The 133531-nt window shown below is 48.7% G+C and overlaps 2 protein-coding genes across 2 annotated transcripts; both read right to left on the bottom strand.

Moving 5' to 3' along the window:
- Window positions 1-28252: 28252 nt before the first annotated feature.
- Window positions 28253-74667, bottom strand: LOC122370234 (nephrin-like). Its single transcript, XM_043345659.1, has 15 exons — window positions 74540-74667; window positions 70889-71091; window positions 63881-63988; window positions 57967-58170; window positions 55407-55561; window positions 53951-54095; window positions 49338-49468; window positions 46992-47166; window positions 39622-39779; window positions 37710-37845; window positions 36927-37238; window positions 35975-36089; window positions 32987-33180; window positions 32374-32498; window positions 28253-30954 (listed from the first exon to the last, which is right to left on the bottom strand). Exons 1-15 carry the CDS (start codon window positions 74644-74646, stop codon window positions 30763-30765), a joined length of 2460 nt encoding a protein of 819 aa, XP_043201594.1. The 5' UTR covers window positions 74647-74667; the 3' UTR covers window positions 28253-30762.
- Window positions 74668-97303: 22636 nt separating this feature from the next.
- Window positions 97304-98180, bottom strand: LOC122370233 (uncharacterized protein K02A2.6-like). The gene has a single exon (XM_043345658.1). It carries the CDS (start codon window positions 98018-98020, stop codon window positions 97304-97306), a length of 717 nt encoding a protein of 238 aa, XP_043201593.1. The 5' UTR covers window positions 98021-98180.
- Between the last annotated feature and the right edge of the window lie 35351 nt (window positions 98181-133531).

Below are 133531 nucleotides of genomic sequence, written 5' to 3'. Positions count from 1 at the left end.
AGGTCATGACCTTTACCTGATGTCAAGTTTTCTATTCAAGTTCAAATTGTAAGCCATGCGACGTGTTTCGACGAAACAAAAACGATGGTGATAACATGAATATCATACACGTTCACTGAATCATAGGTTGTTACATAACAAATGTTTCGGCAAAATCCATCCGTTTAGCTGTTTGGACTCTATGGTACACAAGCCATAGACCCGAAGTCATATCTGAGGCGAAGTTGGCGAAAGAGCTTTAAAAAAGCTATCGAATACGCTTTCTGTGTTGCTGTAGGCTAGCTCTTATTCGTATTTTACGGGTCGCTAAGGTAAAACGCTTACCAACGTAACGCTAAGGCATGCCTTCGGCCCCTGATCGAGGTAGAGCTTCGTGGACGAGCGAGAATGCTGCCCGTGATGAGAGAAAGCCAATGATGCCCAATTTTAAGGTCTTGGCCAATGGCCGGGTCATCTTCGGTCAACGCCCAAAAGTAGGAAAAATCTGGCCGCCTGCTAGAACTTAGTGAGCCGTAGCTGTTATCGGGGTCCCGAGTACGAGTTTGATGTTAGTCTTGAACAAAAATGATGACTCCATGCATTTTGGGTAGATCGGGTCGGGTCAGGTCAGGTCGACCAGCAGGCTTCCTGCCGGCCATCTACATAGAGTGCCGGTGACTGACAACCACCAACGATAGCTTTGTAACATGTTACATAACCACCATTTATCGAAACTTCTTCAAACGGTTCAAACGGGCGCTAAACTCGAAATCAGCCCCAAAAACCACACTTGTGAGTGGAAGCAAATAAAACTCAAAAAAGTTAACCAAGGTCATCCATATTCGAATCAGGGCAATTTTTTTTTTTAGAATAGGTGTAAAATTCATTAACTCGAGGTCACTGGAAGTTTCGTTGCAATATAGGTACTACTTTTTGCGCGTCTTATTAGGAAAGCCCCAGAGGGATCCACCATTGACCCCATTTCCCCTATGCAGGCAGGTCCAAGGGTAGCAGGGCTGAGGCTAGCCAGGTATAGTCGGTCAAATATGTATCTTTCCCGGCCGCCAAGTGGCGCTACGGTCTGGATTCGATAGTTGGCTGAGCCCACACCCCAGCTGCCCTGGCGGCTCTGGCGGCCCTGTGACGTCACGCGCGGGGGGCGGAGCTACACAGCGGCCGGCTGGAGAGTGACCGCAGACCAGCACTGGACGGCCTCGCCGCCGGGTGCTCCGGCGGGTCTGGCCGGGAGAGGCGAGCAAGCGGATGCGTTAGGAATCTAACGAATGTGAGGGCAGCGCGATGGTCTAACTAATGATGGCTGTGCTTTCATGCGCCGTGTAAATTGTAGACTGAGCGCTATGAGCTATCAAAGGATTATCTGGTGTTTCAACAGGGGTCGCTGACCTAAAGATTAAGATGGTTGCTCTTGATACGATCGAATGCTTGGTGATATGATGATTAGCGCAAGAGAAATATTTAATCAAATTATGACCGGTTATTTTTTGATAAAGCAAAAACTTTTTTCATTTTTTTTTTTGGCATTAACGGGAAAGCGTTAAGCCATATCTACTGAAAATCTTAACCTGCGCCGGGCCGGGGGGGGGGGGCGATTTGCGCCCCCCCCAGGTTTTTCGCAGATAGCCGAAAAACGGCGGCGTGCAGCGCCACCAAATTTTGCATACCTGTTTTTCCATCTATTGCGCATACTGTGTGCGAATTTTGACCTTATATGACTTAAGGTCAGGTCAACAGGTCGGTTTGAGTGACCTAACGTCACAAAAAGTTTGAACTTGCACCAAAGCTACAACTGTTGACCGATCGATATGAAACTTTCAGGAGTTAGTAAGGGTGACAATATCCACAAAATGTATGTCTCGGATTTTTTTATCTATGACCTGAGGTCAGGTCAATCTCACAACCTCCCCATTATAAGTCAATGGGATAAATTTCAACTTCATCTGAATGCCACCCGATCCACACAATATATTCAGGATCATGGTGTTGCAGGTCCCTGGTCCCGGCATCTCAAACCTAGAGCGACTACACTCAAGTTCAAGCTAACGGTCTCCACTCTCTTATTCAGATACCTATCGAAACCTTTCCGCGACCCGGTGCTGTGGCTCAATCAGTGGGCCAGCTGGCCGCAGACCATACCCGCAGGGCATGAACCTTTGACCATATTAGGTCAACACGCCGTGGCCCCAGCCCGCTCGCCAGGTCCGCGCTCATTGGCCGACGCGGCAACCGCACAACCTGTCCCCTCCCCTCCGTAGTACTCGCAGCGGCCGGCGGATTCAGCCAAGTTACCGACCTGCCCAGCGAGGGGAGGGCCGGCCGGGAAAGATACATATTTGACCGACTATACCTCGTAGTTACTGATACGTCATCCGACGAATCGACTGCAACCATTATTTTGACAATCAGACGAACGCTTGGGTCAGTTTCGACGCGCTCGCTCATTTGAGGGATAAAAGGGGACTACTGTTAACGCCAGACCCCTTGAGACCCTAATTTTTCGCGATTACTTTTAAATGCGTGAAGGAATTTCAACCAAGCTCAGGACATGGCCGTTTCAAGACAGGCCGAAACTTTTACAATTTAGATATTTTATCGCCATTTCAATATTTCAGGCACTTGTCATTGACTCGTAATGTTAAATTTCGAGCAAGATTTTCATCCGGTGTGTAGAGGCTATCACCAGTCAGTCTGTGATACGTTATGACGTCACAGCTAAGCCCCGCCTCTGTGGTCTTGGCCTGCGGCGGTTTCGGGCCGGCGCGCGGTCACTCTCGCTGTGGCGGGGAGCGGGGACGGGCGACGGTCGAGCGGTGCCGAAAGCCGGCGGAGTTGTGCGTAGCGTCTTGGCTGACAGTGCCCAGAGAGCGACATGATGACTAAGGAGTCATAAATGCTCAATGCGCATTGCTTCTACAATGCTGATATGTTCGCTGATATTTTTTTTTATAAGCTGCAAATGACGGGCAGATGGCATATAACTGACATAAGGTTAGGAAATATTCACCTGTATTTAAAGGGACACTCCCACCTTAACATTAGTTTTGAGTTGAGATAGCCAAATTGGTGGCCATGGCCTGCAAATACCGGTTTGGGCACTCACAACATCGAAAAATGCTTTAATTCGAAGATATGGAATTTCAAACTTGCAGTTTTCGGATTCTAAGGGGCTAATGCATTGGAATGCCCCCTTAGAATTTGTGACGTCAGCGGAGATCTAACGATTTTTAAATCTTAGACTAAAACCATCGTTAACACGTGGTGGTATACGCTGCTTTGCGCGCAACGTCTGCCGCACTTTAAGGCTGCCAAATTATTGCTTCCAAATAAAGTCGCTAGTAACAGGGGAGATCCCAAAAAGTAAACAAAAGTAAAAGCCTAATATCTTGAAAACCAGTGAATATTTTTTGGTGAAATTTGGTAGATATTCGTTTTCGCTCTTTCTGAACCAAGGGACATCACTTTCATGCCAATTCATTAACTTTTTTGAAGGTGGGAGGTGTGCTGGTGTCCCCGCCTCCATTATGCGTGGTGTGCCGGTGTGTGCCCGAGTTGAGTCCCTGGAGACGCCACTGCCGTGCCCTGCCCTCCGGCAGTCGGCCGGCCAGCTGGGTTCCTGGTCCCTTGGTGGGGAGTTGGAGCGGAGCACCAATACACGCCGGAACGTTACTACCGCGTCTCACATGGCGCAGCCGGCAGGGTAGTGAACCGCGGTGTTAAAGGAAAAGGGCCACCTTTAACATGGGGATTGAAACTGAGATAGCCATCTTGTAGCCCGTGTCCGAAAACCTATCTGTCTACCTCCTTACGGCCGATTTCGGCCTCCATTCGTAGATATCGGCAATTTTAAAAGAAAATACGCCAGGAATGCGTTCTTATTATTGGTGCCAATCGGAATTTCTTTTCTTGGAATTCCAATTTTTGTCCAATTCCAATTTGGAATTTGGACGGAATTCTTAACATTTTTTTGGAAATTAATCGGAACACAAGGCCTTTAGAAATTTTAAATTTTAAAACGGAGGCCTTTAAAACGCTTTTAAACACTTTTAAAATTTACGCAAAAATGCAAAAATCGTTAAAAATTGGAATAGCCCCCGCTTTGGACAAAATTGGAAATTTACTTGGCAATTTCTTGGAATTGGATCGGAATTGGAATTGAAATTTCATGAAATTGGCACCACTAGTTCTTATCCAAGGAATGCGTTCTTATCCGACAATACAGCCACCCGCGGCGAGGCTTTGGTTTTTTACCAATCAGCTCCAACCAGCTCAGCTTTAACCAATCAGCTTATCTGACACAATCCGACGAGTCTGTCTTCTGAACGCTGATTGGCTTGAGTGTGACGTCATCGCTATGCCATCATACAGTAGGTGCCGTAGAGAGTATCAACATAGTACCAATATGTTAAATAGTTTTAAATACTTTTTCGCGAATTGTGCACTTCTGGCACCAGTTTTAAAAAGAAAATGAAAAATAATAATGTCAAAATGAAAAACAACGATATCTTCATATTTCACGAAGGTGGCCCTTTTCCTTTAAGTGATAAGTGTTGCGGAACCGACGAGTGACGGCGATGTCTCATAACGGTGAGACTGTGGACGTTTCGCGGAGTGGTGTCGTGGCTCCAGCTGCAGGAGCTGGCCCGACGTGGGCCGGCCGGCACGCGCGACCGGACAGGCTGGACATCGCCAGCGACCGAGGCGAGTTATTTCACGTCTGGCGAGAGCGATGGGAAGATTATGTGCTGTTGTCTGGTCTGGAGCGGGCAGAGCCCCGCATCCAGATAGCCGCTCTCCGAGACTGCCTCACGGACGACACAATCAGAGTGCTTCGGAACCTGGAGCTAAGTGGACCCGATCGTACTGACGTGAGAAAGTCCATCGAGGCTCTAGAGAAATACGCGAACGGCCAAATCAATGAGGTCGTTGAGCGCAAAAAGTTCAACGAACGGGTACAGGAACAGGGCGAATCCTTTGATGACTTTTTAACGTCCCTTAGAGAACTCGCCCGCAGCTGCAATTTTTGCACTGAATGTCGCGATTCGCTTATAAGGGATAGAATCATTATGGGTCTGAGGTCTGCAGAGACCGTTCGATGTCTGTGTGCAACACCGGACCTGTCTCTGTCGGCCACTGTTACTGTTTGCAGGGCGCAGGAGGCGGCATCTCGCGACGCACGGGAGCTGCACGGCGGCACTGCGGACGGCCCGTCGGCCCTGCAGGTGTGGTCGCCCCGGACCGGTGGCGGTCCGGCCGCCTGCACTGGCTGCGGTCGGCGGACGCACCGACCCGGCCAGCAGTGCCCCGCCCGCGGGCTGCGGTGTCGGGCCTGCCGGGGACCGGACCACTTCGCAGCTGTGTGCCGGTCGAGGACCGACGGCCGGCGGAGCCGCGAGGGGTCGTACGGACGGTACCGATCCCCGCCGCCCCGGGACCGGTATCGGTCCCCACCGCTCCGTGATCGGTACCTGTCATCTCCGCCGCGAGACCGGCCTCAGTCTCCGAGAGGTCGGCACATGTCGTCGCCGCCCCGAGAGGTGTACCGGTCACCATCTCCCCGCGATCGGCACCGTGCAGCGACAGGGGATCGTCGCGCCTCTCGTAGTCGCCAACGGCAGTCTCCAGACGGGTACGGCCGAGTCCGTTTCCGGCGGGATGGTGAAACGGCGAATCATGTGGACCGCCGAAGCCCCAGCACATCGGCTATCATCGCGTCTGCATCGGTACAGGGTGCCCCGAGGGTGCGGGTACGCGTAGAGGCGTACTACTCGGCTGATGTGGACGCGCTGCCCGACACCGGAGCGGACATCAGTGTTGGAGGTATCCAGTTCCTGGACGACATGAATGAGTTCCCTGAGAACCTTCTACCGCCCAACGAACACCCGAAAGCAGCTGACGGAGCCACCGTCAAGTCTATCGGCGTTCTTCCCGTTCGTATCACCCTGGGTGACGTCACGGTTGATGACGACATACACATTCTTCCGCGCGTCACGGGTCTGCTGATGTCATGGAGGACCACCCGCCGGTTAAACATTATTCCAAAGGACTACCCGCGTCAAATGAACAGCGCGACCTCGACGCCCTACGTCAACAGCGCTGGTTCGAGACACCCGGCAGCTCCAGACGACAGCAGTACGACTGCTACCCCGGTCTTTGAAGATCAAGCAAGCTCGACCGGAGGGCCGCGCGGCACGGCCACGCCAGCGCCATCTACAACGCAACCCGACCGCTTTGTGGCGACATCTGTGCGGACGGAATCCGCACCGCGCTGTCGCCAAGCTGCACTGCCATCTACATCCCAGGTCAGGGAAGAGACACTAACTCCGAGCACTCACTGTACGACCAACGGTCAGATAGCCACTCCCGAGCACCGAGAGGAGCAACGTGCCACGAAGATCCCAGACCTCGTGCAGGAATTCCCCACTGTGTTTGATGGCAACATTCGGTGCATGCCAGGAGAGGAGTACAAGATCCATCTCCGTGAAGATGCGGTGCCATTCTGCGTCACCGCGCCACGACGGGTACCACTGTCGTATCGTGACCCACTGAAAGAGGAGCTGAAACGGCTTGAGGACCAAGACATCATCTTCCCGGTGACGACTCCGACTGACTGGTGCGCACCGATCGTTGTCAGCGCTAAAAAGGGAGGCGGCATCCGGCTTTGCGTGGATCTTTCGATGCTGAACAAACACATCCGTCGAGAACGCTATCAATCACCGACTCCAGCAGAAGAAGTAGCATCCATTGTCGGAAAGAGGGCCAAATGGTTCACAGTGGTTGATGCTGCCAAGGGATACCACCAGTGCCCGCTTGCGGAAGAAAGCAGGTTACTGACAACTTTCATCACACCGTTCGGGAGATTTGCCTTCAAACGCGCCCCGTATGGTGTCTCGTCGATATCCGAGCATTACAACCGGAGGATGGACGAGGCACTGCAGGGAATGCCCGATAACTACCGGAAAGTGGTAGATGACGTCATCATCTTCAGCAGCACACTGGAAGAGCACATCCAGCACGTTCGGGAGTTTCTGTCTCGATGCGAGGAACGAGGCATTTCCCTCAACCTGGGAAAGCTCCAACTGGCTCAACGCTCCGCAAAGTTCGCCGGCTTCATTGTGACACAAGAGGGGTACAAGCCAAACCCGCAACTGACTCAAGCTCTATCTGCGTTCCCGACTCCGCGTAACATCTCTGACTTACGCGGATTCTTCGGACTCATCAACCAGCTGTCCTCATTTACCGACAGTGTAGCAGAGCTAATGGAGCCGCTTCGTTCTCTTCTGAGTCCAAGAACCACCTTTCTGTGGGAAGAGCACCATCAGCGGGCGTTCGAGAGAGCGAAGGAACACCTTGCTTCGGTGCCGACTCTCGGCTTCTTCGACCCCACCAGGCCGACGATGCTCGCAACCGACGCGAGTCGCAAGAAGGGTCTGGGCTTTGTTCTGCGACAAGCTGACAAGGATGGGCGATGGCACGTCATCCAAGCTGGATCACGCTTCCTCAGTGATGCCGAAACGCGGTACGCGACCATCGAGCTTGAGGCGCTCGCTGTATGCTGGGGCCTACAGAAGTGCCGCCTGTTCATCGGAGGACTTCCGAGCATCGAAGTAATCACGGACCATCGTCCTCTCGTACCAATCCTCAATAGCAAGACGCTAGACGAAATTGAAAATCCAAGGCTGCAGCGTCTCAAGTTACGGATGAGCGAGTTTGGGACAATCTCAGCAAGATGGGTACCGGCCTCCCAGCACAGCGCTGCTGACGCCCTGTCTAGGAACCCGATCGAGCACCCAAACGAAGACGACGAGTGTGGAGAGGATGCAACGACTTCCTGCATCCAGTCTATCGTCATCAGTGAACTCAAGGCCCATGACGTCGACATCAGTCTCAAAGAGGTCCGGGAGGCTGCTGCTGCGGACCACGAGTTCCAGCTACTGGCAGAAGTCATTCGAAACGGCTTCCCTGACAGTAAATCAGAGGTTCCAGAAGCCGTCAAAAGGTACTGGCCAGTTCGAGATCGCCTGACAGTGGACGATGGAATCGTTCTTTGTGGATGCAGGGTCGTTATACCCCCATCCTTGCGGAAGAGAACGCTCGCGACACTCCACGCGGGGCACCTGGGGAGAGAAAGGACAATTTCCAGAGCAAGACAGATCGTCTACTGGCCAGGAATGAATGCTGACGTCGATCACGTCACAAAGTCATGCGACCGCTGTCAGAGTGAGCTCCCTCCCAACAGCGGGAGACGCTGATCCAGCACGAGCTTCCAGGACGACCCTTTCAGCATCTGACTGTCGACATTGGAAGTCACGCTGGAGGTAAATATCTTGTTGTTGTGGATGGGTTTTCTGGATGGCGTCATGTAGCATACCTCGGCTTACACTCGGGCACAACCAAAGTCATGTCTGCATTGCTAAATGTCTTCCGACAAATCGGGGTTCCCGAGGCACTGTGGAGTGACGGGGGCACTGAATTCACATCATATCAGTTCCGAAGTTTTCTCAGAAAGTGGGGCATCAGTCACCACACATCATCTCCCCACTATCCACAACCTAATGGGCTCGCCGAGTCTGGAGTGAAGGCTGCTAAAAAGCTATTGAGAAGGTGCTGGGACTTTCGCAGGTGCAGACTGGACGAGGACGCCTGGACGAGAGGGATCCTCCAACACTGGAACACGCCCGGTAGCTGCGGAGTGTCGCCAGCTCAGCTCGTGTACGGACGACCGATCAGAGACACTCTGCCATCACACCCTGATCTCTACAAACGGCAGCCCCCTGAGGAGTTCGCTGACCGACGGGAGGAGTGCCGTCGTAAAACTAAGGAGCGCTACGACAGCCGAGCACGGGATCTCCCCGAGTTCCCAGTCGGAACCCATGTACGGGTGCAAGACGTCCGCACCCGCCGGTGGGAGAGGTGCGGCACAGTGACTGACGTCCTACCGTTCCGGAGGTATCGTGTGCGGTTTGACGATGGCGGCAGTGTAGACCGCAACCGGTGCCACCTTCGCCGGAGGTATGCTGTTGTTGAACCGTGTCTAGCGGAGAGGAGCGGCGCATCGGACAACTCAGGTCCGACCGGGCAGCGTCGCGCCGAGGTGCCCAGCGGAAGCCGACAGCCGCTTCAGGGGACGTCCCGTCTCGCCGAGGAGCCGCCGCTCCGACGGTCGACGCGGACGAGGAGACGGCCGCGGCGTCTGATAGAGGAGATGTAGTGATAGGCTTGCGTGTGCGCAGCGTGATGTTTCTTTTCACTTGTTAAGTTATTTTGTTGTTATTTTGTTGTCAAGTTGTCTTTGTTGTTACGTTATGCTGGTACTTACGGCTGTAATATGAGCTCAGGTGGGACCCCTGAGGGGAGGGGAGATGTGCTGGTGTCCCCGCCTCCATTATGCGTGGTGTGCCGGTGTGTGCCCGAGTTGAGTCCCTGGAGACGCCACTGCCGTGCCCTGCCCTCCGGCAGTCGGCCGGCCAGCTGGGTTCCTGGTCCCTTGGTGGGGAGTTGGAGCGGAGCACCAATACACGCCGGAACGTTACTACCGCGTCTCACAGGAGGGTCCCTTTAAAGCCTATGGCGTTGCAGATAATGCGATAATGGGATGTCGGATGTCACCAAGTAGCTGCCGATTTGTACATCGCTATGCAACCATCGAACAACGCAATAATAAGTTAATTGCCTGAGCTTCACATCATACGGCTCGCTCGTATTTCAAACAGATACCCTACATCGAAAATCGTATTTGTTAGGAATCGTGAATGTTTGTTCGAACTTCGAAGCACGACTGAGTAGTAGGTTGAGGAGTGATGGTCCTCTTGGTCCTATATACAAGAGTCAACAAGAGCCTAACATTTACTTGACCGTCTGCTGCAATTGACTCATAGCACGTGAAGCGTCAGCGAAATTCATAGTCCTTCACAGATGGCAGGGGTGTCGTTTGTACAGAGGTCGCTGATGGGCACGGGTCAATGCCGCAGTCGTGGGCGGAGCCTAATGTCATATGACGTAGAAAGCCTCTATCCAGGATGGAAAAACAGTTAACATTACGAGTCAATGATAAGTGCCTGAAATATTGAAATGGCGATAAAATATCTAAATTGTAAAAGTTTCGGCCTGTCTTGAAACGGCCATGTCCTGAGCTTGGTTGAAATTCCTTCACGCATTTAAAAGTAATCGCGAAAACTTAGGGTCTCAAGGGATCTGGCGTTAACAGTAGAATCATATTGTCATGCTGATGTTCTAGCCCACAGCTTATTGACCTATAAGCAATAGGGACTAGGGAGCTCTTGAAGCGATTCTGAATCTGACGTTGTATTTGTTGATGTTGCTGACGCCAACTTCCCTGACATGATAGCTAAAAAAAGCATACTCAGCATCGCCAAAAGTGGGGGGGGGGGTCGACCCCCCGGTTCTGACGAGTGGGGGGGGGGGTCGCGACTCCCCCGACCCCCCCGTCGGCGACGCCCGTTATTAGGTATCCTACTCTGTCCGGTAAAAGAGGTCGAGAGAGAGAGAGAGAGAGAGAGAGAGAGAGAGAGAGAGAGAGAGAGAGAGAGAGAGAGAGAGAGAGAGAGAGAGAGAGAGAGAGAGACGGACAGACAGAGAGACAGACAGACGGACGGACGGACGGACGGACGGACGGACGGACGGACGGACGGACGGACGGACGGACGGACGGACGGACGGACGGACGGACGGACGGACGGACGGACGGACGGACGGACGGACGGACGGACGGACGGACGGACGGACGGACGGACGGACGGACGGACGGACGGACGGACGGACGGACGGACGGACGGACGGACGGACGGACGGACGGACGGACGGACGGACGGACGGACGGACGGACGGACGGACGGACGGACGGACGGACGGACGGACGGACGGACGGACGGACGGACGGACGGACGGACGGACGGACGGACGGACGGACGGACGGACGGACGGACGGACGGACGGACGGACGGACGGACGGACGGACGGACGGACGGACGGACGGACGGACGGACGGACGGACGGACGGACGGACGGACGGACGGACGGACGGACGGACGGACGGACGGACGGACGGACGGACGGACGGACGGACGGACGGACGGACGGACGGACGGACGGACGGACGGACGGACGGACGGACGGACGGACGGACGGACGGACGGACGGACGGACGGACGGACGGACGGACGGACGGACGGACGGACGGACGGACGGACGGACGGACGGACGGACGGACGGACGGACGGACGGACGGACGGACGGACGGACGGACGGACGGACGGACGGACGGACGGACGGACGGACGGACGGACGGACGGACGGACGGACGGACGGACGGACGGACGGACGGACGGACGGACGGACGGACGGACGGACGGACGGACGGACGGACGGACGGACGGACGGACGGACGGACGGACGGACGGACGGACGGACGGACGGACGGACGGACGGACGGACGGACGGACGGACGGACGGACGGACGGACGGACGGACGGACGGACGGACGGACGGACGGACGGACGGACGGACGGACGGACGGACGGACGGACGGACGGACGGACGGACGGACGGACGGACGGACGGACGGACGGACGGACGGACGGACGGACGGACGGACGGACGGACGGACGGACGGACGGACGGACGGACGGACGGACGGACGGACGGACGGACGGACGGACGGACGGACGGACGGACGGACGGACGGACGGACGGACGGACGGACGGACGGACGGACGGACGGACGGACGGACGGACGGACGGACGGACGGACGGACGGACGGACGGACGGACGGACGGACGGACGGACGGACGGACAGACAGACAGACAGACAGACAGACAGACAAAGGAGAGACAGACAAAAGGAGTGCACAGAACAATAGAAATAGTATTTCTATTGTTCTGTGCACTCCTTTTGTATCCGTCCTTCTCAAAGGCCCACTGCCTTCCCTGGGTCCTCACTCTCACTCCCAGTACTCACATCGGCCTCGTAAATCCACATTACGCATGTAGCACATCCCTCAGTACACGGCAGTGGCATGCGCTGGCGTATTTACAAATTGCAACCGAGCTCCGCCGTAGGGTATTTTATTTCCGCCGTAGTGTATTTCGCTTGGGGTATTTTCCACCATACATCTGCCTGAGCGTGGGGTAATTACAATTTGTCGGCGACGTTAAAAAATGATGCACCTTTTTTCGCAGTATAGGTTATCGCATGTGCATATTTGTTTGCATTTTTGGTTGCGAAGTTGAACGGACCCCATCAGTTTTTCGTGAGTAACTCACGTAAAAACCGTCCGATCGCGACGAAACTTTCAATACCCCCGAGTTATTCAATTTTACACGTACCCTGAAAATTTCATGACCCTGACCCAAATGACCTTTGACCTGTAACCTATTTCTCGAGACCATGTTTGGTCCGAATCGCGATTCGGCGTATGTCGGCTCGCATTAGCCGCGCGTTTACAATCCTTACGTGGTTTCAAGCGTTGAAACATGTGATATGATGCTGGTCCCATGCATTAGGGTGGGTGTCAAGGTCACCTGAAGGTCTGGTCAGCTCAATGGCCTTTGATGACCTCGGTTCACTTTTTCGAGTTTTACATGCTTCTAGGCTTGTTTTTGGAGCTGAATTCGAGTTTAGCAACCATTTAAACATTACAGGGGGTGTAACGAAATTATCCGGACACCTTTCTTCCCGCTGTAATTCAAAAGCAAAACAATCTGGTACCTTTTCTTTTATCTGAGCATGTAGCCACCAGTTTCATAAAAACACAGTGGCGAATGTTCTGGAGCATTTCAGCCACTGGATTCTCCAGCACACTGACTTTCATCATCATCATCAATTTATTATGCGTCTTTTTCAGACAATACACATACACATTTCACTTTCCAATAAACACACCAGCAGTACAGATACTGCATGTAGGACGATGAACACAACACTAAAACGCAATTGCAAAGCACATTAACAAGTCAACACATTTGTGAAAAAACCCTATGAGCACAGAAGCCTTACGAGACGACGGGACATCACTGTCTGGCTGGAATTTAAAAGGAATCTGAGCGAATCTACTACACCGTCGCTGTCGATCGCGCTGCCTATGAAGCTATGGTCCACATGACCCCTCACAGCATCAAGCACGTTTTGAAAAGAACAGTTTAACAGTTTGTATGCCAGGTCCAGAAATGTTCCGTGCAATTGTCTAGGCTCGGTAGCTAAAACAGCCAGCTCTCGTAGCATAATGTGTTTCAGTCGGTGTTGGTGGCTTCGGAATATACCCGATAAGGCTAGCAGCACCGCTCGTCTGAGCCGTTCATGTATTCTCGGGATACCTAAAGCTACAAGCAAAGCAGAATGATGAGCGTATTTAGATAATCCGAGGGCAGCTTTTATGCACCGAGATTGCAGGCCATCCAGATCGTCAACATCACACGAGCGAAGGGGGACTGTTTGACATCCGAAAGTTAGGGCAGGGATGACCACAGTTTTCCAAAGAAAGACTTTATCTGAAGGCGACAGGCAGTCACTGAGCATTCCAGCAGGAGTCAGTCCGTAGAATGCTCCACGAGCCCGACTAACACGGTGCTGTACATGAAGTGACCCGGCTAGATCCGCTGACAATGTGACACCTAGATGTTCGGTCACTGCTCGTACAGCAAGCTGCTGACCAGATAGGTGCCAGACGGGGAGCGCAGACAAAAGTTCAGCACCAAATACAATACAGTGACTTTTGGTTTTTATCGGATCTACATGAACGAATTCAAGCCTCCAAAACCCTGCGAATTGGTCAACTATTTCCAAAAGTTTACTTAGGTTTCCCGCATTGGTAGAGAGCAGCATCAAATCATCTGCGTAGCACACGGCAGGAACATGGTAGCCAAACATGAAGGATCCGCACAAGCTAACATCAAGTAGACTTAAGAGAGGCTGAAAGTAAACATTTGCAAACGCTGGCGATAAAATGGCCCCCTGTCTCGTTCCTCGCTTGATGTCAAAACAACTCGACATATGGTCAGCATAAGTTACGAAAGCTTTTAGACGTCTATACCACACTGTGACCAAATGCCAGGACCGGGGGCTCAGGAACTTCTCTAGGCGAAAAAGTAGACCATCATGCCAAATTTTATCGAAACATTTCCTCGCATCTAAATTGGCTGCAAACACTGGAGAACCTCTCTGACTGTGCCACTGCGCGGTTTCAGTAACAAGCATCGTTGCCTCGATAGTACTACGGTTCTCCAAAAACCCAAATTGTAGATCACTGGGAGAGAAAGATTCGGTCAGCTCACTTAGCAAAAGACACTCTAGTAACTTCGACATAGTAGTAGTGAGAGATATCGGCCTGTAATTGTCCAAGCAATCTCGATTCAAACCTGACTTCTTTAGGATGGGTCTCACAACACTAACAGAAAAGGCGTCAGGGACCGATAAAGTGGCGTAACAACTTTGATGCAGACCAACGCCGTCTAAACCTTTGCCTGCGGTTGGGCGGTGCTTGTGGTGGGTGGCTCTTCAGACACCTGCTGAACAAGAAAGAACCCACAGGTTTTTGATTGAATTGGGATCGCGACTTTTTCCAAGTCATAAGCTGTTAGCCCAGAATGATTGAAGGTTCTATCGGCATCACCCCCCGTTCTTTTAGGGACTTTTAGGTAGCGCGCCGCCCCGCATTAATACAGCGTGGCTTGAATCAGGCATCAGTGCGCGTTCGGAAACCGAGCCCTCCTATGCCGTCTGGTTGAGCGCCTCCAACCATTCATTGGCTAGTGTTGCTCCGGTAATACTTGACGTTGGTGGCGGTATTCTGTGACACTATGTCCTATTGGAGCATCGCTAAGCAGCTGAACATGCTCCAGATCTGGATATTGCCCTGATGTTTGACGGTGGCGAAGGCCAGCAAGTTCGCGCTGCTGGCCGCCCATACATGGCCGATTTGACGGTTCAAAGGATAATACAGCTCGAACGGCTACCCATCCAACCAGACCACCTTACCCTTATCTTTCTTCGACCAGTGGACGCGACCTGGCGTGAGGCCAAAGGTGGTGAACTGGTTGTTTTCCCGTCAGTTTCGCTGCCTTTTTCAGTTTGAAGGGCACTAGAACCAAGTTTAAGGGCGGGTAGCGGTGAACCATGATATGGGACCTCTTATTATCCGAATTGGTAAGAATCCGAGTCAAGTTGCGGATTGATTGGTGCCGTTTCCTTGCCGCTATCTTGATGACTCTCCTCACCACTTGACAAAGGGCGGCTTTTTGTGGTCGCGGCCGGGCTGAGTCTGCCACCGAAGTCCCAGCTTATTACGCCTCAGGCAGATGTGCAATTGGCTGCTGCTGATGTCCAGCTTCTGGCTCATGACGCCGTGGATGCCGCCATGCAATTTTATCACGAAAGCCGAAAGGAGAGATTGCATCCCTTTCTCGCAACTGCCTTGGACAACTACCATATGAACCCGTCTGTGAATCGACTCCGAGCAAGAGTCACATGACAAGGTTGAAGGTCAGGTCACTGCTGAGTTGAAAACCGATAACGGAGGCACGTATTCATCCAATATTCCCACTTCTAACATCAGAAAGGAAACTGTGCAAACAGATATGGCGAAAAAATAGATGTCCGGATAATTTCGTTACACCCTGTACTGAAGTAGTTTTGGCGCCTTCGTAACATGTTACGAAGCTGTTAGAGAAACAAAATTAGCGTTCTGTCCCTCCAACTTTTGCTGATTTTTAGAACTTCGTTGCTTATCAAACCAATCTTGTTCGCAATAAGGAGGTTTGAAATGTCTGTGTAATGCAAAATGTTGGTTCTGTACTTAAAAGAATTGATTCAGTGTTGCACATTACCTATCTAACTTAAGTTCTTAACAACCGGGCATTGTAAGTTTGACAGCTTTTTGCCCCACTAATTTTCCTGGAAAAGCTCCACCGTTTCTTATAGGCATCATGGCTCCACCCTTGCCTATGGGGTAAAACATAAGGGACAAAAACACAAAACAAGACAGATAAAAAACAAAACAAAATGAACTCATTACCTAATGAAGTTCAGGCTGGAGCAAAACATAGGTAATAGGTATCTATGTCAAATTAGAATGAAAGATTAAAATCAACCTGACCACTGACCAGGTCTTACTGTCAAACCTGATCCTAACCACCTTACTTCGCCTGACTTAACCCAATTCAACATAACCTACCACAACACCTGCAGAGGTACCTTACTGGAAAAGGACGCCCAGCCCAGGGTCATCATGCGCTGGTTTCACAAGTGATATAATTATATAACAAAGGTGCTATTTCATAATTGTCTCCTGACAGTTGAGTGATCAAAAGATTCAAATAATCAGGGTACAATGCTTTGCATAGTGAACACTAATCATGTTGTTTTTGTGTAGGCCCTCTGTGCATTGTTGTGTGCACTGCAGTGCTATGTGCACCTTGAGTATATAAAAAAAAATGTGACTGGTGGTACATGACAAAAAGGTTGCACAACTGTGAAGTTCATGCCCTTGGGCTTCCTGGTACCAAATGCCTATTAGCAGAATCAGTGAGGGTTGTAGCCATGCTACAAACACTGTGCATTGAAGATATTGGCACAAAGTTGATCCGTAATTACTATGCTTAACACCTAATCTAAGAAGAAACATAAATACCCAAATGATACAGCTCTCTGGTCAACATCACACAAATTTATTGACATACTTTGCAGGTAGGTACATATTTACATTCATAGCAAATACTTTCGATTTGATTCAGCAACTAGGTGCTAGTAGGCTCGCATTTTTGCAGGTACAACAGTGACCAAATATTAAATCATAAAAAACTTCTTATGGCATTCATCACATACCATTTTACTCAACACGTACCTATTTACCATGCAATGATTCTAAATTTTGTCCGCCATCCATCTATTTCTCAATTGACACATTGAAATTGAAATACCCTAACAAAACCTGGAAACGTACATAAGGAGAATGCAATACTAAAAGAACTATGAAGTTCTGAAGTTATTCTCACATGCCAGAATGTTGAAACTCTACTTCATGGGTGGAGAACCTGCCCCGGCCACCCCGGCCGTGGCCGGGGTAACTTTCAGCCGACCCCGGCGCGGCCAGGGTAACTTTTTCCACTTTTGTAAATCCTAAAAGCTGTCTCCATACGAAAAAACTGCCATCTATAAAAGTGTCTCTCATTATTTTTATCCACCTGGGGCATTCCACGTCAAATCGAACAAAAATCGGCTGTTTTGCACCTTACCATCAGCGATTTCATTATCAATTTGTGAGCGAGTTCGTGTGTCGCCCCGAACATTACATTGATGTTTTTTGCATATTCTGACCACAGGTCTTCTAAATATAGGGCATCGAATTTTTACAAAATGTTGCATCCTTATATTTTTGAACGACCATAACTTTGGTTGTACTTGCTTGATTTGAATGAAATAAACCTTACTGTTTAGGTAATTTCTTAAGCATTTGTTTAGAATTGCACCTACTTAAATATATGACCTTGAAATTTGCTTAACTCTGTTCTTAAGCACAAAAATTGAAATAGCAAAAAACACGTCACCTTCGATTTGGCTAATTTTCATATATTTTATTGCCTACCATATTCTTAACAACCTGTGAAAAAATTAGAGTGGGCCATTCATAAGTTTTGAAGAAAATGGCACATATGGAAACGTATGTTAGCACGCGCAGTGGAGGGGGAAGAGTGAATTTCGCCCCACCCCTCCTGTTTTTCGCCAATATCTTATAGTATTAATGCGAAATTAATTATAGCTACCTGTCCAAAATTGAATTGCACATCTTATCGTGCAAGCAAGAAGAAAATCGGTTCACAACTGGTCTAGTAATAGCGGTGTAAAGTGAACATCCTGTCGCCGCGGCGACGCGGCGACTCGGCAGCCGGCGCCGACCGCTAGCCGCCGCCTGAATTGTAGACTGTGCCGGGACGGAACGGAATGGTTCCGTCTTTACATCGCGCTCCTTACCGCTGATTACGTTCGATTCGCGTCAAATTTTATGAGAAGACTAAGAAATGTACAGGCAATCTTATGGTGCAAGAATTTTGAAAATCGGTTGGTAAACAATTGAAATATGAACGTGTAAACACAAAATTGTGATTGCTGCGTTTCCCGCGTCGGCCGATCCCGCCTCAGCCGGCGACTTGTTACTCTTAGCAGGTCTCTAACTGCCATATTTATTATTGGATTAACTAGAAGTTCCCCATACATACTCAAAAATGTATATTCTTTCGTATAGTGAAGATAAAAAGACGTGAAGATATCGTTGCGTGATAATGTTTTCGTTGAATTTTTGGCTTCATGATGCATTTCCACACGGCTCAAAATTCACCGCAAAATACCGTTTGCCTGAGACACTTGTACTATGGAATTTGAATGCTTGACTACGATGACTATGTATTTCCATTCTCGCAGAGTTTGGGATATCACTAATCAGCAATCATTCATTTCAGAAAGTGTACACAAGAAAGCATGTCTTGACTCTGTCTTTCAAGGTCACGCGCGGTTGCGTGATGTTGATGCATGAAAACGGCGTTTGCCGCGAGAGTTATGAATGGCCCACTCCAATTTTTTCACAGATGGTTAGGAACATTGTGATGGACATAATATGTAAAAATTACCCGATTCGAAGGTGACGTGTTTTTTGCTATTTAAATTTTCTGTTTTAATTCAAGGTCAAATGCATTTCAAGGTCACTTCAATTTAATTTTGTAATTAAAAAATAAAGCCTTATCAATTGCCTACAAGACCCTGTTAATATCATTTTGATACCAGAAAAGGAACCAGAGTTATAGACATTTAAAAAATTGATGTGTGGCATTTTTGGCTATATTCGATGACCTATATTTCAGCGAAACTTTATCAAGTTTCGAAAATATTATACGTAACTCAGTCTTGAACCATGCCCAGTCTGCCTACAAATTTTCAGAAAAATCGAAGAAAATGACGGATTTCGGTGTTTGATTTGACGTGGAATGCCCCACCTTGAAAAGTTCTTGAAAATTTACTTTACTTTCATTTTGGAGCTTATGTTTTTAAGTCTTTTCATCGCGGAGCCCGACATGTTTCATCAAACAGAAGTAAATCATATTTAAGGGCCGTTATCGTAAGATGGCACTGTAATAACATCACAAGACAGGACGAGGGTAATATCAGTGAGATGGAAGGACGAGCTGCTGGGGCTCAAGGCTCCCCCAACTTGACCCGCGCCAGGGTGGTGGCCCTATCGTAACACGTTGAGTCGAGAGGTGGGCTTTTCACGCTCCTTCTAACTCGGCTACTGGGCTACGAGGCAAGAAGCGGAACGACGTTTGAAAGAGCGACAAACGTGATCAGAGAAATCTGGTCATGTTTTAGGCAAGCTCAATAATAAAATCACCATAGATCATCAAAAGCCAAATTTCTCTGATTTTAGCGTTCTCCGACAACTTTTCTCACAGTTCATGAACATAACGGAGGTTAACCCGCGCCCGGCTGGGGGTCCTGGATTTCCACGCCCTGCTGGGGGGGGGTGTTTGAACACCCCCCTTGTAACTCGGCTCCTGGGCCACGTAGCGATACGCGGAAGGCGGTGTTCGAAAGAGCGTCAAAAATAATGACGAAATCACTTCGGTCAATTTTTTGGTCAGGTCAAAGTTCAGGTCACCAAAGGTCATTGAAGGCAAAATTTCGCCGATTTCCAGGTCGAATGTCGAAAATTTCCAAGAAGCCAACGCATAACTCGGAACCAATAGAGCTACAGCGCCGCGGAAAAGCGCATTCGATAGCCCTATTAACGCCCTTTCTGAGTAATTCTCTCAGATTTGACCTAACGTCAACGGTTTTGCCTGCAGGGGGCAAAAACTGCAAAAATAGCCGATTTTTTCGGAAACAGTTTTTCTGCAATAACTTTTGACCCAAGCCCTGTATGAGCTTACTTTTACCGGCATCGTGTTTCTCTTGTCAAGACGCATCGAATGAACTATAACTTGACCTTGAAAGGTCAACTTGAAAATTTGACCTCAGGTCAAGGTCATGACCTGACCGGCAAGGGTCATGTTGCATATCAGTCGATCCGTATCGTCGAGCTGAACACATCTAAGGCGTTTTCATCGCTCTAGCATGCCTCTATCAAAAGTTATTTGCGAAAAACTGTTAGATACCATTCATGACCTAAGATGACCTCAGGGCATAAACAAGGGTCACGGACACCATTTTCATGTTCAGTGTATCTAAACCACTTGTAATTCGGTGTTTGGGACTGCTTATAATGTCTTTTGTCCAAAAGAGGCGCATTTCAATTTTCTCCCATTGACTTATAATGGGGAGGTCGCAAAAATGACCTGACCTTAGGTCATCGATATCGAAATTCTGAGATATACATTTTGTACATGCTATTGCTCTTGACAATCGCTAAAAGTTTCAAAGCGATCGGTCACTCGGTGTAGCTATGACAGACATTGAAACTTTTTATGAGGTGAGGTCACTTCAAGTGACCTGGTGACCTGACCTTGAATGACCTTGGTCTGACATTTTCACAACATGTGTAGAATTGATGTATGATAAGGTGTACCAAAAACGGCGGCGCTCCGCGCCGCCGTTTTTGAGATATTCGCGAAAAACCACAAGGGGGGGTGTTCAAACACCCCCCCCCAGCAGGGCGCGGGTTAAACACTGCAAACAAAACATTCGATTACTCGTTTAAGCCTCGGTCGCGAATAATATTTCAGGTGCGAGCTCAAATCAATATTCAATAAGAGCCAAGAGGGTCAAAACGGTCAAATTTGACATTTTGTTTTGTGTGGGAAAGGTTGCAACTTCCACGGAATAAGTTTTGCAAAGGGCATGATTGCATTTTTAGCACGGTCATCCAGCAAATTTGACCTGATGACCTGACCTATAGCACTAGGTGACATGCGTCCGAAATTTTAAGTCGTGTTGCAAAATTGTTGTTACAATTACGAAATCTTCCGCACCTGCGTGCAGCAGTTTTCCCTAAAAACGTACAAGCGGCAGACATCCATTATTCTATGCCACAGAATAGGGGTTTGTTGATAACCGTTGACAAATATTTGAGCATCATTGTCTTTCTGACTTTCGGTCGCCGGCCGGGGTAACTTTTTCAAACATTCTCCACCCGTGTTTGTCGTCCATTTCCACGTTTGATTGAGCCATCATATAACACTGTTTTCGCTCTTGAGTCATAAGCTTTTGCACAAATCTTGAATATTTACCACATTATCTTGAACCATGCTCCCAGCTCCAGTCTTTCCAACAAGGTGCTATGTAGCATCAAAGCAATTTTGATTTATTACAACAGCTTCAGATCATGATAGGCTTGAAGTTTGTTACACCACTTGCCAGACAAACCTCTACAAAATGTGTATAAATTCCCAAACTAAGCGATTGACGATTTCAGTATTTGCAGTTTCAACACAATGTTTCAAAATATTATTCTATTTTTATATAAAGAAACTCAATAATCCACAAATTGTTATTGAAACACTCCCACTTCAAGAGTTCCAGAAGCAAACAAACATTGCGCCAGATTTCGTATGAAACGCGCCATCATCCTGAGTTTCTACCACAGACGGTAGTTCAGCCGCAGCCGTAGTGCGAAAACCCCTGCCAACCTTACCCCACGGCGGAGCTCGGTTGCAATTTGTAAATACGCCATGCGCTGGGTATGCGGCTCGATGGGGTTGAAACGGTCGGCGTCGCGCACTGAGATGGCCGTCAATGACCGGCAGAAACTGCAGCATGATTAATGACCCTGACCACGTGACGTGACCCTTGTGACGCCTCCCGTCAGCGCCAGAGGAGATATCACCGGCCGGCGTCCTGCAGTGATGGCAGTTTGATTCGAGCCTCGTTAGTGACGACCGGCGGTTCGCAGCTCTCTCTCTCTCTCTCTCTCTCTCTCTCTCTCTCTCTCTCTCTCTCTCTCTCTCTCTCTCTCTCTCTCTCTCTCTCTCTCTCTCTCTCTCTCTCTCTCTCTCTCTCTCTCTCTCTCTCTCTCTCTCTCTCTCTCTCTCTCTCTCTCTCTCGATCTCGATCTCTTTCACAGATTAAAATAACACGCGCTGAAATATTACTTACCTACATGATATTAGGTATTTCATTGTCAGGATCTGGAGCGATTAATTTTTTCAGGTAAATAAAGCACTCAAGTCAATTGCAGCATTGAGCCGAGAAAACTACGCAAAATAATGTAAGTATTTAATATTCATACATAAATCATACTGGTCCAACTTCCGACTCATGTGTCACTGACCGTCTTCGGAGGAGGACTTTGGACGCTGGCGACACATGGCAAGATAATGATTTGTTTGTTTGGCCCTCCCGCAAATGAGTCCAATGTAGCGGCAGTTTGTATCAATGTGCTGCGGCTGCAGCCTGCAACAACGACCATGCAAGTATGTAGGTCGGGACACCCTATAACACGAACAGTTCTCGGTGTTTTGTTACGGCTACAAAGCATGTGTTTGCTGTTTGCAGCACTGTGCTCATCAATATCATGATGCAGTGGCGTGCCGCCGACCAATACCATTACCGTGCCATTTTAACACCTTTATGTGACGATTGGTTTAATTGTCGCAACGAAACACGACATTCCCGCTCCACCAGTAGTTATACCACCGCCCACCCGTGGGCTATGTCATCCCTAATGGATGGCTCGGAATATCCCGACACGGGTATCTACCGCCGCACCAATTATCATATCGCGGCGAATTTCCCGCGGGGCTTCCATTCAATAGAGCTGCGGCAGCCACAGCCGCGGGAAGCTGCAGCCTGAGCCAGCAGAGGGCCGCGAGTCGACGGCGCCGGGCCCCAGTGTCCGCAGAGCCGGGCCAAATTCGGCGAAACATCCCGCCAATCGACCTGTAATGGCCGCCACTACAGCCGCAGCAATGGGTTTGTGTGTCGCTTACCGGACATGTTGGTGTGCCTCCTGGTGCAATTTGGAACAATTCTGCGGCAATTTCAGTGATGAAGTTTTCTTTAGAAGATGCCACTTATGTTGTTTGGCTAAAATTGCAAGTAAACAATTATTATGTACCGTTATTTCTAAGAGCTAAGGGTGAAATCGTAGAAGCATGTTTAGCGAAATGTTATTAGTTGAATTTGAAAAGAAATACGTCACACTGGAGATGGCTTAGAATATAGATGAGTCGTGCCTTTAGGTGTCACGCTGCATTGAAAGAACTGGCAAGGTGAAATATTGTCTCAACGCAAAGCCCTGACCTTGACCCTTCACAGCCGACATGGTTGGAAGTTGTGGCGTCTCAGCGTGTCCGTTTGAGGTGGTACTCAAATATGTTCGGGAAACCCATCTTCTACCAGAAAGTGCAGCCAAGAAAGGGCCGCAGTGCCTCCATGCTGCAGAAATTGCCTGTCTGTCCGACTTTAGCTGTCTGTTCTGCTGCAGCAGAAAAAGATCAGCTCACAACGGACCCGGCTAACAGCGGACATTAGGGACTAGGGAGAAAGGTACAACTCGTGCTATGAGCCCGGAGAGGCCATCGCGCTTCCAAGCGACGACGATGGGGTTGTTTGCCTTGCAGACATTATGTCATAACATGCCGGTCCTAGCGTGGACCCATTGCTCTGCAACTGCAACCGCTGCACCAGCCCTTAAGGCCACTTTGAGGCATTTATGACGTTACACCGGAATGCCTGCAGGGGGCTTCCGTCGACCTAGTAGAATGTCACACATTTTGAAAGCTACACCATTTCCGCGATTATTCCGTAAAGGCAATGCATCGCCGGGCGCTTGAAGCCGCCGTTCATTGAGTGGCGCGCTGTGTGGTCAGGGCTCGAGACATCGTAACCTCTATACGAGGTTCTCGTATTACTTCACGCACTGGTCACACTGAGAAACTCTGCAAAGGCCGCTTGCTCTCCTCAACTCGACAGAAGTCCTAGTTGGCCTCGTGTGCATATTGAAGACCATGACCATCAAGGCCTCTGAAGTGCAGTTGGTGGATTAGAAGCCAGGTGCCACGGCCAAACGTCTGTAACCAGGTTGCTTCTCTGCCGGGAACTTCAGTTTCCTGCATCTGCGTAAGATCTCCTCTCCTCTGAAGTTTCATCCCGGAGGCCTATTTTTGCCATCTCCCACACAAGCCCAAACCAATGCATTCTGCCCTTCTTTTACGTCCCGTATAGAAGCATATTCTTACGATGCCATTGGCCTCCCTCGCCAGTCCCACGGGCTTATAAACAGTAAATCTACTCATCTATGTTCATGACACTCGATGCCCCCCTCTCTCGTGACCCCGCGGTACTCCACGACCTCCCCCGCTCCCATGCGACCGGCCTCGCTGTGAGTGTGGACCCACCCGGGGCTCACCGTGAGTGACAGGCGTGCAGCACTCTCCACACAGCTCCAAGCAGAAGAATAGATGGGCTGATTGGGGAACACACAGTGCCGCCGGGCGGGCACCGAGGTGAAAGCGACCATTACCTGTCCCCTCTGCGAGACGGACCCGGAGATGAGAGGTTCGCTCACGTCGACTGCCACGTGAAGCACACGCTGTAGAATTCAGCAGCTGCTGGCGGCGTCCCAGGCTGTTGGAAGCCGGCGGTGTATAGGTGCATATCCGGTTATTGTGCGGAGTTACTGGCGGGTTTGGACAAAGTTTCTGCAGTTGAATGGCCTCAGGCGTACCTGATGGCCAAGCATAGCCCAGAATCGATGATAAACGGCTTCTGGGGAGATGGTGGATGTCGGGAGACTGGAAAACTTTTAGATGTTTGCAAGAATGTTCATGATTGGCCATTATATAAACAAGAGGTGGAAATGAATTCAGTGTAGTGAGTAGTTTATATAATTGGTTAGTTCTTGAAGTTTGTGATACTTTGAGTGGGTGCAATTTGACTTTGGTGAACTGATTTCACGCTGAAGGCCCCATTAAATTCCCCTGTTGTCATCAACAGCACAAAGTTGTCAAGCTAATTCTGCAGTCGTTAGCTCATTTCCGGTGCACTAGGTAACCTTAAAAAAAAAACTGAGAAAAGCCTTGTTAGTCTGACTATTTCTATCAGGTGCACAATCACATACTCATTTTGACTTCTTCAATCAGTGAGATTCAACTAGCGCATATTTATGATTTTGAATTGTGAACACAGCATTGTCTTCGTTACAGCTTTGAAAGTTTTATCAACAAAATCATGCTACATGTGGACATCCGATATCAATTGTTTATTACCTCAGTAGCGAGTATAGCGGCTGGCCTAGTACGCACGCCCAGCTTTGGGCATGCATGGCTCATGAGTCCAGCAATGGTTTAACTCAACAATAAGCCAACAATTACCTATGTCGAAAAATAAGGGGCCCTCACTGGACATCGTTTACTACCCTGATTCGATTAACCTTCATCAAATCACCGCCGCTGCAGCTACTTGACACGCCTTACGTCACATCAGGCTGCAAATTCGTCGCGAGCTCATCCGTTAAAGTGACATATCCTGATTTAGTGGGTCCAGCGCCGTCACCCGGCCGCTGCTCGCTTCATTTGTAAATGGAGCATGGAACATGTCATTAATTCTTGACGCTCTCCGGCTGATTGTGCGCCGAGGCCCGCGGTGCGGTAATGAGGTGCTCGCGCCTCTGCGAAATGTGCCTCCGCGCGCCGCCGGCGTGGGCGTTCAATTGCCCGCGGCACAAGATGAGAGGCGCGTGCCCCCGCCACTCGGGCGCCATCGGATTCAATGTGATGGTGTGATGTTCCGAAAACTTCGCTTGAATGGTTCTGTCAGGTACTGGTGACAAGAAACATTGGAAGTGGACAGCGACACAAGCCGTTTCCAGTTTCCACCACGGAACATTGGGTACCTATTTGATTGAATTTGAAGACAAAGAAGCAGGACAATCAACATTTCATTCGAAAGGCGGAAACCCGCCCGCCGAGTGAACAATTACTTGAGTTTCCCGGGTAGGTATCAAACGGATCAAACAGATCGAATAGGTATTCAATGTTCTCTCGGGAAAAGGGCTAATATGAACCACTTATCCATCGAAAAGCAGCCAGTCCACAGGTCCACAGTCCACAGTGGACAGCAAACAGCGAACATCTAATAGGTACCGCGATTAAATTGTTTGTCCTTTCGGCTGCTCGAGCTATTTCTAGCGTTTCTTTTATCTAATTCTGAATGTTTTGCTTCTATTGGCGTCACTTGTGTTTTTACGGTAGTAGGGATAGGATCGATATAGGAGCGTATCTGACCTTTTGCTTCTGTTTGTTTTATTACTAGAGTAAGTTTGGTGGAAATCTGCACTTTAGGGTAACATTTTATTTTAGTCTTGGTAACAGTCGCTAGACATCATACAGGCGGTAACTGCGATCCTGTAAGCTATTTCATTCCATAATCACCGTTAGTTTGTCTGATCGCCGTACATCACTAACCGCTATCGTCAGTGACGTCGCCAGCAGCACGCCAATTGCCCTCTCACGTGCATAACATCGACCACCGATCACCATGGAAACGAGCCGAACTGTCACCGGGCGGCGTCTGTGGCTGCCGAACAGACGCGCCTCCCCACTGGAGCTGCCCGGTGCGAAATCAAACGCGGCGGCAGTCACGCAAACACCATCGATCCGGGTGTCTCGCCGCAGCGTCCCGGACAGCAGGCAAAGCAGCCGTTAATTAGCTGCCGCTGCTCGGGGCGGTCGCCAAACTGCAGCTGCCACGCCACCACAATTAAAATCAATTTGCTAGATAGGCAAAAGTTGGCCGCCGTTTCCTGTCAGCGAAGTTGGTTAGCAAAAGTTACGGTCCAGTCGAGGTTACGTGTCCTGCGTCGGGATGCGCTGTTTAGCATTTCTGCCAAACATCCAAACAGGAGAAAATATAGCACAAACACATTCGGATACGCACACAGATAACCACGAATGTCTAACCATGACGCGATCAAACTGAATGTGTGGAATTATTGTGGTGAAGCTGAAAGCCTATTGATGTAAGTATCCGTGAATGTAAACATTATAACGTAAGTCATGTACTTTTGTCACTTTTCCGCGTTTTGACCACATGACAAAACTGCTTCATTTTATTTTCTTTTAGTTCTTAAGAAATCTTAGCAAGTTAACTTGTTACTTTTTTTCCTTTCGAACGAGCGGGACGAGAAAAACTGCATGATAGCAACCCAACCTCCTATATTCAATTCCATTTTGGAGCCGTCTTACCTAACTCACCACAATACCGATAACATCAGACATGTCAGATTGTCCTCAATTTTTGCTGGAAGAGCAAAATGACCGCGCTGTGGTTTAATGAAATGTATCACCATAACTCATCTCAATCATCTGTCTCTGGTTAGCCATGACTTTCAGAATTTACTGTCCGGATGCAGCAGGTTATGCTTGACCTCCAATTATGAGCGGCGCGAGAGCTCAAACAATAGACTGATTTGATCTCCGGTCTGGTTTGCTTTAGTGGATTGACCGTATCGTATCGAAACCGTCACGAGTGGAGCGCAACGATCACAGATGAGGGTGCTTATAACTGGCTAACGACGCTGAAACGCACTGTGCGAGTCCCGTTAGTTTATGGGGGTTGAGTGCTCACCGTTCTTCAGATGAACATACCGCAATGTATGCTTATGAATGTTGGTACGAGTGAGTTGATCGTGATTGAGTAACCGCCTCGGCCATAACGTTCGGGCTGAGAAAGTGAGGGAACAATGAGGGCGCAGTTTGGCTGCAGTCTGCTGACGGCTTACACGACGCTTCATGGCATCTGGCAGGGCGGACGAATCTCCATGACAGTGGCGTTAAGTAAACCCCAGAGTTATGCGGATTTAGAGTCCATAAATTTGAAAGAAGTGCATGCATGCACTAGGATACGAGTTAGATGAGTTTCCAATCCAATTACGCAGCCCTTAACATGACAAATTGGCAGGCACGACCACGTGAAGGCCATGCGCAGAAGCAGTTTGAGCTGATGGACCTTTTGTTTTCGGAGGACTGGACGACGCTGTATGCATGGGAATGTGTTCTTGTCCTTGTGTTTTGCTGCGCGGTACAACATTCCATAACGAGACTGTGACGGAACGACCGCAATTGCCGACAATAAATCCCTATCAGTCATCGTTGTGGTTGGTTTCGGCGCGTCTGATAGATGAGTAACAGTCCATCTGTGGTGCTGCTAATGCCTATCAAAACATTTCACAACGGTTATTCGTTGTCTGGAACGATTATGCCGAGCTGAATCTCTAGCTGAATTATACGCGCCACAACGATAATTTACACCAAATCAGAATTCAGATGACAAGTGTATTACAGTATAAAACAGCACAAAGTGTATGTACATGCATGATTTCACTGTCAGGAAGACACTAATGGAATGCAAATTTCTCTCCGAACAACGATATACAGTTATCGGCGGCGGAGCTTTCAACACGACTAACCACCGACTTCTGGCCACAGTTTCAACACGGGGCACCACTACGCTGGACAATACGTGCCCGTTTCAACGCCGCCTCGGCCGCGAATACTGGTATAGGCTTCCTGACGAGCGTATAGCTGACAAAATAACACCAAACAGACATCTGCGGCAGTCGGGACTGCCCGCTGAGGTGGCTGTCTACGCCGGAACGCGGAGCAGACAACATGGTAAAGCTGAATGAGCCGTGGTGTTCAGCCCACACGGCGAGAGAAACCGCAGTGTTCAGCTCACATCGACACAGATATAGCTGAGTAGAAGGAGACGGTCTACACGTTCTGGTAACACTTGATACAAGTTACATGGACGATCCGGCCGACGGCGGCATAGGCCGTCAGACACGCGCACAACACAGCGAGGCATTCATTCAACACCAGCTGGCAAAGTGTTCGAACAAACATCACACAGCGCAACGAGTTGTGAGTGTTTTAATTTTTTTCAGGGTTATCATTTTTGTGCACTTCTATGAGAAGAAGCTGAGAAGTGGAATTGATTGTCGTGGACATTATGTTTAGAGATTACTCTAGCATCTATTTCGCCCCGCTCTAGTCTTCGTCTTGTTCAATGAAAATGTTTTGCGCGGCCGGCCCTTAAAAATAACGTAAACCGCTTAGTAATGATATAAAAGAAAAAAATATATATACGGTTGGCAAATACCACTATGCCTTATTTGTAAACCACAAAAGATGTCATAAAAGGCTGGCTATCTTGTGCCGAGGTTTGATTGTCCAGCGCATAATGTATTTCAGTTCAACAATTGTGCGTCGATACAACCTCAGAAATGGACTTCAGATCACCAGTGCACACCTTGGTCTGCATCAGAGCACACTTCACATAGCGGGGCTCTGTCCTTGTGAATCCTTCCATTCAAAGGCTTTGGACTAAATATTTTTTTTAATGCCGATAAAAACGAGAAGTTTTCTATATAATTCAGAACACATGTTCGACTGTACGATTGCGGCAACGACTGGAAACATTTCAGCACCCTGTTAAAACTAATTGCATTACGGGGATTTTATTCCTCACGATAAATAAACCAATGCTTTATTGTGTGGCGACTGAGAGATTTTTACCATACTTGTCAGCGCCTGCCAAAAATGAATAACATGAATCAATCATGAACCTCGGGAAGAGTACCTACCTAATGCGGCTTAAACGGACGAGAACTTGAGTTTGCACTTGTGCCAGATAAAGATTCCAGGAGACCATGCACTTCTGTACTGCATTTTATACGATGTGTAACTTACGATCGGTTTTCAAGTCAATGTTTTAGAAATGTTCCACAAAGCCAGGCACAATATCATTTCAAGCACACATTGTGCTGGTTCAGTGGGCTGGTGTTTAGTTTCGCAAGATTACTTTTGGCTCCGAGAAAATCACTTAGTACTCTCCTTTTAACGCAAGTCACTGAAACAGAAAAATGTATGCCGATTATTTCATTGCCACGGCTTCTCATGGGTAAGCACCAAAAGGCGAGCAATCATACACTATACCTAATCTTAAACATGATTGGAGCAGTTAGCATTTCAGACTCGAAAAGGTGAGCTGCAGGTAGCAAATTACGTCGTTTTCAGGAGATTTCAGCCCACGACTCATTTCCAGAGTCAGTCATATTTGTCAAATTGTAGAAGTTATAGTCAGATCTGACTTTTCAGCCCACAAATATGGAGTGAACGTTTCTAACCTCGAGCAGAATTTAGCACTTGCGCGAGGTACCTGCTACAAAACGGTTCACCGGTGCCGGCCGGGATAACCTATTACCAGCGGAACCGGACTCCGCTGATACGGCGGCTCGGTTCCCGGAACCCATATCGAGGCGCCGGGTTCACCCGGAAACCAGAAGTGAGTGATGTCCGCAGCTAACACTGTCATTGATAGAGCGTTCCCGTTCCGTCGACACCGTGTTACGTCCATGGCATCTGTTCCAGCCGCGGCGGCGAAAATGGATACTCTGTTACTGGCGCTGATCAGAAAACCAATTCCACTCACATCCCAGAATAACAGCACATCAATCAGCCAATCACCTCAGCACCAATGCAAACGCTCTGGCGCTCACAACTCGACGGATGTCTTTCGCGGAAGCCAATCACATCAAACGCGCCGCCTTCGGCAGAGTGGGCCTTCCCCATAGATTCCAACTCACCGCCGTACAGCCTCTCCATCACAGCGTCATTGACGCCATCAAACACGTCATCACACCCCGACGTCATCGACGTCATCGCGCTGCGCCGACACAATCACCCAGCCGTCATCAAAAACACGTCACAACACAGCTGTAACGCCGCAGACACACCACTAGCTCGCGCATTTCCACGGAGGAGTGTCATCAAACGACCGTTTCGTTCTGGTTGTTGAGCAGAACGCTGCGCGATGACGCCGTATGCGGCCCCAGACTGACGGATTTGCCGTGGTCTATGGAGGCGTAGATGACCCCTGAGGCCGGAGAGGCCCTCGGGCGACACTGTTTGCCCTGCTGACCTGACCGGGGCAGGGTCAGCTCCGCGTACGTCACGTCATCCTGCCGATAGAGAATCAGAGGTCAGAGGAGATCAGATGTTAGAGACCTTAGAGAATCAGAGGTCAGAGGACAGAAGTCAGAGGTCAGATGTTAGATGTCAGAGGTCATATGCAAGAGGTCCTATTCAAAGGAAATCGGTTGAGGAAGGACATGCGTTGCAAAGTGCAGTGGGATGTACTGATTACGGTGTGGAATCGGGATCATACTCGGGATCAATTCAAAGAACAATGAGCGACAATTATTGTTGCTTACTGAGAGCGGATCCGACACTGCTACAGAAGACAAGCACTGGACGCATCGCACTAGTTTATGAGCTACATATTTCGTACGATGCACTAACATTCTTCGGTGTTGCAAAGGGGAGGGAGGAAACAAGGGGGAAAGAGAGAAAGAGAGAAGGAGAGAGAGAGAGAGAGAGAGAGAGAGAGAGAGAGAGAGAGAGCGAGAGAGAGAGAGAGAGAGAGAGAGAGAGAGAGAGAGAGAGAGAGAGAGAGAGAGAGAGAGAGAGAGAGAGAGAGAGAGAGAGAGAGAGAGAGAGAGAGAGAGAGAGAGAGAGAGAGAGAGAGACGCTGGCATCACCGTCCTTTCTGCTCAGCTCGTTTGTGGTTAAGGAACAATTGAATGCAGCTCCTGGGGCTATCGACTCGGGCATTTGGCCCTGGTACCGCTCTCAGGGGCTCTGTGGAGCGCCATTACTGATGCAAACACCTCCAGACCTGTGTACTTCAGTAGCCGTCTTGTGCTTTAGAGTAACCGGAAGAGCATGCAACGACCCAAAGTTGAATGCTTCATGAGTGTCTTTGCTTGCATGTTGCGAGCTCCATTGGCTATCAATGTAAAATGGAGCTGCGCCTCGAGTTTGTCTTCAATTAGTACCTAATGGGTTACAGCCATATTTAACACCTCTGAGCAATACGCATACAGAAAGGCCTGCAGATGATTTTTCATTGGTTTTCCAGCCACAGAGACACTTATGAAGACTGGAAGCCATTAACTATCCGGCGCAATCACTGACAGAGAAGCGCGATCAGCGACAGTGAAAAATGTTAGGGATTTACCAATCTCCCCAATGGACGCTGAGGGATGGGGGAAGAAAGGCTGTCATCATTTCGGTAGCCGTGATCAGTGCGCCCTCCCCTCATTTTTATGATTAATGTGATAAGGATAAGCTAGTCGCGTTTTGAGATACCGAAAAGATTGGAGGAAAAGTGTAAAGAACGGTCTACTCGACTCAATGTCCCCTCAAGGATGTTGACTAGTCAGTCATTAACATATTTCAATATAGCAAACTTTTAACAAATGCAGAATAACGGCGGAATGACAACGGCAGAAAAACATTGCTAACTTACTAAAAAGAACCAGTTGCATACTAAGGAAAGACGACGCTTGACTTGAGCGAAGTCAGTCAGAAGCACTCACCTGATATATGTTTGCCCTGATGGGTTTCGGCTTCGGTCGCACGGGCGGCGGCGCGTTGTTCTTTTTTATGTCGTCGGTAATATGATTCAACATTATCGTCCCTTCAGTAACCTCATAGCCGGGATCTGCGGAGAAAAATAGACGTTATAAGCAAAGAGCAATGCGGCCTGTGAGGTCATTTACCGTCCCCCACACCCGTCTCACTGCAGCGGGTCTGACTCTACTGTGTGTGGGGCCACCGGGTAGGCGGGCTGGACCTCCTCAGGGACCTCATTAAGGTGACATGTACGGGCCATCGCATCCGTCATCCAGCACGAGTTATCTACCCCATATCTGTGTACTCTGAGCTCTGAGCCGGATATAATGGGCTCTCACGGGACATAAAGGCCTCTAACAGAATATTATGGAATCTCAACGCATCTTCTCTGTTCACTCATTGTTTAAATAGCAATTCTTCCTCACTCATGTTTGCTAATCCAATCTTGCTAAAAACACTAAGTCCTCACAAGTCACAACTATATGTCTTATGATGTATGCCAGTGTCTTACCAAATACATAAAACCACTGGACCCTGAACTGATATTAATTTCTTACCACATCCCCGTCCTCTCACCGTGTACGCTGGGCACGACGTCAGGGTTCAGCTCGTCCGCGTCGAACGCCTTGGTGAGTGAGTTGGCCAGCGGCCGCAGCTGCGCAGAGTCCGGCTCGGTATCCGCCTCTGAGCCGGGACATGACCCGGCCTTGACCGGAGCCGACCCCGCCGGGCTGCGCTCCGCCTCTGAGGCTGCCTTCCGCGAGCGACCGCTGGAGAACGGGCGAGGGTGGTGGTCAGGGGTGGTTTTGATGTGGTCACATAATTATTTCAGTGAGTTGATACATGAAGGAGTCTGAGCCGCATAGAAAGATCTCCATTTCGATTTTAAAGGTTGTAATAAGGATATCAAAACCTCGGGGTCTTGCCCAGGAAGACCTCCGCCCAACGTACAAGGAAAAGATCAAAGACAGTAGGTATAGTCGGTCAAATATGTATCTTTCCCGGCCGCCAAGTGGCGCTACGGTCTGGATTCGATAGTTGGCTGAGCCCACACCCCAGCTGCCCTGGCGGCTCTGGCGGCCCTGTGACGTCACGCGCGGGGGGCGGAGCTACACAGCGGCCGGCTGGAGAGTGACCGCAGACCAGCACTGGACGGCCTCGCCGCCGGGTGCTCCGGCGGGTCTGGCCGGGAGAGGCGAGCAAGCGGATGCGTTAGGAATCTAACGAATGTGAGGGCAGCGCGATGGTCTAATGATGGCTGTGCTTTCATGCGCCGTGTAAATTGTAGACTGAGTGCTATGAGCTATCAAAGGATTATCTGGTGTTTCAACAGGGGTCGCTGACCTAAAAATTAAGATGGTTGCTCTTGATACGATCGAATGCTTGGTGATATGATGATTAGCGCAAGGGAAATATTTAATCGAATTATGACCGGTTATTTTTTGATAAAGCAAAAACTTTTTTCATTTTTTTTTGGCATTAACGGGAAAGCGTTAAGCCATATCTACTGAAAATCTTAACCTGCGCCGGGCCGGGGGGGGGGGGCGATTTGCGCCCCCCCCCCAGGTTTTTCGCAGATAGCCGAAAAACGGCGGCGTGCAGCGCCACCAAATTTTGCATACCTGTTTTTCCATCTATTGCGCATACTGTGTGCGAATTTTGACCTTATATGACTTAAGGTCAGGTCTACAGGTCGGTTTGAGTGACCTAACGTCACAAAAAGTTTGAACTTGCACCAAAGCTACAACTGTTGACCGATCGATATGAAACTTTCAGGAGTTAGTAAGGGTGACAATATCCACAAAATGTATGTCTCGGATTTTTTTATCTATGACCTGAGGTCAGGTCAATCTCACAACCTCCCCATTATAAGTCAATGGGATAAATTTCAACTTCATCTGAATGCCACCCGATCCACACAATATATTCAGGATCATGGTGTTGCAGGTCCCTGGTGGTCATTCTACCGAAAGATGTCACCGGTGACCTTTGGAAGGTGTCGCTAGGTCATCCGAGGTCACCTGAGGTCACCAGCGGGGGTTTTCTGCAATAACTTTTGAGTGAATAGAAATAGAGACTCCGTTCGACGTTTATCATGTTTGTCTGATCAATGCGGATCGAATGATATGCAACATGACCTATTTCAGTCAGGTCATGACCTTGACCTTAGGTCAAATTTTCAACTTGACCTTTCGAAGTCACATGATATAGCTTTCGATGCGCTTTGACAAGCTAAGAACGATGACGTTCGAATCGATCCTTTATCTTGTCTGGATCAAAAGCTATTTAAGAAAAAGCATCAGTAGTAAAAACGTTTTTTATCGCTCTTTCGAACGCCGCCTACCGCTTGTCTCTACGACGCTCAGGAGTCGAGTTAGACGGGGGGGGGGGGCGTAAAACCGCCCCCTCCTAAAACCGCCTGTTGTGTTACAGATAGAGCACCGGCCCGGCGCAGGTTAAACGTTTTCCTTGATTTTTTGTCGTTTCATAATGATATATTTTATAAAATTTTAATATCATTATATCAAAAATAGGTAAATGTATTAATAGCTCTATGGCATCGCGAGAAATCTGCAAGGCCAGCCTAGTCATGACGACCAGCCGGCCACTCGCTAAACAACCTAAAATAACTTTACCTATTGAAAGAAAATATACATGAAGTCGCGTTATGGTGGTATTTTCCGGTAAATATGCAACTACCAGCGAGATATTTCGTAGCGTTTCAATTCGGTAACGTGTAACATTTAGTCTGTATATTTATAGTATCTGTGTTTCAGGTAAATAATTGGCGATACGGCATCTCAAACCTAGAGCGACTACACTCAAGTTCAAGCTAACGGTCTCCACTCTCCAATTCAGATACCTATCGAAACCTTTCCGCGACCCGGTGCTGTGGCTCAATCAGTGGGCCAGCTGGCCGCAGACCATACCCGCAGGGCATGAACCTTTGACCATATTAGGTCAACACGCCGTGGCCCCAGCCCGCTCGCCAGGTCCGCGCTCATTGGCCGACGCGGCAACCGCACAACCTGTCCCCTCCCCTCCGTAGTACTCGCAGCGGCCGGCGGATTCAGCCAAGTTACCGACCTGCCCAGCGTTGGGAGGGCTGGCCGGGAAAGATACATATTTGACCGACTATACGCTTCGATAGAGATGATGAAAGGATGAGATCGCAAACATATTGACTACAGTCTTTACTCTTTTGATATCGTAATCCGGGAGAATTTGCCATTTTGATGTTCAGATGAGCAAAGCAAGCATTGAAAAATAAACAATAATTGCATAAAAATGCTTAGGGTGCCATTGTCGTGGATGTACCTTAGCGATATCCGATTATATGAAAATATAAATAATACTTCTCACAAATAACGGATACTATTCAAATAAATAGCGCTGCTCACAGGTTGGCTGGTCTTCTATTTCATCAGCAGCACTCAACCGTCCTCTCAAACGCACTTTAAAGCGATTACAAGCCGACGCGACCGCATCTGTACTCTGTAGTGATTCTTACCGTGCGCCTACCCATCCTCACCCAACCAGTCCCTCAGCTAGAGTCAAACCCACCTTCTGTTTCTGATGCAGGCGACTGCTCCGATGGCCAGAATGATGAGCGTCGCCACCAGTCCGATCAACACCCCCAGGATGGGTGTCACCACGAACGGTGGCTGGGCAGTGGCGCCTGAAAACGACGCAAGGATAAATGTGATGACAGCGGCATAGGCGGCGGAATGGGGAGGGCACCGGGGCACCATGCCCCCATTGATTTTGGCATTTTAACATTAGCCCTATGGGTGTTGCATGGAAAGAATGGGACCAAAAGTCGGCAGTGCCCCCCCCCCCCCAACAACTTAATTGAAGGTGTTCCGCCGCTACTGGACAGCGGCCTCATGGAGGTCAGCTAGATGGCTGACATGTCTTGTCCATATTTTCGCCTGCTACGTGGCATGTCAGTGTGGGTCGTTCGGGTGCTTTAAATTCGCATGGAAGACAAGGTAAGGCGATAAATTCTGTTTCCGAGTCTATAAAGGCATTACAAAGAAAGAATCGGAAGTCATATTGTCGAAACTTAGTGCTTTTATGGGCATTATGCGGCTAATGTCCGGCATAACCCGTTCATAAATTAAGAAGCTTCATTTATTTGGATTGTTTAGCACACTTTCAGCATTTACCAAGACATAACGGTACAGAAGTTAGCGCAGCGCTGGTGCGCTTATTGGCATTGCCCCAGGTTCGGTATGTGTAGGCTGTAGCAGTAATCGCAACTCTTCGGAATGTACAGTACTGCTGTCATGTATCACATGTTCACTAAAATTGATTGATATCTAACCATTTTTATTTAAAAAAAAAATGGCAATAACAGCGGTGTTAAAAAATGATATACATATTGTAATATCAGCTTTGATTTTGAGCCGTTATTGATATCAGATAAAAACTGCCTAACTATTATCCGGAGTCCAGATAGCCAAAACCAAATGCCGCATCCATTAGAAACCAATCGCCTTTAGTCACCACTTACCTGAATCGCCCATTGACGCTCCTTTCTCTGGCATCTTGAGGGTGAAGCCGTGCAGTGTGACGGCCCGGCTGCGGCCGCGACTGTTGGCCGCGTACAGCTCGAGACGCAGCTCGAGACCGGCTGGCAGCTCGGCCACGGCAAAGTCCGGAAAGGGACGGGTGAAGTTCCGCAGCAGCTCCTGACCCGTCTGGTCAAACAGCTCGGCCACGAAGTACTGCGGCAGGCCGCCGTCGAACCCCGCGCGACACTCGACCTCCAGCGAGTGGGACGTCTGGTTGATGACGCTACAGTTTCGCAGCGGATCCGGCCGACCTGCCGACCCGGCCACAGGGGGCGGTCGCTCAGCTCGGTATGGAGATGGAAACGTCATGAATATTGCACATATCCCATCAGCGTATTGAGGAGGCCAGACATGAGCGCGATGAAATGGACCAATCACGCCTCTGTGGAGTGTACTGGCAGATGCAATTTATGGAAGACGTGATTTGAATCGCTGGTGTGTCATTTGGCAGACGCCAGAACTAAATCACCTCAACATTTCAAGCAGCATCAGTCAAACTCCACATGAAATTAAACGTGAGCATTCAGAGAAATCGATGAATCCTCGAGTCACATCCAGTCAGTCAGTAACTTGGAGTAAAACTTCCTCGAAGCCGCCCATCCGATGAAATAGCAAGCCTCGTTTCGTGAAATGTTACCTAACTAGCACACACCTCATTTGCAGCAGTGAACTCACTGACAAACTCCGTTCAATAAACTCCACCCCACTCCACTCAAACTCACCTGCTGCAACCAGCTCGAACACGCACGGCTCCACCATCCGGCCGATGGAGTTGTCGGCGCGACACAGCAGGGTGCCGTAATCGTTCTCGGTCCGTGGGGTGTAGCTGGCCCGGCTCTCCATACCACGGGAGCGTACCTGAGGAGCGCAGCGGCGGCGGGGGAGATTGACAAGCTGTCAGGGTACTAGTAGATTGACCCGGAATCAGGGTTAGAGTCGTTGCATGGAGAAAACACTACGTTAAGTCTGCGTAATGATTGTTAGGGCAAGTTGAGTTCAGCCAAAAACACTATACCTACATTGCTGCTTTTTTCGATGCTCCTATAAGAATAAGCAAGTCTCACTTATCTGTCGTTTGACAGCAATGATCCCCGCCCAGTCCAAAGTTAAAGGTAGTGTGCCACCTTTGAAAGATTTCCCGTTTTATTTTTCCTAGGATAAGAAGCTTCTGTTTTTACCTAATATCGCAAAAAAAAATCACAAATGGGCCTGGAATAGTGCCTTTTTCGCCTAAAAGTTTATCGGTTTTTAGATATGCATAACAACTGTAGTGGGCTCACCTGCAAACAGGCGTCGGGCAACAATCGCGAATGCGGCGCACTTGTGACAATAAGCAAAGGTCATTATAGTGTTACGACCATACGACGTACGGGAATGAGTTATCAGCTGTCTAATCGTAGACAACACAATGTCGAGCCTTAAACTGTAAGCCTGTATTGGTATTGTTTCTTAAATTTGGCTGTCGAACATTAATTTGTGGTTTGAAATATGATTTTATGTAAAATAATTGATATGAAACAGCCGTCTCTTAAGTTATGACCCCATTACACCACACGCAAGTGGCAGAAATGACAATGATCAGCTGACGCATTTTTCTTGGCCGAAGTCAGAGCGCGCGGCCCGACGCACCACGCGTATTTGGAAATTCCGACCTCGACGAGCATCAGAAGCCACCTAACAGGCGTGTTCGAAACCGCAGGAGATGATGATGAACGGGTTTATCGAAACTTGATTGGATGAGCCTATCGGTAATAGCGATTTTATTGTGTGCATTTATTGTTCATAGTGGTGTGAAATGTGGTTGGGGTACGACCGACAACCCGTCGGGGCGAATTTCGCACTGGGGTACTCAAAATTTGAAGAATTTAAGACGTTTCCATAAGTTTTGAAGGTATGGATAAGTTCTAAAAATCCGGTTCTCCTTATCCGGGTCATTAACTCCATATGGTCCAGGAAAGCTGGCACACTACCTTTAAGATAACACAGGAATTGTGGAGCTCAAACATTATTCAATGCTGATGTCGATGTTACGTCCAATATCGGAGATAATCACCAGTTACCAGCTGCTCCAAGACATTCGTCACTGATCTCCTCATTATGTACGTTATCTCAGCCTCATCAGGACGTTTTTTGTTCGTTTCTATAAGCAACTGAGTGTTCTGTGCACGGTTGGCTTTGAAGTTTTGGATAACAAATAAAAATTAAGTACAAGAATACATGTAATACATGCATAGTCCACTTTACACAGGCAATTATTTGCCTGGAGTGGTAGGCTGTGCCGCATCACACGGGCTGAGTTAACAAATTCTAGCTTTGTCCCAATGCTCACAATCGACACGCTTAATTGCGTGATAAACGGCACAACTTAGCGCTCCGGTCAACTGATAGCTTCTGAGGAGTGGAACATCATTTTGTAGTCGACTATACGTGTACAAGAACAGTACGTAAAACATTTGAGTTGCGAACACGAAAGACAGTGTTTTGTCCTATCATCTATGCCACAACTGACCCGGCCAAAACGTTCGTCAAGTCATCGTCATCACATCATGAGTATCAACTACCGTCAGCGCTGGCCAGCTTAGGAGCGCCGTTCGCCGTGCGAAGTGTGACGGGTCACACAGCTGTGCAACTGACCTGCGAGTAGGACAGGTCGAACACCTTGAGTGAGTTGTTGAACTGCCACTTGTAGGCCACATCGGGTGGGTTTGCGTCCACCTTGCACATGACCTGGGCCGTCTCGCCTCTGGCCGCGCCGTAGCGGATCTTCTGACCCGGCAGGCAGACGGGCGCGTCTGGGAAAAAGGTCACAGATCGAGGTCAAGGTCATGCGTACAATATCGGGAATTTAGTCAATCTGAGAATGGATTAGTATCAGACAAAGAGGCAGCGAAAGATGAATTTTTGTAGGATTGTGTGGGTCAAGATGGGAGTGAGCGACAGTGTCGGATCCAGCGGGGGGGGGGGGGCAAAATGGGCATTTGCCCCTCCCAAACTGCATAATTTTAACATTACGCCTATGGACGAGGCATGGGAAGAATCGATAAATTGTTATGGTTTGCCCCCCCCCCAAAAAAAAACTATGAGCTGGATCCGCCTCTGGTGAGCGATGCCAAGGCTGGTGAGGGAATGTGGAGCCGAAGATGGTCGTTACTAATGCTTGAATTAACTTTAAACCAGATCAGAAATGAGGGCTAAGCTAATGTTATGTCTTCACTAGTGTGTCAAACTTCGTCCTTAACCACCTACGTAAATTTGCGTTTAAAGTGCTCTGACAATCTAAGTCTTGAACGACTTGTTAGAGAAGATAAACGAACCAGGATGTCGGGATAAACTTGTTAAAGTAATTGAAAACGGAGCTTTTAAAATGAACGTGTCCTACGTGCAATATGAGTGTTAGTTTTAACTAAAGAAAAATATTGGAGACAAATGTTAACTGAGTGCAGAGCATCAGACATGCTATCCAGCTCTTACAATTGTACATAGGTACAGTCATAGTAAAAGCGCCTTTCAGCTTGAGAGCAGCTCATTTAGAGCAAAGCAAAGAACATTTTCACGGTGCATGCCTACAGACTGAAGTCATTGTTAGGCTTTCTCAGTATTTATGCTTCAAAGCCGTAGGTATAGAGTTGGAAGCTTTTGTACGTCTGCCTTACGTTTCTCAACATAGGTGGCTAAGAGGAATAGGAATTGTAATAATGGAACCAACAAACACGCAGCGAATTAGTAGCGTGTTGCTATTCAAATATACATACCTTATTTTAATGAAAAATACTTCACCTTTTATTTGATAAATATTTACTTAGCGAAATACATTCACATTTGGTGATGGAAATCAGCTTTACATCTCTGCCCTTCAGCGCCAGACTTATGCGAGAGCGTATACGCTGTTCCGTGTAACAGTTAAGTAGTGCGGCACAGTACTTCACGGTATACGTTCAACAATACGCTTAGCTTTAGCCTTACATTTTAGGACATACAGGCTATGCAAACTGGGTTGATTGTAGTTCAGGAACATGCTTCACCGACTGGACGTCAAGGAAATAACTTCTGACGACGCCCGACATTGCAGGGTCCCTCCCCCGACAGTTGAGGATCCATCCCTCGACAGTTAGGGTCTTTCCCCGACAGTTTTTGTCATTTCTCTGACAGTTGGGGTCCGCCACTCCTTGATAATGTTCAGTCGCAATTGTTAGGTCGCAATTGCAATTGCTCCCTTGTAATTGCTGTAGGCGTTTCCGTACTATGGTTCCTGCTAGTTTTATTTTATCAATAGGCTTTTGTTGCATTGATGGTAACATGTGCTTTCTAAGAAAGGTTTAACATGGTTTAACTATTAAGCAACGGATATATGTCAATTGATATAAAGCCGATGGGTGTCGTTTTACGCTTTCAAAGACTGTCACTACACTTTTTTTTACATAAGTGAACTCTGCTCTATTTGTAAGACGTTTATGCAGGTAATTTTTTGATAGTTAATTAGTGCCAATATTCCTTTACTACTCAGGTTGGTTCACTACGGAAATAAAGGCGCCATGGTGACGTCATCAGAGGAAATCCTTCACGTTCAAATGAAGGGGTCATTTGAATTGCTGATTTTGGCTCGATATAGTCCTATTTTTTAGTTTCAGCCCCATTTGTCGTAATGAAGCGAACTCATTGTTACATTGGTACAACTTTTGATGACACATAATCCTTGTTTTTTTTTTTCTCCAGCTCGCTCGAAAGATGATGAAATTTGCATGCATGCCTATAGGTGAAGGGAGATTCTACCGCCGTGGTGACGTCACGGTAAAGGGATTCTGGAGCTCGTGAACGGGGGCTGAATTAGTGTCTCTTAATCTTTTTTGGAACATTAGATACCTATACTTATACTACACATTAATTCCATATATTATACGTAACCTATCGAACATGTATATTGTAAACTGTATATTCGTAGTGCCGCCCGTAACCATTCAGATCTATATACCAACTAGTGATGTCAATTAGGGAAAATCAGAATACCGATACCAAACCAAATACCAACTAAAACCACGGGAAAATACCGAAACTAAACCAACTTGGGAAAATAAGGGAAATACCAACTTTTTACCGATTTCTTAGCCTCTTATACACTGTAAACCAAATCTACAAGTTGGCTCCTTGTTACAAGTTTGGTTCCAATTCGCATAGGCGTCACCTTGTCGATTCACCAGCCCCAGGCTTGTTGGCTAACAAACTAACAGTTTGTCTACAAGTTTGGTTCCAATTCGCATAGGCGTCACCTTGTCGATTCACCAGCCCCAGGCTTGTTGGCCAACAAACTAACAGTTTGTCTACAAGTTTGGTTCCAATTCGCATAGGCGTCACCTTGTCGATTCACCAACCCCAGGCGTGTTGGCCAACAAACTAACAGTTTGTCTACAAGTTTGGTTCCAATTCGCATAGGCGTCACCTTGTTGAGTACTAGTCTGGGCCTTGTGAACCTACCAACTTCTGGATAGGCATAGCCGTTTCCTTGTCGGTTCAACAACCCCTGGTTTGTTGATGAACTAGCCTTTGACTGGGCATTGCTAGTTTACAAATTGTCAACAAGTAAGTGTACTAACGCTCAGTTCGAACTTGTTCTTTCTTACAATCGCTTTGTTTGCGTTGATAACCTTAAGAACTTACGATTCGCGTTCGTTTTCAATTGCCACGATACTGATTCAGGAAATATTTTATATACGGACAGGTCATTTTTTGGCTGGAAGTGGTGCACAAAATCATGACTGGCATCAGTTATTGCTCAAAGGCTTGCGCTGACAAGAAACGAAATACTGATGGGTTATATAATCGATGAATGCATACACCACATCCATTCGGAAGTTTCTGGAATCATTAGTATTTATTACGGTCACGTACCTACATCACGTAGTATGTAATTAATACTATTGACTGGAGACAATTCCAAGTGCATATTTTCGAATGGATGTGGTAAATGCATGAGGTATAAGGTATACCTATCGTGCACCGTCAGCATATAAGTCTTTGAAGCAAGAACTGCTGCGTATGTGGAAGAACATGGTTTTGTGCATCGCATCAAGCCAGAAGTATAACATGCCCGTATGACGAATATTTCCACATTGACCATAACAATCATGGCAGTTGCACGATCACGCAGATAATTCGAATAAAGCATGATCGCCAACCAGATTAGCTTTTACAGCCCATATATGTCCATCAGTTAAGTTAAAAATACAAAGAGTTGAATTAAAGGCAAATAAATGTATTTATATATAAAAAACACCGACCGCAAAACATCTGCTCACATGTGCATGCAAAGGTCTGGCCCACTTACATTGCGCGCGCAGGGGAAGGGAGGCGTCTCGACAGCGGGTATAGGCACGATTAGTGCGTCCCGCAGGCCAGAGCGGGCCTCACTCACAGCACGAACACCACAGTTCACAGATTTCACTTTTTACTGCACAAATGCTGGAACAGCCCTCGTCGCTGATCCATGCTGCACGGCGGCCGCGCGACAACTGCTGGTTTGAACGGTTTGAAACCGCCGCGCCGGGGCCGGACGGCGACCGCTGATTGGTCCGCCAAGTCTGACGTCACGGGCGCAGCTGACCATGTGTATGCTGACCAGCTGACCAGTACAAGTTAGGCGCCGGTTAAATAACCATGCGGCAACAAGTTTCCAAAACTGGTTAAGAAACAAACGTTGAAACAAATGTAGAGTTGGTCTGGATACTGAGAAGTTGGTGTGCATAGTAACTATTGACTCGTAGTTGTCACCTGACAAGCAATGCACCAGACAACGGCTTGTTTGAAAAGTATCAGTTGGTAAACATACCAAGAGATGATTGGTTATATTACACAAGACTTGTCAATTTGGTTTACAGTGTACATTAGTGAGGGTTTATGATACCAACAAAATACCAAGCACATTACGATTGAAATACCAAATACCAAGTTGGTATCGGTTTGGTATCGGTATACCAAAAAGTTGGTATCCGATTGACATCTCTAATACCAACTGTCCCGTTCCGCGTCTCCAGACTGTTTAGTGGCCACACCCGCGGCGGTATCCCACCACTTCATCCCCCGCGCTGCACTGATGGTATGCCGGAACACACCTCACGGCGCGTCTTTGAGAGTCTTCAGCGCGGGTCTCAGCGACACAGCACGGCTGGACGGCCGGTGAAGAGGTGCTGAGAGGAGTCCGTGAGCGAGGAGGACCCCGCCGCCAGTGGAGGGAGGACGGAGGGAGAGGAGGGAGGATGGGCCGCGCATGGAGGAGGGGAGGATCACGAGGAACTCCGTACAGCCTTATAACCGTGAAAAGGAACGAAAAGGAAGCTTGTTTTCCATTCCGACTTCACCTTTCGTACTAATTACGGTTGTTTCAAATGTACTGGCGATTTTAATCGGACCTTTTGTGAATCAAACTCATTACTTAGCGGTCAAAAGCTATGAAAACACCGCGCACAGTAGTAGGCGGCTTGATCCGATTGGCTTCTGATTGAATGTTCCCGGCATCGTCCACTCAGTTTCTCAGAATGAATCAACCGGCTAATTTCCGCAGGTAAGCTAGGTAATTGTGCATGGTGCATAGACTTACGGCCGATGGTTAGCACAATATCCGGTCGTAACACACATTTCCTGGCTCAGTATCTGCGGTAAATGATCTGAAAAATGAGGACAAGCCCTCGCCCGGCCAGGCAGCGGCGTGGCTTCTCCTCCCAGCTTGATGTCACATTTTAGGACTCTTCTGCGGTCGACCAGCACTGTCCTCGTTTATCTCAACCTCCATTCGAAGGCCGCCCACACATCTTACATTTAGCTCAATCTGTAAAAGCCTTTGTGGGTGGAAAACGGGAGGCAATCTTATGTCTCTGTGTTCTAGTGGTAAAGGTCAAACTATTCCGAGAACCGCAAGATGGCTATAGAAAACTAATTCAACGCTTTGGAGCGCAAATGATAGGGTTGTCGCGAACATCAACGTTATATTTGTATTAGTGTGAGTTGGGTAGCAAATTGTCATCAGAACATTTTGTCAACATTATATAGCATGTTAAAACAAACAAACATTTTAAATGAATCAATTACGAATTCCTATATTTTTTGAAAGAATGTGAAGCGCCACCCTAGGATAGTGATGCTGTGCATCTGATATTGGCACGGTCAAGCAGAAGCGTACCAAATACAGGAACTTATTTAGTCGGTCTGATGTTGGTTTTAAAGGGAGATAATGAGCTTTCTTTTTTCTTTAATAAAAATTACTCGACATCTATACTATTTCTACTGTAGTTTCTATAAAATATGAAAATTTCCTAGCACATTTTCGTATGTGAAAAAGGTTTTTATTTTTGCAAAAAAGAAGCAGTACTTGCAGTACTTGTAACACCCACCGAAATGCGTTGTCCTTCTTGTCCTTCTCTATAAAAAAGTCGCAGTATATGGCGCTTTTGTTTCAAACAGCGACGCTTGGGTTTTTGTTTATGTTATCGCCTTGTCGTTGCTTGGTTGTAAGGATTATAATTTGAATTAGAGTTAATTCGGTTTAGAATTAATTAGATTCGTACATAGTGCCTACTCTTCTTTGTTTCCAAGTATTATTTTGCGCCACAAATGAACGGCATGCGCCAGAAACGCAGCCAAATCTTGCGATTGCGACTACGAAATTCATTATTTTGGCCTCAGAGCCTGAAGCGAAAAATACAAGCATATTTATTTCAAAAAGACTTCAGGTTTGTCGAACGGTGTTATGAGAATTTTGATAACAGTACTGCATAAGTTTTTCAGTGATGCCGCAAAAGTGTTGTACTGTGGGTCTCAGGGTAAATAGGGGCGTGTTCGGAGGAAAGGAAATTACCCACAATGAAAGAACGAAATAAACAGTGAAACGACGGTTAGATATGGGTTAAACTGGGAGAAAAACGTGAGAAATAAAACTAGGAACTCGTCGAAATACTCAGCCTCTCTGACACTCTGCGTACGGATACTAAATTTATATTTTAACTGAGAACACGTGCCAAAAACCATAGAGATCAAAACGAACAGGAAGTCAACGGGGGCGGAACTAGACAGCCAAAAATTAAAACACTTTTTTACATAATCAAAAACGAATCGAGCATATAGAAACGGCGAAAAGTCAATCTAGAAATTACAACAAATTAAAGCAAGGACAAATATTAAATACGGTTGAAAACTATAAAACAGAAGTGACGATAATAACGAATTTACAATAATATAGAGCAGGAAAACAAACGTTCATGATAAAATAGTAAACACTGCGCGAGGCGGCGATTGGCGGCGCAAAGGGCGGCCGGGCTGGGCGGACACGCCGCAGCTAAATTACCGGCGCTAGCGCGCCACAGTACCTATCTATCTTCTTTTATTGTGCAGTCGGCGGGACCGATTCAAAATTGAGTCGTTGCTACTAAAATAGCAGCATATGGCCTCAGATGATGAACAGGAAAAATAGTTGCGTAAATTTAGACATAAACCACCCCCAAACCATGAATATCTTTTGAAGGCACTATAGACGACCATTAACTAACTAGATGTGATGAAGATCAAATGTAAGGAATACGCTCATTTTACAAAATTACATGCAAGTACCAAAAAGTGATGTAAGTACTTATTCAACGGTCATTTTCAGCGCTCCCCGCTAACGTGACTTCAAGTTGAGATATTTGCGGCAAGGTACCGCATTGAGCAAAATGGTTTTAATTTACATTATAACTTGTTGTGTTTTGTCAGAAAATGATCCTAACTCAGATTTTGTGGAAAAAGGTCATTATCTCCCTTTAAACAACTGCCAGGAAGTCAATTGGGTTTCACAGTGGCCATATTGATCAACTACGAAATTACAGTGTTCGGATGTTCAATAAATGTCTTGCCTTACACATACATGTCCTTCTCTCAGCTCCGCTCGCAGGGGAGGAATAAGACTTGATAATCAGCAGACGAATAGACCAAACCGCAGGCCGTGTCTCCCACATTTCACACAGTGCTAACCCCAGGGCACTCACATTTGACGCTGAGCATCACGGGGCGGCTGGCGCCGTCCCCCTCCTGGTTGGACGCCTTGCAGACGTACGCTCCAGTCGAGTGGCGACTAACGTTCCGGATGACCAGGTTTCGGTCACTGGTGTCCACGCGGTCCGAGGTGCCGGCCTCCTGAGAGCCGGGACTCAGCTGGATACCCTGTGGTGGGGCACAGAGCGTTAGAGGTACCGCCTCTCCGGACAGGGATTCAGCTGGATACCCTGCGGTATATAGGTACAGAGCGTTAGAGGTACCGGCTTTCTGCGAGTCGGGATTCAGCTGGATACCCTGCGGTACAGTGGTACAGAGCGTTAGAGGTACCGGCTTTCTGCGAGTCGGGACTCAGCTGGATGCCTTGCAAAGGTCAGTACACACAGAGTCAGGTGTACTGGGCTTCAGCGAACGCTGCTGAGCAGGCTGCAGGAAATTCAGGTCCATATCCAATACGGCAGGGTTGCGGAAGAATAAGCATTAGACGCACAGAACTCCGGTAAACCGAGGCTCATCTGATGCCCCGCAGTTGAGGTACGGAGCATTAGATGTACCTACTGAACTCCAGCGACCCCCATGAGCGGGGACTTCAGGTCGATGTCCAAAGGTAGAAAGGGAGAAGGTGGATGGGACCCCCAACACATGTAATGATAAATGAACTCGGGCTCCCGAGTACGACAAACTCAATTGCATGTCTTATACGCGCTATACGGTAGGTGCAAAGGGCCACAGGTGGGTCTCGAGCGCTGCAGGAGCGCTGGAAATCCGCGACTTAGCTAAACTGCTTGTGAAACGCAGTTAGCCGGCTTTTACCAGCTTCCGGAAGAAAACAACTTAATCTAGTTTTGCTTCTTCATCCAACATTTAACAACAAAAATAATTAGTTTTCCTCATCAAGCCTTACATTGCTATACAAAATGAGCTTTTATTTCACCATGCAACTTTAAGTGAATGTAATAACAAGGTACTGGCGTTGCAAGAGCTGTTTATGCTGCGGGCTATACTCTGTATAATCGGAACGAAACGAGGTTGTTTTCAGTAACTGGTTCTCCCTCTGACCAGATTTAGACAGTGCACACAAAGGGCAGACCATTCGGCCGCAACTTGGGAGAATCAAGGCCACCAGTAAACGAAATTGCTTATATTAGGCTGAGTTACGAACTAAAACACAAAAGGCTATTGAACCTGCAGCGCTGCAACTTCGGCAGAACAATAATGTCGAACGTCTCCAATGGCCATGACCTTTAGAAGATCCACAGGTGTTTCCCAACTTCATTGACGTCAATTTGTAGACGATGTTTCGAAACGGAGTGCAATCTCTGTGTCAGTCTCAGGCCATATTGAATCTTCCAAGTGGCACCACGCCTTCATTGAGACTTGAAACTTATCGAGATGGATGACGTCCCTCTGCATTGACTAGCATCATTCACACTGAAACATCTCATTTACGCTGTGGATTTCCAAAGTGCGTCAACCACGTTCTCTGATAATAATAAATGTTGTATAAATAGGTACACATGCCATGAGTGGCATCTCAGAATCGACGTGTCGAAAACTTTTCAAATAAATACACTCGCAAAGGAGCGATTGAGATGGGCGTGGATGCCTCGGCAGGAGGACCCAGCCAGTTTCGCACAAATACATATGCAGCGTTGAATACCTATCCAGTGAGTAGGTAGTATGTGAAGGCAAGACAATAGCAAATCACCGCTGGGAACAGGGAGTGGTAAGCCAATCCAACCAATCGCCAATCGTTTGGCGGCGCAATATTTTTAAATTAGGCTCAAAGTTTAATACATTATATTAGACAGTTTCTAACCACTGAACTTCTCACTTTTAGGGAAGTTAAGTTAAAAGAAACCAACAATATCAATCCAATATCGCTTTTATTATGCGTACCTATTATGTGGTATTTATTTTTCATCACGAGGGAAAATATTTAATATAACACTAATTCAATGTTGAATCTAGGCTACATGATTTATTCGGTGTTTACCAAAGACTGCAGATCATCCTGCTTTGTTGTTTCATTATCCATGCATAACTTTCAGGAAATTGAATATGATTAAAGTGAATTCGCTTTTCCAAAATGTCACTTCACTGTCCCACCTTCCCTTTGCTGCACGCCATTTCAAGCAGCATGGTCTTATCGCATCAACTGGGCAACGTTAGCGACTCGTAATAGCAAGCCCCCATGGGTCATTGCATAACCATCTCTTCCGCTTTGGGCTGAGTTCACAACGCGGCGAGATGAGCTCTGCCTCTACTTACATCATGGTGCCAATGACGACGCTGTACCATAGACCACTGGGTAGGACACGTTGCAGTTCAGTACTTACATCGTGGTACCAGATGACACTGTAGACCACTGGGTTGGCCGAAATGGAGCAGTCGAAGTAGACGTCGGCACCCTCCTTGATGTCATCAGCTCGCAGAGCCGAACCCAACTGCAGGGTCACCACTGGAGCGTCTGGGGGTGGGTGGAAACACTGCATTGTAGGTAACAATTCCAGAACTATAGCAGTTCGCAGTCGTCAGCTCGGCAGAGCCGAGCCCAACTGAAAAGCCACTTACTGGAGCGCATGGGGGTTCTGGTGGGCACGTCTCAATAATGGAAAATAGCAGATATATGGCAGACATCAGACGTTCCCCATTAGCTCATGAAACTCGTGCAGCAGATATGCACAAATGCATATTTTGAAAAGTTGGAGGATAGGAATGGCAGAACACTTAGGGTTCAAGGAAAAAGGCATATCGTTCTCGAACATTACCTGAGAAGTTAAGAGTGTGTTTTAGCTATTATTTCAATTTCACTACGTGCGAAAATGGTTGTTAGCTACTTTAATTACAACACTTCAGGTTCAGATCAGGTTTGTGTATTCAAGTTTATGAAAATCATCAATTGCAGCACCGTTTAGTTCAATGACAAATAAGTATTTTTTAAGCGACAATGATCCCTCCTTCAGAAATCGATACGAAGCTTGAAGGACCTTCAATTTCTATACGGCTTCCTTAGGATTTATTTCTACTACATCAACTCCCGATGATCATACATATTAGTCATTCCACTACATCAGTCTAGGGAAGTCCCATTGCGCCTTTCAAGACTGCCATCCTATTTCGCCTGATTAACGAATCTTGCCCGGGGCGCCGGCAGCATTGTCTGCACAAAATGACGGCCTGCATGCAAAGCATGCCAGTCCAGGCAGTGACATACTCGCGCCGGTTCACATTAGGCCCGGAGCTAAGAGCCAGGCCGATTCAGATGCAGAACAGCTGTCAGGCATTCAGCGAACTCCATTCAGAAATATGTCCCAAGTCTCCAGTGACGAAGACGACATTAGTTTGCGTCCAAGAAGGCACGTGTTTGCTCGGTATTTTTGAATGGTTAATGTTTGAACGGATGCAACAATCTGTTTCACTGTGAGAGACATATGATTAGAAAGAGTTCGAGCAAAATATGGGCTGTTCATGGCTTCATGCCTGGGTAGTTATGTGATTAGAGAAGAGGACGTGCTTCAATTTATCACTTTTCGATCCTCTCAAATTATACGATCACATTCGTCAGCCATTCATCCACCTGAAATCGTTTGTCACCTCCCCCGTGGCACAAGCCGATAACGATCGAAAGAAATGACTCGTGTGACAGATTGGTTCGGAGGACAATCGAAGACGTTCTGTGGAATATAAGCTCGTCTAGCATTCGTAGAATACGCATGGAATCGCCGGGCGGTATACAGAAATACGAGCATCACAATCGTGCAATTTGCCCGACTTCGTGCGCGTCGAATAGGCGGCCGAATGCCCTAATGTACAAACGATGACATTCCCTAACCTACAATTTAAGACGCCGGGTGCACCTGATATCTTCGATTCATTTCAGGCCTGGGTACATTGCTCATACTAACCACTTCCATCTTCATGATATAGGTTAACCTGTGATGCATTGTGCTGTTTCAATATTCCACCCGAGCCCTAACCTCCCCAAGCAAAATAGGTATGGTACGGACGGATGGATGTACCACATCGCTCTAGGTTCAACCTTCGAGCTGTCAACACTTAGAGCCGCGCCAAAGACATGGGGCTACGGAGCGAACAAATTGCGACCAACCGGCTCCACTTAGTTACGCTCATAGCTGCATAATTTATTAGGGACCCACCTCCCCGATGAGTTACGCGAAGCTCATTACGCGCACTCCGCTTGGCCCGTAAGTATATTGTTGTGAACACTGTAAAAAATATTGACTAGCCCCTCGTCAAATGATTCTCAACGCTAAATGTCGGGGGTACAGACTAGTTTTGCATCCTACTTTTGACACACGCTGCGAGCCCCTGGCTTGTTTTGTGTTCGTCAGATGACAGTTACCAGGTGTCGGTTAGTTTTTACCACGTCCCAAAAATAGCTGGAGCGTTTCTGCCTTGTTTTGGAAGCAGGTCCTCGTTAATGCTGTGTCTGATAACAAAGTACCTAGTAACAATAATAACGAAAAACAATGTCAAAACGAGGGCGGCTTGTTTAGTGACGATGCTCAAAAGAAGCATCGTCTTGTTCCTACTTAACGAATGAAGCTCAAACTAGGTCAAAACTAACGTATTGCTCAACCCATAGTCAGATGACCAGCAGATCCTACGCCGCCCAATCCAGTCATCGAATTTGCCAGCGAATTCGTTTGAAGACCATCATATTATTAAATATTGGTGGTCTTCAAACGAAATCCCTTACCAGTTTGATGACGAATTCATCCGGCCCATTCCAAAAACGCTCAAGATAAAATGAAAGTGTATTTCTGAAATAATATGCTTTCTTGCAATGCACCTTTCGTATATCAAGCGAATCTTTCACTTCCAGCGCCCGTTTACAGTTATCAATCGAATCAGAAGCATGCACATACCTATCGATAGATCTGAACCTAAGAACACAGACGACATTTTGTAGAGTACCTGTCTGAGCCTATGCAGTGGAGCCCGTGAGCCGCCCAACCGCAGCTGCCTCATGAACTTGATGATAGGTCTGAACCTCAGATTGGCCAGAGCTTGGCCGTCAATAACCAGCTTATTTATATCCACAGTTGTAGTGACTTAGGGTTTGGAATTTGCCAAACCTAAGTTTTGATTACCAAGAGAAGTTTTGTACTTCTTGCACTTGCCCTTTCTTCATAACTTTGGCGGAAATCGTCGTAGTGAAACTTCAGTGTTCCGTTAGCTGTCGGTTCTTGAGAGAGTTGGCCAGGCCGGACACCGGGGGCGGCTCCACAACTTTCGAAAAATTAAACCTAAGTCCTATTGCACTGCATGGAGAGTAATTCATTTAAAATCGCTCTTGTTTCGCCCCCCCCCCCCTCGACAACTTTGCAAACGTCTCTGCGCGATTTCGTTGAGAATAATGGCTTATGGCAAGTTATTGAATCAGAACGTCGATCACTGCAGGTCATATATCGGCAAGCAATTCTTCATAACTAGACACTGCACAAATGGAAACGATACAGGTTTGCCCAGTGATAAACACTCGCACTGCACAGACTCGCGCACCCCCGACCGAACGCGGCACGGCACAGCGCAACAGCTGGCGCCGGGAAGCCGGGAACGCATTAAGTGAAGGATTCACAGGTGCGCAACTTTATTGCGAACAATAAAAACCTACCGCAAACGATTAAAAAAAAAGTTTTAGGGCAATCGGAAATACAAATGTATTGACTTATAGAAATAAAATTGTCATTCACCTTCCAAATAACCCAACAATTTATTTGCCGTAAAAAGTGTCTGGAAATGGAAAGTTGCTAACATGATTCAGCAAGTAGGGAAACGCAGCCGCTACCTGGCGAATAATCTCAGGCTGGTTTAGTGACGAGTGCATTGCTACGGCTTGTTCCTCAACCTTCACAGATTACTATGACAAAACTACCCCTAGTATTTTGATCATCCTGAGGCTGGCTTTCACCTAATAATTTGATGAGGGTCTTCCTCGTTTCGGATTGAGGCGAAAACAAACGTCAAACAACCTTGATAGTTAATTGAGCACTTCAAAACAAAGGTACACCTAGGGTATCATTACAATACCGGATCATAACGATCTGGATAGTTCTCAGCCTGTAAGCTAACTAAGCGGTAACTAGTCAAGTGGTAGGTACCGGAAGCATTGACAACCTGGTGACTGTTTCGAGACCCTTGTTTTGACACATAGCTCGTCAATATTTTTTACAGTGAATGGACCATCCAATCGACCAGACAACCTTATACGCTAGCCGTGACTCCAACTGACATCAAATAAACCATGCACCCCATTACACCAGTCACCCAGACAGGAGAACATTTACATATTGTACACTCTATGTCAGACATTTGCTGTGATCTTGGCGACTAGATATGGTCGGTAGACTGCGAAGGAGCGGTTGTTATGTTGTTAAAGCCGTGCGCTAGGTGTATCAGAGCGGGCTGTTACTATTCCTCCCGCCTTCTCCCGGCCCCTCGCCACGGCGGCCGCTATCAAACCAGCGGAAATGGCACGCCAAAGGAGCCGCCAGATGACGAGAGCTGAATACCCGAGACGGTATCATATAGGTGTAGCCACCACAGGCCAGCGCGCGCTTCCGAAGGTTTGAAAGTAGGTATACCGGTCCTGGTGCTATACCGGTAAATAGTGAGCTGTGTAGTGTAGTGTGTATTGTCCGATTTAAAACGGTGTAGGAGTTCCATTGGTTTTGCGGCTTGTCTTTGATATGCAATGGTTCATTCCTTTTCTTGAAAAATTCACATCAATAGACTACATTTGAGCTGGCCTAGGCAGGCACGAGCTCTACGAGCACGATGCAAGAATGCGCGGAGTCCCCAAGATCCACAAGGATGTTTTGAAGCACCGAAGCACCGTCCTTCAGTATGGTAATGCTCTCAACACTCCAAAGCGACACTACTGAAGCACATTACCGTGTGCTGGTCGCATATGCTCGGTACTCACATCTCACGTTGAGCTTGCGCTGATCCTCCAGCGTCCCGGCGGACACCAGCGCGTTTTCAGCGCGGCACGTCAGCTGCTTGCCGTCATCCTCGACCGCCGGCTGGAAGGGCAGCTTGCTGCTGGTGATGTTGCCCCCGTTGGACACCTGGCACAGAGACGGGCCGTCACCTTACACCGTCGCCGTCGTGCTCGGAAACGTGTCACGTCTGGCCATCAATTCAGGACAGTCCACGGATCCGCCATGCATTGTAATGGAGCCTTGATGACCGACTATGGAGATGAGTCATGAAGGGACGGGATGCAGTCGACACCCACCTTAGCACGTGACTTATCACTGTGTCAACACCCCGCGACAGGCTAGTGAGGCAGTGAATGATGGATGTGCCCAGGGATGTGCCGATAAAGGCTGTCTTATAGAGCATGGGTCAGGGTCTGTGCCGGCATGGCGTAAATTCTGAATTTAAAACCAAACCAGAGTCACGCATACAATGGACGTTTTCATCGCCATAATTTCCTTTCCGTCCGTATTTAGAATTCTGGTGAAACGTGAATTTAAAACAGTGACATGAGTAACGCAAAGAAAAACAAACACAAACCAGTTTTCGAGTGCTTCGAAATGTACGGTATTTTTTATTGATGGTCCAGTTGTGACCACAATTCGTCATGACGTGACTTCCGTGACTAACAGCCTGGAAAACGGAATTACGTAAGCCAATCTTTGAAACTAGCCGCACGTCTGTTAGAGTCGGTACTCGTTCTTTGTTCTTTTCCTGTCCAGGTGTTAGTAGTAGATAAATTTAGTGTTACAATACTCCAACTCAAAGCGCTGTTCCAGTAATTCTATATGAGTACTGTTTTATCGAAGCAACTAAGTATTGCTTCTCATAAATGAAGGCACGCTTGCCGGCAGCTCCTACTGAAGATAGTATCAGCGATAAAAGGATTGGGGTTTTTAATCCACTTGACACTGAGTAGGTCCTGGTAAATCATGGACTGGACAAGACCACAAGGTGTGACGCTTTCTGTGGCGAGTTGTTTGAGATCATCATGGTCACAGAACACGTGCCAACCTTGTCAACAGCACAGCCAGCCGGGATAGTGAAGATGTCTTCAGCGAATACCAAACGTATCATAGGCAAATGGTCAAGTGCAGATAAAGTCGTCACTCAATCATTATTTATGACAATTTGGCACCAACTACAGCACTAACGATATATTAGGTACTAATTGACAATTGTAGCTTGCACTAATGCTGAGAAAGAACAATTTCAATATAACTTATATGCTTAAGTCATAGACAACAGCTTCTTTGCGACTTTCCCAAGTCTGCCAGTCCAAGGCTGCATACCGCCACGTGCCGCATTGTTCACGAACTTTCTCTGTAGTTACCGCCACGACCCCGGGGCCGATCCCTACAAACGACACCGGCGCGCCAAGTTTGCCCCGCGGGTCTCACCGCCTGCGAGTGACCGCCGAGCTGACGTTCCCCGATCCACCAGGTGATGTTGGCTGCCGGCCGAGAGCCGAACGTGCGGCAGACCAGGTGGTACGTCTTGCCGGCAGAGAACGCCGCCGCAGCCGAGCCCAGGATCTCCACACTCAGAGGACGGACTGCCAACAGAAGGCGCGTGCTGACGTTACTATCACGTTACCAGCTTTACATCATTCATTGAGAGGTAATGCGGAACGAGGTGGTAACAAAACAAAGGTGATACAAAGCATTGAGTTTTATATACAAAGGAACAGGTGAACATCCTACTCCCGTTGATAGCAAGATGAATTCAGATCCTTACATATTGCTGAAAATGGAACCTAGCTGTGTATTTTGGAAACTGCAAGCCCATTTGGGCGGTTGAAGTTCACTACCCAGTAAATTAGCTATCATGACGTTCGCGATTCAGAGTTAAAAATCAGTATGCATAAAGCAATGACGTTTCCATAACAATGGAAAACGACCCTTGCTGTGTTCTGGGCGCAAAGTTAACAATCTTGCTCGGATATTCCAAAACAAATCAAACTGCCATTTACGCCTTACCATGATCTTCAATTAAACCAACAAATTGGCCTCTTATAGATAAATATAAGCTTGCACGCAGGGCATCAACCAATAAACATTAATTGCAAGCTCTAAGATCGTAATGGGTTGCATCTTGAGGTTTTCAATAAACATAAAAACAATAAAACAACAGCAGTGAGGTCCACCACCGCCGGCAAAATGTTTGCGTTATTTATCATAAGCTATTTCCAGCTTCAAAGCATATTATCGTTAAAGAGGCAGATAGCTGAAGCACCAACTTCATGCAGGGCTGCGCAACATCAAACACAGCCTGATTGAACTTAGAGATGGAACTCCTAACCAATTATTTCTCCTTGTTTTACGTTCTTGAGGCTGTTTGATGCTCATTCAATTGGCTAACTATACCTACGAACATAGTCGAGCATGGATACTCGCTATCCGCCATCCAATTTAGTCGATAAGTGCAGCGAAGATGGTTCGTATCCGAGCTGGATTTAACATGCTTCCGCCACATGCTAACTCAAGTTTGCCGACTGTCGGTTCCCATTTAAGCAAACAGGAATCAGCGTTGTGAAAACCGCGGCCGGTGGTCCTCACACTGATTGTGACAGGGTGTTGTGTTACGATCGACTGACGAGCGCGGAACAATGCGAATAATTAGCGAGTACGCAAACAAGAGGAATCGAATACCTTATCAGCGGCTCAGCTGTCAATTTGAGGGACTGGTTTGGGTGTCTGGCGGCTTTGATACCGCATCTGAGAGCGCACAATACCAGTCTTGAGCAAATAGCTACCGAGAGTTATGCCTGAGCATAGATGATAACAACACGCAGCAATACCTAATGCGTACAGGGGGCAGCGAAACACTGAACAATGAACGGACCTATACCATAATAGTAACCACGTTGCAAATATGAATGTATTAAATAATAAATAGGCCCATTAACCCTATTAGTGCCAGGGGGGTTGTTTTCATCCACCCGGTTTTTCGGGAATATCTCCGAAACCGCTGAAGCTACGATGCTGAAATTTTTTGACTTTTCCTAAAACTAAATTGGGCACATTCCCTGAAAATTTCAAGTTCATACCTTTACCAGGGGCGGCTCCAGAGCACTGGGAATTAGGGGGTCCTATTCGTGAAGCGAGTCATTTGGGCGAAGATCACGATGCTGATGTATGCACCAGTTTTACGAACAGTGAATGAAAGGTATCATGTGATAACATATACAAAGTTATTGTGCATCCTCTTTTGACACGTGTTTGCTATAATAGGCGGATCCAGGCGTCCAAAAAGGGGGGTTATGTTTTACCTCCCAACATAGGTGCCCTGACACCGCCTATGCATGACCAATACAATTGTAGTCGTTCTCTCATAAGAAAAGTGTAACATAACAAGACCATTACCACCCTTTTTAGAAACAGTACCAACAAAAACCTTATTTACTATACTTTTTGTGTACCCCCAATCTCAATGATCTGTATCCGCCTATGATTTTTTAAAATGCATATTTTTAGGATCCATGTGAATTCCTGGTTCATTCTCTATCGATCGGCAAAAGTTGCGTTAAGATTGGTTCAGAAACCTGGCCGTGATAAACAGTCTAAAATGCATCTGCAATTTGCCCGTTTTTACCCCCCTCTACCCCCCTATTGACATTTTTTATTTTTTATTTTTTAGAAATGTAGATCACGTTGGGCGAAATTGAATGCCGTTTGAATTTTGAAAATCGGCCCGTTAGATCTCGAGATATCAGGGGGGGGTCGTTAACAGCCCCCCCCCCCCTGCCACTAATAGGGGTAGCCAGGAGCCTGCCACTAATAGGGTTATTAACCATCAGCAATGTTTGGCAACACGACGTCTTAGTTATGCATGGATGCATGAAATTATTGAATGTCTTCAGAGTCTTTACTATGCGTACCATTCCTTCCTTCCCACCTGCATGTCTTGCACGCCCCGCCCACCAGCACAGCCGACCGGCGGCGACGTCTCTGCACTCACAGTAGATGTCCAGGTGGACGTCGTTGACGGCCGGCTGGCTGATGTTGTTGTTGGAGGCGGCGCACACCAGTCGCGTGTCCAGGTCGGAGCGGCCCAGCGGCGGCAGGCGCAGCTCGTTGGTGACCTGACCCGCCCCGGCTGACCGGTCAGTGCCGTCCAGCAGACGACTGCCGCGAAACCAGCGCACTCGAGGCGCCGGACGACCTGCCGGGTCAAGTGCACACGGTCAGAGGCTGTGAGGATCGGCAATTTCGTCTGTGCTTGCAGCTCAACGGAGAAGGCACCAATCGATAGAGCGTAAGCTGCTGAGTGATGTCTTGCGTTGCGTCGATTCAGACGAAATACGTTCGGCCATCTAAAATATTACATGGGATCTTGAAAGAAACGTATGAAGATAATCTCGATTGTAAGGTTCAAGATAAATCAGTTCACATCGTGGATCACCTAAATGCGTGAGACGTGGCCATATATTTTTATTTCACATAATAGCATGTGCTATGCTCATTTTCATTCATTTTCACTGAATATGTATCATAATAAGTCATTACACAAATTTCAAAATTGCTGTGAAGTATAGTCGCTGTCACGGACCATGTGAAGCAAATCACAAATAGCGTAATCATGGTAATTTTATCAAATGAAATATTCTCGTCACCTCGCTTTGTCGTTTCATCTGACTGTTAGCAACAAGATCCAAACCACTATCGCAAAACACGTCAAGTCAAAGTAACTTATCCCCACGCACCAAAAATAAGCATGTCATATTCGAGCGGAAATTGAATAAATTGAATAAACATTTCGGCCAGCTGTTAGACCTGGCCAGTCTGCTATTGAGCTGGGACGTTTGATCTACGAGATATATGGGCTCAATTTAACGGCGGCAAGTCTGCAATCAGAGGCGATTATTCTCCATCAAAAGGCAGTTTGGAAATATAATTGGTGGCGCCCATGACGCGCCGCTGGACACGTCAAGATGCAGTGTCCCATACCGGATCGCGCGACGCGACGCACTGCAGTTTCCGGCGCTACGGTTCCGCCGCTCTCGTAATTTTTTTTATCACACGCCGCCTTGCTCTGGGACTTTGCAGCATCACTGGTGCCATCTACGCATCCAATCGCAATGAAGGCGTTATCATGCAGTTGAATGCAGCAGTTGTCAACGTTCATGCTATCTTGATGGCTAGAAATGCAATTTCGTCACTATGCACCCGTACGCTTTTTAATGATAGCTATCCGTTATTTATCCCGCCTATAAAATAACAGCATAAGTACTTAACTATTTTCATGCTTAAAAAACGGAGACGTGGAAGTTTTTTTTTTTGCAGAATAGGTAAGCACCAGGAAAGGATAAACAAAATCGAACGGCGGTCTGTCCATACAAAATCGAATCATCCTGTAATGAATGCCTAAAATACAGCACTCATTTAAATACGCATATAAATTATTTATGTGGCTGATGTATGCTTCATTAGCTCCAAACACATTCGGTTGCAAAGATAAAACATTTTCATTCGAAGATTGATATTTTCTTCCCAGCAAACTTCTCAAGACGTCTACTAAACTACTCAACTCTCCACAAATCGGGTGCAAATTGATTCTGCTGAACGCTCGAGTTGTTCCTTCCGCGACTGTCTCGGTCATTTCCCAGTTCGTGGGAGCCGGATGCAGCTCCCGACCCGAGCCGACTCGAACCACCGCCGATGTCATGAATTATTCAGCTCGATGAGATGTGCGCACTGAGCAGGCTAGCGCACAGAGGGAGATGTCTATATACTCCGGGAGATACCTACCGTCCACTCCCAGGGGAGCTCCGGGTCATCTGATATTACCAGCCAAATTATCAGCTGCAGTGCACTCAGCTGTTCCTGGTGCACACTGTCGTTTCTATTATTTTTCTGTGTTGAACTAGACGCTCTCGACAGCATTGGACCCACCCGGAAGATTCATTCAACATTTTCGCCAGATGTTGTTTCATAGGGCATTTCCAATGTTTGTCACGAATGCCTACCATATCCCACTGTCAAATAAACAATGTCAAAGACACCTTTGACCTCTGTTTCTAAATTTCCAGGATCTATCACAACAGAGGCGGCATCTTTCGCCATCGCACGGGCTATCCATGAGCCTCCGTCTACAGTTGACACAGCATCCCATTCCCCACGACATTCGACACAGATGCACCACTATTGGATTCTCCGGCAGGGCGCAGTAATTTGTTCGGTGACACACCTCTAAGTAGGTACGTGAGAACCGGAGCGCCCAGCGCTTTGATCTCGCCGCACAGTGGGCGTCGAGCGGAGGCGGGGGCGCGCTCGGGTCGCGTGCCTCACGACATCCGAGACTCGGTTTTGTTGGCCCGGGTGCTGTATATCGATAGACCAGATTAGTTAGGAAATGTGATGTCTGTTTTAACGGCACCAAAAAGTAACAATTTTGTAAACTACATGGGAGGATTGGAAATACAGCATTGTAAAATCATTTGTCTTCCTTGCAATATCTTTACTTCGAAATGGGAACGAAATTTTCCATCATTGGTCTTGAATTTTAAAGCTGAATGTGTGATCGCTCTTCCTTTTCTAAACAAGCAAACATCTCAAATCTTTCAGCGCTTTTAAAAGTAATCCCCGTCAGTCTGTTCAGTGTTTCATCGTTCATCTAGCAGCCACCACGTTTATCCTTTCAGCCAATAAGGTAGGCTGTTCGCAGGGCATGAAACATGCATGTCCACGCCAGCTTAACGACTCCTGAAATTGCCGAACTTTGTACCCTGATGATCTCTTGGCGTCCAAACTGATAATGGAAGTGGTAATTTTCATAGAAATCATGGCCTCCTAATGGGATTAGCGCTAAGTAACCTTGTTAGTCAAGCTCCAATGCAAACCACATTTTTCGTTGCTCAAAAGTTGTAAGCCATTTCACCCAAAGGTAAATCAGGCTGCTCGGACTACAAAAAGGGGAATATTTGTTTCTGGTCCCTAAAAAGCTGTTTCTGGCACCTAATTGCTGATCAGCCCCAAAATGCTTATTCGACCCTAATATCTGAATCTGGCACCTAATTGCTTCCACACAGCCTAAAGTTGCCAGATCGTCTAGTTGAACTCCGCATTTGCTGTTTGCTGATTCAGCACCAAAACCAAAACATCCAGCACCTATTTTATTCCACGTTTGCCTACCTAATTCGCGTAATCTTCCTGATTTTATGTATCCTAACAACATGAACGTTGCATTCGGTGATGTCAAGTGCCATTTTTGCCAGTGGAGATAATGATTAATGTCATTTCTAGCCAAAAGAGAATCACTAGCCAGCTATGGTGCAGCATAGCAAGACGCTCCTATACCAGCCCGCTATGTAGAGACTAGAGATTATTGCACCCTCAGCCATTTTAACGTGAAAAGTTTGGATCCGTCACTTCCAGCCAGGCTCTCAGGTCATAAACTGGAGTAAAGCAAAATGTCAACTCTGAACAGACATGCCACGCAACCGGCCCTCTTTTCAATATTATTAGCTTTCTGCAATCATCGTCTGACTCCATCTCGATCAAACGCAGCATCCGGTTTCTACAGGGGCGTTTGACTGACCGGCCACACAATAACCAAAAACAAAATCAAAGCTTCATGCACACATATGACATAAGTAAGAAACGGATGAAAAAGGCACAACCAAGGCACAACTCTGCGCGGCAAACAACGGACAATGTCCCACGCAAGATCACGCGTTTCTTCAGCGGCCTTGAACGGAATGAAAACAGTACATTTCTTTTTTGGAGCTATTTGATGACGTCAAAAAATACAATACCCGTTTTAATGGTCAAAATCGCAACTCACAAAAATGTTTCCCTTTAAGCATTACAAATAAATACTTTTAAATATTTAAATGACATTGTTTTTTCAAACAAATCAATATTATTTGCTTACTTAAACGTCATATACAATGCTGAGATCACTACGGGGCTGTCTTAGAGTGTAACTGCACTGGCAACCTTTAGGCTAGACTCCAGGGGTCATTATACCAGAACAACATGATTCTACCAGCCAGTAGTTCATTTTCTACTAGATTGGTGCTACGCTCAGCATTTAGGTGCCAGATTCAGAAAAAAGAGTAAGGCGTACCGATGAATAGGTGCCAGAAACAGCTAATTAAGGTCATTTTCCATGATTGGTGCTGGTATCCACCAAATAGGTGCTGAGGACCAATTTTGGGGCGAGTCAGCTTTTAGGTGCCAGAAATAGCTTTTCTGGGACGCAATTAAATGGCGTCCCTACAAAAATAACAGCACATTATGCGTGTCCGAAACAAGGCAACATATTTACAGACTAGCTAAAAAGCCATCGCTAAGATGCTGTCTGTGACGTCTTATAAGAATGAACTCTGAATCGTTTCCGGGGCCGATTCGAGATGGCGCACTAGGAAGCTAGTAAGACTAGGCGGCCAAGTGACACTTGAATGTAGTGACACTAAGCGCTATTTTACACCAATCGGCTAGTGGCTCAGCGCGAACCGAAATCGCATAGTGACGCTTGAAATCAAGTGTCACTAGGGCCTTAGTGCGCCAACGCGAATCGGTCCCCGATCTCTGGAACAATTATCAGCAAGTGCAACGATTATCATTAGGCTGTAAGAAATAACTCATGTAAAGCAAGGCCTTACGGCTTACTCGATTCCCTGTCCATTCCATTTGTGGCAATAGCAGCCGACTGCCGAGACATACGCACTTCATGCATACGTACTGTTGACCGATAACACCATAGTCTGTCAGCTTCGTATTATAATCAAATAACTGGAATGGCTTTTGATGGCGATTTGCTGCCCCTAATTTGCACGTGCCGAGTAATAAATACATGCGTCCGCCGCCCCAGATCAGTTTAACCCCAAATCAATGACGTCACTCGACCTGTGTGACGTCACCGCAGGTAAGCTAGCACCGACAGTACGCGACGAACAGCTGACTTGCGCCGCGGCTCCGCAGAAGCCCACCGTGACCGAACCGAAATTGACTGCGGCGCGGCACCACCCGGCCTCCGCCGGATATAGCGCCGAGCCACTTTGGGGCGCACTTTGGATCGATCCGTGTCGTTTTACGGCCAAAATTGCCGGGTCTCAGCTCTCGGCTCGGCGGGCAGTGGGTGGTCTCAGACGGCGGCGCGAATCCCTCAGACGGTGGCTGGTAGGTATACAACCGACCTGGTGGCCGATACGGGTCACCCCGGCAGCCGCGTGGGCGCCACCAGACGTGTCGTCACATTACCGGTCGGAGGGAGGGACGGACGGTATCCGGGAGGTCGTGAATCGAGAGCAGCGCTCAACCTGGGGGTGTGGGCGGCCACTGCACTTCAGCTCAAAGTGGGAGGATGTACCGGCCACAGAATGACAAACTGACCGGGTGGGGAGGAGGGGAGTAGGTGGGGGAGGAGGCGGGGAGGAGTGGGCGGCGGTGATTTAGGGAAGGTGGGAGGGCTGGAGGGAGTAAAGACAGACTCCGGCGAAACGGGACACGAGTTGGCTTTAACGTCATGACACGCAACTCTCTCATCCATCATGGAAATGGTGCCGGTGGGCTCGGAAACGGTCCCAGCCGGTGGAAATATATGAAGATGGACAGCGCAGAACTCAGGCAGCCATTAGGTCAAAGTGGCATTGTGCGCGCTGAAGTAGAAGTTTTTGGTCGCATGCGTGCCAGATATTGCAAGCATAGTTATGCCATTGCATTGTGGTATTCACTATCAATGTTCAGTTCTTGGTATACACGATAAAAACACATTGAGCACGAGAAAAGTCCACAGGAAATAATCATATTCCCATTACGATATTCCCGGTCACTTATGTCTTAATGTCTTATTAGTGCATGATACCACTATCCATCTGCATAACGCCAGCAGCAAATGCATTCGAAGAAATAGGTGAAAAGTGACTTACCTCCCTGAGATAGGCAGACCAGCTCCAGGGGCTCGTCTTCCTGCAGAGGCCCGATCCTTCCTGTGACCGTCCTCGTGTTGTATAGGATTATCGGCCTCTCCGGCGGAACTGTCAACGAGGTCAAGGTCAAGGATAGGTGGCGCTGGCTACGCTGCGCGGAACCGCTGTGTTTGCTCCCGTCTTTTTCGTCCCTTTTTAGTGATGTGATTGCATGCAGAGATCATTTTAGTGACAACTATGCTGCTAAGTACCCTCTGGAAGTGGGTGTGTGCTTTAATCGTGACTCTGCTCCCCGGTTGTGACAATTTGCTGACTTTGTTTGAGCCTCCTAGTGCGTCACATTTGTCGTCGTCTGAAGCCCCGACTTGGGCGGCTGGACCGACCGCTCGAGTGACCTTGAACTCGGCCTCGGGGCACGGACAGCTGAGTGCCATCAACATTGGCATCGGCCCCAGCCCTGGCCTTATGGATCAGCGGACTGCCACCAGCGCCATCTACAGTAGGCACGAGCTACTACAGCTTCGAGCTCAACGCCACGTGACCCGGCCGCAGAGCGCGGTGGTGTCGCTCGTGGCCAAACTCGGCATAGGACGGAGGCGAAGGGGAATTCGCGGCGGCAGAAAATCGCGGCGACCCATCCGGGTGATTACCACCGAACGGCTGTCCCGCTTCGATGACGCTTCTTCTGCAGCGCGGCCGAGCGGCGTCCTCAGCTGCCCAAGACGGCTGACGTTGGCGGAGACGCGCGCTATCTCGCGGCCGCTGCCGCCGACGACAACGACGCGGGACCAGATGCTGGTCTGCCATGCTAACGTCCGGTCGCTCACGGCCCGGTACGAGGAAGTCACTGCCCTTATTGACAGCCTGAAACCGGAGTTGCTGTGTTTGTCGGAGACTTGGCTCACTGACAGCGTACTTGACTCCTACCTAGCCTTTAATGGCTACACGCTGCACCGGACAGACAGGAGAGTCCCCCGGAAGGCAAATACGGCTGTGAGAGGCGGCGGGGTGGCAATCCTGTGCAGCGCCAGTATCAAAACCGAACGTCTGAATATACACAGCAGCGACCCGGTCACCGACGCGCTCTGGCTCACGGTCACGTACCGGGGCAGGTCGGCCGTGATTGGGGTGCTGTACAGACCACCGGGGAGCACCGTGTCACGGTTCATCGACAGCCTTCGTGACCAGCTCCAGGATGCTTTAGCCACCGGCAAACCAGTGTTCCTTTTCGGTGACATGAATATTGACGTTTCCAAACCGGACTCACGTGGAGTGGCGGCGTACGGCGCTCTACTCGGAGAGCTGAATCTGCAGCAGCTGGTTGATAAACCGACTCACTTAGAGCCCACGCCTGCCATCCTTGATCACGTGATAACCAATCTCCCGGACACCCGAGCATCGGTCACAGTCCTAAGGGAGGCCATCGGTGACCACCAGCCGGTGACTTGCTCAATCGCTCTGCCTAAAATCCGTCTTAAGCCTGAGTACCGCGAGATACGTCGCTGGGACCGGGCTGATTGGAGCGCCATCTGCCTAGACATGCTGCAGGCGGACTGGGAGCCGATGTTTCAAGCTGTCGGCGTCGACGCCAAACTGGACGAGTTCATGACCATCTGGGACGCCGTCATGGACTGTCACTGCCCGACAGTTCGGACGAGATCAGCACCGCTTGGGTGCCCATGGCTTAAGGAAAACCCCGAGCTCCAGGCGCTGATGGCCGAGCGGGACGCCGCTCACACGGACTGGCTGCAGTACCGGACGGAAGAAGACCGCGCCATCTACCGCCGCCTCCGCAACCAGGTGAAGAGCAGGCTCGCCGGCGCGCGCAGGGAGTTTCTCTGCGATCAGCTGGCTCACCAGGACCATCGCGGCTTTTGGCGGCGGCTGAAGCAATTCGCCATTCGATCGAGTGCGACGTGCGGGGGAGGCCCATTGGCGGTGGGACCGGAACACGCAGACACGTTTAACGAGTACTTTTCCTCGATCGGGGCTCGTGTCGCTGATGAGCTGCGTGCCGATGTTGATCATGTTGCCGTAGAACAGAGTGCGCCGCGTCCCATTACCGTATGCTCGTCCGCTTTCAAACTAAAGCCCGTCACACTACCGGAGCTGTCATTAGCTATCAGGGGTATGAGTGGCTCCAGAGCGGTGGGACTCGACGGTGTGCCTATGCATGCAGTGCGGAAGTGTTTCCCTGTGGTTGGCACAATGCTCCTCCACCTGATTAACGCAACGATAAGGACCAGCGTGTTCCCGTTAAAATGGAAAGTTGCACTTGTTGTGCCGATTCACAAGTCTGGCGATATCAACACTGCCAAAAATTATCGACCAATTTCATTGTTGTCGGTACTGTCAAAGATTTGTGAGCGAGTGGTGTGCGACCAGCTATCGGCTTACCTATGCGATAACGGCATACTGAGCGACACACAATATGCTTACCGACGCAGACACAGTGTAGAGGACGCCCTGGTCGACGCTGTCGAGTGGATCTCGAAGAAGATCGACTCAGGTCACCTAGCATCGATAACATCCCTCGATCTCAGTAAGGCATTTGACAGCGTCGACCACGGCGTCCTTCTCAATAAGATGGGATGGTACGGCATCTCGTCTGATTGGTTTGCCAGCTACCTGAGCGATCGAAGACAGATGGTTCGCGGCGGCACCACTGTGCTGCCAGTGACGTGTGGCGTCCCCCAGGGATCGATTATCGGGCCGATTCTTTTTTGTCTCACGGTTAACGAAATGCGAAATTTTCTTCCCCATGGAAGGCTCATCAGTTATGCTGATGACACCCAACTGCTCGACAGTTCTTCAAGGGACAAAGTCAGCATGAGTTTGCTCAAGATTCGCCTCGAGGCATCCCTCAAGTCCATAGAAATGTGGCTGAGAGTAAATTCCCTAAAAATGAACCCCTCAAAAACGGTATTTTCACTTTTAGGCACACGGCAAGCCGTCAAGGAAAGTTCCTCCTTTTTCTTCGAAATGTCTGGTCACAAATTTACCCCATCAAAAAACATCAAAGTATTAGGTGTCATCATTGACCAATCCCTCACATGGGAGAGCCACGTGTCACTGGTAGTTCGCCGGTGTACGGGTATTCTCGTCTCGCTGTATCGGTTTAGACGTCACTTCACTACTGAAGCGCTCCTGGCCATCATCCAAGCCCACGTATTCAGCCATATCTTGTACTGTTTGCCAGTCTGGGCTAGTGCATGCAGCAGCCAGTTGAAGCGCATACAAAAGCTGCTGCATTTCGCAGCCCGTGTGGTCACTGGCGCACGACGAGCCGAGCACATGTCTCCCGTGCTTAGGTCTATTGGCTGGGTGAACTTTGAGGATATGATTTCGGAGCGTGACTGTATTCGTGTATATCGTGCGCTTCATGATCCGGACACCCCGATTGCGATGCGCCGGTTATTTACTCCGAGACGTGACACAGCCTCCCGTGACACCCGCCTCGCCCGGTCTGAGCAGTTTGACCTGCCTAGAGTGAGACTCGCCGCCACCCAACGTACTTTCTCGTACCGCGCCGCTACCTCTTGGAATTCACTGCCAAATATTGTGTTGCAGAGCTCGTCGATCGGGCAGTTCAAAAGCCGTCTGAGGATGATGCATAGAAGTGGTCAAAATTAATCAAATGAAAGTTCTGATTAGGTAGGAGTCTATATGTGTCATCATTGTTTTAATGTCTTTATAGTTTTAAGTTCTCTTAACCTTTGTATGACTCGAACTTCTGAAAAAGCTGTGTTCGCACGGAAGAAGTTTGTGAAATATACAATACAATACAATACAATACAATAGCCTTGACATTGCGCACCTTATGACAGCCACAGGCGCGTTTCAATCCAAGTAGGAAGGTTCGTAAGATAAACTGCACGGGCCCACCGTTCTGTGCAGGACCTCATAGCACGACCATCGCCGTCTCAGGCGCCAGGCGTGCTATATGATGAATGAACCCACCCCGAGCCGGCACTTTTGTTCAGGACTTTGCATATGTGCCTGTGTCGAGCCTTAAGTGGAACATGGCGTTTGGACAATGGACGCCCGCACAATGCGTCATGCAGTTCAGGCAGTTGACGCAATACTCGCTGAATCGTGGATCAACTGAATGTGGATTAACCCGCGCCGTGCTGGGGGGGGGGCGTTTTTACGCCCCCCCCTCAGGTTTTTCGCGAATATCTCAAAAACGGCGGCGCGCAGCGCCGCCGTTTTTGGTACACGTGTTCCTACATCATTTCCGCACATGTTGTGAAAATTTCAGACCTAGGCCGTTCAAGGTCAGGTCACCAGGTCACGTCAAGTGACCTTACCTCAGAAAAAGTTCAAAGGCTCGCTATAGCTACACCGACTGAACGATCACTTTCAAACTTTCAGCGATTGATATGAGTAACAGTATGTATAAAATGTATATCTCGGATTTTTGATATCTGTGACCTAAGGTCAGGTCAATTTTGCGACCTCTCCATTATAAGTCAATGGGAGAAAATTGAAATGCGCCTCTTTTGGACGAATATCGTTCAAAACGCTCTCAAACATCGGTTCATAGGTAAACATGACACACTGAATAGGAAAAATGCACCTGTGACCCCTCTGTGTGCCCCTGAGGTCATCTCAGGTCATGAACGGTCGCCAGCAGTTTTTTGGCTATAACTTTTGATAGAGACGTGCTAGAGCGGTGAAAACACGTCAGATGTGTTCAGCTCGACGATACGGATCGACTGATATGCAACATGACCCTTTTCGGTCAGGTCATGACCTTGACCTGAGGTCAAATTTTCAAAATGACCTTTCAAGGTCAACGAATAGTTCATTCGACGCGTCTCGACGAGAGGAACACGATGCTGGCAAAAGTAATGTCATGGCGCTTATGAGTCAAAAGTTATTGACGAAAAAACGTTTTTCGTAAAAACGGCTATTTTTGGAGTTTTTGCCCTCTGGAGGCTAAACCGTTGACCTGAGGTCAAATCTGAGAACATTACTCAGAAAGGTCTGTAAAAGGGCTATCGAATGCGCTTTTCCGCGGCGCTGTAGCTCTAACGGTTCCCGAGATAGCCGTTGGCAGTTTCCAAAATGTTGAAATAGTCAACATTTTACCTTTGGTGACCTCTGGTGACCTGACCTTTGACCTGACCCAAAAAATGACCGAAGTGTTTTCGTCCTTATTTTTGCCGCTCTTTCGATTGCCGCTTACCGCGTGTCGCTACGTGGCCCAGGAGCCGAGTTAGACGGGGGGGCGTGAAAACGCCCCCCCCCAGCACTCGGCGGAAAGTTCAGGCCACCAGCACGGCGCGGGTTAATGCTAAGGCCATTCGTGTAAACGCACGGGGAAGGTAGATACCATTATAACGTGTACGAGATCTGAGTCACACTACACATAAATATGCGGGATATGAACATTCACGGATAACAATTAGGTTCATCACGATCACAAGCTGATGACACACAACGTAAAAATTAAAATAATTCAAATTCACGAACATTTCACGGTTCGTCGGAAGGTCATCTCAGGCTCAAAAGAAACGGTATATACCATTCGAAAGCAGATGATGCGCTGAATCCGAAAATGTAATTTTTATCCAAATCGATCGATGGCCTTTTTTGAAAATTGCGCTTTTGTAAAAACTTAATAATTTTTTATTCAACGGGCTGTCCCAGGCACTCTTGGAAATATAAACATGTGTTTTTGAGTTCCAGTGAAAGCTGAATGCCAAAAGAACAATATTTAGCGAAGCAATATTTCCAAACATTAATATGCGTCTCCCACAGCCGACAATAAGGCGCAATTACACAGCTCAATGTCACGATGGACCAAAGTCAGCCACACAGAAGCGTGAAATGACCCTTATCGACTCGCAGACCCGGCGCTCTCGGCCCGCCTGACCGGCCACGGAAAGAACGTTCGGCTCTCGTTCTACTAAACAAACGTCATATTTGTCAGTTTAACTGTCCACATCGCTATTAAAGTTATTCAGGATACTTGTGAAGAAAATTCATTGTTCTACTTGATTTACAACATGCTTTAATTTACATTTTTCTTATACATGTTTTGTTCCATCCAGCTGCGCTCAGTCCCCGTGCAAGGGAAGTGAGCGGGGTTTCACTGTCAGAGGCTGTACTGGTGACAGCTGCTCGGCCGTGCGACCGGTCAAAGGTTGCCCTCCCCCACCGGGCGCTACCCCCACTCCACCGGAGCTGAGGCCGGTACAACCTCTGACATTTCAGCGCAGCCAATTTTCCTTATATGGGCATGATACCAAGCACAATTGAGCAAAGTAGACATGAACAAATGTAAATTAATGCATGATGTGAAGATGACAGAGCAATGAATTTTCTTCACAGGTATCCTGAATACATTTAATAGCGATGTGGACAGTTAAACTGACAAATATGACATTTGTTTAGTAGAACGAGAGCCGAACGTTCATTCCGTGGCCGGTCAGGCGGGCCGAGAGCGCCGGGTCTGCGAGTCGATAAGGGTCATTTCACGCTTCTGTGTGGCTGACTTTGGTCCATCGTGACACTGAGCTGTGTAATTGCGCCTTATTGTCGGCTGTGGGAGACGCATATTAATGTTTGGAAATATTGCTTCGCTAAATATTGTTCTTTTGGCATTCAGCTTTCACTGGAACTCAAAAACACATGTTTATATTTCCAAGAATGTCTGGGACAGCCCGTTGAATAAAAAATTATTAAGTTTTTACAAAAACGCAATTTTCAAAAAAGGCCATCGATGGATTTTGATAAAAATTACATTTTCGGATTCAGCGCATCGTCAGCTTTCGAATGGTATAAATCGTTTCTTTTGAGCCTGAGATGACCTTCCGACGAACCGTGATTTATTCGTCATAAAACACTGGCACAACATTCCAAGAGTAACCTAAGCCATGACAACCCCCCCTCTCTCGCTCTCTCGCTCTCTCGCTCTCTCTCTCTCTCTCTCTCTCTCTCTCTCTCTCTCTCTCTCTCTCTCTCTCTCTCTCTCTCTCTCTCTCTCTCTCTCTCTCTCACCTATGACGGTCAGGTTGATGCGGTAGTTTCGAGTCTGGCTGTTCCGAAAGTCCACCCGACACCGGTAATGGCCCTCGTCGTGAGCGGTAACTGCCGCCAGTCGCAGAGCGGGCCGCTCCGTGTGTGTCACGAATAGCACATCACGGGGCGGAGGAGCGCCCACTGTGCGGTCCGCCAGCGGGCGGCCCCCGCGGCCGTCAAAACTGGCGACACACGCAGACACAGGGGTCACGGTGCGCGTCAGGGGTCACAGTAACGCGTCAGGGGTCAGGCGCAGGTCAAGGGGTCGCTCGTGTGACCGCGCAGGTCACGGAGACAGAATTGGCCGTCATTATTCCAGAGTAGGGTGATGTGTAGGAGGCAGGGTCAATGAGATAAGTACGTGAGGATCGGCCGACGTGGTGGGATAATGACATAACTGCGCTCAGATATCCTAATCCAATCCACTTAGATAATCACTTGGCCTGGTGCCATTTCTAGTGACGTGCCGCGGTGGATTTAAAGTAATTTCAGGTTTTTATCACAGCAGTTGGTCTGAAGGGACTGAGTTCGTTGCTAGGGAGAGGGGTTAGTATTGTAACGCCGTATAATTTGAAATTAACGTGCATCACTCGATGACGGACGCCAAAGTCCAAAGACTACGGGAATTTGCACCACTTGAAACCAGTTGAGCTCAAAAGCAGCACTCAGCGCTCCTCTCTTCAAACAACGAAGTTTGGGTCGACAGAATCAATGTTTGCAGCATTGCTTGAATGGTAATACACATCCTAATCATCGATCATCCATCGAAGCAGGCAGTTCAATGATTAAACAAATTGGACGTAGTGTCAGTCAACGACAAAATAAATTGGACAGAGCCTTGAGGATGACATGAGCAATGAGCAGTGCATTCAGGATCCTATAAGAAGCATTGCATTAACGTATGCCACCATGAATACTGTTGCTGTTTGCTGTTGGGGGATGCAGGCAGTTCTGGTTAACCCGCACCCCAGTGGCGGTCTCAGCCAACTTCGCCCTAGTGGGGGGGGGGGGGGGCATATGTTACCACCCACCTCTAACTCAAAAACTAAGAGGGATAGAAAGACGCGGTAAAAAGCAGTCGATAGCTCTCAATGCGTACGTTTGAAAGTATTTTGTCATTTTTCACCTTAGAGCAATATTGGGGTCACCAGAGGTCATCAAAGGTCAAAATTTGCCAATTGTCATTATATTTTTCAGAAAACATGCCGCTATCTCAGAAACTATGGTAGCTAGAAAAACGCATGGAACAGCAAACGATAGCTTTTGAGCTCTTCTTTTGAAAAGGTCATGATCAATATTGACCTCAGGTCAACGGTTTAGCCTCCAGAGGGCAAAAACTCCAAAAATAGCTGTTTTTACGAAACGTGTTTTTCGACAATAACTTTTGACTACAAAAAGCCACGGCATTTCTATTGCCAGAATCGTGTTCCCCTCGCCGAGACGCGTCGAATAAACTATAATTTGACCTTGAAAGGTCAACTTGAAAATTTGACCTCAGGTCAAGGTCATGACCTGACCGGAAAAGGTCATGTTGCACATCAGTCGATGCGTCTCAACAAGACAAACACAATGAGACCATCCCCAGCGTTCTATCCCTTTCCAATCGCGAGTTATTGGAAAAAAAAACTGTTTGTAGCCTCAAGTGACCTCAGATGACCTGTCTAGAGGCTATCAGCAAAAATGACACCTTGGTCATCACGAGTGGACTAAATCATTGTGATTCTGAAATATTTGGACTGTTCCCATGCGTACACACGGATCTAGAGGCATTTTCATTTTGCTCCATTGCCTTATAATGGTAAGGTCACGCCACTGATGAAAAATCCGAGATATACAAATTGTAGGCGCCCATAACATCATGCAATCCACCAAGTTTGAAACCTTTCTGACAAACACTGCAGGCTGGACATGATTGCAAACTTTTTTTTAGGCTTTGTCAGTTAACTTGACCTGGTGACCTGACCTGACATGACCTGGGGTCAAAAATTTCACACATTGTCCAAAATTGATGTACAAAATGCTACCCCAAGCGGCGCGGCGCTACGCGCCGCGCTTTTTTATTTACACGCGAAAAACGCGATAGGGTGGTAACATATGCCCCCCCCCCCACTGGGGCGAAGGTTAAAGCGAAGTAAAGTGTGGATGGATGTAAAGTTACGGTAAGTATGTGGCGTGCTTTAGTATTTAAGTAAAGCAGTGGATGCTGATTGTACACACGATAGTGATGATGCTATGAGCGGATTACGTCTCTGGTTAACTTTGACAACGTTATTGACACATTTTATGCGCACATCTGGCTAAACTGAGGAAGATTTCAGATGCAGGGGAAGATGAGTGAACTTCTCGACACACATGGTACTGACAGGTTTAAGTACAAGGTTCAATAGTGAATTTGTATCTATGGCTGTCCTACCTTATTATTTGAAGTATACAAATATTTTCAACTTTTTTAATTAGTCTCGCTATTTTTATCACGGAGCTGCACTCGAGTCATTTTCGACACCTTATAATTACATCAGACAATATTGCTGCCTGTTTTCTATCGTCAAACGCCAATGTCTCCAAATGGTGCAGTGGGACATACCAAGCGATACTTCACCGGAATAATACGCACATAAAAAGAATTAATTACGCTCCCTAGACCCACTTCAGCAATAACTGTGCGTTTTAATAATGGCCCGAATAACAATAAAAATGTCATGCTCCCCAGACACACTTCAACAATAGCTGTATATTTCACGTTGTACGCAACTTTCAAGAGGTTTCAAGGGAACCAATTTGACAGCACCGCTGTGTCATCTGAAGTCACCCCTGGGCTCATAATACATATGCATGAGTTCCGGCAGACTCGAAGTGGTGTTCTCCGCAGTTAGTTTGGCCAGCGCATGTCCTTCAATTATCGGAGCAATTATCCAATTATCCCCGAGGTACTTACTCAGGTGAACATGCATAAATTGCGAGTACCAAGATAACGGCTACATTTTGCTGAGGGCTGAATAACACCTCACGTCCAGTCTCGCATGGCGTGAGCATTTTATATTGATTTAGGGAAGATAAGGATTGGAAGTCAGTGACCAGCGAAAGGTTTGGCATGAGCTAAAAGCATAACTGCAAGCCAGTCTGTCGGGCCTAAGGCCGGCTGTAAATGTGGTCGTCCTCGCATGGAATGTACTGGCTATGTCTGCAATTCGCGTGGCTTTGCAGTCGTTCACGAGCTGATGGAAGTAAGCCTGGGCAGTGATCACATAGAGGAGTTCTGAAAATGGCAGGCATGCACTACGCCTTGATCATGGGAACGGGCTGTCTGTGTGTTGTGTAAGGACAGACTGAATGTCGCGCAGGAGTTTACCAGCAAAGGAATGCGGACGATATTGCTTTTGGATTAAGATGTGATAGATTGCATATCTATGCGTAGATGACGCAGTTGTCGATACATGTAAATGAAGACAGTATTGGTGCTCGTCGTGCAATGCGCATGTGGTGAAAGTGATGATTATACCTTTGCATATCGAAATGAAAAAAACGTTTATACTTCATGGAAACTTCGCTTTAGTTTTGCACATGGGGAACTGCGCGACGAAATGAAGCGATGTCACGCTGAAGGTGAACATGCTGAAGCGAGTGACGTACCTGTACATGGGGATGCTCTCGCCGTCCTTGTACCAGAGCACGAGCGTGGCCTGGTCGGCCGGATCGGAGGAGCTCGTATCGCACGGCAGGTCGGCTGGACGACCCATCACCCCGACCACCTCGGTCACGTGACCTGTGGGCGCAGAGAGGCGACAGGTCAGTGCGGGGTCATGTGATTTCATGAGGGTGTGAAACACGACGTTTACAAACTATCAAAGACTCTGAAGTGTCCTGTATGATGCTCAATAAAAACAGCATTAAGGCGATTGGCACCAATTCTATAAGGGCCGGGGTTTGCTGCGAAGCAAACAGCATTTATATTTTGTGAAGAGTCAGATGCTTGGAGACTTCATAATTACAAAAGTTGAACGGAAAGTTCACTGAATACGAAGGAGGTGAATGGGTGAAGAGAGACAGGAGTGGCAGTTATTTGAACTGCAGCTCTAAATGCCTCGAAACAAAATTACTTTGAGGTTATTTCAAAAGGGCAAGGGATGACAAATGAGCGATTTGCCGTGTACTAAGTCAAAAGATATATCTAGGAAAAACATTGTAGCATGTCATGAAAGCAATTGTCCATATTCAGACAGTGCCGCGAAGTTCCGTTGCCATTTTTAGAAAAAAAAAACTTTCTGCTTCAACGGCGCCAGTCAAAGCAGATGCAGACTAGATAAATACTGTTTGCGGCGACTAAAAATCGCGGATGAATAAAGCTGCCATATCGGCGCCGCCGTTCTCACAAAAAGGCGGCCGTTCGACGTGAATTGATTTACCGAAAGCATAAATCAGCAATAATACAGGCTTTAAGCACGCTCGGCAGTGACGGCCGCCGATGCAAGGGCCGCCGATGGACGTTTAACGTTGTTTACAGCTCACGTAGCCCGTTCAGGCTGCGTGCCTCTCAATCATAACGCCGGCACTGATCAGGAGTAAATTTGTTGCACGGCCGCCGTAATTTGACGCGGCAGGCAGTTTTGTTGTCGGGGATCGCCGGGGCACCCGCGAAGATTGCCGACCGGTGCTCTTCGGGCCCAATTAAGCTGTCGCGGCCGAGCGCACATTGAGCTTGTTATCGACTGGGAGAGAGGGCAGCGCCGGGTGCCCGCGAGCGGCGGATGGCCAGAAAATAACCACTGGCTGATTTAATGTCTGACATTATCAGTGCGATCGCCGGCCGCACAAGCGCTGGGACTTGACCGAGCGGCTGGATGTATGTATTGCTCAGAAAGCCCATCTGTGGTCAGTATGCACAGTGGTTATGTGGGCGATGTCCCGGAGCGCTATGTAATCTATTCAGTCCGAACTATCTATGATTGACGGTCGAAGACAAGTCGAATGATTTGGGTGGCCTTCGGGGCTTCTTTACCATCCCACCCTCTGAATAACTGTAAACAATTAGTCCGCCGACGTGACGTCATTTTGATGACGTCACGTGCCCGCCCCCATAGAGATGGGAGCACACTGTGCCGCCGAGATCAATCCAGCATCGCCTCTGTTTTCCCTCGCACATCCGTCCAGAGTCTGAGCCATGTTTATTCCGGCGAAACGCGCAGTCCAAATATTTGCTCGGCCGTCTCAAAAAAGATCGTCATCGGTGCATTTTTCGTACCGTCTTGCAGCTGGAGTTTACACGCGGCAATGCACTTCCGGCCGACGATGGATGGTAGGTATAGCGTCGGCGGCGACGCTGGAGGTCCGGGTGGGCTCGACGGTGTCGACGGGCCGCTCCGACGGCTCTTGGGCACGCGCCGGGCCGCCGCGCGGCGGAGCAAAGTGGTGCCTCAGGACATCGCTAGTTGTGAGCTGGGACAACCCCCGCATCAGACCGGAGAGGCACGCAGACACGCTCTCCGTACTCTCCCGGAAATATGAAATTGTTTGCTTACCTTGAATATGAGGATGAATATGAGCCAACGACTATAAATATTGTAGGAAGTGCCCTGAAAATGTGTTTAATCATATTTTGAGCAGGGAATGAAAGGACTGGTTATTATCTGTAGTTTCTGTAGAAGACTTTCTGACGAGACAAACCATTTACCAGACCATACCTAATCGCTGGGAGCCGACAGCAAATAATCACAGGAGGTCCATGCCAAGTGATGCAACAGTAACAGCTAGATCGCAGTTATTCACAGCTGCCGTCATCATCGTCCACCCGTTTCTAAACAATAAACTATTAACTCAGCATCTCACCTCATCTATTCAACATTAATGATCGACTCAGGTCCACCGATGACGACCAAAGCAATCGTCTATCCCCACTATTTATCAGGTTTATCGGACTGCCTGCTGTGCTACTGTTGTCACAATTTAGGATTATCGCTTTATACAAGTGCGCAATGAATCCCCCACCCCTGGCCACCCGCAGAGACGGACGCGCTTCTGACGGACCGCCGTCATTAAAACCGGAGCGATCACCACATTACCGCAAGTAACACGGCTGGACGCGGTCGCCGCAGCCCAGTTCCGCGCAGTTGGAGCAATAACTGAGGACAGACACGCTCATTCGTCCCCCAGGCCCTGTTTCGAGGCGACCGTCCGACTATGGCGCGGCGGGCACAACAAAAACACACCGTGCGCCGGCCCGCTGGGTGCCCGCTGGGGCGGGCTCGGCTGACTGGAACGGAGGTGAAGAGGACGATGAATGGAAAACAGACGGAACAAACGGACACATCAGACCACTTGGAACGGGACGGAACAGAGCGCAGCCGAATCAGATAGAGAGAACGGATAAAGTACCGAGCGGGACTGAAAAGGAAGCTAAGAAACCCGACGGTTAAAAATAGTAGGTATGTTAAGACTAAGAGAGGCTGGAGGGAAGGGAGGGGATGAGAAGAAAAGAAACAGCCGGAGAAAACAAAAAAGGTCCTGGAAATGGTATGCAATGGAAATGAGCGGGAGTTAAAATTGGACTGAAATGGGAAACTTTAAATGGAGAAAGAAAAGGAAAGGTATAGGGAGAGAAAGGAGGGCGCGGAGAAAGGAAGAAATTAATGAGGTGGGTGATACGGATTTGTATAAAATAAATATAGCAAGCTCGCACTACTGAAATAACTAAAGGCTTATGAACAAACGGCGCCACTGCGCAGGACAGCTCATGACGTCCGGACTGGTCGCACCGTCTCCACATTAAACTAAGGACCTGGGGACGACCTCACAGCGCGCTGTGGGCCTGGGAACCGACCAGTGCCCATCCACATGCACCGTGCCATCTGCAAGACCTGACCACCGCCTGGGGTGCCCACTTGTCTCACGCAGCCGAAACTGATGTCATTTCGGTGCCGCGCGCGGCGCCTCCGGCCGCCCCACGCCGCCTTCTGAGAAGACAACCGTGCAGCGTTTGGACATGGCTGGTCATGGCGCCGGTAAGCGCAAAGTGGCGGTCTAACGGCAGGGCCTACAGACGGCCTGGAGGGAGTGGGACTGTTTGGAGCGAGTTCCAGAGCTGTGGACACCTGAGTCGGTGGTGGGTAACGGAAGGAGCGGATGGTGGGCAGGAGATGAGAACACGTAATGAGATGAAACGCTACAGGGTAATATGGGGGATGGGAAATTAACATTTAACACAATATTTTACATTGCTTTCTATGCCTGTATGCTCTGCGCATTTCTGCCTCAAAAACAAAAGTTCATTCGGTTCGTCGATTTGTTCAATTGCTCAAGTACTGCGTAGTTCCATTTATCCAATTCCAATCTCTTTCCCAGTTCCCAATTGAGTTTAGGGTTTACACAATCTAAGAAATCCCTCCGTGTAACAAGAGACACAATCATAGCCATGTCGCGAGCGATTGTTATCAAATGATTGCTCGACGCTCGTGCCCACCCCTCCCCCTCCTTGTCCCCCTCCCCTTCCCCACCGCTGGCATAGTGGCACAGCCCTGAGAACAATGCGTCACCACGCTCATCGGACCGCCGTCCAGCGTCTTTGATCGATCATCCCCCCACCCCGCCACGCGCCCTCCCCAAGATCTCCCGGCCGATGCCCGCCCGCCTCTGCGCAGGTAGTGATTGGTTTCATGATGCCGGAGAAGACCATGAAGGCGACTGTAAAGCCGCCTGTGGCTTCTGATCAGATAACGACGTGGTCTTTGCAGGTAGGGCGCCGTAGCGGCGGACGCACTGCCGCGAGAGAGCAGGCGCTGCATACTGATTGTTAATTAGCTGACCTGGTGGTCGGGATACTGATTGGTTTTAATAACGAGATGTGCATAGGGCGGCGGTGTACAATACCGTTGTGTAATGTTGTGCACGTGGTTATTTGTCTATGAAACGGGTTTTGCTATTGTTAGAGCCAGGGTTGTGCTTGACTCATGAGTCGAGTCAGAGATTTGACTCAACTCTGACTCAGATGAGTCAGGTTTGAGTCGAGTCGGATAAAATGTTGAGCTGTTGAGTTGAGTCAGAGTTGAGTCAGACAAAAATATTAAGGTGTTGAGTTGAGTCAGAGTTGAGTCAGTAAAATAACTTTTGACATTGAGTTGAGTCAAAAACATTTAGGAACATGAGTCAGCTGACTCATCTTTCTAGAAACAATATATAAGCTTTTCATTCTCCCCCCCCCCTTAACAACTTGGGCCTGGCCCTGCTGCCGGATTTTTTTTTTCACCCCCCCCCCCCCCCGCTCAACAACTTTTTTATCTGAGTCAATTTTGAGTCAACACGCTTGACTCAACAAAAAAAAAATGAGTCAAGTTTGAGTCAACTCATATTTTCATTGAGCAGCTTGAGTCATGAGTCGAGTCAAGGGAAAAAATCAGCTCCTTGTTTGAGTCAGAGTTGAGTCAGGACTTTCTGAAGTTGAATGATGAGTCGAGTCGGCAAATTTTTTTGAGTCGAGCACAACCCTGGTTAGAGCTGCAGGTACAGGGTGTCCGGAAATTGATTGCGCACTGTCCATATTCACGTATCTCGCGCGTGCTCCCGCCAAACCGGTTAGGGAGGCTCGCGACCCCGCCCCCGGGCACCCCAGCGTGTCAGGTGATCACGTGACCCAGCAGGTGACCTGACCACAGCCGCAGTGAGTGGCCACAGGTTGCTTTCCGAGAGGTAGTCTTCGCGCGCGGACCCCATATCGAGAATAGTGAGGGAGCACACTTTGACAACGCGCTACCGCGCGGTTGGAATGGTTGAAGCCGGAATGACGGTAGGCGATGTTGCCCGACAAGTGGGCGTATCTCGCCGGACCCTTCAATACTGACTGGTTCTCGACCGCAGCGGTGCAGCACAGGAGAATCGCAAGGACCGTGGGAGAAAAACTGCGCTGAGCAGAGTGGCCAAAATCGTGCTCGCTAAGGCCGTGCTGAAAAGACGCCAATCGATGCGGAAACTGGCCAAAAAGCTGACTGAGAAGGGTCAAGCGGTGTCGAAGACCACTGTTCACAACTACATGGCCAAGTGTCTGGGTCTCAAACCGCTCAATCTGCGCCGGCAGCCAAAACTGGCCGAAGCCCAGAAGCGGAAGCGTCTGGTAGCAGAACCAGAAGCCCGGGAGCAGAAGAACTGGACCATTCAGGACTGGCGGCGCGTCTTGCTCAGCGATGAGTCTGTGTTCGAGCTCATGCACCCGCTGAATCGCCAGAACGAGCGCGTCTGGGCGCACAGCAGTGCTGAAGTGCCTGCCATCGACACGGGTGAAGCAGCCGCTGAAAATCATGGTCTGAGCCATGATGAGTCATTAGGGCCTGTCAGAGCTCCACATCGTCCCCCGCGATCAGGCCGTGACGGCCCAGTACTACGTGAAGGAGTTCTGAAGAAGTCTGCAGCGTCCGCGATAAGCGGAAGAGGCAGACGGGGGCGCCAACACAGGTCGAGCTGCTCCCGAAGATGTCCGAGGCGATCTTCCAGCAAGACGGTGCTTCAGCTCATCACGACGCCAGCACTCAACGGTGGTGCTGGGACAACTTCCCAGGGCTTTGGGACAAGGGTGTATGGCTGGGCAACAGCCCTGACTCGTCTCCCATCGAGAATTTACGGGCTATCGTGCAGAACGAGCTCGACATGATGGAGCCGGCTACCACCGAGCAGGCGTATATAAGAAACCTCCAGCGAGCGTGGTTCAGCATTAGTGCAGAGATACTGTATAACCTGATGTGTGGCATGCCCGACCGTATGAGGGAGCGTGTGCGATTGGGTGGAGGCAATATCGGTAAGCAAACCATGACCCATGCATGTTTCGTTTCCTTGTAAAGTGGACTAGAAGAGTGCGCAATCAATTTCCGGACACCCTGTAAATCTCCTGGCATGTGTCTGATATGAATACCAATATTCTTTTAAACGTGCCGGCAAGCCGGCGAGCTGCTGTTATGCAAATTGCACTTGGGATGGGAGAACAATGTCTTTCACTGATTCTTTACAGGGCCGTCTTTCTACAAGGTCTGCTGGAAGCAGCCGTCAAAACATTTCCTGTGTCTTTTCCTGACGAACAATAGCCATCGACTTCAGATTCCAATGTGGCATGCTTCCGCTCAGTTTCTCGCATTATGAACCGGATACCTCCCACTCAGATTCTTTGCAAGTAGGGCGAAAACATTCTTCCACATCACTAGCATGTAGCTTAAATGATAACCGCTTGAGAACATCGAGGTAGCTCGACAAAATTATGCCATCGTCGTCTTTGCCGTAAAGCTGCCTCAACAACTTAAAAGCACGTAAGAAAACGATTTTTTTTCTGGAAGACATTACATCGATCAACAGAACATCATGCCACAAAACGTCTCGAGCCCATCACTGATCAAGGACCATCATCTGCGGCGACCTCCCATCTCACGCCTTGTCATCATCCCCTATACCGCGGAGCTCCTCCGCCCACACTCCAACACCTCCCTGACATCTGACATCTCCCAGAACTGCCTCTGATGACATGGCAGTGATGTGGCTCGTTTAGTTTGAGTTCCGACGCTGACTGAGGGTTGGGACGGAGCCCAGGGCGTGTGGGTGCAGGGCAGACGACAGTCGGCGACTCCCGGTCTACGTGGGTGAGTTTATTTCTGCTACAGCACGCGCCAGGAGGTGTTCGGCTTCTGGTCGACCGCCGTCGCCGTCAGGGTGGTCGATGACGTCACACCATTGGGAGGTCGGTGAAAAACAGTTGGCCGAGCCGTGGAGGGCGTCACGAGCGTGATTTGCATGTGAAATGTAAACAGATGAACCCGTCTCTAAACATAACACGTCTGGCCACTTGATGAATGGCAACACAACACCGCACGTTATGATTTTATTATCTATTACGAACGAAACAGAAGGCTTAGCGATATAGGGTAAACGGAACCGGCAGCTGAACTGAATCTATTCTGTTGCAACACAGAATACGTAATACACAATTTCACAACTTTCTCCGCCGGTAAAGTTGATGAAAATTGAGCCGAAAATACCGCAAGCAAATCCTCGAGTCTAATAATGCTGAAGTTATCAATCACACAAAACAAAGGACCACTCCCACGCTTTGATTTGACTTAGGCACAATTCCAATTCCATCCGGATTCCGGACGATTTCGGCCGTCCGTATATGCGAGCTCCATGCGCCAGGAGAAAACTGTCACCGGATTACAAATACCCACATTCTGTCGCTCGTTTCGAGAAACGCAGGATCTGCGCTGCGGGTCGGCCCGCGACCGCCGTGGTGCTTTATCGTCAAATGTCATCTCATTCCACGGAGGTCGCGGTCGCAGGCCCGTAGAATGCTGAGTACCTGAAGCGCACACGAGTCCTGGACGTGGTCCGGAGATGACACTTTCCGCTACTGGACCCTCAGGAGTGCTCAGTCTCGCTGCCAAAAGCGCTGCCGAATGCTAATGCGCGCGTGTGACAAAATACGTTGGCGGTGAAATTAATCGACTTTGGAAATAAGCTGGACATGTACAGCTTGCTGTAAAGCTAAAATGGCATGAGTCGAATGAGTCGAAAGCCGTAATTGTCAATAGGGCATGACTTGTAAAGAATCAGTTCTTGCATCTGGCTCGAATGTAAAAAAAAATGTCATCAGTCTCCTTATACAAATTATTCGCCGATGCCACACTCGAAACTCCTTTACCGCCGCTTGATGCAATACATATGTCATCTTGTTTCCGTGTCAGCAAACTCGGCAAACTCTACGGGTGGCTATTATTCATCGGTTGCCATCAATATATCGCACCCACCTTCCTCCCCGCCATCCTCCCGCATTCACCCTCCGTTAGGTCGAATAGCGCAGAGTAGCGCGGTGGAGTATAGAGCAGAATAGAGCTTTCAGCACGGTGCGTACTGCGTGACCCCTCCCTCTCACGTTACCGCCAAGGCGCTGCAGTTCCCATCAGACCCCGTCCGACCATCCGGGAGGCTCTCCGACGACGCTACTAGTCGGCTATTGCTTGGTACGTCGCACACGGAAGACATACCTCTTCCGTCTCCTTACATGGATGTTACACGCAGGTGTGAACCAACAGATGACGCGCACACCCCGCCCCGCCCACGGGACGCCGAGCCGAGACGAGGAGACGGCCCACAGCGGCAGAGAGCAGCGGGAACGACACGGTACGGCAACCGTGTCAGAAACAGCCCAGAGGCGACGACGTTTCCCAGCTACCCATTGCAGGTGCCGGAGCGAGCGCCCATCGCGTCCCGAAAGGCGACGAACGTTTACCAGCTGTCGTAGCCGGACCTTGCAATCTCTCAAATGGCCTTCCATCGAGATTGGTCATGCAAGCGAACTGGGAGCGTGGCGTGGCGAATGGGAACAGGCCGGCGGCACCGGTAGCGCGCCAGTCACCATATCGCCTTTCCGCGATCTGCATTTACAATTTGCGCTCGTGCTGATTGACCGTGCCGCGGGCCGGGCCGGCCGGTCGCTGTGTGGCGTTCCCGTCCACCCTGCAGTTTGGAGCGAGCCCGCAGCGCTGGGCGTTTGTGCCCGCAGCGCTCAGCACTGTACGAGCCGCGCTCAGCGACCGCGTTCACATCAAAGCGATGGGTTATTAACAACTTTCGACCAGCTCCGTTCCGCGAATTCAGCCGCCCGATGACAGTGCAGCTAACGAATGGCAAGGCCGGACACGCACGGACGGCAGTGGGCGGTGCGAAATAAACAGAAGCATTGAGCATGATAATTATGCCGTTGCAAGGCACGACTCTGCGCGAGACAAAACGCGCCCTGCCCCGTTCATGTCACGACACTGCAACTCACGCTGCAGTCACGCCCCCACGTCCAGTGGAGTAGAGTGGCGCCGCTCCACTTCCCACTGGCCACTGCGACGAACGGGGCATCGTTCGACCGCCAGTGCTGTCATGAGCCGGTCTTTATCGAACCTAACAACGAGCCGACGGCACCGCGGCGTGATGGGAATGTAGATAAGACGATAAAAACCCGGCTGTCACAAAATACTCAAACACTCGGCATGCCAGAACGGCAGCGAACCAATTCCGGTCGGGGCGTAACATAAGACCCGGCCTCACATAAGAGGGTCGCCGCGAGCAGTGCGCTCAAAATCGAGCAAGTCGAAAATCTCAGCCAGCTCAAGCATTTGAGATCCCCAGTCCGATACATGATAACTGACGTCTCAGATTACGGGCATGAATAGATACTATTTAACGACTGTAGCATACGGTGGGAAAGGAAAGGGATAAGCCAGTGGTGATGAAATTAATTGAGGGTCTACCGACCGCTTTGTGAACAAGATTCAAGAACGAACTAAAGAAGACGGTCATTGCAAGATAACTAAAAGACGGCCTTTGTGTTGCACGCATAGATCGGTTTCGCATTGGAAACACCAGCAAAATAAAAGTAAGCCAAGAGTGTGAAACTAGAGTGTTATATGCACTGTGCATCACTGCGAAAGCAATTGCTGTTTTTAGTGACAGTAAAAGACGAACGAAGTAAAAAAGAGCAATGATTGTTTAGAATGAGCCAGCTTTTATATATGTAAATATGATGATGATGGCGAGGACAAGCGTGAGGAGCGATTGTGAACGAAGGACAATGAGAGGTGATATGTAATATCGCAGTCCAGTCCGTTTCGGGTTGCTACTGGGCCGACATGGGTTCCGGTGGACCGAAAAAGGACCGCGGGGTCAGAGCGCACCCTCTCCGCCCGGGCGTCTGAGACCACACTTTTGTCTGACGCCCCCACACCGTCCGAAGGAGGAGGCGAACCGGATCGGCCCGATCCATATGTAGAGCCGCAGCTGTTTCTGTGATCGATGCCGCCTCTCTTTGGAAGTCGGATTCAGTTCTAAGCTATTCGGGAAGATGGATCGATTGACTAATATACGATTGTTAATGTACATGAGATGATATGCGTTTTCCCTTTTACTTTAGCGGCGTTTACTGAAGTGTATATTTTTCGAAGTTCGTGAAGTGTTTCATCCACTATGCAATATCATGTAGAAGCATATTTCTCCAACTTATGCGGTTGGACCAGATTTCGTGAAAGGTAGTTCATAATTAATCATTGTTAAGTTTTGTTAAGACATTTGAATTTTAAGCTATGACCCAAGCAAAATAAATATATTTTAATTCGATAGTTTTGAATGCACACAGCATATAACCGGTTACTTTTATATAATTTGGTAAAAGGTAAGTGAGCAGGGTTGGCTCGGTTATCCGTCATACTAAGGCTCACTTTAATGTTTAACTTTAAAGTGCCGTTGTGTTTTTTGTTGTTGTTTTTTTTTTTTGTTATCTCCTGAAAACAGTACACCACAAAAGCATGGTGCGGCCCAATTTCATCCGATCGTTAAACTGCATCGACAAAGTTGGTAGATGGCAAGTGCACATCTCGCCCTGCAATGGACACTGAATCTATCAGCTATATGTCATAATTATTTTGATGACGAAAAAGTAGGCATTTGGCTAGTTTTTGTTGATCATAAATGCATGGCACAGCCAATATGTCTACAAGAGCACCCCTCCCCCTGCATTAAGGAAAAAACAGCTGAAGTATTTGGCATTATACGCAGGAATGGCCGCACGTCATGCAGCAGTCATTTTCATTAATTTATGTATGTAATTGTACCTTTCTGATAGGTAAAAACTGCAATAAACATTGAACAAGCATAAAGGTAATAGAAAAAGTCCAATAAAGCCTACAAATGACAGTACTCATTATGGCAGAGTGGTGTAGGCACTTACATAAGAGCCCCGCCCCGGATCTAGATAAAATCGATCCTGCAAACAGAACATCTCAACTCTGGGCCTAGCCAGACGTTCTTAATGATGTCAGCCTCAGCCATTGTAATCCGGTTCCTGATTCAGCTGTCTGGCTGCCGGCTGGAACTGTTGGCGAAAGAAGCTGTCAACTACAGACAATGAGACGAGACAGATATTGACACAGCCGTGTCATTTCCTCACAAATGTTTCAGTTCAGGTTAAGTGGAATTGTGTTCGTAATGAATTCACCATGACAAACAAATGAACAGCTCTTTTAAAATGCAATGAATTGTATTTAGAAAAAAAGACTACGGGCTTTGCTAAAAGTAGTCATCATTGCCTCAAGGACGATTCAATAATCAATTTAACGTATAATTGTTGTCGAAACATGCTCTCCTCAATGGTGTTTTATTTTCTAATGCCGAAGCAAACAAACCATGAAGCCACTTCCCACGCGACTTAGGTGTTAATAATTCAACCATTCTGTAAGCCTCCTGTCGGAGCCACTCTGCGCGATTCCCATTTGCTCTCGTCACGGCCGGGGACGAGCCTGATTGGATCCGAGCACCGACAGGAGACTAGTTGCCTGCGACTAGGTCGCCAGCCGCCTCCCTCGTCACCCTCCCATGAGCAGATAAGGTCAAAGAGCCACCGGGAGGTCAGACGCTGCAGCGACTGGCCTCGTGCGGCGGGCACGTGCGGCGGCGAGCTGAATTTCTGCCACCGAGTCGGGGGGGGGGGGGGGGGGGAAGGAGGGGTCGAGCCCCTGGGCGCAGTAAACCAAGCTTAGCACTAAGCAGTGAGTAGGATTCGAAGAAATCGTTCCCACGAAATGCTGCGTGGGATTCGACAGAAGTTCAAAGGAAATAAATGATGTAGAAGCCGAGAAGTAAAACGGTTAAGGGCGTTTCGAGGCAATATAACGTGATGCCAGTTCGGCAATCAATCAGTGCTTCCAGGCAGGAATTCGTCCAGGGTAAAACCGAGTGTCCAATGAAACTGATATCAGTGGCAGGCACTTGACTGATTAAACCCACTGTAGATGTAGCAGGCATTCCCAGCCACGGCCAGTTTTCCAAAACAGACCACTTACTTCAATCCAATGAGCAATTCACATTCAGTCTGTGACATGCCTTCCACTCGGCTGCCACCTAATCATCCCGGGAGCGCCATCTCCGCCGCCCGCTCAGTCGACCAATCACCGAGCCGAGAGCCTGTGCACGACACTCACCGCCGAACACGCCGGCTTAATTGCCGTGTAAGCGGCCGTGTGCGGCACTGGCGGCGCAGGACGGCGCGATAATTGTCACCACGCATCGATAGCGTCACCGGCGCGCAGCAAACGTCACGATCGCGTTGCAACAAAGACGGTTTAATACGTAGCTGGAGAATCGTAGGCGGTAGCATTTCTGTGGTTTTGCCACAGCTCCGAGTCAGTGATCAGGCTGGGAGAATCCCCCTGCGGAGGCGGAACAGGCAGCAAAAACCTCAGAACCTGTTCTGCAGTTTTTACACCGGGCAGGCTTCTGATGCATGTTGTGAAAACAGCACACAAAGCCTGAAACAACTGCTGACAGCCTCAGCAGACCGCATATTCGAAATTCATGGATTGGATCGCGGATTATGCACGTTGTTATCACATGGTAAAAATGTTATCTCAGCATTCCTCAGCATGATAATTGCTGCGGCCCGGCCCGCTGCTACCTGTTCCTGGCCGCAGTCTGCGGTTGTGAGAGGCTGAGAATGTAAACGGAACACGGTGTCGTCTTGAGTAGCTAAAATAGGAGTGACAGCAAGGAGCTTGCATCTCTTGGGGTCACCGACAAATGCTTCTCTCGTGCCCCTATCGCGCTGCACCGGTGCCCCTGCTCTCCTACCGCGCTGCCCCAATACCTCTACCGCGCTGCCCATGTTGCCCTCACTACTCCCCTGCCGCTCTGCCCTTATGCCTAGCTGCTGTCCTACTATCTCTGCCACACTGTCCTAATGCCTAGCTGCCGAGCTGCCCTAATATATCTGCCACTCTGCCCTAATGCCGCCTAGCTGCTGTCCTACTACCTCTGCCGCGCTGCCCTAATTCTTCTGCCGCGCTACCCTGATACCCATGGCTGCCGCGCTGTCCTTATCCCTGTAACCTGGCTGCTGCGCTACCCTATACCTGGCTGCCGCGCTGCCCTAATACCTGTAACCTGCTGCCGCGTTGCCCTGATACCCATGGCTGCCGCGCTGCCCCGGGGCCCGGTGCCGGCGGGAAGGACGCTGAGGCGCTTCAGACGCCGCCGGCGTGGCATGAAGTGATCCATGGGAGCACCGGGCTGGTCGGCTTCGGCCCCAGCGCCGTCATATGACTACCAATGACCCACCCGGGGGGCCGAGGGGAGGGGTGCGCCGAGGGGGGGGGGGGCAGGTGGAGGAGGGATGGAGCCAAGGAGCCAGGGTGGATGGATGGGAAAAGATCGTAAAATGGATAGACTAAGCGGGGCGGCGATTTAGACAAATCGGGGCCGAAGTACGCGGAAGCATATCTAAGGTTATGAATGAAAAATGACCCTGCCGACAAAAGTCAGCCAGGTCTCAAATGCCGCAGAACGAGTGTACTGGGTGCAGAAGACAGAATAATAGAGATAGATAGATAGATAGATAGATAGATAGATAGATAGAAAGATATATAGATAGATAAATAGATAGAGAAGAGAGAAGAGAGCAGAAGCGGACAGACTAGGCATGATTAAAACGGAACAAGCTAGAAACGAAGGCAGGAACCTGGGAAAATGAGATGTCTGTGTGGATCGGCTAGTCACAACTCACGACGTCCTAGGAGTTGGAAGCAAGGGCAGACGTGAGTCCAGACCTGAGTACCGAGAAGCCGCCGCTCCGGCACGGCGTCCCGCGACCAGACAGAGGCCCAGACATCTAGACACAGACCCAGACACCAGACAGTACCTCAGACATCCAGACAGCCGCGGGCCGAGCCCAATGCCGACTCGGACTACCCGAGGGGATCCACCGCGACGACCACCGACCGAGGCCATGCAGCGCTCTGAATACAGCCCCGGTGATGACCCTGCCCGGGGTCGGGCCGGGTGCCATCGCCGGCCTATAGCGGCGGCACGTGACCTGGCCCGTCGGTCCCGTCGGCCCGTCGGCCCGGCGGTCACCGGGCGACCATCGGCACCGGCGGTCCATCAGGCGGGCCACTCGGCCGGCCGTCGAGTCTATGGGGGCGCGTCGACACCGCCGAATGAAGCCGGCCGTTCCGCGTCGCCGGCGGATATTGTCGCGTCGACTACGACGACTAATCAGGTCACACGTGACACTCTGACAAAGGCGCCACGTCGGGCCGCGTCGCTCCGACAGCGCTGCGTCTGCCGCGACTCCGTCCGACAGGCTCATAAAATGGGAAAATCGTGCCGCTATGCTGCCGGCCATAGCGCGGAGCACAGCTATCAACGCCAGGTATAATCGCGCTTCGGTGCTTTGCGTGAACACTGAACCCTTCACGGTCATTTAATGGTATAGATGAGGATCGATTTTAGCTATGGATAACGAGGCCCCAGTCACGTGCTCAGGGTCAATGAGCTATGCGTGTGTTATAACACATTTTCGGCGGTAAAGGGACGAGCTTCTGAGACGGGAGTGTCATGTCATGCATCCGTTTATTATGCCACGCGTGCGCTACGCAGTGCAGGCGCAGAATAATAAGCGCGCTGAGCTGATACGAGCCGCGCCTAATAAACGACATCGTGCCGGCCGGAGCGGTGGATTCACTGACTGATGGTAGCACGTTGCAACCCATCACTGCAATGAGTCTATTGGCGTTTAGCCCACGGCAGACCTAAATTTCAATGCTTCTGGTTTGCTACAATTTTCAGAAACCTGTAAATATTTATGTAGGGGAAGTTGGGGCAATGCCGGAGTTGGGGCAAAGCCGAAATTCGAGATATTTCGAAAACCGTAAGACATGGATGCCACCTGTCAGTGATGCTCTGAAGCTTAAGTGACTACAATTATCGCATGTTTGTTACGAGTCGTCATTCGGAATACTTCGACTGTGAGGGCGCCAAGAGCGTTTTCAAGGTACGTTTCCCTTGTACTACATGCGCCTTTGAAGCTGCATTTCTTACTCATTATGCTACCGTTTGTCTGGCCAATTCGGTCAAGTAATCTTTAGCATGTCTTTGCATAAGTGTGCTGCCTATTTGAAATTTATACAGCACGTTGAAAAGTTATGGGCCTGCAAATGAAAGTATGGCAGGCTGGGGTAATGCCGAAAACGTGCGATTACGCACGTGTTAAAAGCACGCTACGTGGACTTTACTGCTGTAGAATAGCAACGTGTATTTTTAGTCACACAAATTACACTTTCAACCGACACAACGGCCTGCAGGGGTGTCGTTTTCCGAAAATGATTGGTAGTGCCCAAAGGCGGCGGACGGCCATATATGACGGGGGTTTACCAAGGTAGGGTACCCCCAAATCTGCCTTTCTCATCGAATTTCAGCCACTTATTTTCCCGCTTTGGTCACTGGCAAGACAAATTAAAATATGTTTTAAAAAATTTTGGAAATCTAGGCCATTACCGGACCCGATGCACACAACGTGCAGTTATAAAGGCACTATTATAGTGTCAGTGGAACACATGCCATTTTGAAAGAGGCCCACACCGACTAAACAGCACGGTTGCGCTGAAATGGGCAGCCGGCAGGAAGGCTTTGAGGGCCCACGCCGAATGAAGGGTTCGATAACTAACGAGATATCGAAACACCACGATAGTTAGAAAGACCTGATTGATAACATAAAAGGATGTGAATTGGATTATGAGTTGAGTTTTCGTGATCTGATGCGTTAAGGACCTGCCGTTGGACCCTGAGGAATCAGGGTCAGTAGGACCTACTCAAATAAATATGGCCTACATATTCTGGAGCATCGTGGCACCCTCCGAAGTTGACGTAGAGCCTTCAGAGGCTGGTTTTGGAGACGGACCCTATAAGGGCCGCCGTCGCGCGGTGTGCGACGCTCAGAGGCATCGATGGCCCGTCTAAAACCACTGGTCTTCGAACCTCTTGGTATCCACCAAGGACTTGAGCCCAAGACACGACACCTCATTTCCAGATTCATGTGCTTACCGTGGTTAGAACCTTAGATGTGTAGGTATGTGCTTAGTTGCTTTTTTATTTTCCTTTTTTTATCAATTGATGGCTGACAAAATATTGGTAGGGCTCAGGGAACATTGGTAGGGCCCAAATAAACATTGGTAGGGCTCGAGCCCTACCAGGCCTATACAAAACGACACCCCTGACGGCCTGTTACCTATAAGGAATGATTTACCTGGCATGTTCTTATTATATCACACAATTATAACTTCCAGTGTGCACCGCGTCCTCAAGCTCTTAAAACGCGTGTTAGCTTTGATCAATTCTGGATAAAGTTTGAGATAAAATGGCAAAACATCAATGTCGGCATTCCCCGTAGATCATTTCTCCCATTTTCGGCTTTCCCCGCAGTCCGGGGCAACGGGGGCATTCCACGTCAAATCAAACACCGAAATCCGTCATCCCCTTCGATTTTTCTGAAAATTTGTAGGCAGACTGGGCATGGTTCAAAACTGAGTTACGTATAATATTTTCGAAATTTGATAACGTATCGCTGAGATATAGGTCATCGAATATAGCGAAAAATGCCACACATCAATTTTTTTAATGGCTATAACTCTGGTTCCTTTTCTGGTATCAAAATGATATTAACAGGGTCTTATAGGCAATTGATAAGGCTTTGATTTTTAATTATAAAATTAAATTGAAGTGACCTTGAAATGCATTTGACCTTGAATTAAAACAGAAAAATTTAAATAGCAAAAAACACGTCACCTTTGATTTGGGTAATTTTTACATATTATGTCCGTCACAATGTTCCTAACCATCTGTGAAAAAATTGGAGTGGGCCATTCATAACTTTCGCGGCAAACGCCGTTTTCATGCATCAACATCACGCAACCGCGCGTGACCTTGAAAGACAGAGTCAAAACATGCTTGCTTGTGTACACTTTCTGAAATGAATGATTGCTGATTAGTGATATCCCAAACTCTGCGAGAATGGAAATGCATAGTCATCGTAGTCAAGCATTCACGTTCCATAGTAAAAGTGTCTCAGGCAAACGGTATTTTGCGGTAAATTTTGAGCCGTGTGGAAATGCATCATGAAGTAAATTCAACGAAAACATTATCACGCAACGATATCTTCACGTCTTTTGATCTTCACTATACGAAATAACATACATTTTTAGTATGTATGGGGAATTTCTAGTTAATCCAATAATAAATATGGCAGTTAGAGGCCTGCTAAGAGTAACATGTCGCCGGCTGAGGCGGGCTCGGCCGATGCGGGAAACGCAGCATCGCAATTTTGTGTTTACACGTTCATATTTCAATTGTTTACCAACCGATTTTCAAAATTCTTTCACCATAAAATTGCCTGTACATTTCTTAGTCTTCTTACAAAATTTGACGCGAATCGAACGTAATCAGCGGTAGGGAGCGCGATGTAAAGACGGAACCGTTCCGTTCCGTCCCGGCACAGTCTACAATTCAGGCGGCGCGTAGCGGTCGGCGCCGGCTGCCGAGTCGCCGCGTCGCTGCGGCGACAGGATGTTCACTTTACACCGCTATTACTAGAACAGTTGTGAACCAATTTTCTTATTGCTTGCACGATGAGATGTCCAATTCAATTCTTGACAGGTAGCCATAATTAATTTCGCATTAATCTTATGAGATATTGGCGAAAAACAGGAGGGGTGGGCGAAATTCGCTCTTCCCCCTCCACTGCGCGTGCTAACATACGTTTGCATATGTGCAATTTTCTTCAAAACTTGTGAATGGCCCACTCTAATTTTTTCACAGGTTGTTAAGAATATGGTAGGCAATAAAATATATGAAAATGAGCCAAATCGAAGGTGACGTGTTTTTTGCTATTTCAATATTTGTGCTTAAGAACAGAGTTAAGCAAATTTCAAGGTCATATATTTAAGTAGGTGCAATTCTAAACAAATGCTTAAGAAATTACCTAAACAGTAAGGTTTATTTCATTTAAATCAAACAAGTACAACCAAAGTTATGGTCGTTCAAAAATATAAAGATGCAACATTTCGTAAAAAATTGATGCCCTATATTTAGAAGACCTGTGGTCAGAATGTGCAAAAAACATCAATGTAATGTCCGGGGCCACACAGGAACTCGCTCACAAATTTATAATGAAATCGGTGATGGTAAGGTGCAAAACAGCCGATTTTTGTTCGATTTGACGTGGAATGCCCCAACGCCGAAAAAGTCACTTCTTTGATATTTTTAGTTTGTGCGCGTAACGGTATGCGAATTCATCAAATGCGCCTGGTATGTTTGAAAGGCAAAAGACTGGCCTCTCGAATGACGCCAACAAGAATAGCTTATGTTGTCTACCTTGCGTGCTACGGGCGTCAGAAAAAAGTCTTCGGCGTTCCCCCAACTTCCCCTATATGCTGTAAGTTCTATCATTTTGCCAAAGCTCTCGCAATGCCCTCCAGAAAGATCACTCTTGCGGCACCTTTCGGCAGCAATCCGCTGACCCAGCCTAGGCTCTGAAGGTGGCACCTATCATCAACATAGCCGGCGAAATTATATGAAGCTGTATATCAAAGTGTCACGTGTCGACGCAATATCGCAACGGCTCGAGCGCAAGCTTGGACCTAATCTATTCACATTTCTGCGAGACGCTTTCAGACAGTGAATATTTCGACACTTGGATGAGAAATTGAATAAGGTAGTTCCGTTGTTTGAGGAGTAAATTGGAGTGGCATCTGGAAACGCTTTCAAAGCGTGAGGTCATATCACATCCAGCTAAGCTCGCGTGAGTCACACCTCTGCTGAGGGCCAAATCAGCATATCAATCGGCAACAAGAAACTAGTCCACGCTTTACGCGCGGAAGCCCGTTAGCATAGGTCTCACGACGTTTCAGATGTTAATAAGGGTAGTTAATCATGTGACCTATTGACTGAATCGGTAAATAACGTCTTGGCCACCCAGTTCTGCCAGACAGTTGGCAAACTCCTAATTTTCAATATACATAAATGTTCGTCGGGCACGCCTAGGATTTAATACCCAAGTATCGCATGAGATGATTGCGTAAAATGAGTTCATTTTCTGGCAGTTAGAAAAATTTCAATAAGTATCACAGGTAAATAAATAAAGAAGAAAAATCAGTAAATAGATAAAAATATAAGTTCAGCTATCAGAGATAGCGTTCCATCATTTCCTTTATGATCATCACAATTTTTCGCTCATTTCAGATTCGCCTTTGAGCCACTTCCTACAGGTAGTGATCCCAAACTCACTCGCAACGCATTTTTCAATAGTATCTCTCATTGCATAAAGCTTCAACATACCAACGAATTTGAACGCCCACAAATATGCCTCGTCAACACGCCCTTGGCAATGGGAAACCACTTAGGCTGGCGTTGCGTCTGATCAGATAGGACGGGAATCATTTCACGCCTGCGAGTGGGGCGGAAGGCGGCACTGCGATAATTAAACGGCGGCTCGTTTGGAGCCCAGTCGCTCAGACTCGCGGGGAGGGGCGGAGCAGTGCAGAGGGACGGGTGCTCGTGCCACGCCGGGCTGATGTCTGGACGCAGAGCAAGGTCAGGCCGCCACCTCGGCTGCAGCCGGCAACAGCTAATGACGGCGGGCTGTCCGCCTTCCCGCCGGCTTCTGAATCGGCCCCTCCCCTACCTCCCCGCCCCTCTCGCTCTGCACGTTCTGATGCAAGCCCCTCGTGGCCGCCCACCCACCCCTCCCCGCCCATCCGCCCCTCCCCGCTCCTCCCACACCATTCGCATCTCGAGAAACGCGGCACGATATCCTTCAACGTCCCGCGCCGGAAATTGCGCCAAATTAATACGAGTGAACGCCACAATGGTCTACAAACAATAGTTAGGTGCCTTACAATCATATGGAATGATGCGGCATTACGTCTGGGTGCACGGGTGCATCTGAGTCGACCGCAAGTGGGTGTTTTCAGCTCGGTCTAACGCAGGGTTGACTGCTCCCTGGGTCTGGAGGAGCGAGGGACTGGGTTTTGGTGAAATGCGGCTGAGGCAAGAAGGTCGGCTGTAGCGGCATGACACCTCCCAGTAAGACGGCCCAAGAATTAGTCTAGAATGACCCGAGAATGACTCAAGAACGACTTGAGAATGACTCAAGAATGAACGGAGGATGACTCAGCTCCGCGAAACGCATGGGATGTGTCTGGTATGCTCATCAACCGGAGGCTTTTCAAAAGGTGCCGTCACTTGAGTTCCTGGAGGATGATCGGCGCTTAGGATAATGAAACGGGTGGGGAGGGATTCGCGGAAAATTGCATCATTTCATTGTTGAGCCTCGTGGCGCAGGGACGGTCAGAAAAGAGGGAAGGTGCAATTATATAACATAATGATACTGTAATGCAATTAACAACACAGAAACATTGCTCTCACCGCATCAGAATAACATCTCGTAATTCATTTATTTTCTGACTTTGAATAGCACGGGAACATTGCGTTGGCTATGACCAAAGAGCCTTTACCTTTCCGGAGATCTGAGGACAAAGCAGACGTCACTGTCCTTTGTGTGTACTATCTAAAGGACACGGTCAATTGCCTTCATTAAGAGCCAACAAAGTGTGCTTGGCAGTTCCGCGATCAATGTCTGAAGGCGCGTCTACTCGTATATGACTGTACCAATTGCCGACCACATGGCTTCAGCATGAAACTTTCATGTGAAAGCACAATTACTTTGTTTAGATGCTGCCCGTTGCTAGAAAAGGCCAGGATAGGTATACTCGTATGTAAGTGCTGCCTACCAAACTGCTAATAAATGTCGTTAAATATGTAGCCGGTTAGAAGAAAATGAAAAAAGACGCGCGCGGACTACTTTTGCCCGTCGTCATGTTGTCAGTAACAAAAATATGCAATCCCTCAAAAGGAAATAAAAGGTTAAAATTGCGGCCAACAGTCAAAAATACCACACGCCCAGTTTACATACGAGCCATGTAATAATGAAAACTAATATATCAGCCAGTCCGATCATACCGGTGTCTTCAACACGTATAAATAATTTGCCAAGTCTCTTATTCTCACAAACACGCACGCAGCAAAACAGACTAAGAAAGAAGCACAGTTTTATAATAAATAGGTGGGCAAAAGACTAACTTCCTAGTGAGCCAGCTTAGCGGGAGATGATACTAGTGAGGAGTGCATATTTTTCATCCGCCGTAATCTCTTGTTACCGTGGTATCTTGAAGAAAAAAAACAATAAGGATTCACATGAAAGAAATACCAAATGGTTAGAATCGCATTCCGATGCACCTGGCCCTCTGAACCTATTTCTAAAAACAGAGATTTCGTAACTATCAAATTCTTCAATTGGTTGAGGTTAGGTATTGGTGCACCTTTTTATGGTTACTGAAAGCAGTCTCCTGCCCAGCTGCAAATATATCAGCTGTGTATTACGTAACCATTCAGTCGTATTGTTAACACTTAAAAAATCCAAACTAGCAATTCATTAATGCTATGGGAACGTAAATGATTAACTTCGCAAATATCCAACCAATACCACTGTTATGTCTCGCGGCCCACCATCGACACACCACCGCTCGGTTCCGACTGACTGTATTGTAGCACGGTGGTGGGGACGACAGGAGGGTCGTCCCCTCAGGCAGTCCCTGACCTGGGCAGGGACCGACCCAGGTATCACACACACAGTAGCAGGCAACTCACATATCGGCCACCGCCAATGCCCAGGCAGGGGTCTGCACAGGTGTGCACACGGCCCATTACATAACACCTCTCCACCCTATTTTCTTAGTATCGGCCTCGGCCTCAAGTTATAGCGACGCGGCGGATCATCAGGCTGCGGCTGAGTGGTACACTGAGCCGCAGACGGCGGCCGCGGCGGGGACGGCGGCGGCGTCTCGGCGTCCCCCGGCTGAGTGGTCCCTGGATCCGCAGACGGCGGCGGCGGGGGCAGCGGCGCCGCGGACGCGGCCCTGGTCCCCGGCGGCCCCCCGGCCGCGGGATCCCTCTCCGCTGGTGCGGCGAGTCGTCCTCTTCCCTCCTCGGAAAGCGGTGTCCCAGGCGGAGGCGGCTGCATCCAACCCGGCGGCATGGACGGCGTCGGCTCATCGGGCAGCTTCATCTGACGGCTAGACCCGCTGGGCACCACGAAGTCTAGGTGGCGCTGTATCACGCGGCCGTCCTCCAGACGAACAGTGATCTTGGATCCAGAGCGGCTCACGCAGTGTCCCGGGAGCCAGCGTGTTCCCCGTCCGACGCCGGCCAGTCCGGAGACCTGTGACACCCAGACACGCATTCCAGGGGTTAGAACACGATCCTGTGACCGACGGTCATATCTCTCCTTCATCTGCTGCTGTGCGGCTGACACACGGTCCTGTAGGTCAGGCAGTAAACAATCCATACGAGTCCGCAAACGTCGGCCCATCATCAGCTCTGCTGGAGTCTGCGCCGTTGTGCTGTGAGGAGAGGTACGGTAGGTAAACAGAAACCGGCAGATTTTCGTGTCCATGCTGCCATGTTTCTGCTTTCTCAGGCCCTGCTTCACCGTCTGCACACAACGCTCCGCTAGACCGTTAACCGATAATCACCACAGAGACGGACCTCACCTGACGCCTTCAGTGCAGTGACGATCGGTGCAGCCCACGTGCAGTGTTTCACCGGTTCCAGCAGCCCGGCCCGGATCTGACGGTCCAGCTCGGCGTCGACAGCAGCACGGTACGCCAGCGGTACCGGTCTGGGCTTGTAGAAGATGGGGCGTGTGTCTGGGTCAATCGGGATATCTACCACAATCCCCTTCGCACATCCCAACTCATCCGCAAACACATCAGAGTACTTATGCAGCACAGACTCAACTCCGCTTCCCAGCGTCTGCGTCGTCACCATGCAGATGGTTCTCCAGTCCAGTCTGATGCTCTCCAACCAGTTCCTGCCGAAGAGCAGCGGCCCTGTCCCATCAACTACTACCAGGGGCAGGCTAAACGACTCTCCCCGGTACACCACGTCCATCTGCACCTCACCTCGGACCTTCAAAGGCTCGCCTGAGAAGGTGTGTAGGATGAGGCTGCACGGCTGCAGACGGCGTTTCTTCTCCGGCCAGAGCTCTTGAAACCTGCTGAACGAACAGACGGATACAGATGCACCCGTGTCAAGCTCCATCCTGACATCACGCCCATCCAGCGACATGTCCAGCATGATCGGAGGCCGGCTTTTCACCACATGAATCCGCTCCCGACACTGAAAAACCTCCCCGATAAAGTCACATTCTTCAGTGTCTGCCTCCATCACACTCTGCTCTTCCCCAGATCCTGCACCATCGCCCTCCTCCTGACGGACCACCTCCGACCCAACATGTTTCACCGTCCCTGCCCGGTGAGCGGCCGAAGTATGCCCGTACTTGGAACACTGGAAGCAGCGCTTACGTTTAAAGTAGCATTCGGATTCAGAGTGCGTTCTATTCAAACAGCGCCAGCATCTCTCACCTTCATGCCGCGCTTGCTTACTGGCGTTGTGTCGCTCCTGGCTGGTCCGCTGTGAGGCTGACGGGCCCGTCCGGACACGGTTCACTGCCGTCTCCCCCGTAGCGGACACCACCGGCTGGCCAGCTCCTGCCAGCTCCTGTAGGTTTTGACCTGCTGTTTCCGTTGCCACAGCAATCTTGATTGCCTGCGGCAAAGTCAGCTCAGCTTCTGCCAGCAACCTGCGCTGAATGGGGTCAGAGTTAACTCCACACACCAGCCGGTCTCTGATCATTTGATCAAGAAACGATTCGAATTTGCAATCCCGTGACAGCTGTCGCAGGCGCGCCACAAACTCCTGAACAGACTCTGACTGTACTCGACAACAGGAAAAGAACCGATATCTTGCGACAGTTACCGATGTGGGCGGACAAAATTGCTTGCTCAATGTTTCAACAATCATGACATACGTCACCTCATTTGGTTTCTTCGGTGACAACAGCGATCTTACCGTACCGTATGTCCGAGCTCCCATGCTGCTGAGAAGAATGGCCCTCTTCTTAGCATCGTCCTGGATGTCATTAGCCACGAAGAATTGGTCCAACCTTTCCGCATACTCTTCCCAGTTATCTTGTCCTTGGTGAAATTCTTCAATCTTCCCCAACGGCATGGCTCCGTCCTCACTCCGCTCGTCGCCAATGTTATGTCTCGCGGCCCACCATCGACACACCACCGCTCGGTTCCGACTGACTGTATTGTAGCACGGTGGTGGGGACGACAGGAGGGTCGTCCCCTCAGGCAGTCCCTGACCTGGGCAGGGACCGACCCAGGTATCACACACACAGTAGCAGGCAACTCACATATCGGCCACCGCCAATGCCCAGGCAGGGGTCTGCACAGGTGTGCACACGGCCCATTACATAACAACCACCATCTCAAGAAACACAAGGGAGCAAGGAGGCTAACTAGCCTCTAACCAGCTATCAATATTCATGCCTATTTTCCCCAGCTCAGAGTATGCTCCTCTTCACTCCAAGCTGACGCTTTCCCACACAATATTTCGACGAACAGACAAAATTAAATTCCGCTCTAGCTTCTGAGCCGTCGGCTGCTTCAGCTGCGACCACAGGTGCTTTAGGCCGCGAGCATCATCACAAACGCACGCTACCGTCACATCGCACCAGCTCTTCGGCTAAGCCCGCACCGCGGTATACGCTTCCGGGACACGAAACTTCCTCAACAGATGAGCTTAAGTACGCCGTAGAGCAGAGCAGAAGTTAGGATTATGGGACGGTGTGAGCAAGCACAGGACGGACACGGGCGCAGTTTGTCTAGGACAGAAACGACAGAGACGGAGAAAGATAGAAGAGAGAGAGAGAGAGAGAGAGAGAGAGAGAGAGAGAGAGAGAGAGAGAGAGAGAGAGAGAGAGAGAGAGAGAGAGAGAGAGAGAGAGAGAGAGACGGAAACAGAAGCATAGACGGAGAGATGAATGATACCGAGACGGAGAACGAGACGGAGAAAGAAAATGATTTAGAGAGACATGACAAAAAGATAGAGAAAGAGAGACAAGGGCCAGGGCCAGGAAGAAGGAGGGAGGGAGAAGAGAGAGAGAGAGAGAGAGAGAGAGAGAGAGAGAGAGAGAGAGAGAGAGAGAGAGAGAGAGAGAGAGAGAGAGCGAGAGAGAGAGAGAAAGAGAGAGAGAGAGAGAGAGAGAGAGAGAGAGAGAGAGAGAGAGAGAGAGAGAGAGAGAGAGAGAGAGAGAGAGAGAGAGAGAGAGAGAGAGAGAGAGAGAGAGAGAGAGAGAGAGAGAGAGAAGGAAAAAGGAAAGAGAGAATCAAACAGACAGACAGACAGACCGACAGACAGACAGACAGACAGACAGACAGACAGACAGACAGACAGACAAACAGACGGCCGGCCGGGTGCTATCGGGTGTCTGCTATAGGACGGAATTGCGCCCGCCGGTGGCTGCTGGACGTCGTGGGCACTCGCCGGATGTCAGAAGGCAGGCCTGAGGTAGTGGAGACGGTAACGGGATACTGACGGAGTGCCGCCGGCCACGGGTCCATCCATCGTGTCCGGCTACCCTTTAGAGGAGCCGACTCGTCCGGAGCCGTGATGTGCCATTTGGTATGCATGCGAGCTCGAGTCCGATTTGGACCAGCTCCCTCGGGCTGCCGCGGGTCGCCGGCAGAAACAGATGACCGGGACCGTTATAAAGAACGTCAAAAATTAACTCGGGGATGCCGCTTGATAACACTGAAATGCTGTTCCAACGTCTTTGCATTTGAATTAACTAGGTACAGAAGTAAATTATTGGTTGTAATAGTTATTGTGACACCTCCTTAACTTCTTCTTTCTTATATTAAAACTTGATGGGTTGTACTTATTTGTCTCCAATTGTTGTGTGCATTAGGCTGACCTCATAGCAATAAGTTTTGCCGTCGCCAGACGTCCATATTTATATATTCATTTGCTTACAGCGAAAGCAATAGACTCAGCGAACATTTTTGTGCCAGTTACAAAGGGGGTTTATTCAGACTAAGTGAATGAGATTCAACTTATAAAAAAAACTTATAAACTTATAAAACTCATAACTGATTTAACCCGCGCCCCACTGGGGTCTGTGTATAACACGCCCTACTGGGGGGGGGGGGGGGGGGCTATTCATAGCCCCCCTCCTAACTCCGAAACTACTGGGCCGATCGTCAAAATTCAAACGGCGTCTGATAGCCCCGGAAAAAACTGTCGAGCGAAACCTAATTTCATTGACCTCAAGGTCACCGATGACGTCACAGGTCAGGTCAAAGTAAACATTATTAGCATTTTGGCTTGTTCACATTTTGGGCTCTGGCCGCCGTCTTACAAGTCAGATCAGGCTCATTTTTGGTTTCCACACTCGTGAACAGATGCTCTAGATACCTTGAGGGTACCAAACTTGTACTTTGATTTTCAGGTCAGGGTCAGGTCATCACAGGTCACGAAAATATTATATCATTCGTCGGTCACGTGACACATGTTTTATGGTCCATTTAGGCCATAGATTTCGAATTTGATGTCGTCTGTGTCATTCGAGGTCATTTTGAGTCGAATTTAGCTTAGGTCAGGTCACTTTCAGGTCAAAAAAGGTCAAATTTTGACGTTGAAATTTTTCAACAAAAAAGGTGTCTTTTTGATGCAGTTTGAGCTCAGGAACACGATGGTGCCATTTATATTGGTGTACGATGTCAAATACGTACTGAAAAAGTGATTTAAAAAGTTAATAATTTTGAATTTTTTGCAATAATGCGTATAACTTGGCCATTTTTGAAGATATTTAGCTAAAACTTGCTAGAGTTAGTCATAATCATGCGTTCTGTCACATATATTCCGGTTTTTTTCGAAAAGTCAAAAACTTTTTGAAAAAAAATATAAAAATATAAATTTTGAATATTATTATATATAATTTTCGAAATTTTCAATATTTTCAAAATCCGAGATAGCAGTTTGATAGCGCGGTCAATTTTGAGTCCTTTCATGCAAAGAAATTGGATCTAGCTTAAAAACTGAGCTCTTGGGAGCGATTGCCGTGGTTCAATGTTTTGCGTCGAAATCGGACGAACATGACGTCACTCTGACGTCATTTCCGGCCGACCTATGGTAGCTACGAAGTTCAAATTTTGACACAAGGTGTCAAATTGATGCAGCCGAAGGTACTGAAAGTTTGGTGTCGATCCGTCAAGCGGTTTGGAAGTTATTGCAGAAAACGGGAGGGGGGGGGGGGCTATAAATAGCCCCCCCAGTGGGGCGCGGGTTAAAAAAAAAACTTATAAAAAGGTTTTCATATAATATGTCCCTTACTAAGTGTCGTGATAAGGCTCTCAGCTATGCTCTCAGCTTCCTCCTTTTTTCAAGAACCCCAAACAATGCTCACTCCTGCAGGAGTGCTACGTGTCATGCGTACCTACTCGCGAACCTCCTTTCTGATAGTTTGTGGATTGTGCAGTGTGCAGGCCGCCCTGACCATAAACTTGCTGAATGCAGTCACCCTCGCGTGCAAACGGCACAGTATGTTGTGACTCATCACTCATATCCAAAATTCATTGTGACAGGATTATTCAAGTGATACCTAAGTGCACGCGATATGCTGCCTGTCGAACCTATTTTGAGAGCCGGGCTCCTCATTGCATTGCCGCTAACAGCGCGGCATATAGCACAGAAAGCAATGCCAGAAAGGAATGAACAACCTAAAACAACACAAGTTTGCTTGTGTTGCTTGTTTGTTGGTCACATGAAAAAGTTAGGCATTGACCAGTGCAGAGGCAACGACGAAATTAAATGACCTAACCGCCACCCGACCACTAAGCACAAGGTCCCCGACTATGCGTTACGGTTCACAGACGATCCATTTCACTCCTTTCGGCTAGTGAATTTTGAACACTGGCAAATACCAATCGGGTTAATTTAACCCTCGCCGGACCTATTGGTTTTCTACATACGCGCCGGCCGAGGGGGGGGGGGGTGGGTACGACCCCCCCTCGCCGTTTCGCCCCTGGTGGAGCTAGCGCGTCGCGGAAAAAAACGAGCGTGTGCGCCGTTACGAGACGCAGAGATTGATACCCGATTTTAAGGTCCTAGGTCAACCGGTGACCTCTGAGGTCAGGTCAAGTGCCCCAAGGTACGGTTCAGTTTTTGGTGAATAACTTCGCAAAAAACGGCCGCAGAGCGCCGATTTTGGCAGCATCGTGTTCGTCTCGCTCAGGCGCGTCGAATGATATACTTTTTGTCCGGGTCAGGTCAACTTGGGGTGTTGACCTCAGGTCAAGGTCAGGTCAGCACCCCCAGGTCACGAAGTTGGTCGAAAGAGGTCATGTCGCATATCATTCGATTCGGCAGGTCTTCCTGAGTCCATTGGTGGCTTTCCCGACTCGCTAGCTCAATTTGATCAAGAGTTATTGACGAAAAACTAATATGACCTTGATGACGTCATAAATGACGTCACGCAAGGTCAACATTGCAAAAGTGACGCATCTAACCTTGCAAGGAGTGCATCAAATCACGATTCTGTGTGCTTGAGATAGTTGGAGATCGTTCCCGGCGCCAGAATAGCAGTTTTCATTTTTCCCCATTGACTTATAATGGTGAGGTCACGAAAATGACCTGACCTCATATGACCTTTAGGAAAAATCCGAGATATACAAGTTGTGGGACTCATAATGGATACTAGATTCTGCAAGTTTCGTTTCCCTGTGACATCTCCTCTGGCAGTGAGGGCGTTGCGAAGTTGCGACATCTGAAGACCGTGCAGAGGTTCACTTATGACGTCATAGGTCAGTGACCTGACCTGACCCAAAAATGCGGTTGGTGTCAAAAGATCCGGCTTGGATCAAAGGTCAGGTATGCCAAGTTTCAGCTCTCTATCGCCAGCGTGTTCGGAGCTATCGCGAAAAAACCCTATGGGGGGGGGGGGGCGGCACCCGCCCCCCCCCCTCGGCCGGCGAGGGTTAAGTCACAGATCAACTCATGTTGATTGCTCGCTCATTTGATCACATCAATTTAGGCCCATCAATCACTAAAGACAGACGACACTGACCCAGCGCAGCTCTAAGACCACCCGCAGGTCGTGGGAGCCCCAGCGACGCGCCGACCTGGTAAACCCCTCCCTTCCCCCACCAATGCCATCAGCGCGGCATTGGCCTCCTCATGGTGCGCGTGGCGCGTCGAGGTCACTCCCGATCAAACCCGATCGGGTCACTGCGCCTCGCACAGCCTCCATCTGGTGACGTTTGTCGGATGTGCCCGAGACCGACGCATTCTTTGACCCCCGCAAACATCGCCACGCGGCCCGGAACGACGATCGTCGAGGGTTTGGTCATCAAGTGTTCAGATAAGGGACAGGAGAGTGGCAGTAGGGCCCACCAGGGACACAGCTGTCTCAACTTTCAGTTGCGGGAGGTGGTTTCGGCTGATTGCCCGTGCGCAGAGCGATATTGGTCAGTCTGATGGCCAGCCCGCTAGAATCAGAAGGCGTGGGCGTTCGTTCTTGACCCAACCGGAACATCGAGTAACGGAAGGTGGCGACGTAACGCCCACTTGTCAACGTCCGGCGTGCAAAGAATTCGCCGTGACGCATCATGATGTCTGCACAAACCGGACCGCTGCTCAGCGGCGGTGCGGCGGGCACCTCCCACTCGCCTCCCGCCCCCGCACGAGCAGTGACGATGCGGAAACTCCACGAGGCGACGGACCACTCCTAAGCTCCCTGGACCGGAACCCAACGGGCGCACCGATCGGTCAGTCAGTCCGGTCAATCGAGTGGTCAATCGAGTCGAGCTTGAACAGCTGAATCGACAGGTCACCTAAGTGCTCAGTCGAGTGATCACCTGACCTGAGCGGTCACATGCGGTCATCTGAGCGGCCGAGCCTGAACGGATAATCGACAGGTCACCTGAGCTTGGCACAGCCGTCAGCTTAGTGGTCACTCGAGCGACCAGCGGAGTGGTCACTCGAGCGACCAGCGGAGTGGTCAGTCGATCGGTCTCCTGAGCGGTCAGCAGAGCGGCGGCCGGTCGACCTCGAGCCGCCTCTCGAGTGCAGCCCACTCCCAGAGCGGGACTCTCTGCCGGTTCGATCGCCTCCGCGCCACCGGGGACTCCTGAATCAGCTATTAAAGTGGACCGGCCAGAAGTTGGCCCGGTTTCCAAGCGCCGCGCTGCTGACCGATAGCGGCTTCTGAGGCAGCTCCAGAAGTTCTGTCGATGGTCAGGCAAGCAGGCAGTCTCCAGAGGTGTGAAAGCTTGTCTGGCGGATGACGAGTCCTGTCTGGTGACCTTTGAGATGGTTTGAAAGCCCGGAAGACAGTCACGATGGTAACTGTCGATATTGGACGGAATCGGCGCGCTAGGCGGCACCAGTCGGATGAGGGTAGCAGCATTGAGTCTCCAGGAAAGCTCGCTGCCGATGACTTCCTGATGTGGTACGAGCCGGAGGCAGTGTGAGCGATGTCGTCGTTATGATGCTTCACACGCACCGGACACTGAATGATGATTATTTGATGGGCAAAACATAGGCCTGAATGCTAAATTTGCTGCGATGCTAGTGTCATGGTAAAGTGGTATAACTCATGTATGAAAATTAAGCCGTGATGGTCCATGTGTGAGAGTACAGAGCCGGCTATCTCTTATCGCTGCGTGCCAGTAAGTCATTAGTGAACAACAATTGCTAGGGGTTTGACTTTTGAGCCAAGGATACGCTTGCTGTTTTTATTAGCCCAGGGATCAAGATGTTGTCATTATGATGAATTTGGGTTGGACACGAATTAACCAGTGCATTCCAAATTGACTGGGGTCCGGCGAGCCACCGACGTAGCCGCTGGCAGCAACGCCACAATGTCCTATAACACAATCGCCGTCCACAGTGACCTCTCAGTCCGACCTTTATGAGAAAGGTTGTCGACCTGGCAATTCTCTGGGGATTTCATCGGACTCAGGTGCTGTCGCTCCCAATAGGGGAGCTCGGGTGACCCAGCTCAATTATGCAGACGGTCAATTAAAGGGACCCTCCCACCTTCAAAAAAGTTTATGAATTGGCATGAAAGTGATGTCGCTCGGTTCAGAAAGAACGAAAACGAATATCTACCAAATTTCACCAAAAAATATTCACCGGTTTTCAAGATATTAGACTTTTACTTTTGTTTACTTTTTTGGGATCTCCGCTGTTTCTAGCGACTTTATTTTAGAAGTGCGGCGTTTGCGGCAGATGTTGCGCGCAAATAGCATATACCACCGCGTGCTACAAAACGTTTTAGTCAAACATTTAAAAATCATTAGATATCTGCGCTGACGTCACACATTCAGAGGGGTATTCCTAAGCATTAGCCCCTCTGGATCAAAATGCTGCAATTTTGAAATTCAATATTTCCGATTTAAGGCATTTCTCGATGTTGTGAGTGCCGAAACCGGTAATTGTGAGCCAGGGACCCCATTTTGGCTATCTCAACTCAAATCTAATGTTAAGGTGGGAGGGTCCCTTTAAGCGGCGCGGCTCGGCCGGGCGTCACGGAGGGGTCCTGTTCGGTATGCAGTGCGCGCGGACGCTCTGCACGTTTCACAGTCACCTGTCGTCCTGGGGGGAGGCGCGATAGATCTGTGATGGTTGCAGAGCAGCGGACCAGTGATCGGTCCGGGTGACAGATAGTGTTGGAGTCAAACGGGACCGGCGGGCCGAGATCCGCCTCAGACAGTCGCCGGAACGCTAATCGCACTGGCGTGATGCAGGGCGTTTGGTAATGAGACTGCAGCGGTGGGAATCCCGCTAACAACAAAGTGCTCGAGTTAGACGGTGAGTGGCAATAACGGTCCAACGTCATGACATGGTCAGCTTTGCTGAGGCAATGGGCATGTCTAATCAACGACATTTGTCCACGAACCTTCCTCGAGGAGCAGCTCTTCAGCCGTTCTTTCAACAGCTCTACATCAGTCTTTTGAATGATTAAGTAACTAACTATTCTGTGGTGAAGCTTTGTGCGTCGCTACTTCAACTCCTAGCCCACAAGACAGTTTTGTCTTCTGCGCAGCGAAAAAAATGCATGTAACTAAGTACAATCATCGCGGTAACGACCATGTCTCCGGGCTCACTGACATCTTCAAGGCAGTTCAAGGGCAGAGTGTCAGCTCTGCCGACAGGACAAACGGCTAAATTAAAGAGCGGGCGTCGGGCGCACCAGCCTCTCGTGACCTCAGGGCGCCTAGCGTGGTGTTCATGCAGACATCCTGTTCTGGCTTATCCGGCTTTATTGGAGAACGTGACGTGATCTAATCGACAGCTGAAGGGCGTTGTCCAGCCCCGCGCGGTGGACCTCTTGACTTTGGGTCAATTTGGCCAGTTTCTCGCCAGAAATAACCGGTAATATCATAGGCTGAGCCAATGTTTGCCAAAGTTCCTCTAAAGCTCCCGATCCAGTTGAGATTCTGCTCGCGACGCAGGGATTATTAGGGGAATGGGGCGGATCGGCGCGAGGGAACGGTTCTGGTGACCTGAGCACGGGACTTCCGCTGCCTCTGTCGCTCAGCCAACGGGCCGAGATGCGCCGCAGCCGTGGTATCTCTGGAAAAGTTGTGGCTGACGTGGTCGGCATCTCCCGAGTCTGTGGCCTAGCGACTGTAAGGAAGACTTTTCACAATGCATGTCCAATGGTGGACTTGTCTGATGGGCGACATCGTCAAGTAAGGCGTCGGCATCTCGCCATTAAGCCAGAACTTTTCGCTACTCGGGAAAGTTGGGCTAAAGACTTTAGCTGTCCAACTTGAACAGTTGCCCGGCCGGCTTATACATTATGCCTCTGAATTATTGTTTTGGTCTTCTATTCAGCCCGCTTACAATTACATTATTTGGTATAACATGCCGACAACATTAAACGATCGTGGTTACTGGCCGGAGAACTTCTGACACACTGCGTGCAGTGAGGAATGAGACGGACAAACGCGACGATAAATGAACGGGCGTTACGCTCAGCAGCTTAACCAGGAATTGTGAGCGCCGCTGTGCCATAATGGGATATCATGAGTCATAATTATATTGTCATTGGTTCTTCACGCCTGTCATGCAATGGACATTTAGCATGCATGTCCCGACGGGAAGCACGCTTTGAATGTCGTGAATGGAAGACCACCTAAGACGGCACATGTCAAAGCTTTGCAGCAGCTACGTGTGGGCACGGTGTTCGCGATGCCGAACTAAATAAGACAATAACGCCTGTTAGAATGAAACGATCTATAGGCTTTTATGGTGGCTGGGTCAGGTTTGTTCCGTACACTTGAATACATAAATTGAAAGATTTCTTGCATGACATTTACGTAAGCTGCAGCATCTCATCAATGTTGGTCATAGAGAACAGTCTATTGGAATATGGATGGAATATCAGGAGTGACTCTACAGACTCTACATTGCATTATCGGTAAACTGATGTCGGCCTTTCATAATTAATGCCGTACCATGTGGATTGTGGGACGTGGGTGAGTAGAATTAGGCTGTTCTAAACCAAAAAACACTGCTTGGCCAATTCTGTACCGATTTAGATCAACTACACCAGAGCTTTTGTATTTCACTTTTCATCGAACATAAAAATAGCACTTCGAGCATTTGGAACAATTTCCACCTCCAATCCAAGACATAGGTGAATTACATTCTTAGAGTCGTTATATACGAGCCCAACGTAGACCCTTACCGGTGTCTGCCATTCAGCTTTCCTTGAAGCCTCGACTGAATGATGCATCAGTATTGACCGAAAGGCAGTGAAGGTCAAACTGGTCAAAATGCAACACATTTAATTTATGCGGGGCGAATAGCATAGTAATTAAAGAGTACCTTTCGTTGATGTTTTTCTTTTTTCTTCTTCGTAGCTATGGCTCCCATCAAGCACACGAGCTAACATGAAGTTTTGCTTATCAAAACAGCCTTATCTTAACTTAATCACTCGGCTAAGCAGCTTTAGCTATAGCTACGCTGTAGCTGTGTTTTCACAGCAGACTGGCTCACAAGTCTAAACTCAGCTCTGTTAACACATCAGACGGATGTCACCACACATAAAAACGATGGACATGCTTTTCAGAAGACTATCAGAGGGCGGGGACGTGTCTAATTGACGCCCACGTCTCTTTTACCAGCCCACATGTGACACACCCGGTTTTGTTAGCTTCCAGGGTTAGCATCTCAGATCAGTGGATGAAGACTAACTACAAGATGTGCGAGCAACTGATGGGCCACTAATATATCTAACGAAAACAAACACGAAATGGACACAAACCAGCAGACGCAAAAGTCCAGCGTTATCCGCTTTATCCATGCAGAAAACATATAGATAAATAAGCGTTACTGAACTGGTCGACGTTCCTGCCAACTCACTGATAAAACATTTAGGGAATGAACTGGAGTTTATCTATCGTTTCTTCAAGACGCTCAGGACTATTAGCCCCCGAACTACCAGCCTCATGGAGAAGACATTTGAGTCAGAATGGGAGAGACATGAGGGAGGCGAAGTGCATTGGAACTTTGATGGCTAATCAGTACAATACATTGCTCTAGAAGAAACCATAGGAATTCGAAAAAACCGGCATGTCCTTTTCCCTTTTGTCACAAGTTCACTGATCCAGTGGTCTATTTCAAGCATGTGATATCCAATCGCTACGAGAAATCATAACAACTGATAAGTCTGAGCGAAAAATGGCGACTTCAAATGAAGCGCAGCGTATAGCTGCGGTCGATGCAAAGGATGATAGGAAACTAATTGCAGAAAAAGTCAACCAAATGCATGCAATGCTACATATTGACTGCATGACAAATGTCTTCTGTTGTTGTTTTTTTCACAACAATCTAATTGCCGAATCAAAATAGCCCAAGTGAGGCAAACCAGCAAAATGGGAAAAGTTCATATTCAGTAACAATCCGTAAAGTTGTTTTGTTGGGACTGTTTTCTCCTCTAGGATCGTTTGTTGGCAAGCTTGGTAGCTCTTTTTTATGTAACTTAGAATAAAAGTTTAAGAAAAACAATTAAAGACGAATAAGAAGGGAATGAAAACAAAGCAGCTTCAGGTGAACCCACGCCTCTTCGGTGCTCCGCGACTTCCGCGCCGGGCCGGGGGGGGGGGGGTCTGAACACCCCCCTCTAACTCGGCTCCTGGACCACGTAGCGACACGCAGTAAGCGGCAATCGAAAGAACGTCCAAAATAAGGACGAAAACACTCGGCCATTTTTTTGTTCAGGTCAAAGGTCAGGTCACCAGAGGTCACCGAAGGTAAAATGTTGGCTATTTCAACATTTTGGAAACTGCGAACGACTAACTCGGGAACCGATAGAGCTATAGCGCCGCGAAAAAGCGCATTCGATAGCTCTTTTAAGGGTCTTTCGCCGACATATTCCCAGATTTAACCTCAGGTCAACGGTTCAGCGTCCAGAGGGCAAAAACTCCAAAAAGTCGTTTTTGCGAAAAGTGTTTTTTTCGGCAATAGCTTTTGACTCAAAAGAGCCACGACATTACTTTTGCCAGCATCGTGTTTCTCTCGTCAAGACGCGTCGAATGAACTATAATTTGACCTTGAACGGTCAACTTGAAAAATTGACCTCAGGTCAAGGTCATGACCTGACCGGAAAAGGTCATGCTGCGTGTCAGTCGATCCGCATCGTCGAGCCGAACACATCTAAGGCGTTTTCATCGCTCTAGTATGCCTCTATCAGAAGTTATTAGCGAAAAACTGTTCGATACCATTTGTGACCTGAGATGACCTCCTGGACATAACGAGGGGTCACAGGTGCTATTTTCTGGTTTAGTGTGTCAAGTTTACCTGCATCCCGATGTTTGAGGGTGTCTAGAATGGCGTTCGTGCAAAAGAAACGCCTTTCAATTTTCTGCCATTGACTTATAGGTAACGGGGAGGCCGCAAAATTGACCTGACCTTAGGTCACCGATATCAAAATTCCGAGATATGCGTTTTATAGATACTGTTACTCTTATCAATCGCTGAAACATAGACCTGAAAGTTTTAAGGCAATCGTTCAGTCGGTGTAGCTATGGAGAGTATTCTAATTTTATCTGAGGTGAAGTCACTTGGCGTGACCTGGTGACCTGACCTTGAGCGACCTGGGTCTGAAATTTTCACAACACGTGCGGAAAAGATGCACAAACAGCGTTTTTGAGATATCGGTGAAAAACCGCAGGGGTGTGTGTTCAAGCACCCTCCCCCGGCCCGGCGCGGGTTAAAAGGTCATAGAAAGGGAATGTCCCAATTGAAAAGCCTTCTGCGTGTTGCTGATTTGCGCATGTATGTACTAAAGACACGCACTGAAATCATGAAGAAAATCCTGTAGAATTCTGCTCACTTGAGCACATGAATCCAAGTTGCAAACTTATACGCAGGATAGCGTACATAAGTTTTGCGCATGTAAATTTATTCATACGCAGACTGGCGTTTGGTGCCCCGTCAGTAAGTCGGAAACTTGTCCCCGGCACATTTCTACACATGACATGCACATTTTCCCTGGTACCGGTGTGTCCGCTCTATCAGCGCAAAGTGCGTTATTCTGTAGTATATGATAATGTTCTGTGGTTACTGAAAACATTACGTGATAGCACTATGGTCGTCGGAAGCCTAAAACGGTGTGTGGTCTATTGGTCCACAGTAGAAGGTTGGTCTGTAAGCCAAACTTTTTGTTCTCTGAGTGGTCTACTGATATGTGAACGGTATGCTAACTATCAGTTTGTAGATAAATTGGTTTAATAGTCTGTTTCTCAGTTGCCTTAGTGTGTTGATCTACTGGTATGCTGGTCTCTATACGGGAGGTCTGTTGGTCTATTGGTCTGCGGTCAGCCCAGACGATCTGCAAGCGGATGAAACTGGACTCCGATGAGGTCTCGCGGGCCAGGACAAACAGCTATTAGTAACCCGAGACGCCGGTGTGTGCTTGGGCGATGATTGCAGAAAGCGATCCCGTCTTATCAGCGGTAGGCTCTCGCTCGAAATTGGGTAGTGAGGCCGAATGCAGAAAAAAAGTTGATGGTCACCTTTCAGGGACACATGCGCAGAGATGTATTGATTAATGGAAATGCAATGCCAAGGCATCAGAGCTTTGCTCCATTAATGTGTACTGAAGTTAATATATTGAATGCATTTGGAAGTCTTTGTTGAAATAATCATTACTTAAGACGAGAAATGTGATAGGTACTTATCGACGCTGTTACTCGATATTGCCGTTAATTGACACATTGAGGCAAGCAATTATTATGCACTAATGGCACATACGTCAATACTTCATACGAAACCCTTTGCCAACACGCCGTCTGCACATTTACTTTCCATTAGAGCAACAACCAACAGCTGATTACAATAGAGACGAAGAAAGAAGTCATTTACATCACGCTGGGGGGATCCATGTGATCGCAAGGCACCTCGCAGTTGCGATCAAACGTAAGTTGAATCGGAACAGATATTGGAGGGATCCATCACATCGTAGGCTAAGTAGATACGCAAGTTGTATCGCAAATGGTGAAGATACGAACTAACTTTACGAATCTTCTCGGTCGATCGGAAGGCCGATCGTAGCGAAGCTTTACCTCTTTCTCAAGAGAAAAATATAAGAAATTTTCAAAATTTTCACAAAACCGAAATATATGTTAAACAAATATGGTTGATGAACACGTGTGCAAAATTTGAAGTCGATTTCTTCAAAAATGGCTGCGCTAGAGCGTTTTAAATTTACACGTTGAAAACGGTCACTTTCACGTCATTTTTGTAATCATTTTTTTCAATTTTGAAATTTAAAAAGTGTTTGAGGCAATTTTTCGCGTTAATTGCGAAAATCTGACCAAAACATGTATCGCACCATCAATGATCCGATACGCCATCAGAGGCCGCGCCGCGGACAGGTGGGCGCGGCGATACCTAGGCCGCGTGGGGGTTACACTGGTGTTCGGGAAGGGCTGTGTCAACGCGAGGCAGGCCGCGGGGGAGCCGGTTGCGGCGCCGGTCCGATTTGTCGGCGCCTATAGCAGTGCAGCGGTGCGTCTATGGCGGAGGGAGGGGAAGCGGTGTAGTGTCGGCAAGGCCGCACACAGGAGAGGGCACACGGGCTTCCCCCCCCCCCCCATTCGAGTTGGGGCCCCTAATCTTTAGACCGCCGAAGACCATGTAAAATGAACTGAAATAATGATTAAAAAGACCGGGAGGGCCCATCTCGTTCCCCAGCAGGCCCATACGAGTCCATAAATGCCCAGTAGCGCAGCCAGGGGTATGGTGAAATTTCAATGGCCCTCAAAATACCTCAAAGGGCCCACAGATGGGGTCACCGGGTCCTCAGATAGTCTCGAAGGGCCCTCGGTTAGCGTCAAATGGCCCTCATCTGGTGTCAAAGGGCCCTCAGATGGCCAAATGAAGGGCCACAAGATGGCCTCAAAGGGCCCTCAGATGGGTTCAAAGGGCTCTCAGCCAACGTTAAACCTACCTCAGAAGACCTTAAAGGGCGTCAAAGGGCCCTAAACCTGCGTCAGAGGGCCCTGAGCTCGCGTCAAACGACCCTCCGAAGGCCTTAAAGAGTCCTTAGCTTGTGTCAGAGGGCCCCCAGCTGGTGTCAGTGAGCCCTCCTCAGCTGGCGCCAAAAGTCCACCTGAAGGCCTCAAACGGTCGTCAGCTGGAGTACAACGGTCCTCAGATGCCGTCACACGGCCCTCAAAAGCCTCAAGGAGCCCTTATAAGGTCTCAAAGGGCCCTCATTTGGCCTCAAAAGGCCCTCCGCTAGCGTTAACCGGACTTCAGAAGGTCTTAAAGGGCCCTTATCTGGTGTCAGAGGCGCTAGTGTCAGAGGGCCCCCCGGCCCTCAGTTGGCGCAAAATGGCCATCAGAAGGCCTCAAACGGTCCGTAACTGGAGTCCAACCGCAACGGTCCTCAGGTGGCGTCAAGCGGCCCTCAAAAAGCCTCAAAGGCCGCTTAGTAGGCAGCAAAGGGCCCTCATATGACCCCAAAGGGTCCTCTGCTGGCGTCAAACGGACCTCAGAAGGTCTCAAAGGGCGTCAAAGGGCCCTGAGCTCGTGTCAAATATAAAAGCGCCCTTAGCTGGTGTCAGGAGGCCCCCAGTTGGTGTCAGCGTGCCCTCAGCTGGTGTCAGAGAGCCCTCAGTTGGCATCTACTGGCCATCAGAAGGCCCCAAACGGTCCTCAGATGGCGTCCAACGGTCCTCAGCTGACGTTAAGAGGCCCTCAAAAAGGCCTCAAAGACCCCTCGGCTGCTGAAGAGGCCCTTAGCCTCAAAGGAAACTCAAGAGACGTTAAAAGGCCCTAAAAAGGCTTGAAAGGGCCCTCTGCTGGTGGCAAAGGGCTCGCCATATGACATCAATAACAGCTTTGTCAAAAACGGACCTGAGTGACCTTGCCGGTCCCTGGTTATAAGGGACTCCTGTCTCTTGCAGTAACCTGAGTGGCCCACGTCTACTGAGGGGCCCCTGGTTATTGAAGGAGTCCCTGGTTACTGGAAGGACCCCTGGTTATCAGAGGGTTCCCTGGTCACCTGGTGGGTCCCTGATCAATTGAAACCTCCCGATCATCTGAGCGCCCCCTGATTGCCTTGGTCTTGGCGTTGGCGTACAGTTTGAAGTCGTCGGCACACTGCGGCCTCCTCTTTCTCAACAAGTCCCTCTATTTCTTCTGCAGCGAGGGCGATTTCGTCAAAATACTCCTCCATCGCGAAGCCTCGTGCGCAGACGCAGTCTTCGGGGCGCTCGCTGCGCCAACTCTTGACGCCAACTGACGGGCTCCAAATGGAACAGATGGACTCCGAAACGAACGTGGGAATGCCGACACATGATCCCTCCAAATTAACAGAGGAGGAGATGTCCCTGACAGCCCATTTGCAATAGGGGTCACTTTTACACTATAGACGTATGGGGAATTCGACCTTATCGACATGGTACTACGAGGTCAGCTGATCTGCTTGGCATTTAAATCGTAGTAAAACTGGCATTTAAACGCTGCGAAACAACTTACGTACAACGTAGCTCCGATTTGCCGCTCTTTCTTTTTCATCCCTCCGATTTTCTTCCGATCAAGAGAAGTTTCGTACCGAGAGAAGTTTCGCAGCCACGTCCGATATAACTTACGATAGCACGGATCCCCCCAGCCACAACATGGTTATCGCCGTACACGATGGCCCGTTGGCCGACACGCGTCGTCTTTAGTTTCGACTTACACAGGGCGCCGCCACTGCCCATTCCCACGGCACCGCAGATCGCTCATCAGGGCCGTGGCAGGTGAAGAGTGGCAAATATTCCCACCGGCCTCACCACACAGATGACGTCATTAATTCGAGCGCCATCTGACGTCATTAATTCCAGCGCAGGTCCCCGGTGGCCGGCCGGCCTTGTTCCGGTAACATGTAATAAATGCTGACGCGTAATGAGGCGTCATTTAGGCCTCGTTCTGTACTTGAGCAATGTGTGTGCGGACGGACATCGATAGAGAGCGTCGTGGACGACGTCGGTCAGCCCCCCCCCCCCCCCAAGGTCGGGGGGGGAGTTGGTATGGCAGAGCCCTGTGTCAACATCGAGCGGCCAATTAAACCGTCAGCGGGGGGCTTGATGTGTTGTTGCGAGGCCGTATGAAGAGACTTTGTGAGACGGTAGGAAATGACTTCAGGGCTGTCTGGGTTTGTTTACCGGGCTGGATTTACACGGATACGGAGTTTGTCAAAGTCTGGCCGGGCTGGACAGATGAGTTGGTAACTGCGCGTGCAGACTACCGGATGGCCGAGTTGATCATTGCAATCCAACTTAATACAGCTCGCAGCGTGTGTTTAATTGCAGACGATGTTCCAAGTTTCGCGGCGGCACAGCGGGATAGTAGCGCGGAGTGGGCTTAGCAGGGATTGTTGAAAAGCCGTACCCACATTTAGTCCAGAAAACCTTGCATGTTTGCGCTTCTCAGCGAGGAGGATCATCCATCGCAAGCAAAACTTCCCGCGGCAAAGGAGAAAGCATGAGAAGTCCACTAAAACAAACGGAAGTCGCTCTAAAATAGTGAGTCTTCTCTCACAAAACTGTTTCGAATGATCGATAACCAGAAGCCCAGCCTGTAGCCTGGCCCGTCACTTACTGGCGTATCTATGGCTACTGATATATTTCCCACTCCACCCTTAGCCCCAGTGAAAAGACGCACGATGAGTGCTCACTTCCGCGGTGATCGGTCGGCGAGCGGACGTTGCATTCATGAATGATTCGCGGCGCTGGCCCCTTATGGTGGCACCACAAAGCCAAACAAATGACCTGCCATTTTGGCAGTAATGAATGATGTGTGGGCCGGCCGCGGCGGCACACCTCCCATTGATTTGCATGCCGGCAGTGGGCACTGACGGCGCGCCCGTTCCCAGGCGCACCTCGACCCGACAGTCATCAGTGCAGCTGACGTATGAAGGCGAAAAATCGACACCTCCGCCTGTTGCGTGGTAGCCGGGCGCGCATCGGATGGTGATAGTACAGCGCCCTAATGTAATCCATCAATCAGACGCAAAGAAAGCCCACAACATTTCAGCTAAAAGCAAAATTTCCTTGACCAGTTTAGTAACTTAAAAAATAGTATCAAAGGTGCTACCACCTAGATTTAAGGCGAGGTCAAAGTCCCAAGTTTGACTTAATGTAAACGCTGCGCGGTGATTCAATGCGCCAATTATATCCCTATACTCGACTGAAGTCCAGGTTATCACCTGTCTTTAAGTACACTTATTTGGTAGGGCAAAGGCTCGTCGGCGTCCCCAGCAGCTCGTTAGGTGGGGAGATAGCTCCATTCTGTATTCAGGTCACCGGAATCATGACACGATCGGCGTACGTTGGACACGTGGGCCCTCGGGTCTACATCAGGAACTCATTTAAAGGCGTGGGCCCCACTCGGCGGCCGATCCACATCGCCCAGTCGACACAGTAAGTAACTGGTGTAAGGATATGTATGATTATTGCGGTTATATAACTCGCCAATTGCTGCGGTTAGCTGTCTACCACTTAATTCGAAAGCTAAATTGTTAAACTAGACATATGAAGCGGACAAAATTCAAAGACCACATTCGACAAACACCATATCCATCATTACAATATTCAAGCAATTTTGAATTACTAATTATTCACATCACATTGGTACGTTGATAGTGAGAATATCATTCCGTTTTATTTCTCATTTGAATATGTCGGCATGTTTTACACAATATTGATCCGATGGTCATTTACAGTGACCTACATTATACACAGATCAGCGCAAGTATTCCGCTCGGGCGTGTCATGCAGCCTGGTATCAAGGCTAATGTCCCGTTACGGCGGCCTTCTGGCTTCCTTCCTGTCTGCTCCCCCTCCTGGTCCGTGTCGTGAGTGGCCCTGCTGAGTTAGGCGGCTCCATCGACAGCTTCGACAGCCGATCAGACGAGTGTCTGTCAGAGACCGCGAGTCGCGATCAGACCCCCGCTGGGCCGGGCGCGTGCATCACTTGCCGGGCGGAGGGAGAGGTCCTCACCTGGCACGCTATCAACTCAACTTCTGAGCTTCTCCCGCTGCTAACTCAACTCCTGAGTTGTTATTGGCAGCCTCCTGACTCCAGCTCAACTAAGACTATCTCGCTCCGAGAGTCATTCAGAGGGTGACGGACGGCTGGGAAGTTCGACCATGACGGCAGTACATAGTAAGGTGGGGCGAATGAACGGCCAGCGAACGGAATACTATCAGCCGGGCATTCCGACAGCACACCTCAGATCAATGAGAGGGCATTACGTAGGCATGTAGCGACTCAGTAGCTGTTTAACAGCGACTCAAGCCACTGACACGAGTGCTTAGCGTGTGGGCATGTCATTCAGCACCTCAGCTTTAATTAACAGTCCACGAGTTCGAATGTAATGCCTACGTCCTTCTGTTGCGTGCGGGTCTGGTTTTACATTGGCTGATTGCCATTCTCACTGAAAACGTCCGACGCTCCCGGTATGTATGTAATTGTCACGCTATCACCCTCGGAGGATCCTGACGCAATGCTACCCGCACCGGTCTTCAAAGCCACCAGCGTCGCCCTCGAGCTGAGCAGAACTACAGCGGTGTTACACTCATCGCCCATTTCAAATGAAGCGGAAAATTGAAAGCGTGTCACTGAGCTGTAACCCGCACAGCTGCTACGCCGTATTGCAATGAACAAGGCAAAAAGCGAATTGAAAACACATGTTCGGCTGGCGTGTCCATCTCCATTTGACGGGTGGACATATGTCTCGTAGATACCGGTTAAAAATGGGGTCGACACATCGTGGACACCGTTACAGGCGTTTTATGGGCCGATCTGCGTTATATCGCGTGTTTCACGGCTCAAACACCGTCAAATTGCAGTAAAATGTAACACCTGAGTCACACGCAGCGTTCCCCCTCCCCCTCACCACCACCCCCTCGGCTGCCTTCCACCAAATGCCCCTCAGGGCACCAGCAGACAAGTGCAAGCCCAAGCAGATGAACAAAACCCCCGTGTGGTTGCGCGGAGCGAACGTAAGAGTCCGGTATCAGGGGTCGCGTGCCGAGTTGACCCCTGACCCCTGACCATGACCCGATCGATCGATGGGGTGTGGGGCGGGGTGGTAATGGCAGAGCCGCGCCGAGGGGCGGCTTTTCAAATAGCTCAGCGCAGACCTGGCCATCAGCAATGAGAGATTCGTCCGAAATAGCTGCTGACAGGCGCGGGTCGTCGGCACACCACTCACAGCGCGGCTCGAGGTGGGCGGTCGGCGGCAGGGGAGCGCGGCGCTGCCGCCGCGGTGGGCCGCCCGGGGCTGTGTGTCGGCCTTGTCAGCGACACGCCTCTGGCGCCGATAATACGGATCGGTGAGAGCTGAATTTAGAGCGTAATTGACACTCACTGGGAGTGGTGATGACTTGTCAACGAGAATAATTTGAAAATGAGCCGAATTTCAGCTCTAAGTAGCTGTGCGATAATTGTGACGCCGTTATTGTAGAATGTGAAATGGTTTCGTGGGTTATTACAGAAGCTCATGATTAAAATGGCCATTCGGTCGTGCCCAAGACCAGTTTGTATGACATTAGTAACGAATGAAGGTGAGAGGAAACACTTTTATTATGTACGAGAAGCAAATAGCATTTAACAATAACTGAACCAAATATCTGTATTTTCAAGATATAGCTCGGTGGGAGACGTACGGCACATGTATCATTTCTTTTATCTCTAGCTTGTCCGCCAATTTCATTGGAAAGATGTTAATTATTGCCAATTGCAGGCAGTCAGTTCTTGATATAAGCGACTTATTTTATGTGACTTAGTGAGGTGATGAACACTTATTATTATTTTGCTAGGTAACAACAAATAAACCGCTCCATTTAGCGACAACGATGACCGCATTATCAACATCGAGCGGCCTCACCGTGAAAAACAACTCCTTCAGCAATCCATAGCCACAGAAGTGGAGCTTAAAGAATCCCTAGAACAGTTGTCCCTGTAGTTGGTATCCACCACCAGGAACATACTGCCTTACCATAACGTTAGCACGGTGACCTGTGAATACACTAACCCGGCCGGGCCCGGGGGGTAATCCCAACCACCGCAGCCCGGGGGGGGCGTTTTTCGCCCCCCCCTGTCTAACTCCGTAAATAAGGGAGCTACGGAAGCAAAAGCGATACCAAACGAAAGGTCCTTACGAGACGATTCTAATGCACCTAAAAATTTTGACCTCAGGTCAATTTTCAAGGTCAGAGGTCAAGGTCAAAGTCAAAAACCGCCACATGTGTAGTGATCTCAAAGTAAGCCTTCTAGAGGACGGCAGGCTGCATCAAACCGGCAAAATTGGCTGTCAAACGAAAGAAGAGAATCTGAGGATTCTGAAAATGTGCTCAAAGTGAAAGGTCAAGGTCAAGGTCACGCTCAAAATTGACCTCAAACTTGGCACTTTTTCGCATATCTTGCGTGCTAACTTCCAAGATGTTTTGAAATGTTTTGAGGCTTATCAGTTCCCCATTTGTGGTTCATCTTACGATACAAGGCTGCTCAAAGGTCAAGGTCACAGAAGAGTATCCCTGCTAGAGGCTATTTCACTGATTCAAGTTAGTAATAATAAATAAGACAATTTTGCAATCCGGAAGCTCTAAATGAAGGCTTAGAGGAAAATAGATGCCAGATTCGTGATCAGCGGGTACAAATCCATCATAAACGACCTTTCATGTGTCAAGGTCAACCAGAGGTCATTCGAGGTCACATGAGGTCAACATAAAATTTGACCTTTTCCGAACAAAATATATATCATTCGACGCGGCTTGACAAGGCGAATGCGATGGTACCACTGCCGTAGCTCTAGGACCATTTTTGTCGAAGTTATTTGCGAAAAACTAAAACCACATTTCGGGGTCGTTGACCTGACCTCTGACCTCAGGTCACCAAAACCATTTTTCTATTTTTCTCTAGGTCAAACGCTACACAACCGTGCTCGTAATTTGTCTTTATCTCTAAAACTCTATTTTTAGCAGCTATTTGAAGTTTGCGTCTGTGACGCCGAAGTTTGCCGTGCAGAGGTCTAGAAAAATGGACCTTGTGACGTCATCAAGGGGGCTAGGTCCGAATTTTTTACTTCAGAAGATGTCAAATTGATGGGAGAAAAGGTACTGAAAGTTTCGCCTTCCTATCCCTAAGCGTTCGGGAGCTATCGCAAATATTCGCCAGGGGGGGCGAAAAACGCCCCCCCCCCCGGGCCCGCGAGGGCTAATGGGAGCCCGGTCCAGTCCACAGGTCATTATGAGTAGCGCCTGCGTGGAGCTGTGACCTTTCTACCTCCGACCTCTCTAATAGCCACGGGCGAATCAACAATCGTTCACGACGGTACCTGATTAGAGAGTGATTCAGCGTAGACAATGCGCTGCGGCAGGCCGCGATCTGTTGTTTTGCTTACCTGGAACAAAACAGAAATGACGTGTCACATGAGAAGCATTCGATAAAAACACACTGCAAAACAGCGAACAAAATGCTGAAATCCGATCGGCACATTTGGAGGTGCCTCCAAAGCGTTGGCGCTACTTATAAGTGTTATAAGAAGGCTGCAAATCACCTAAATAGTGTGAATGTGGCACGTTTACAGCTACAGGGTCATGAAATACCTCATTTGAAGCAGTGATAAGCTGGATTGGGACATTTTAATGGCACATTATTTCAGTTCACTGTCCTGTTTTACTTGCTTCCTGGGTGGTGATGTTAATCTTAAAGACATGTTTATATCGCAACATGTCCTATACATAGAAATATGCACCAGCTCAGATTTATTTTCCCTAATTCTGTTGATATTGTTATCGATTTCAGTTTCCATGGAGCGACATATGGATTTTTCCTCATTTGTAATTAGTAAAACGAACTAATGCGGGATACCTATACCTTCTCCATAGGCAGGTATGTACAATCTGCATAGACTAACCTACTGGAGTAAGAGAAAAACATAATGGCTTCCTTTCAATATAAAATAGCAAAATGTAGCCATATTGTCTATTACGTTTCCCAATGACGAAGGAGAGTGTCTGTTTTCATCATCTCTCCATTACATTTTCATTACGACTTCCGCTCCCCTCCCAGTCTCCTCCCTCCCGTTGCAGCTCTATCGTGATATTCCTGGCTGCGTGCTGCCCACGCGTGCTAAAATTACCCACCCACCCCCAATTACAGGTGCATAAGAAGCCCCGGTCCTCGCACCATACCGGCGCCGCCCCCATAAAGCCATTCATTTCATCCCGCCGCGGCTCTGTGTAATGGCTGTTTTTTAGCTTCTCTCATCAGTTTTGATTTTTCTCCGCGGAAAGGCCAAATGTCGAGTCGATCGATGATCTGCCGATGGCCTGACCGGCGCCGAGGTTGACCTCTGACCTTGGACCGGCTCTCTGGGGCTGATGGGGTGGGGAACAGGTGGTCGAATGGACGGGGTTAGGGGTGAGCGTGGCAGAAGGAAGCTGTGGGGTTGAGATGGGGCCTCCGCGGAGTCTGAGAGCCAGGCGAGCGGCAATGTCCCGAGGCCGAACGGCAGAGAGGGACTGGCTGCTCCGTGCCGCCGATAGGATCTCGGTCTCACTGGCACGTGCACATACATACACCTGGACAGACAGACAGACAGACAGACAGACAGACAGACAGACAGACAGACAGACAGACAGACAGACCGGCAGCACGCGCCGCCGCGATCAGATCAGATCCAGCGAGGGACAGCGGCGGGAGGGAGGTCTCTTCAGGAGACACACGAACAATGGTGGGCCGGGCGGCGGCCGAACGCGCCGACGACGGCCCCTGACACATTCGACACATCTGACACGCGTCTGACACATCTGACACACATCCGACATGGGTGACAGACGGTTGTTGGACTGGCGCCGGCGTCAGCGGCGCTGTGAAGTGACTTCCAGTCAGTAAGTGCACATGGCATAATTTGGCATGATTAGAAATTGGCATCCTCTCCAGGAAATGATCTAACGATGAAGAGGTTACGTTAACAAATCAGCATGTTAACAAATCCCGTAGGCATGTGAGTTGCATTCATTTTACTCATATTACTTAAGAAAAGTGAACATAATCTATCTTATATTTTATCGCCACATGACATTTGAATTTCATCAGTCGCGGATATGATGACACTCTCACAAACTTACGCAGACTGTGGTATTTAACGCATCATAGAACAATTAAAACTTCAACACTCTGTAAATTTGTGAGCAGTGTTACTACAACTTGGGGTATAGTTTTGATAAACGAGTCATATGCAGCAATGACAGCTTCCCAGGATAAGCACAGTATGAATCATCCCCGCGGCTAAAGATCGCCGAATAAGTTGTCCTGCTGCTGCTAAAAGTTGAATAAGCAGCACCGCTTCAAACTAGCACCTTATGGTGAAAGCTGCACGTGGGCCGTGCGGCAGAGCGGCCGCGCGGTTTTCCTGCGCGTCGCGCCAGCCCGGGCTGGCGATTCCACGGCTGATAGTGCCTCCGATGTGCAGATTGTGCCACGGTTGTACCGTACCGATCCGGGCATTGTTAGACCAGTGAAGTCTAACTGCCTTTTTCGCCACGGTCTGCATGATAGTGCGCGCAGAGGACCCCGGAACTCGTAAAATAAATTATATATGACAGAGATAACCAGAATTGTAGTCATAATTTTCTCTTACATCCATTTTTGATCAAAATCAGCTATTCTTTTTAAGATTACAAAAGATATTACACGAAAACAGTCGTAAACCTGATAAAAAGCGCGTAATTAATTGGCAATTAGGTTAATCAAATGCTACAAGCTTCAGCATGACAGCAAAAATGTAGCGTTACGCAGTCAGCTTCGCACGCTCCCGGTCGACGCAAAGTTAGATGAAGAGACCACTAAAAAGGTGTTTGCTTTACAATTCCATCTCACTGCGGCAAACATTAGTTATTGAGCCCGCCTACGTTCCATAACACCCACAACACCTGAAAACCAAAAGTCAAAACACTCTGGCCCTTCGCAGTTTCAAGTGTTCAAGTACATACCAGCGGCTTTGCTTTTGAGCCCGTAACCCACTCCACATTTTCCGTAATTCTCAAATCACTTTGCGTTTCTCCCGCGCCTCACAACACTTCACCGGACAAGTCTCGGGGTCTGGTATGCAAATTATCCCCTCTTTGGTAATACCGCTATTTCATTTTCCATGCTACGTCTGTTTGTATATGTTCCCCCTCCCGTGATGTCGTCGCCAGTGTTAAATCTCGCTACGCCTACAGCCAGTGAAGCGGCAAACGCGGCAGCGTGGTGTGAGCCCGTTGAGCGCCTGTCAAACCAGATTGCGGCTCCCGTGTGCCTGAGTGAGCACCCTACCAGCCGGGGAGAGCAGGGGAGGAGAGGGAGAGCAGGGGAGGGGCGCCGCCCGCCGCCTGCACCACCCGATAGGAGAACACTGTGGCAGGGGCCGATGGATAAAGGTGCCGGAAATACCACGGTTCTGTAATGCATCGATAACACAGTTCCTGTAAACATCCTCTGTACTCGCTGCCTCATAAGATGTTGTGGAAGGTGCTTACACTTCAAAGAAAGAAAAGAATATGATGTTCAATTTTGCATTAATATTCACGCACATTCCATGCGAATTTTTCAGTTTGCTTCAAAAGAAGGTTTCGAAACTTTGATCTGCCGTTTGTTTGTTTTTGTTTGTCGTTGGCTACTAACCGAGATTTTGATACAATAAAGGTTTTTTGAAGACTCGGTAAATTGATTGCCTTACCGCCAGTGCAATGAAACGAAAACACATTGCTTTTTGTGTTCTTCATGTGTGCCGTTCCTGCGTTTTTTTACGGCGGAAGTTAATGGATTCTTGTTTTGTGCCAGTCTCGTTGATGTGACGGCGTTATTGTCCCGGCCTTATTCGCACCAAACATTATTCAGCGCGCCCGGACATCGAGGTCAAACAATGGTGACATGGAGGCGGACAGGGGCACAGAAAAGACACTGGTGTTTGCTGCTCACCGCTGTCTGGCTAGCCATCGATCCAATGTGCTGCTAAAGTGGCGCAGCGGCGCAAGACATCGCCGCTCAGTTAACTAACTCGATGACGGACATCGAAACATACCAGCAGCCGCCGCGGATGTGTCGATCGGCGGATGCTGAGTCGCTAACAGAGTCATCGTCAGAGACTCAGCAGGGGACGACTCGTCTGTTCACGCGAAGGCCGCGCGCCGAGACCGGTCGGACCAGTGAGACCGATAGTGCCCCCGCTGTGTGACCGATGAGGACGGACTCGGTGATGGCAGCCGCCGCCCCAGGTGACCCCACCTCGTCCGGTGATGACGTATATGAGGCGTCACCATGTGGGTAGAGCTCATCTGCTATCCGCCGGCCGGGGAGCGCTTACAATACGCTTTACGACGCCTTTCTACCCCGTGGGAGTTTGTGACGGATTTTACCAGTGCCATCGCAATCGAGAATCGCTGGGGCCCATAATCACCTAGAGTGGCGAGCAACAAAACGACGGTATTATCCCAGCCTGAATTGGTGGGCAATTGAATTGCAAACGCAACAGCGGGAGAGTCGCTGATCGCTTACCATTGGCCGTTAAACAAAGGGTTCCAGTGACAGCTGGCGGGTCTAGTGAGCGCGTCTGCCATTGATCGGACCATATTAGCGTCCCAGACGGCGGCTCAAGCTGTGAGAGAGCCAAACTGAAAAGTGACGCCGGCAGAAACTGATTACGGGAACGATACACATGGAAATTGCTAAGCGCTAGTGATTGCACCATCTGCATATCAAAGGTTTGCCAAGTAACACAAACGCTCCGCTGTCATTGGCCAAATAAACACTGGCCAGTGAGAGATGGACGAGGGAGAGAGAGTTGAGAGAGAGGGAAAGAAAGAGGGAGTGAGAAAGAGGAAAAGAGAGGGGAAGAGAGAGAGAGGAAGAGAGAAAAAAGTGTGAGAGTTGAGGGAGAGAGGGAGAGAGAAGGAGAGAGAGAGGGGGAGAGAGCAGAAGTGATAGAGGACCTGCTGGCGGAGAATCACTCCCTCAGGTTTTCGACGACCGGAACTTCATAAAGCTAATTAAGGCTGGATGGCGGTGCGCTGTTGTTTGTACGTAAACGAGCACACTTAATTGTGCACCCGCGTCACAAAACAATGGGGTGAAAGTGCAGAGGTGCGCACTAAAAAGCTAATTGAGATATACCGGATTGTTATTGGAATGTTAATGTCCAACGCAAGTGTCTGTGTGGCAACGCAAGAGATTTAGTGTGCAATCGGAAAGGTATTATGAATGATGGCTCATGCAAAAAGACAGTTACCACGCAGCTTATACAATTATGGGTTGGGAATGCCTTATCATTCTTAACCATCGTGAACGGTTACGGCGTTCGCATTGGTTTGAGGAAATCGACGTTATTTTAGTCGATACATTTCTTTTATTTTCCAATGGCAGAAAAAAAGTCAGGCTCGGAGTTGAAGGGATGCATGGTGATACGATAACTATAAAGCATGTTCAAAGAAAATTATTAGCCCATGCTACTAGCGCGCATATTCTCCATTGGCAAAAAGATAATTTATTTCTAGCAGATTCTATTACATTAAACTTTAACTCCATTTTTTCAACTATTTCACATATTTTAATCGCTTTGTTTGTTTGACGTTGTCACATACTTGGCATCAACTTTGTTCACAAATAAATTCGACTCGTGTACAGGTCGAGGGATAGCGCATTCTCGCAGCGACACAAGGACAAAGGCGGCACCATCTGAGATGCGTGTCGCGCCCGACCATCGCCCGCCAAATGTCCAACAAATCCTATCCGAGATATCTCACTTCGGCCACTCGCCCGCTCTCCCATGCAGACTGCGTCCGCGCTGGGGAGGCCATCGAAGGGGGACGGGGGGAGGGATCGACCCTCCTGTCAGCCAGAGATCGGGTGATGGCCATCGAGCCTGCTCACATCTGTAAACCTGACGACCGAATCTCATCTGCGTCATATAACCCGACCTTAAACGGTGGGGACTGACAGTCTCCTGTCGATACCTGATCAGAACACCATGTGTGGCGGCCGTAGCTTTGTCAAAATTGGGGTTCTCTGAATTCAATCATATGTTATCAAGATGTCCCAACGATAGGTCTTTATGTGCTGAATTCGAAGCATCATCTCGATTTGGGCTGTGGTCGGTCTTTTCTAAATTGTTCCGATATTTATTTGTATCGGATAGTTGATCGGGATTACATTTCAAACGTGTGTCAAACGAGCTAAAATATTACGCCGGATCGCGGGTTATGTATGACGCCGTTAGTTCTGATACTGATCGATGTGCCCCGGGGAATCCGGCCAGATTTATGAGGAATTCATTTTGAGACGAGCTGATCCCTCCAATTAAGGTTGTCTCCTTAAATATCCAGCTCGGCAGGCATGCATCAGTAAAGCAGGCAGTCCACCACTTTGAGCCTATCATCACCCTGCCGTAAAGTGATGCTGGTAGTTTCTCACACGGTAAATCGAGCCGTGCCAGTCGTTGCCAATTTATTCACATTTGCCTCTGAAGAATCGGCACCATGGCCATGGATGAGCAGCGATACTGCTTTTATGCTGCTTATGAATGATAATCATTAAGACAAACAGTAGTACAAGTATTCTTATGTTGTTTGAAACCAAACATGAACATTGCAATTATATTTTTAAAATGCTATGACACCATAGTTACATACCAATGATAGCACATATGATAGGTAGGACTTCGGAGCATTTATGGTCCTACATTACTACGAGCCTGTCGTGACAATTGCCACGCAAACATTGTAACTGTACCTTCTTCCCATTCTCCTTTTTTGGGGACAAGAAAACTGGAAAGTCATATAACGGATCTGAACCTGACTCGGCAGTTGCCAGGTCAGACCATCCAAGTGACACGGTCGTCTCCGGGCTGACGTAAATTTGTCTCCAGCATCGGCCGTGGCCATAAAGTGCCTTTCCAATTGGATCAGAGACACGGGGCAGCTCGCAGAACCAGGGGCGGACGCCGCTCACCAGCCCGCGGCCCAGAGCTACTCAGACACACTCGTGACTCTGCCGGCCCTCTGCCGACTCTGACGGAGTCATTACTCGAGTCATTGCCTCAGGACCGGTTCTGGGTCGGCCGCCGCGCCGGTCCATCTCTCGTGAATCGCCGCGGTATCGGGAAGGGCGTTGTAGAGCGGTGACGGCGGTGTGGGGGGGGGGGGGGGGGGGTCGCGAGTCGCCAAACGTCATAGGTCAGCGGGCTGAGGATCAAAGAGGCCGCCCTGGTCAAGGTAGGCCGCAGGGAGGGGGAGGAGGGGGCAGTTCAGGGTCACAGCAAAATGGGGATGGCCTGTAGTAAGGTACTAAGGAACTTGTAGATCAACTTATAGGCAAGTTTAGGCATGTCGCTTCTATCCGGCAACCTATATGAATGCCTGGAATGCTGAGCTAGGAACAACAGTTGGTTCCTGTGAGCTTAATTTGGTAACGTCAGCAACAAATAAAAACTTCGCCATGCATGCGTAAAAGTGCGTTGTAAAATATATGTGAGGCTCTGTCAAGCTCACAGTGGAGCGGTCCCATTCGAGCGAAAAGAAAATGTTTATATAGCTAACTTCAGCTACTTAGCAAATTATGCAAGTTAAATCGTAGGCGATTCTTCAGAGGCGAAGGATAAAGCCATCTACTAACTAAAGAGAATGGCTTATCGCAGTCATTATACAGTTATAAAAGTCCAATAAGAGGATGTATTACCGTCTGGCTGTCTTACTCTGACCCAACAGTGGGCTCCTGCGTCATCATTCCCCGTCATTTTATGCAAAACGGCGCTGCCAGAATTGTCCACAACTTATCAGTGGCCGTCATGCAAGTCATGCGTGTATGCTATATTGCGGGGCTAAATCTCATTACTTTATGCTAATCACATTAACTTGCTATCTTTCTAAACTGGAACTATTTTATGGACTTCGGCATAACCCAAGAATGACGCTGGAATACCAAAAGCTCGTTCACTTCTTGAGAAAACGCTGCAGTGGCACAATTCTCCCTGCACGTAATCGGATTGTTCTTCTGTCTACCGATGGGCATTGGCGCCGCCTTTCTCAGGTAGGCCCGGTTATAGCTCATTCTTGGCATACCAGTCTTCAGTTTTATCACCAATCGCCCCAGGGCATCGCCGGGAGATTCGGCGTGGCTCCTTGCATCAGCTGTGCGAACAGATCTGCAGAGAGGGGGAGGGGTCCTGGCATTGGACCGCCGAGCCAGTCGTGGTCATTACAGCGCCACAAACGTCAAAGTGTCGACGTCACGAGCACAGTCGCAGTGGGGAGCGCGCAGCGTATATGACCGGTGGGAGGGTTATACGGCTGGGAAGATGCGGCTACGGTTACAGTTTATTGTCGAATCGTTAACGACAGCATCCCCGACGTGTGCGTCAAGTAAATTTAAGCTGTGTGTACTGTGATGCAATGGTCATAACATTATGCCTTGATACATAAATGATAAATCGTGCTAGCTTTGCGGCACAGTAAACCTAATTATGACTTTGTTTCTTGTTTCGTTTTTGTTGCACAGCGCTGGAATTGAACACGCTTGTTCTATTAGTATCAAACGGCTTCAGGCAGCCGAGGCAATCTGCGAAATAGTCACCACTCTGTCTTATTAGCCGCAGACGTGGAGGGCGACGCTGCCCGGTTCTAAGGGATGCGGCGCGGCCAACTTTGATCTCGCGGGGGCAACTCATTTGTTAGCGGCGCCGAGTGGGTTGTTTCTTTGCCGGGAAAGTCGGGCGGCCCGCCGGCTGTCTACTACTTCCTTAGCTAGCTGCCAGGTTTTGTCAGCAGTTTACAGTTCGATGCACCTTTGCGAGACTTCTTCATATCTGTGTCCAGTGAGGCCGACAGAGCTAAAAACAACGGGACGTCGGCTGCAGACTGGTCCGGCCGAACATAAAAGATAAATACGGTATAATACCGGTTTGACGCATCACTTCCGCTCAGCCACCTCCACACCATGACGAATGGTCATAGCATGCTGTCGTACTTGTCAAAACTGCCAGACGCTCAAACTTCGTACTGGTGAAGTCAGAAAACGTGTCTGATATTCAACTTTTAAATACTGGGATGTATTTGCAGTGGATTAGCATCTGCGTTAACGAGATGTACAATTTACAAACGCGCTATATTCATCGTGTATCAAGTGATCGTGACCGTGACCAAGCAGTATGCTTTCGGTAGATTACAATAACAACAGTTCAAACATGCCTTCCTGGCTAAGACTGGCAATATCACATTCAGCTGCCATTCTTTTCACAGACTGACACATGCCACCTCAGACAGAAGCATTATACCAACAGGCAAAGATGGGCCCGAATCGTGACCGAATGATAACAAGCAAATGCGTCAGCGTTCTCTTTGCGTGGCGAATAATTAGGGTTTGATCAGCTCGTTCATGCTACTTTAACTTCATAGCGTCTTAGGATGAGCAGAGAAATTACTAGGGAATCTGATTTAAGACAGCTATTCATAAAAAAACACATGTTGGATTTTAGAACGTAGGACTAATTCTTCTTACGTTATCGCTGTTTTGTGGTTTTTAATCGACTTAGCCAAAGGTTTCTAGTTGCATAACCGGATGCACGCGTTGTCAGATTGAGGTTCGCTGTAACACTGCCTTAGATATCACGCAATTGAGGTCATAAATCATTCCAAGCACGTCAGCCACATGAACATAAGACGGCTATGTCCTCCGGCTAAATGGAATGGAGTGCTCGCTACAGCCATAGATACTTATGCCTAGAGTTCTGCACGGCTGCAATTTTCCACAGCCTAGCCGCCCCGCAGCCGTGGCTCCACAGCCACAGCCGCCCACAGCCGTGGCAAACTGTGGGCAGCCAGCCGTCAGCCGGCCGTGGATACTTCCAATGAAATGCAACCAAATAGTACCTACATAACAAGTTGTTTTTAGTTGAAACATATAGCCAAAAGCACATTGCAATGGGCTATAGATTCTCAAGCTCATGAAGCATCATAAGTTAAGTGGTTGTGTATCTGGCTTTAGGCCGAAGGCCTGAAGCCTGATGCGCATCGCATGCCTACACAAGCCCTTGCAAGGGGTTAAGAAAGATGGGTAGGTAGGTACCTACATCAACAGAAAACATAAACAACGAACCAGAATAGAAGCACTAGCAGTGTAGACATCTAATGCCAAATCCTGAAACATGGTTGTGGGACAGAACAGACCCTGATGCTTTTCATTATCAATGTTGGGTATGGAAAATGAAACTGAAGTTGATGAACTGTCATACAGTGATTGTCTAGTCAAAACTCTTGCTTCTTTCTTACCTTGCATATTTTCTGGGGTGTGATATGCCAGGCTTGAAGCAGCCTTCTGAGCAAGTCTCAAACTAATTTGTTATGCAAGGCATCAAAACACTAGTGAGCATCCAAGAAAGAAAAACATTCATCTATTTTGATTTTTCCAAATAATGATCTTCGCTCAAATCCCCAAGGACGTGCGAGCCACAATTGCCTCTTTCAATCAAAATTTTTATTGAGTTTTTAATGACGTCAATAGCAAAGAAGTTGCAAAAAGAAGTGGCAATTAATTGTTTTGTGTCACTATAAACAGCCATTAATATTATAATTTATAAATAATAATGCTATACAGTAAAAAATTTGCTCTAAAACAAAGATTAATTATCAAATTTTTACGCTTTCAGAACAAGACGTCATTTTATTAGTAAAGTCAACAGCTCGCGTAAGAAAGATTGTGTTCAGGGTTTTCACCGTCATGTGAATTACGTGTTCAGGGTTTTCACCATCATGTGAATTAACCGTAAGTAAGGTTCATGCTCACTTATAATCTAATTCCATTGGCTTCGTTGATCAGCATTTTCAGTTAGCGGTCACTCACACACCAGTTAGAACATAAAGCGCCAGTTTTATATTATGTAATTGGACTTGCCGAAAATCCAGAAATACATCTAAGAGTTATTTTAGATAATATTTATGAAGCCTTTACCTGCCTTTATCTAGGCGTGATTTCTTTTTCTATTACCTGAAAGAATTATTGAACGCTCGTCTTCAATAGCTGTAAGGTGCTCTCCTAATGACCAGGTGAGATTGATTTGAGAGGGATGTGACAATGCAACATGTTGCATTTTCTGAAACTGTCAAGCTCTTGATGATGAAGGAACAATTGGTACCTATAATTAGTATTATGTACCAGAGTGCAAACTCCCCTACAGCAAATGGTAAAACCATTACAGGTTTTCAAAGGCTTCACCTCTTTCAATGTTGCTGGGCATCCTTTGCATGATTTTTACAGGCTAGACTGCTTATCAGAATGTAAGAATAAGGATTTAAAATTTTATATTTGAGTACTTAAGATTGAGCTTGAAATCTCACAGCCGTGGCCACAGCCGTAGCCGTGTTCTTGGAGATATTTGCAGCCGCCCCGGCCCACAGCCGTGGGGCTGCAGCCAGCCGCGGCTGCAGCCGGCCGGTGCAGACCTCTACTTATGCCCCTTTACCGAATAACACTTCAAAACACATTCACAAATAGCTGAAGGGGTCTGTGATTTAAGCTCTAAGTAATATTTGTTCAAGGTCGCAATTAAAAACTAAGTAGCTGACGAATGTTAAATATTCAAACAGCAATCTTTTTGCTTTGATGTGCAATTCGGAAACTACATAACTAGCCATATCCATTTCACCAGAAAATGGATGTAGCATATGCATTATGCACTGCTGCTGAGCAGGTACGGGGTCACGGGCCGATGTTCTGCAGGGCCATGGTCCGATGTTGCCAGGACCATGGTCCGATGTTCCCAGGAGCGGCGGCCGGGGGTCACCGCCCCCGTTTGACACGCGGCGGGTGACAGAGTAGCCAGAAGGCCTCCGAGCCGCCCGCCGCCGTGGTACCCGGTGCGCAGCTGTAAAATTCGGCGCCGCCACGGCCATTCATCAGGCCGCAGACAAAGCAGATTTGATCGCCGCGGCGTTAGCGCCGGAGCCGAACCCAGCGCCGACAGATTAGCATTCTGACATTCAGGTAGCAAAACTTCCCACGCCGAAATTACGATCTTGAATCAAAGAAATTGGCCCAACTCAGTTGATGAATGCTCCGTGTTTAAGTAATAACGAACGGTTGCCGTCTATATGCGAAATGCCGCCTTCGGCCGACGTGACGGACTCAAAGCGCATTGTGGTTGGAAGCCGAACAAGCTTCGAATTTGCAACATTATGAATACATAAGTGAATAGGCTGGCCAGTTGTTAGCCTTTAACTCAGCCTGGAGAACATTTCCAAATTGTGTATCAATTCATTGGTAGATCAAAGCTGGTGCCAAACGATATCTCATGGCTGTACTTATGCAACTGGGACATAGTGTAATCACCATACTTAGCACTGAGGGTAATGTCAAACAGTTTTAGAGTCACTGTGCTCTAAATTGCTGGGGATCATGAATATATGTAGATCAAAATGTGCCTATGTGTGCTGAGAGCCTTTGTGACGTTACGTGTAATATGGCTGGATCTAGATTCTAGAACCCACGGTAGATGATATGAGGACAGCAGGCATGCAAATGAGTTATGTATGTAGATTGCAGCGTTGAGAACTGGTAGGTATTGCAGTGACAATGGTACAAATTTACTGAAATAGGGACGAAGTGCACCCAGAGACAGCCTCACTGCCTTACAGGCACGCTTCTTGTACCTATTCATCGCTGCTCAAAGTTGAATTTGGATTAATATAGCATAAAGTAACATCAGTACCATATAGCTAACACGCTCTGCGCCTGTGCATACAAGCAAAGCACTAGAGCACCTACCCGGAACGATCCGGTAAGGGGTCGCCAGGTCCAGCCGCTCAGGTCAGGGCCCGGCCCGGGCCCCACCGCTCCGGTCAGGGGTCGGCCCCGGATCCAGCCGGCCAGGTCAGGGGTCGGCCCAGGTCCGGCCGCTCAGGTCAGGTCAGGGGCTGCCCGGGCCACACCGCTCAGGTCAGGGGCTTCCCGGACCCCGCCGGAGAGGTCATGGGTCAGGGGTAGTGGTGTCAATCGGTTACCAAAATTTCGGTATACCGATACCGAACCAATACCGATTCGGTATTCGGTATTATATACCAAAAGCATTTGGTATTTTGTCGGTATCATGAAAATCAACTACTGTCATAAAATATTTGAAAGCATTTTTGATATACCTTCTGAACTCAAATTTGATTTTGCTAAATGACACTGGATGAAGAAAAATGGCAATCATGACACATTTCTCCCAAATGCATGATGTCCTAACAAATGGGCAAACACATCAACTGTAATATCAAATACATCAGTCTACCAATGTTAAATGGCAAC

The sequence above is a fragment of the Amphibalanus amphitrite genome, unplaced genomic scaffold (genome assembly GCF_019059575.1).
Source record: "Amphibalanus amphitrite isolate SeventyFive unplaced genomic scaffold, NRLGWU_Aamphi_draft 001112F_arrow, whole genome shotgun sequence".
Lineage (NCBI taxonomy): Eukaryota > Metazoa > Arthropoda > Thecostraca > Balanomorpha > Balanidae > Amphibalanus > Amphibalanus amphitrite.
The sequence above is the reverse complement of the archived record's forward strand: the minus strand, read 5'-3'. Positions and strand labels throughout refer to the sequence as shown.

Bases quoted from the DNA above. Each gene is read 5' to 3' on its own strand.
- LOC122370234 (XM_043345659.1), bottom strand. From the start codon at position 74,646: ATGGGTCGTCCAGCCGACCTGCCGTGCGATACGAGCTCCTCCGATCCG. The intron at 71,092-74,539 runs GTACGTCACTCG...GTGTGTCGCCAG, and splicing joins GAGAGCATCCCCATGTACAG to TTTTGACGGCCGCGGGGGCC. The intron at 55,562-57,966 runs GTGAGTGCAGAG...TTCTGTTGGCAG, and splicing joins CGTCCACCTGGACATCTACT to TCCGTCCTCTGAGTGTGGAG.
- LOC122370233 (XM_043345658.1), bottom strand. From the start codon at position 98,020: ATGGAGGCAGACACTGAAGAATGTGACTTTATCGGGGAGGTTTTTCAG.